General features: G+C 42.4%; 3 protein-coding genes across 7 annotated transcripts in view; 1 reads left to right on the forward strand and 2 right to left on the reverse strand.

The window, feature by feature from the left end:
• The window catches only part of LOC117553081 (butyrophilin subfamily 1 member A1-like), a 15,513-nt gene extending 808 nt beyond the window's left edge, over positions 1-14,705 (reverse strand). Inside the window, exons 1-9 of one of the 2 annotated variants that reach the window (XM_034226861.1) lie at positions 14,683-14,705; positions 14,011-14,111; positions 10,969-11,284; positions 2,946-3,233; positions 1,806-1,925; positions 1,634-1,658; positions 1,442-1,533; positions 1,247-1,311; positions 1-408 (exon numbers count right to left, since the gene is read on the reverse strand). The exon at positions 1-408 is cut by the window's left edge and continues 808 nt beyond it. In XM_034226861.1, coding sequence (XP_034082752.1) covers positions 313-408; positions 1,247-1,311; positions 1,442-1,533; positions 1,634-1,658; positions 1,806-1,925; positions 2,946-3,213 — 666 coding nt within the window. In that variant the 5' untranslated portion in view covers positions 3,214-3,233; positions 10,969-11,284; positions 14,011-14,111; positions 14,683-14,705 and the 3' untranslated portion in view covers positions 1-312. Of the gene's footprint in view, positions 409-1,246; positions 1,312-1,441; positions 1,537-1,633; positions 1,659-1,805; positions 1,926-2,945; positions 3,234-10,968; positions 11,285-14,010; positions 14,112-14,682 lie in introns of both variants that reach the window. The other variant, XM_034226860.1, reaches the window with a different exon arrangement.
• Positions 14,706-25,063: 10,358 nt separating this feature from the next.
• LOC117553049 (non-histone chromosomal protein HMG-14-like) lies at positions 25,064-27,983 on the forward strand. Of its 2 annotated transcripts, none has more exons than XM_034226813.1 (6): positions 25,064-25,264; positions 26,438-26,455; positions 26,583-26,612; positions 26,693-26,737; positions 26,819-26,926; positions 27,012-27,983. In XM_034226813.1, the coding sequence occupies exons 1-6, from the start codon at positions 25,247-25,249 to the stop codon at positions 27,057-27,059; spliced, it is 267 nt and encodes an 88-aa protein (XP_034082704.1). In that variant the 5' UTR covers positions 25,064-25,246; the 3' UTR covers positions 27,060-27,983. The 2 variants fall into 2 exon arrangements, with proteins under 2 accessions (XP_034082704.1, XP_034082705.1); XM_034226814.1 differs by having other exon boundaries at positions 25,070-25,264; positions 26,696-26,737.
• A 1,371-nt stretch (positions 27,984-29,354) lies between these two features.
• Positions 29,355-94,357, reverse strand: LOC117553048 (glucose-6-phosphate exchanger SLC37A4-like). 3 transcript variants are annotated; one of them, XM_034226812.1, is made up of 10 exons: positions 94,340-94,357; positions 41,921-42,407; positions 40,952-41,184; positions 37,902-38,151; positions 32,217-32,369; positions 32,055-32,140; positions 31,853-31,966; positions 31,701-31,766; positions 30,687-30,825; positions 29,355-30,611 (listed from the first exon to the last, which is right to left on the reverse strand). In XM_034226812.1, the coding sequence occupies exons 2-10, from the start codon at positions 42,066-42,068 to the stop codon at positions 30,445-30,447; spliced, it is 1,356 nt and encodes a 451-aa protein (XP_034082703.1). In that variant the 5' UTR covers positions 42,069-42,407; positions 94,340-94,357; the 3' UTR covers positions 29,355-30,444. The 3 variants fall into 3 exon arrangements, with proteins under 3 accessions (XP_034082703.1, XP_034082700.1, XP_034082702.1); XM_034226809.1 differs by lacking the exon at positions 94,340-94,357 and adding an exon at positions 47,141-47,292; XM_034226811.1 differs by lacking the exon at positions 94,340-94,357 and adding an exon at positions 46,934-47,075.
• Between the last annotated feature and the right edge of the window lie 49,822 nt (positions 94,358-144,179).

The following is a 144,179-nucleotide window of genomic DNA, read 5'->3' on the forward strand; positions in this document are numbered from 1 at the left end:
TATATCCTGCTTCTTTACACATACTCTCTCCAGTACAGGTTAGCTCTGAGTGTTAGCGATGCTTGCTAATGTAAATAAATACCATATTACTTCCAAAACGTTGTGCATTGTTTCTGATAGGGCCGTGGGCGTAAAGCCAGTCCACATTTCCGATATTACGTCATATCGGCAGCAAATCTGGATCAGCTCCATTGAACCCCCATTTTTAGAGATTTGCGCACGGAGGAAAAGAGAGAGGGTTTTATTTCTGAGTGCATTTTGCATGATAGGAGACCTTTAACATTTGCTGCCCTCCTCGTCGTCTTCCTGTCCTCACACAATGGTGACATGTCTGTGCTTCCTGAAGGCGGGTTTATCCACAGTGATGTAAGCATTTCCTGTGTGGGTACTGTTCACAACATCAGGCATCTAAAAACCAAAAGCAAGATTCGTTATTAAAGTAATTGGCTTCTTAAAGATAGCAAAGATTTCCAGCTATAACTCTCTTTCTCTTAAACATAATATCTGTATGATAGGCATATTCCTCCGAGGCAGATCCGGGCCCAGGTTTAAAGCCGTCGTCTGATAGCCAGCAGCGCTTGCCGGCTCCAAAAATGTATATATATATATACTGTATATATATATATATAAACGGCTATCACACAATGATGGCAACAAGTATCTACTGTTTTAAACAATGTGTGACCGCATTCTTCTTCTAAACTTAGCTAAAAATAACTCTGACGCAGTTTGCCATTGTTTCTATTGCGAGAAACAATTTGGGCTTGGGTCGCTGGGAATTGCAGCAACGTTAACTATGACATCTTGAACTGCACCTACACTGAAAAAACTGAACCGTTGACTTTAATGAAATGTATTAAGTCAACACATTTCCCATAACTGTATTAGGTTAGTTGAAAGCAACATTATTAAGTTGAACCTAATATTTTTTATTTAAACTTGCTTTCAACTAATACAGTTGTGTAAATTCTGTTGACATTATATTTAATTAAAATTAACATTTCAGTTGTTTCAGTGTATTGAGCTCTTGTCGGTGGAAAAGAAAAGTGATTCTCACAAAGGTTGCAAGTCAAACCAACTACTAACCGACACTAGCACGGAAGTCAAAACGGAACTCAGTTCAGTGGGAAAAGTTTATAAGGGGTGTCTTATTATTCTTGTCCCCATGACCTAACCACATGCCAACATTAAGCTGCTCCTAATGCTTATCACTGTGTACCTCTGAACAATATCTCAAAAACCTTACCTCAGAAAAAGTGGAGCCATTTGCCGGGAAAAAGCCGCTGTCAGTGAGGTCAGTGGGAGCGACACCTTTGAACGGAGAAGAGAGACAGGACAGACTTCATTTCTCACGGGTAGATTATACTGTAGCTTGGTGGGGCAGGTATCAAATAGGTATCAAGCTTGTGTGTGTTTGTGTGCATGCAAGTTTGAGTCTTACTTGTTTGACCCTCTGGCACATATCCTGTGTTCTCCTGGCCCTGATTCTGTCCCGCTCCGACAGTACTGATCTGGCTCTGAGTCCTCACTCTTCTGCTGCACATACATGATTGATAACAGAGGACACATGTAGATGCTGTGATACAACAATAACATGCTGTTGTTAAGAGTAGTGACAAAATATCCATCTTACCTCATTTCATCTTCGTATTTGGTTTCTGAGGATTGTCAACAACAAATGACTTAAAGTTAATGTGATACTGTTTGCTGAAGACTATAGGTTTGACTTCTTTAGTGATTTTGGATATACTGTATTGTGGAGCTTTATACCAATATAATTTGTTACCAATATATTGATGCCTTACTTTTTTCTTTCCTCTTTTTGTAGCAGAAGATTATTCCAATGATGAGCAAAACCAGCAGAGCAAAAGATCCAATGGACACAACCACAGCTATCAGCACGGTCCAGTCCGTAGGCTTTGGAACTGTTAGAGAAGACACTCAAAGACTTAAGACATTTCATTGTCAAATTAATGTGTCAAATTGATAATACTGAACACATCCAAAATGAGAGGCAAAACATTCCCTTTATGAGGACACACTGAAAGCACAGACTAATTGTGCACATACATTTTCATTTTCTCCAATACCTTTTGTTTGGATGGGAGAATTGTGGTGAAGGATTATTACATCATACAGTATTTAGAGCCTGAATGGAGGAGGCTGATGTGAGAATTAAGTCTAACATATTTCAAATGGGCAGTATGCAGGTTTGCACCTTGCAGTCAGACACTGAGGCGTCTCCTTAATCCACCACTGTAAAAATCTCTTCCAAATGGGCTTAATGGAAATGGATGCATACCCTATTACTTGTGCTGCTCCTCCATCGTGGACAGCATGTTATCCATGTTGGAAGCTGTACACTAATGGATGTTGCTTTTAGTGTAATTCTATCAGGTATTGTTTTTTATTCAATTAAGATCTGGTTTTATCAGATTATTCTTCAGTTACATAGGTTCAGGAGTAGAGATGGTCTTTTTGCAGCTTCTCAAACATTCCTAAATCATGGATTAAGAAGTGTACATTATTGCAACTGAGAGGTAATAAAGACATCAACTCATCCTTATATCTACCATCATCTTTAGGTAAAATATATAATTCGTCTTTGGAATACCATCAAAACTAATGATATTCCCGTCAGCCTCAGCAGTTTTCTGTTGTAGTTAGCAATTATTTATTTATTTTAAGATTTTTTTGGGCCAGATTAGCCTTTATTGGAGATGACAGTGTTGAAAGGAGGAGACAGGATAGGCCTAAAAAACACTCTATAGTGTACAATTAGACTTGGTTTTATTGATACTACCACTAGGCAACCAACCTTTTAACTCCATACTCTAGTTTTGAGGAAAACTAACTAAGCAACAAAACTATTGGACTTGTCCAACTTCAGAACAGCTGAGAGGAGGCTTTTTTGCAAGACACATTGAGAGTGTGGCGGATCTTACCAACCACCAAGTAGACGGAGCTGGATTGTGGGCTGGCTAGTGGCACAGTCGCCCGGCACTCTATCTGGGTGTCTCTGACTGCCTGGAACTTCAGGACACTGGTGCAGTTGAAGAAATCCCCGTCAGCCATGCTGGTGGTGTTGTACAGGCTGCTGTTCACAGCCTCAGAGTTCCAGGTCCAGCTGACAGTAGGTATGGGGAACCATTTGAACGATACACACTGGAACTCCACCTGCTCGTCCTGCGCCACCGTCACATTTCCTCCCATGATGTTCACGGTACCACTCTCTGAGAAATACATGTAATTAATAAATGTACATGGAAAGTAAATATTATAATAAAAAAGTGTAGAATATACAACACTTACTTACACACACACGTTTTCTCACACACGTGACATGTTTGCATTGGCATGATGTATGTATGTATGTATGGTTTTGTTTCAGCCAGTTATGCATTAAATGTTTTTAAATTGTGTAATAGTTTCTGTTGGTATGAAAAATATGTGTTCCTTCTACTGAGAAATATGGCTGGCTAAAAGAAGTTTAGTGCTAAGCCACCCTGCATTTAGCATTTACTTGTCTTTCAAAGACTAATGGACACATTGCAGCTGGAGCAAGATCGATGGTTTAAGGACATCTGACTTTGGACCTGAGAGTTCTTGCTGGTCTCTATCTTATTAGGATGTTTTTATGAACTAGAGGTGCAAGGACATTTTGAGCCTCGTATACAAGTGGTAGAATTGTAAGATCAATCCTTGTTTTAACTTAGAGCCAAGGGAAAGATCTAAGAGCAAGTACTTATACAATTTAGTTCCAGTATGAACAAGTTCAGCCGCATTTAGCTGGAGTCACCACAATAGTGAATCAAATATTATAGTTGTAGACTGCTGTGTATTACCCCTGTACAGTCTATGGTAGGGGTCGGCAACAGGCGGACCGCGGTCCGGATCCGGACCCAGACGCCAACCTATACGGACCCGGAGCTATAATCAATACATTAATAGGGGATTTTTCGGCGCCTCCCGCTTTTTTAACGCTGATTTGGGTGACTTGTGTAATTCGTGGAGAACCGAAGAGTTTTGGTTTTGGGGGTGGGGAGTCTGTCCGTCCGTCAGTCTGACTGACGGACAACTTTTCACTTCAAAAAAGAAGAAGAAATCTAGACCGCAAAAATAATTAAACAAGCGAGTAGGCCTACCTATTTTTCCTGGCCAAGGACAGGTTCCATGAACACAACACGAGCGTAACGTGTCTTCACGTGGTATATGTCTCGTCTGAAAGGAGTGCTGACAGAGAGCACCGGAACGCCGCTCCAGCCCTTAAAATATTGCAATACCCATAAGGAGCCGTACACATGCCGCAGTGTTTGTGTGGCTGTGTCTTTAGTTGTAAGCACAGTGGCGATCTGTTGTTATTAGCATCTGGTTAGCTAGCTATGCTAACGAATTTAAAGAGCTGTTCTACAACCAGGTGGAAGAGAGCTCTCTCCTGAGAGGCTCAAATAACCTCAGCTCAGTGAGGTTAAGGCACACCTTGATATGATCAATATAGTTATTAATGAGACTAAATGAAAAACAGGTATAAAATACTATATGACAGTAACAAAAAAGTTGTTAAAAATAACAAGAATATAGTTGAAAAGGGGAGTGATTTGTAAAATATCCAAAAATAAAAATATGCTTACAGTTCTGTTTCATATGGGTGTTGAGAGATGTATCCATAGATCTCTTAATGTTGCTCTCAAAGTGCACCAGATTGATGCTTTTAACTTCAATATTCAAAACAAAATCTTCCTGGGGGAGCATGCCCCCGGACCCCCCTAGAGGAGGTCTAGGTCCCCCCCACTTAAATCATGTTCACATGGATAGGATACTAAATACATTTGCACACATCTTGTGTCCATATCTTTCTGTGTTGGTGGTCATGCCACACCGTGCACGTGCATGCATACGTGAGTCATGGTGAGATATCTGGATTAAGAGGTTGCTTTTTCTTTGCACAGAATGAAAGAAAGGCGAAATGAATGGGCTGTGATTTTAGTGTTTTTAAGCAGAGGTTGAGTTCAATAATTTGTACGACCCTCGGAGGATGTTGTAAAAATTGAAAGGAAAAAGGTTCCCCACCCCTGCTGTAAATAATAATAAAAACCCTTGATTTTTAATTTAACATCTCTGTCTCCTATTGATCTGAGTATATTATAAAGAATAGCAGTTCATTGAAGCATTGAAGCACAGGCCTTTGTCAGATGGTATATTACGCTGTTTATTTCTGCTTCGAATAGTTCTCTCTTTTTTCACCATACCTGTGTTTGCATCACTGAAACCAATGAGCATCTGCATGTGTGTGAGAATGGCCCTGACTCCATTTCAGCCCAGATTTACAAACTCCTGGCAGGACAAGCTCAATTCTCACATTGAATTTAAAAAAAGTGAGTGAGGGACTGCAATATAAGAGGGAAAGAAAGAGAAACTTTAAAACTGTTAAATTGTTATGATGTGTAAAGACTGATATTGTTCTATAATCGTCTGAAACTGTTAAGTCATGAAGTGAAACGGTTAACAAAGAAAAAGGGAAACTCAAGCTGCTGCTACACTTTATTTTATTTATCTAAAATTAAGCACTTTTAAGATGCACATATTTTCAAAAGCTATTTTATTTATTTTCTCTATTTTATTTTTAAATGCAGCCCGAGATGAACATTACACATATCCACAGTATTTTACTGTATATCTGTAGAGTTCAATGTTAATTGACAATACATATTGTTGTTTATGAATTGTACTTTCTTTATTTGATTGGCAGTCAGTTGTTGATTACATGCAGACGTTGATAAAGCTACAGGTCACTTCAATATATATCACACTAATTCATGAAGCAAGTTAGACATTTTGATCTTCCGGACCTTTGCATGGGGAGATTTTCTCTAACTGGACCTCGTTGAATTTTAGTTGAAGACCCCTGGTCTATGGGATTACCCCTTTTTCACTCAAATAAACTCCTTTCTTGTTTCATGCTGGGGTTGGTGTTAGTTCGCAGTTGGTTCAATTTGCGAAACACCTGGTTCCAGTTTGCTTTTCCACCTATCAGAGCCCAAAAAGAGCAACATTGTGATGTCTTGTTGCTACATTTCAAGCAAGCCAGCATAAATGTACACACAATAGTTAAAATGGCAGACTTCCTCGGAGCTGTGAACAATTTGCTCTTATACTTACTAAAACAGATTGAATCACAAGCACGACTTCTCCAACAACTTTATACTCTTTTTCAAAGTGCCGCTAAGTTTGAGAAGAGTCTAATGGTATTTCACTATAAATCAGAGGCAGATGCTTGTGCCTGGATGCATCCATTGTGGTAATATATTGTCTTATCAGTTTATCGATAAATTGTTACAGGTGGCCTGTGGAACTGCCAGTCAGCTGTTCCTAAGGCTGACTTCATCTCTGGCTACGCTTCCCTACAGTCTCTGGATTTCCTTGCTCTCACTGAGACGTGGATTACTCCATCCAATACATCCACCCCAGCAGCTCTCTCCACAGCATATTCCTTCTCCCATACACCCAGACCCACTGGCAGAGGAGGTGGCACTGGTCTCCTGCTCTCTCCCAAATGGAGCTTTTCCCTCTTCAAGCTACCTAACTTCACTCCTTCCACCTTTGAATTCCATGCCGTCACAGTAACCCATCCTATACAATTAACCATTGTTGTTCTCTACCGTCCACCAGGCGCCTTGGGGGACTTCTTGGAGGAATTAGATCATCTCCTCTCACACATCCCTGAAACTGGTCCTCCCGCTGTACTTCTCGGAGACTTCAACCTCCAGACGGGGAAGATAGACAAACTAACATCTCTGTTAACCACCTTTGCTTTCTCACTGTCTCCATTCCCACCAACTCATAAAGCTGGCAATGTCCTTGATCTCATATTCTCAAGGAACTGCACTACTTCTAACCTCTGTGTAAACCCGCTCCACACATCCGATCACTTCTTAATTTCATTCTCTCTACCCCTTTCCAAACATAACAAACTAATCTCTTCTCATCCTGCACCTGTCCGCCGTAACCTTCGCTCCCTCTCCCCCTCTACCTTTGCCTCATCTGTGCTCTCAGCCCTCCCTTCCTCTGACTCGTTCCAACTCCTACCTCCAAACTCTGCTGCAGAAACTCTCCTCTCTACTCTCTCATCCTCTCTGGATTCTCTCTGTCCTCTCACATCTCGGCAGGCTCGTCAGTCCCCTCCTGCTCCCTGGCTAAATGACGCACTGCGTGCTAATAGAACCATCCTTCGGGCAGCAGAGCGGAAACGGTGGAAATCCAAACACCATGACGACCTCCTAACCTATCAGGCTCTCCTCTCCTCTTTCTCTGCTTCGATCTCTCAGGCAAAAAGCACTTTCTTTCAAGATAAGATCCAATCTTCCTATTCCAATCCCAAAAAACTATTTTCCATCTTTTCCACCCTCTGGACCCTATCCCCTCAAACCTCCTTCAGACTATCGCTCCTGATATTCTACCGTTTCTCACCCATTTCATCAACACTTCTCTAACTTCTGGTCACTTTCCAAACACTCTCAAGGAGGCAAGAGTAAACCCTCTCCTAAAGAAACCCACTCTCAACCCGTCTGATGTTATAAACTACAGGCCTGTCTCTCTCCTCCCGTTCCTGTCTAAAACACTTGAACGCGCTGTCTTTAAACAACTCTCCTGTTATCTCCATCAGAACAACCTTCTGGATCCGCACCAGTCTGGTTTCAAGGCAGGTCACTCAACAGAAACTGCCCTCCTTGCTGTCTCTGAGGAACTGCACACTGCTAAAGCAGCCTCCCTCTCCTCTGTCATCCTTTTGGACCTGTCTGCTGCATTCGACACGGTGAATCATCAGATCCTCCTTCGCACTCTCCAAAGACTTGGAGTTTCAGGCTCTGCACTTTCCCTCCGCACCTCATACCTCAAAGACCGTACCTACAGGGTAACTTGGAGAGGGTCGGAGTCCGACCCTTGTCAATTAACTACAGGGGTCCCTCAGGGCTCTGTTCTTAGTCCCCTCCTCTTCTCCCTGTACACAAACTTGCTCGGATCAGTCATTAGCCCGCATGGTTTTTCATACCACTGCTACGCTGACGACACCCAATTAATTCTGTCCTTTCCCCGCTCAGAGACCCAGGTCGTCGCACGCATCTCTGCTAGTCTAGCTGACATCTCTCAGTGGATGTCTACTCACCACCTCAAGCTCAACCTTGATAAGACTGAACTGCTTTTCCTTCCGGGAAAAGAGTGTCCCACTCTTGACCTAATCAATCAATCAATCAATGTTTATTTATATAGCCCAATATCACAAATGTTACATTTGTCTCAGTGGACTTTACAGTTTGTACAAAATATCAGTATGACAATACGACACCCTCTGTCCTTAGACCCTCACATCGTACAAGGAAAAACTTCCGAAGAAAACCCACAGTTTAAAGGGAAAAATGGGAGAAACCTCAGGGAGAGCAACAGAGGAGGGATCCCTCTCCCAGGACGGACAGACGTGCAATAGATGCCGTGTGTAAATTGAAAAGATAATACATTTGCAACATAGGTAGTCCAAATGTTTGGAAATGCATGTGTGTATAATAGGAAGATGAATCCACGAGGATATCCATCCAGGACCTATGATCCAGGACCACAGCCACGACTCAAGATCCAGGACAGAGGAGCGCAGGATCATCCATGACTCCGGATCCCGGCGTATACAGACACCAAAAAGAAAGACATTTGGGGAAGCTGGGTTAATCGGAACATGAGAGTACACAGGTATAGACAGAGAGAAGGAAGAAGTAAGATGTCCCCCGACAAACTAAGCCTATATCAGCAAAACTAGGGGCTGAATCTAATCAGCCCTAACTATAAGCTTTATCAAAAAGGAAGGTCTTAAGCGCACTCTTAAAAACGGATAGGGTGTCTGCCGCCCGAACACAAACTGGAAGCTGATTCCACAAATGTGGAGCTTGATAAGAAAAGGCTCTGGCTCCCATTGTACTTTTAGAGACTCTAGGAACAACCAACAACCCTGCATTCTTGGAACGCAATGCCCTAGTAGGACAGTAGGGTATAATGAGTTCTTTAAGGTAAGATGGCGCCTGCCCATTAAGGGCTTTGTAGGCGAGAAGAAGAATTTTAAATTCTATCCTGTGTTCTATAGGGAGCCAGTGTAAGGCAGCCAGAACAGGAGTAATGTGGTCCCTTTTCCTAACTCTGGTTAGTACACGAGCTGCAGCATTTTGAATCAGCTGAAGCGACTTGACTGACTTCTTGGTACACCCTGATAATAAAGAGTTACAATAATCCAGCCTTGAAGTAACAAATGCATGGACTAGTTTCTCTGCATCGTTTTGAGGCAAGATATGCTTGATTTTTGCAATGTTACGTAGATGGAAGTAGGCGGTCCTTGAAATTGATTTTATGTGGGCGTTAAAGGATAAATCCTGATCAAATATAACACCAAGATTCCTTACAGTCTCACTGGAGGCCAAATTAATGCCATCCATGGTTAATATATCCTTAGATAATTTGTTTCGTAGATTCTTCGGGCCAAGTACAATAACTTCAGTTTTGGTCGTGTTTAACATCAAAAAGTTTAAGGTCATCCACGTTTTTAAGTCCTTAAGGCAGTCTTGAATTTTATTTAGATGATTAATTTCATTAATTAACAATCAACATCGGCACCTCTATTCTTTCCCCGACTCAAACTGCAAGGAATCTGGGTGTGACCCTAGATAACAAACTGTCAACATCGCTGCTACAACCCGCTGCTGCAGATACACGCTTTACAACATCAGGAGGATACGTCCCCAGAAAGCGACGCAGGTTCTGGCCCAGGCTCTCGTCATCTCACACCTAGACTACTGCACCTCCCTCCTGGCTGGTCTACCTGCATGTGCCATCCGACCTCTGCAGCTCATCCAGAATGCAGCGGCTCGTCTGGTCTTCAACCTTCCAAAATGTTCCCACACCACGCCGCTCCTCCGCTCCCTTCACTGGCTTCCAGTAACTGCTAGAATCCACTTCAAGACACTGGTACTAGCGTACCATGCTGCGAATGGATCTGGCCCTTCCTACATCCAGGACATGGTTAAACTGTACACCCCAGCACGTGCACTCCGCTCTGCATCAGCCAAACAGCTCGCTGCACCCGCACTGCGAGGGGGACCCAAGTTCCCATCAGCAAAAACACGTGGGTTTGCTATCCTGGCTCCAAAATGGTGGAATGAGCTCCCCATTGAAATCAGGACAGCAGATAGCTTACACATCTTCCGGCGCAGACTGAAAACTCATCTCTTTCGACTCCACTTCGAGCTATATAATTACTAACAAAGCACTTATATACTAATAAAGGACTGGCTTATCTAAAGCCAGTTGAGTAGCACTTGAAATGTTTTGGCTCTATGAAACCTGATGTACTTATATGATTCTGTTTTCTTCAAGTTTGTATCTTCTTGGTCGAATGCACATATTGTAAGTCGCTTTGGATAAAAGCGTCAGCTAAATGTAATGTAATGTAGTGTACTTTTCACGATGATTTAGCTCCTGATAGTCTTATATGACAACTTGTTTGTGTATTTATTACACCTGATACTTCATCAAAAAAAGCAAATAAACAGCTTATGCTACTGTAACAGGTTGATATGGGTATTTTCTAACCGACTTACACCACAATAGTAGCGGATGGGGACGTTTTTCAAAGTATGGTGAATGATAAATAATTGTCATGCATGAATATTCAAAAGCATTCCAATGTTTTTTTCTGATGGAGAAAGGGACACAAATGTGTTTTATTTAGCCACAGCTGATGTTATATTATAGACTTCTTTCTGTGGACTGATATGACTGCACATCTTCAGTGATGAAATCCCTTCACCAGAGCATCCTCAGCAGCCGTCTGCCAGACCGCTGAATGTCCAAATTGACCAATCAGAATAGAGTATTCAATGGAACCCTGTAATGAACTTATATAACTGCAGCCGGACATCTTAATGGCCCTACCTTGTACGTAGAGCTGTGCCGTCTTTGAGCCATAGTTCCCCTGCACAGAGCAGGTGACGGCCCCCCCCCTCGCTGCGGGTCACGTTCTGGATGGTGAACTCCACACAGCTGGTGTCACCGCTGGAGCAGAATCTGGCAGAGAACTGCTCTGAGAAGGAGATGATTTCACCGATGTCAGAGACAGTGGTTACCATAAGGCCTCCCACACTCCAGGTCATGACTTTCCATGCTCCTTGCACGGTGGCGTTGAATCGCACAGCAGAACCGTGGAGCACTGTGGCATTCAGCGGCTCTAGCTGGAACTGTTCTGACACAGCTGAAAAAAGAGAGGATTGCTTTGAGTCAAATCTATGACCGACCAAATACTGTATCTTTAGTCTATGGCACAGGGGTCAAGCAGGAATTTTATAAAGACTGGACATATTTGTTCAACTGAACATCGTCATGTGTGTTGTGATGACTGAAGTCTGTCTACCATTGCTGTTGCATTGCATTGATTTGATGATCCTATGTACAATAAATACATTCATGTTAGTTTAACTCAATTATTTATGCCGCCTTTTATTTGTGTAATTGATTAAATTGACAGAATACAAATTCAAGGTTAGATTGGAAGGTTTATTTTAAGGTCACCTATTCTGCAAAATCCACTTTTTCATGTCTTTTATGTAAGGGATAATGTGCAGCGAGGCGGTCATTATGGGGAAAAGAACACCCTTCATGCTGATCAAGCATGCTGATCTAGATCCCTCCGCTTCGCGTCGGGCTCCTGAACAACCTGTCGGGTGTTCTTTTCCCCATAATGACCAAGTCGCTGCACATTATCCCGCTTATTACAAGGGCACATTCTCAACAAAGTAACGATATGACTCCCATTATTAATTGAAATGCTTTTATAGATTTAGAAAATGTTTTTATTGATTAAAAAAATTGTTGATTTTAAAATGACATGCATCTGCTAAGACAAATAGTCCGTTATTACTGTTTGAACCACGTAGCAACGGCAGGAACTGCTTCGATAGCATTTTTGCGGACCTTTTTGATTACAGATTTGAAAACATCGTTGCTTGCTTTAAAAGTAGCACAATTCATGATGTCAAACCTTGGAAAGTATCTAGATATCCCTGCCCTAATGCCAAAGGAACTGGCAACTGAATATATTTTGCCGTTTGATGTCTATGTCTGGACCGCTGCGTAAAAAGGAGGGTTTCTGCCCCATTACTTCTCCGCTGTTTTCTTATCTTGTCAGTTTCAAAAGGAAGTTTGCTTTTCGGCCAAACTGTATACAGTTAAATCGATCGGACTTCTTTCTGCAGATGTGAGCGTCCTTAACAACGGTCAATAAATCCTTGACAGCGGTCTGTCTGTACTGGATTAACAACGTGTCACGTGTTCTGAATTGACCAATCAGAATCGAGTATTCAACTAAGCCATGTAATAAACATAAATATGTGTCCCCTCTGTGTAAAGAGATTCTGAAAGTTTCAGGACATTTTTGTTGTTGTCCTGCTCCATTTCTATAAAAACCTGAAAATGAGCTGATCAGATTTTGGCCACTTTATGATGTCATAAAGTTTTTTGGCTTGTATAACCATTAGCCAATCACAAACCAAGGTAACACCCCCCACCTTATCACCTGAATCTCCTCCAAGAGCATTTTTATCTAAAGTAACAGACCCAGAATCAGCATTTTTGTAACAAGGCTGAAATATGAGGCATGGCATGTTTTGTATATATCTGAGACTTTGATGAAAAACAGTATAATAGGGGACCTTTAAACGACAGGATTATTGCCTTATTGTTAATTTTAGTTGCTTTTGTTTTGTTTTTTTGGTTTATACCAAAAATATGCAGTTTCAATAGGCTCTCAACAAAAATGTATTCTGACATTTTGAACACTACATATCCATATCCTTAAATATGTAATAATTTGATTGAGCCCTCCCCATAAAGAGTTGAATTTCTGTATGCTTCTACAGGTTTTGAGTGCAGCACATTGCAGGTGCTCACATTCATTGGTTATTCATGCAATGTGAGAAGCAAAAGAGAGAAATATGTCGTAATAGTGTCAGTGATTTAAATCTGTTCAGCAACTCTGTTTGAGCTCGTCCTTCAGGACAAAGGTAGGCTGCATAGTATGGCACATAACACTCTTTGTTCAAAACTGTGCTTAAGTTTGCTCAGAGTAAATACATATCACAAAGGAAAAGTTCTGCAAGTGGACTGATACTCAAACACATCATTAATGTGGGCTCAGATTACACATACTGACATAGAGTTTAAGAATATGTCTGGATGTGTTCTTGAATCATTTGTGAGTAAGCAGAATGCCATTTTCTCTGTGTTGAAATTTTGATGAGAATTTCTGATTATATTTCAAACAGTCTGGTTTGCTTTAGCTTTCTTTGTTCAAGGCAGTATTAAGGATAATGATAGTCACTATTAGAAACCCTCAGCAAACATGTTAGACCTGTTGTGGTGTTCAGAGAGTGCTACTCTGGTGATAAAGTGCTTTTAAGAATTGTTTGCGATGTAATTCAAAACCAGTACACTGAAAAAACTGAAACATTAACTTGAATATTATCATTATTATTATTATGGCAACAGATTTCACAAAACTGTACCAGGTTAGTTGAAAGCAATTATATTAAGTTATAAATAAAAAAAGATTAGGTTCAACTCATTTGTATTGATTTCAACTAACCTAATACAGTGAGGTGAAATATGTTGACATAATACATTTAATTCAAATCAACGGTTCAGTTCAATTTTCGGACTCATTTAATTCATTCTCATCAGGAGTCGATACAAGAGATTCAAGCAATGGAATTTCCCCACAGGGATCAATGCAGTTTAATATAGCCCTTCTGTAAGACCGTTTACCTTACCTATTAAAATGCCAGTAAATTGTGCTATTAAATTACTGAATTTTCATAAATCCCATGTGGAAAATAAGCTTTATTTCGGTAGAATATTTTTATTTTTGTGATCAATTCTGTCCAGTTTAGGAGATTTGTATAGACTTGAAAAATGAGTTCTGACCTCCGGTTGCAGACAGCAATAAACAGACGAGGAGGAGGTTGGGCTGTGATCTCCAGGAAGCGCTCATGTTGTTGTTGTTGTTGTTCCTGAGGTCCAGAGTCCTATAGAATTGAGAAAAAGCTATGAATAATAATGCACATATCTTGGTTGGAATGAACTAAACTGAAAACTGGAAGGCAATTCAATTAAAACTTCAGCGGTGAATGCCAGAGAAAGTGACAGAAGGACATGATGATTTTACAACTACATTAATAGATGGCAAAATAAATATATATTGGGAAGATAACCTAAAATAAATGGCCTAAACTCAGCCATCATTTCTCTAAATCAGAGCAGAGGCACCAAGAAAATTACAATAATATACTCAATGACCAGCTTGGAGACAATGACTTTCAAAGTTCAACATTATTTGAAAAACTGTGCAAAATCTACAAGTATCCTCTTTCAGGCAAAAATGAGAATCCCTAAATAAAGAATTAGCCAGTTTTATTTCCCATGTTGTTGTAACTTACTCAATACAAAACCCGACAGATAACATTGTCGTCACTCCTTTATAGCCTTCCATACTTTGCTAGTGTTGGTATTAAAACAATCGTCTCAGTAGATGAATTACCTGCCTTCATAACTAAATATTCCTCAGAAGTAAAAGCACCTTCAGTTAAAACAACTTACCGACGACGAGCTCCCGGTGAGTGTTTGCATCAAAGCATCATTTCCTGAAACAGCAGGTGAGCAGCAGGACTCCACCCAACTGTAAAGCTCTCACACAGGGAGTAAGGTCCAGCCCTTATCACCTCACCACACCTGTAGTTCAGTGCTGTGTGTGTGTGTGTGTGTGTGTGTGTGTGTGTGTGTGTGTGTGTGTGTGTGTGTGTGTGTGTGTGTGTGTGTGTGTGTGTGTGTGTGTGTGTGTGTGTGTGTGTGTGTGTGTGTGTGTGTGTGTGTGTGTGTGTGTGTGTGTGTGTGTGTGTGTGTGTGTGTGTGTGTGTGTGTGTGTGTGAGGCTTTCACCTAGTGGCAGGATGCACTCAACACAGCTTTATTCCATGGTGCATTTAGTCTTAAGTCCGATGCAATGTTCACTTTATTCTTCCACATTTTCCAGCTCATTCTGTTGTGTGCTATTATTCTAAAATGATAAACAAGTGATTAAGGGTTAGTCATGTTTTACAGTGTCATTAATTAGAAATCCTGAATATTTAGAAAACAAAAGTTCCCAACACCATTTTAGTGAAGAAAGGTGTTTGATAAATAATAATAAACTGAAGATGACATTCTCATTGGCAGCTGGTTCTGACTGGGTGATGTTTTTCATCTCAACCACTAGAGGTCACTATAGAATCATGCTGTGCTTTGTATTTGCGGGCATTTTAAAATCACTTTATAATTTCATTGTATTAAATCTTCACTAATCATTCGGTCATGTTTACCATAAGGTGCCACATGTGTTTTTATTGGACAAACATAGATTCAAATGCAATGCAACTACGTAATACATTACAAATGATTTCAACATGGCATTAATTGCATGTTTCAATACAAAAACATCCATAATATCTTATTAATACTAATACAAAACTTTATGTATTTTAATAATAATGCTTTAAATCGTAGTACAATGTAAACTTTTTTTATTTAATTTGTTATGTTTGTATAAATATTTGTATTTTATTTAATTCAATTATTTTTGGACATTTTGCTTTAAATTCTGATGTTTATATAGATATTATTTATTTTATTTTTATTGCAAACTTATTTGATTGTCTTGTGTTTATCTAAATATTTTAATTCTATTATTTTTGATTTATGTTGTATTTATTTTTGTTCTAAAATGAAGTCATGAAACCCAGTTTCCCATGGATAAATATATTTTTCTGATGATTGTTGTACATTTTAAGTATGTAGCAACCAATGTGTTATGTGTTCAGAATTGCATCGTGACTCATACACAATTTATATCACATGATTTGTATGGTTTGAGGTTTCTTACTTGATTAGTTTGCATTTAATATGTTTGAAGTGCAATGCGTGAATAAGAGTATTAATGAGCGCACACTGAAGCTGGAGAACTAACAGACAGCTGCAGCAGATCTCACATGGCGCTCAGAGAAGATGTCCGCATGTAGGCCTATCTGTCATGCTCTGTTCCTCAGGAGGGCAGCAGTAGGAGCTGGAATGTCTCCAGACACAGCTGGTATTGTATAGGCAGAAGCGAACAGACAACCATGAAAAACAGGAAGTAGATGGTGGGGGAGGGTCAGCAGCAGCCGTCCCTCTGGTCCCCTGCATAGGGCCCGTGATGGGAGTCATTCAGAGGGCCCCGTCTGCTCCCAGAGCTGCGTGTCAGAGATCATGGGCCATAACTCATCATGGATGCTCGTCTTTGTTCGCCTCCTTGGCTTCTGGGGCATCCTTTTATTTCATGTTATTGTTTGCAATCTCAGATTAGTTCCATTGACTTGCCCCCATTCTCTTAGAGAGTAAGGTGCTACATATTTCACACAAAAAAAGGCAAGTCTTCGGAGCATAGTTAATTGTCTTTGTGGGATTTGTTTTGGTTTTGAGAGCTGCTTGTTAATCAATGGTTAAAGCCGACGGAGGTTTATCGTTACTGAGCTTATTAGGCTCACCTCCTCCTTCTCCTGCTGTACATGAAATGACTTTTTCTCTCCTTCTTATGGCGCGTTTCCACTGCAGGCCTCGCTCGGCCTCGCTCGGTTTGGTTAGGCCTTATTAGGCCCGGCTCACTTTAATGCTGCGCTTCCATTACAGTTTAGGAACTGGGGCAGTTACTATAGTAACGCAGTGTAGGCGGAGCCGTGACGTAATCTTCAATGAGAGCCCCAGAAAAACAACACAGCCGTTAGCTCTTAGCACTCAGAGCTCACAGCTCCTCGTATCTGTTCAGAAACTAGACACAAGTTAAACAAGTACAAACCACAGACTGCCTGTGTCATGGCGAATACAGTCGCTGGTTTATTAATGTCAGTATAGGCCGTTGTTGTGAGTGTGGACGGTCTGAGCATATATAACGTTAGCTTAGCCAAGCTACATTTAGAAAAAGGGTTTTTCGCCTGCCGTCTGTCTGCAGACTTGTCAAAGCATTAATTCATGGTTTTTACTAACCGGTATCGGTATGTTGTTACTTCGGCATCATTTTGAAACGTGTATTACAATTAAATCACGGTCAAATATGTTCATCTTGTTGTAGTTGTAGCCCCCTTGCCAGCGATTCTCTCTCTAGTTTAGCATACTCAGCCCGACTCAGAGACAGACCGAAGGGGAGTACTCTGTATTCATAACAGATCCCCTGAAATGCGAATCTCAGATATTTCCTGTGTGGGTAATATACTGGGATGTGAAAATACGCATCTTTCAGGTCGACTGATGTGAACCAGTCGTCTTGTCGCACGAGCCGCAGCAGAGATGTGTGAGTGAGCATTCTGAACTTATATCTTCTTAGATATTTGTTCAGAGCCCCCAAAACTAGGCCAAGTGGAAACGCAACCAAAAACGGGCCCCGCACGGCTCGGCACGCTTAAAGCGAGCTACCCGCTGCAGTGGAAACGCGCTATACGACTACAACACATTCCTTATTTTGTTTGTAATAACTGCATGTGACACTTGTGTCCAAAAAATAAAGAGGGAGGTAGCAGGCTAGCAGTGGCGGCGCCAGAGATTTTCTCTAGGGGGTGCTGTGGGGTAGCTTGACGTTTCATAGAGGGTGCTCAAACATTAAGGGTTTCCCATTAATGTACCAGCACTACAGTTGAATTTTCTACTGCAACACTCCCCACACGCACACACAGTGTACCCGCGACTGTTACAATGAAGGCTCGATAATCAGCTCACGGCATATAGGTGTAAGCAGGGGTAAGGTGCTATTTTTACAAGTGGGGGGTGGACCTCACCTCCTCTAGGAGGGACCTCACCTCCTCTAATGGGGTCCGGGGGCATGCTTCCCCTGGAAGATTTTTTTAAATATTGAAGTTAAAAGCATCAATCTGGTGTTGTTTGAGAGCAACATTAAGAGATCTATGGATATACTGTATCTCTCAACACCCATATGAAACAGAACTGTAAACAGATTTTCTATTTCTTAATAGATATTTTACAAATCACTCCCCTTTTAAAACAAACCGTTTGAGACCCACTGAGATAACTAGACTAAAGTTAACTATCTAAACGCTGAGAGTCCTTTACTTCACCTGAGCTGAGGTTATCTGAGACTCTCAGTCTGACAGGAGAGAGTTCTCCCTCCACCTTGTTGTTGAAAAAGCTCCTTATATCCGTTAGCTTGGCTAGCTAGCACCAGATGCTAACCACAACGATCTCCAGTAGATACACACCGGTGCGCGAGCTCTCTCTCTCGCTCGCTCGCGCACGCACACAAAATGGTGCCACACACACACAGAGCAGAGCTTGAATTAAACACAGAGACCCAGAACTAAGCTACTTGTACTCACGAGGCTATGCTATTATGTGCAGAATCCCTCTCGCTTTCAGGTGGTTTTGATTGAGTGTCCACACGTGGACGTTTAAGGACTAAAAAATGATAAATTGTTCACTTTGCTGTTAGCAAATAATTTGGCACTCTAGCTAACAACTCAAGTGTCACAAAGTAATTTAGCCTATGGATAGGTAAAAAATCGAATGGGTGCTGGCCATTGGCCTAATCATATCACCTGTGTTGGCTTTATGTTTTTGGTCAAAAATGTGTTTCTTTCACATTTGCATTGATGTAATCAATAATATCCTGGGCAATCCTGGGGGGTGCTTCAGCACCCCCTAGCTCCCCCCTGGCGCCGCCCCTGCAGGCTAGTATCATTAATAGTCTACATATGTTGTATACTTTATTGCAAAACTCAATATTTAATGTTATTTTGGTCTTTTATCTCCTTCTATTTTACATTTATATTTCCTGCATTTTAGTTGCAAGAGAATGCAACTAAAATGCAATTTTCTTTTAATATTTATTCTTGCACTATACTTGTATATTGTATGTTACATTGTTGGAGGAGTCTCGGACTTAAGATGTAATAGCCAAAACTACGCTGTAGCTGTTGTGCAAATGATAATAATAGCTTTAAATTGGAATTTGTAGTGGAATACAAGTATCATCTTTAAATGACATGTACTCCGTTCATTAAAAAAAATGCTAGCATAGTTTCTGTATAAATTGGTGTGGTTTATGCTGTGGACTATTCTCTGGTTCTGTAGCCCCCCTTACACAAACTGGTGTAATCTGGCTTTACCTGCTGCTCCATATGGGAAGGTTGCATTCACTGCATGGGAGGAATCCACTTAGTAAGAGAGAAGGATCTATCTGCCTGCAGCAAAATATACATATTACACCGCCTTGACCCATGGTTGCTTCACAGGGCGTAGTAATGACACACAACTTCTCTGTTCATGGTCTACAAGACTTAAGCAGTTTCTATACTGTTGTAAAGTGTGTTTGTGAATAAGATACATGATAAAGTTGCCTTCTGCTAAAGAGGCTTTGGATGAGGTCACCTTTATCTTCAGCCTGTCACCTTTCCCTGGGGATTATGCCAATGTCTCTGTTCCAGGTTCCTGAGACAATTCCAACTGAGGTCACTTTGCGTTATAACCGCTCTCTGTGTACATGTTGTCTGTGTTGTCATCAGAGGTGGAAGAAGTACTCAGATATTGTACTGAAGTAAAAGTTGCAGTAACAAAGTGTAGGAATACTCTGCTACAAGAAAAAGTCCTGCAATACAAATGTTATTCAAGTAAAAGTAAAAAAGTATTAGCATCAAAATATACTTAAAGTACCAAAAGTAAAAGTAGTCATTGTGCAGATTGGTCCATTTCAGAATAATATATATTATATGTTTTATAATGATTGATCATTAAAGTGTTCTCAAAGCTGGTAAAGGTGCAGCTAGTTTGAATGCCTTTGTATACTGCAGGGTAGCTTGTGGATTTACTCCAGGTGGAACTAAAGTCTGATTTAACACTTGATTATATTTCACATAATTCATCCACATCTGTAAAGTAACTAAAGGTATTAAATACATGTAGTGGATTACAAGTACACAATTGAAATCTGAACTGTAGTGGGGTAAAAGTACAAAGTAGCAAAACATGAAGTCCTACAAATGTGTACTTAAGTACAGTACTTACAGTAACTCTACTTATGGCGCATTTCCACTGCAGGCCTCGCTCGGCCTCGCTCGGTTTGGTTAGGCCTTATTAGGCCCGGCTCACTTTAATGCTGCGCTTCCATTACAGTTTAGGAACTGGGGCAGTTACTATAGTAACGCAGTGTAGGCGGAGCCGTGACGTCATCTTCAATGAGAGCCCCAGAAAAACAACATAGCCGTTAGCTCTTAGCACTCAGAGCCAGAGATGGGGTCGTTACTAAAAAAAAGTAATATATTACATATTACATATTACTTTAAAAAAAAAGTAATATATTACACTACTTCGTTACTCTCTACATAAAGTAACTCGTCACTTTACTTGTTACTTTACTCGTTACTTTATTCGCAGGGCCGGCCCGCCCCTCCCTACAGGCAGATCACGCAGACTGCGGCGCACCTACAGTGTGCGCGCCACAGTTTTGCCTCTGCGAGACTCCACTTGCACCCCCAATTACTGTTGCATTAAGGAAGACATAACACAAGTCTTTCTTTTTATATGCTCTAAAATAGGCTACCAGCCTACCACAACAAGCTAACAGTCTGTGAAACGTAAAGACACTAATTAATGAAACCAGTTCAAGACGCATTATTCTTATCATTCTTTATGAGCGCAGTAACGGTAAGGTATCTAATTACTTATGTATTTAGTATTCCATAACTTAGTAACAGAGATGGTCAAACTAAAGTGGTAGAGACAGAATTCCTACAATGAAGCGGGACATTGAACTGTTCACCCGTGAGAGGGCGATCAACAAAAGAGAGCGAGCGGCCCCGTTGAGGGAGTTTACAGATGAAAAGACTCAGCCATGTTTATGCAGCACTGCACGTGGAGATGTGGTCTCGCAAATCGCGCAGATTACATAGGCCTAACCTGCGGCGGAAACCCCTCTAGTCTGTCAGTGAGTGTGATTATTTTATAAAAGTAACGAAGTAACGCGTGTCGGGGCAATTTTAGTAACTGTAGTGTGATTACGTTACACTACTCCGTTACCGACAAAAGTAATGTTATTACAGTAACGCGTTACTTGTAACGCGTTACACCCAACTCTGCTCAGAGCTCACAGCTCCTCATATCTGTTCAGAAACTAGACAAAAGTTAAACAAGTACAAACCACAGACTGCCTGTGTCATGGCGAATACAGTCGCTGGTTTATTAATGTCTGTATAGGCCGTTGTTGTGAGTGTGGACGGTCGGAGCATATACTGCGTTAGCTTAGCCAAGCTCCATTTAGAAAGCACGCATTTTAAAAGGGTTTTTCGCCTGCCGTCTGTCTGCAGACTTGTCAAAGCATTAATTCATGGTTTGTACTAACCGGTATCAGTATGTTGTTACTTCGGCATCATTTTGAAACGTGTATTACAATTAAATCACAGTCAAATATGTTCATCTTGTTGTAGTTGTAGCCCCCTTGCCAGCGATTCTCTCTCTAGTTTAGCATACTCAGCCCGACTCAGCCTGGTTGTTCCTGGCCCTAGAACCACGATTTAGTCGGGCCAGAAAAAAGGTGAAAAAGTAGCCCCGGGCCAAAACTAGGCCAAGTGGAAACGCAACCAAAACGGGCCCCGCACGGCTCGGCAAGCTTAAAGCGAGCTACCCGCTGCAGTGGAAACGCGCCATTAGTTACTTAACACCACTGTTTGTCATCTCATCTGTGATGGAAGGGCTCCTTACAACTATAAGGCCCTTCATATTTATTATAAATGATGTTGTACAGTATACCTGGGCCTGGGTGTTTCTTGTAACATTCCATCATGTCTGCTAATTTATTCATGTCATGTTAAGTTAGTTAATTAGGTTCATGTTATTTGTTTCATGTTTAGTTCAAAGCCCAGTTTAGATTTATGTTTAAACAAGTCTCTTTGTTCCCCTGTCTAGTCCTGTCATTGCATGCACTTCCTGTTTTATTTTGGTACTTTTCTCTCTCGTTTCAGAGCTCTCCTGCCCTCGTGTGTCTTCCTCCCTGTGTGATTGTCAGCCCCTCCATTGATTGTTGCCACCTGTGTCCCATTACCTCTTGTTTATATAGTCCTCGTCTCCCTTTGTCCTGTGCCAGTTTGTCTTGTGCCTTGAAGAGAGCCAGCTTTTCACGCCAAGAGACTTTTGTAGTTAGTACTCATAGTCAAGTTTATTTAGTTCCCATGTTTGCAGTTTGCTTTTCTACGTTTTGCCTCTCATGAGTGATTTTTTGTTTGTACTTTATCAATGTCTTGAGTGAAGACCTTTTGAACAGCAAACTTTCTTTTGAGTCCAAGTGTCTGTGCAACGTTCCTAACATTTCAGTATCATAGCACACATTTATAAAACAAACAAAATCTGTGCCATAAATAAAATGTCATATCTCAGCTCAGATTGCATTCTAATGTGGATCACTCCAGCTCTGTTTCGCTCGAAATTGTAAGGAAGATGGGAGGGACACCTTTTCCAAGTTAATGAGTCAAAGACTAGTAACAACCCGCAGAACAGGTTTATGTGCTGTTTACACAGGAACGAAAACGGTTGTATCCGCTACTTTTCTCTTTCGTATAGCCCGTTCGTTCACACGAGGCCGTAACGGAAACATGGAAACGGACCCCTAGAACGATAACGGGTCCCAAAGTGGATAGATCTGCGGACGGAACGCTCTGGGGGGCCAAACGGCTCAGTGTGTACGCCCTATACGATCATTTTCCTGATAACGATGAAGCCATAGCCCCGCCTCTCCCCACCTCTGCTGCTCACTGCTGTCGCATGGTCAGTAGCTACTGTCAGTAGCTACTGCTACTGACCATGCTACAGATGTTAGTGCAACATCTACAGCTCCTCTATACCACAACCATCAGCAACAAGTGGACATGGAGAATTACATGAACTACATGTTGCTAAATCCACCGCGGAGAATAAACTGAAGGGCTACCAGGCAACCATGCTTGAGGGGTCTTCTTCGCTGCTTTTGGTGTATTTTGTGGCGGAAGTACAGCGCTACTTACAGGCCCGGCATATGTACTACAGCGTCTCCAGCGCTTTCGAGCGGTCTCGTGTGAACGGAAGACTTTTTTGATATCGTATTCGGTTTGTATGCGTTTCCGTGTAAATGGGTTCTTGTACTTTAATGATGATCATGAGCAAACTGTTAAATGTTAGTAAAGCTGGTTGTTCCCCACCCTGGCCTTTTACCATCAACAATCCCAGTGAGATTAAGTAAACTCCTGGTGTCATTACCTTAAGAATATTGGCAGGCATCAGCATGTGAGTGAAATTTCACATACATGTGTGATAAGGTTGGAAGGATTCTCCAAACCAAATTATATTTGGTGTGTTTGCAAACTGCTGCTGAATGCAATACCTGCAGGAAGTGGCGTTCCACTGTGAGCCGGGTCTGTTTGATGTTCACACCAGGTGGAAGAGTTTGAATGTCCCAGTGGAAGCAAAGCACCTCAAAAGGGTTATTAATCCCTCTGGGGATAATTCAATAAAAGAAGAATTTAAGCCTGAGTGGAATATCACTGAATGAAAGTCCCTGTAAATAAATGGCCATCACCTTATTTTCTCCACCAATTAGTGACAGTGGCTGTTACTAAATATGTTTTAATATTTTGCTTGTTAGAAAAAACAAATTTGATCACAACTGAGTATGTCTAGGAATACCTTTCTAAAAGACGAAAAAGAAGAATGCCCTTGTGAAAATAAAATGTAACTTATCGCATTCTCTAGTGAAACAACATCAACATGCAGCAGTAAATCTGCCCCATGTTTCAATGTTGTCTGGGTTAGGCCTGATTTGTAATCCAAATAGATCATTGTGTCAAAGTTAATCTTATTGTGATGAATTTCCTGCTTAAACAGGAAGTAGGAATCTCCTAAATGCAGGGAGGGATAATTAAAAAGTCGACTCTCTAAAGGAGCAAAGCAAATACATTTTTTATGATTTTTACTTGACTATTTAACCCGTGTTATTTTTGTTGGTTGGAATTATTATTAAATAATAAGTATGTATATAAGGCACATATTTTGTGCCTTTTATACTACAAAGCATAATTAATTAAATCATACTAACATGCCAAACATTTTAATATTGGCACTTATGGAAATTGTATATTGTTGACTCTTTTTTTCCAAATACAGCTCTTTGCTCGAGTTAATTCTGGGGATAAAATGAAAGGAAGCCTCTTATACAAAAACATATTTTTCCTCAGGACCAGCCAAATGAAAAATAAAAGCTTTACATAAATTATTGATAAAAGTATGCGCCTCAATACGTCATTATCTTGTACACAGGATAAAGGGTATGGAATGGCAGTCATTGATATCATTAAGTGTGTATTTCAAGTATTGTCTGTTTTCTGGGCAGGACAACAATAATAGGACAGTGGTCAGGGATGGAGGGAAGTGGGAAGAAGCACTGTGAGTATGCTAGAAGCGGTAGCCATGTCTGGAATCTGGATAGCACACTGGACGGTGACACAAGCCAGGAGCTGTAGACGCACGTATCTTGTCGCCATTTTCCTACGCCAAAATACAAAAGACCTGCCTGGGGGGGATACACAGTTATCTCTCAATGTCCTGCCAATGAACAGAACACATTGTCTTATATGACTCGCATTAAAGGCGTTAATGTGATGCTATGAGAGCCAATCCTTGAACATTTAAAAAGAAGCATGTTTTGGGAAACACGTAGGCCTATCTGTGCGCGAGGGGAAGACACATTAAATGACAGTTCTCCTTCTTACGGCAGATGGTAGCTCTCCATGTTTGTTGACTGACGTGTCACGCACCCAAGCAGGTAGGAGCATACATTTGAAATCTTGTTGCTGACCATTGTCTTGTCCAATCACCGGGCAGCGGAGGCGGGGTATATCACCGTCAATCATGCAGGAACTATAACGGTTTGAATAGGGAGGGAGGGAGGGGGAGAATCCAATCCGGTTTGAGCTAGTTCTTCTTCCAATGGAACATTAACGTCTCGCTGCGCTGTATTAGACTGTACTGGTACAGCTTTATCCACAATATAGCCTGCAACTGTATTTTCAGCTGTATTGACTTACATTTAGCCGTTTTTCTTTCTTAAAATCACCACACGCAAACCAACCATGCCTAAAAGGAGCAGAGTGAGTAGACCGACATCTTTCATGCATTCAGTAATACTGCATTTATTACCCCCGGCTGCAGTTTGTCAAATGGGCTCGATAGCTTGCAGACACAGTTGTTAAAATGTAGCTACAAATGTCCGTGTTGTTTTCCGGGTGAGCGTAAACAATGTTGCAGCTTGCAGCTGGACTTGTTCTGTTTTGATGTTACAAGCCGGGTTGTGTCTATTATCGCTCGTGCAGTGATTATCTTTGTGCAAGAGCTTTTCCGTGAGTCGGGGTTTCCCGCACAATGGTCTCTGCACAGTTGCAACATTTTATAAATACATTGAGCTTGTTGCAGTGTAGGTTTCTCTGTCGATAGACGGCTTTCTGTAGAGAAAGTTGGCGGCATATTGATTGTTTCCTATGGGGGTCGTCACGCTGGATATACTCAAGTTTCCATGAAAGCGGATTGAATGTTCTTCGCTGGGCTTTAATGGTAGCTTACTGTGTTTGTGTGGGCACTAATACTTGTTTACGGAACATAACACAACTTTAATATAATTTGACCAGTATAGAATGTTTTCCTTCAATAAAAATAGCGTAATGTTGCATATTGAAAGACGTTCGTCGTGTTTTCACGGTGTATGGTCGGTTATGCAATGGCGAGCCTCCGTCAGCACAGCGCTGCTCCTGTTGCTGGGCTTCCAGTAGATTCTGCACAGCGACTCTGTTCAAATCCATGGCGGGAACGCTCTCTAACACGGTATTCTGGAAATCCCATTTATTACCTATGAATGGATGAGGAGGCGGAGTCACCCATCCCCCATTGGACTTTTACAGTAGACGGGAGCTGGGGGAGCTCGCGCACATGACGCTGTGTTGTTGTTACAATGCTATACGCTGTATTTATTTATTATTGTGCAGACAGATGCATGTTGCTTAGTAATCATGCTGTTAATGTGCGGCTTAGGAAGTGATGTTGTGTCCTGGATTTTAGGGCATATCGCAGCCAATCACAGTGCTCGGTTATAACTCCATTTCATAATTTACGAGGCTTGATGAGCATTCATAGGCCAATCTTTTGTCTGGAAACGCCCACCCCGTGTTACATAACTAATACTTAAAGCCCACTCCCCGGCAACACTTGTACTCACCATAGCCACATTCAGATGCAAACTTTAACCACATTTTCTTTATTTTTTCTTACAGACAGGAGGAGACTCAGCGGTAAGAACATTTGATATCATACTGTATTTGTGTTTTAGTCGTTGTCTGTGCTCCCACCAGGGGTCAGTAACAACCCATCAGTGGTGGGTATAAGCTGACATGTTTATTCTGTTCACTGTTTCTGCAGCCCAAGAGGAGATCTCTCAGGTTGAAAGATGTAAGTACTGACTCTCACACTCAGTATGCATGCTGTTAAAATCTGTTCTCAGAACTGACCATCATTTGTTTGGGTCCCAGCAGACACCTGAACCGGCAAAGGCAGAGGCTAAACCTAAGCCAAAGGTGAGAACTTTTTTCATTACTTCTTATTAGACTCTCAATTGTTGACTGTTAGACTAATGATGTTAATATTTCTGTTTGCAGAAGGCACCTGCTAAAACTAAGAAAGCCAAGGAGGTGGAGAAGGCCAAGCCTGAGGAGAAAGCACCAGAGGCCCCCGCTGAGAACGGAGAAGCCAAAGCTGAGGAGGATGTAATGTTTATGTGAATATATAAACATGCAAAATAAAGCCCATATTCTTGGTGATTAAACTTTGACCCTCAACTTTGTCTTGCAGGCACCGGCTACAGACGCAGCTGAACAAAAAGATGAGGCAGCAGAATAGCATCTCTCCAAACACATCTTTTACCAGTGCTCCCTGTACCTCTTTTCTTGTACAATTCAGGGGATATTTTTATCAACTATTTTCTAAATACAGGTTTTTTAGTAGTTTGATTGTAGAGAACACTTTTTTTTAATGAAAGAAAAAAGTCAATTTGGAGACGGGAATTTCGTCACATCCCACAATTTTGCATCGCCATACAAATTGCGGTCATTGTTGTTACTGTCAGTGGATCTCATTTCAGTTTTAAATGTGAAGGAGGGGAGGGTGCAGGTCGGGTGTCAAGTTCGTCAAAACGCGAGCACGACGTTAAGGAGCTGGGGCAACAACGGGAAGAGATTACATTCCATATGCTTTATAAGGGACTGTATGTAATCTGTGCTGGGGGGTGGACAAAGTCACAGGGAAACTCATTGTTTTATAGTTTCTAATGAAGAACAGTGTTTTAGAATGTTTGTAAGCTTTGTTCCTATATGTTAACTCTTGTACTCATGCCGTTTTCTTAATAAATTTGATCAATAAAGCTAAAATCCCTAGTACTGGAGCTCTCCTTATCAGACGTGCATCGCGTGTGTTGGTTGTGTCTGTTCTGTGATAGCATCGCAATAAATTTGTATAGCTGCTGTGAAAAGGGTTTTCAATCTTTCTATACGCAGTGTGTAACGATACATTGTGAGGATGGTAAAAATGGAATTTGTTTTCATAGCCACGTTTATGCGGTGTGTAACCATACAGAGCAAACTGGAGACTGGCTTCCTTAAGGCCGACAGAAAAACTGTACATTTATTTGAGATGTCAAATGCATACCAGCAGTAGCAATATTCATGTGGGTTTTAGATAGTGTGCTGTTTCTTTTGATGTGTTTATAGATGTACCTGTGTATTGATTGTTATCAACAAACCAATAAAACTTGGTTGGTAGTTGTTACGCTGTTTCCTTCTGAAAAGTTGCTTATTCATTAACGTTGCTGATAAAACACTGAAGGTTTCTCATTGTTCAGAAAGCATTGAAATGGAAGTAAAACATTATGCCTATAAGGCTTTGTTCAAAAACACTAGAATGCATGTCATTCACCGTAGGATTCAGCACAAATAATGAGATATAAGTGGAAAGTCACTAAATAATCACAGTTTTAGTATGTACGTTTGGGAAAGGGACCTTACTGGAGGTCATATAACATCTCATTTATTGCCAGATAAAGAGTCATCTTCATTAAAAAACGTTCAATTGGATAGGACACGTTCAAAGATCAGGTTCACTTGATTAGAAGGCTAAGAAAAGCTATACAAAAGCATAACAGTCAAAGTATGATTTTGAAAAAGTTGCTATAAAATCAATTTAAAAAATGTCCCTTTCATTTTTTAAATAATAGTTTACAAACTTTCAAAGAAAAAGGCAAATGACAGAATATTTTCAGCACCATGGACAGCTTCCCTTGGGGCCGCTGCTTTACTCAAACTCTGATCATGACTTCAATACATTTAGAGAAATAAACATTCTTGTGCATCTTTTGTATCTCTGATGCAATAAAATAAGTGTTTCTGTTCTTCCTGACGAAGCGTTCACATGCTGTGCGTATTCTCACAGACCTCCAGCACATCATATTAAACTACTTAGTGACATGGCTACATTCCAACTGACTTTATCTCCAGCTAATGACGAAGCCATAAGAAGACCCTTCCCTGTTTGCAAGTTAGAAATGGAAGTTTAGGGAGACACAAATCACAGTCCCTGACACATGTATTCTGATGCTCAAGTATAAATGATTTGAGGATGACACAGTTTCAAACTGAATTCACCATCAGCAGCCAAATGGTTCTACTGTGTAAATCTGCATTCATATCAATGTGCATGTTTACTTTCATATCTTGTGTTGATATACATGTTGTCATATCTTTTTTGTATCTATTGTTGGCCAATTTATATTATATTTTTTATCTTGTGTTTGTACAAATATGTATTTATTTAACTTTCATTGAATTGAAGTATAAAATGGAGCAACTGTCACAAAACCCAAGTATTCTGACTCTGAGTTTGAGTTAGTGAAAGAGTGGAATCAGCGCAGTGTTTCTCTGCAGCAAGCGGGAGAGAAAGACAAACCTTAAAAACAATGAAACTGTAAGATGCCCACATGATTTCTGCAACTCCCGCTGCAGAAGTTTCACTGGATTACAAATCTATCACGTAGAATCTGCATAAAGACGGATGCTTTCACAGCCAGAGGAACACTTACTGTACAGCCACTTTAAACTGTCTCAATATATAAAGTATTAAAACAATTGCCATAGGGTTGGAATAGCAGCTTATTGAAGGTTTATTCATGTATTTTGCAAGTTTACAGAAGAAAAACCGAACAAATTAGACATTTACTGTACAACATATTTATTGTAAAATCACAGTAATTGTTGAGTTGACAAAACTCAGATTTTTTGGATGAGGAAGTTAATATTATATTATATCTGTACAGAGCTACAGTGGCAGTGAGACAACTCCTCGAGTGATCCTTGAAAGCATCACAAAAGCTGGCGAGTGTTATTCTGCATCAACTAGCATTACACTGCGTAAACAAATAACATGTTCTCCAATGACTTCATTTCAGTGAAATGATGATTCGTTTTCATCAGTAAACTTAGTAATACAAAGACAGACAATAGTTTAGAACATACAGGCCCATCAGAAAACATTCAATAAGTTCAAGAGAAGTGACCTCCACTGAAGGCAAGTACGCAATGAGCAGCATGCATCCACCTGATGTCAACAGGCCTCAACACTACACTATGTCCAGGTTCTTTTGAGTGTACAGCTGCCATTAAACTGAAAGGTCTCTATGCGAGTACTGCCTCTGACGAAATGGAAGACATCTACTTTCTTTGTGTGGTTGAACAGGACAAGAACATCTGTACATATGCGACAGGGATCCTCTTGGCTCTTTCATTTTTTGATCATTATGGTGATCAAAAACATTGACTTTTTATTTTTATAATGGAAGTTAAACCTTTCATATTAAGTGTGCATGCAAAATACAAACACTTAAACCCTTTAAAGTTCATTAGGAGTCATAAGGCAGACTTTTTGTGAAGTACAGAGAATAAGTTTAGTTTAGTTGGCAAAAAACCCACCAAAATGTATGTTGCAAGGCTGTAGAAAACTACATATTTCTGCCTGGCATTGAGTTTAAGTAATGTAATTCTATCTAAAGTAGTTTAATGACTTACACCCCACCGGAGCATCTACATAAACCCAATTCATCAGAACAAATATGGCGATCAGTATTTTTGTTCAAATTGACGTATTAATGTGCAGTATTCTGTAAAAGGAGCTGTCTTTAGTGATAGGCCGTTTGTCACATAACATGTCATCAACCTTCATCTCATTTCAGGAAGACACGTTAGTCCATTTTCTCTGCGATGCGTCCCATTTTGGTACGCATGTTGCGTACGAGGAAGAAGCCAATGGTGGCAGAGGCCATTATCACCTCGGCTACCCAGAAGGCCATGTCCCAGCTGTGATGTTTGGCAATAGTGCTGAAGGGAAGCCCCGCCATGAACGCCCCCACTGCAACAGAACAAAGTGTGTTTAGACTGATGAATTAGACTACAGTGATGATACACGTGTGAATCTGGAGCCTACCATTAGCCATCAGAGCCACAACAGCGTGAGAGGTTCCACAGAAATTCGGAGGAGCACATTCACTGGCTATCACCCCAAACAAGGCGATTGGTCCGTAGGAAGAAAATCCAAACATAGCACCGAGGAACAGGATCCAGATCTGTGTGTGACAAAGAGAAAACGTGGATCAGTGTTCTTGAATGTGTTAATAACATTACATTACATGTCACTTGTTAGACGCTTTTATCCAATTTACTCAATACTGTGGGTAATCCCCACAGGAGCAATTTGGGGTGAAGTATCTCAGGGACACAACGACATGCTGACTGCAGTGGGGTTTGAACCTGTGCTCCCCTGATCCCAACACCAACACACTAGTCCACTTCGCCACAGCCTCCTTAATAACATTCAGTTCATCAAATTGTAAGGCCCATAACACTCATAGTGATTTTGAGCGGTGGTGGAAGAATTACTCAGATCTCTTACAATTCTACAGTATACAAATACTCTGTTACATGTAAAAGTACTGCATAAAAAATATTTTAAAGAACAAAAGTATTCGCATTAAAGATACACTTAATACCCTCTTGTGTTTTGGGGGGTTTTCCCTCTCCTTTCTGTGCATGTCAATGGTCTGCAAAGGCTTAGTTCCCTGTGTTCCCTCCAGAGGGAATTTTAAAATCATGTATAAATAATGGGATTATACTTATTGATGCAATAACCAATGTTAATCATTTTAATGTTGCCTCCGGTAAAAGTGAGTTCAATTCAAGTACTTTGTATACTGTTGGGTAGCTTGATCTGTAATAATAAATCATATCATTTGCATTGATTTATACTTTGTAAGAATAATAAAAAACAGGTAATGAGCTAATGCTGTAAAATAAATATAGTGGAATAAAAAGAACAACATATGCCTCCAAAGTTAATGGAATAAAAGTATAAAGTAACATAAAGTGAGAATACTCAAATAAAGTCAAACTTGTACTTAAGTAAATGTATTTAGTTAAATTCAACCAGTTTTTTTTAACATACCTCTTTTTCTGATACACCAATGAGGACAGAGACAGGATGAATGACTTGGACCCAAAGAGGCGCCTCCTGAGGACAGACCATAATCTCTGGTGAAGTTTCAATACGGCACACATGTTTATTCCATGCACAGTATTAATTGAAGGTGCAGTTACCTGGGGGATTTCAGGTGTGATGGTGACTCTGAACAGGTACATGGACACACACATCCCGCTCATCATGAAGAGGAGCAGGCCGTGGCGGGGGTTTCCGTGGGTGCCCAAACCTTGCTGAAGTCAAAGAGAGGATCCTTTTTTTTAACACTGTACTCTGATTAATAATCATTTTTGCCCAATCTATCCCATGGCTGTCACTCACCCGAGACACAGCTCTGTCAGAGAGTAAGCCCGCTGCCAGGCTGCCCACAAAGCCCCCCACCTCCAGGGCACTCATGTAGGTGCTGCCTGTGGGGAACACTGGGGGTCAGCCCCATTCACCAGCAGGAGGAAATACAAATCTGTGACAATTAAAACAACATACCCATGAGGACCGTCTGGCCCTTATCCTGAATGAGGAACAGCAGTCCCCAGTCAGTGGCAGCCGTCTTCACGCCGAACACCACCAGGTAGCCCAGAGACAGCACCCACAGGAAGGGGGAGAGGAGGAACTCCTTCAGGGTGCTCTCACTGTTTCCTGTACACAAACAGATATATGCAATGCAAAGGGAAATATGAGTGTAATACAGGAAGTGCACTTGTATGTGTGCTTAATAAAACTATTATGATTACTCATTCTTTACTGCACAGCCATCACTTTGCTTTTAACATGGTTCGCAACATGCAAGCCGACCGCACCAACTCTGCTATACAATATAGCAGAAAGGAACTTCTTCACATCAGAAACTTTGTGGACAATAACCCACCGACAGACAATGGAGATTCGCCATGGCTGCCTCCTGCCGTCCTACCTGAGGGACGCAGGAGGAAGACAAAGCGGGGGTCCCGTGCCGGGCTGCTGGTCAGACTGAGGAAACGAGAAAACCGACCCCCTCTTCCAAGTATTCTTCTGGCTAATGTTCAATCCATTGAAAATAAGCTAGATGAACTCAGAAGTCGGATTGCTTTTCAACGGGACATTAAGAACTGTAACGTGTTCATTCTCACTGAGACTTGGCTCAACCCCGCTATCCCGGACTCCGCCATTGTTCCTGACGGATTCACTATTTTTCACCAGGACAGGAAAGTTAACTCTGGGAAAAATAAAGGTGGCGGTGTGTGACTAATAACAACTGGTGCACAGATGTGAAGGTTATTTCTTCGGACTGTTCCGCTCATTTAGAGCACCTCATGATCTCATGCCGGGCTTTTCACCTGCCGAGAGAATTCTCATCTGTTGTGATCACAGATTCCGCCGCTCGCCGACAACAACACGGCACTCGATCAGCTGTTTGGGATTATCGACAAGACCGAGACTTCAGGGCCAGAGGTGGCGTTTGTTGTGGCCGGGGATTTTAAAACCGCTAACATGAAGAAGGTCCTGCCGAAGTACTACCAACACATCAGCTGCCCGGGCCGCGGGGGAAACATACTGGACCATGTTTATTCCCCTTTCCGACATGGATATAAGGCTCTCCCTCGCCCTCCCTTCGGCAAATCAGACCACATCTCACTGCTGCCTGCTTACAGGCAGAAACTAAAACGGGACAGACCGGTAACAAGGACAGTACAGCGATGGAGTGAGGAGTCAGACTCAGCTCTGCAGGATTGCTTCGAATCTACGGATTGGAGTGTGTTTGAGGACAATAACATCAACACACACACAGACACGGTCATCTGCTACATTGGGAAATACATCGATGACGTGGTACTGAAGGTTTCTGTGCGAACATTCCCAAATCAAAAGCCCTGGATAAACGGCGAGGTGCGTGGCAAACTGAAGGCGCGCACTATCGCACACAGAGCTGGAGATTTGGAGGAGTTCAGGAATTCTAGGTATGAACTCCGGAGAGCTATCAGCAGTGAAAAGAGACAGTACAAAGAGAAGGTGGAATCTGACTTCAAAGGCTGTAACACCCGGAACATGTGGGCGGGACTAAGAACAATGACAGACTACAAAGGAGCAGCGGGGGGTGCTGCAGGAGTGTCTGCATGCGCATCTCTCCCAGATGAGCTGAACAGTTTTTTTGCACGTTTTGAGAGCAGCCAGGCTGTGGAGGCACAGAAGGACCAGGAGCCCTGCCCTTTTGTTTTAAACAGGGCAGATGTGTGTAAATCCTTTAAAAGGGTTAACCCACACAAGGCTCCTGCACCTGTTCTCAGGGTGTGTGCAGTTCAGCTGGCAGAGGTGTTCACAGACATCTTCAACAGGTCCCTGCTGCAGTCTGTAGTCCCCACATGCTTTAAATACTCCACCATCGTTCCTGTCCCCAAAAAGACAAAAATCACCAGCCTCAACGACTACCGCCCAGTAGCACTCACTTCTATCATCATGAAGTGCTTTGAGCGGTTAGTCAAAACCTTCATCACCTTCTCCCTCCCTGACTCTGGACCCCCTGCAGTTTGCCTACAGAGCAAACAGGTCCACAGACGACGCCATAGGCCCATAGCCCTCACCATCCACACTGCCCTCTCACACCTGGACCAGAGGAACACATGTGAGAATGCTGTTCATTGATTACAGTTCAGCATTCAATACCATTGTGCCCTCCAAGCTGGTCATCAAGCTCAGAGACCTCGGGCTCAACAGCGCCCTCTGTGATTAGATCCTGAACTTCCTGACGGGCAGACCCCAGGCAGTGCGGGTGGGAAACATCACATCCTCCACCCTGATCCTCAACACCGGAGCCCCTCAAGGCTGCGTGCTCAGCCCTCTCCTCTACTCCCTGTTCACTCACGACTGCGTGGCCACACACAGCTCCAACACCATCGTGAAGTTTGCTGATGACACGACCGTCATCAACCAGATCACAGACGGCGACGAGACGGCGTACAGAGAGGAGGTCGAAAACCTGATATCTTGGTGCCAGGATAACAACCTCCATCTCAACGTCAGCAAAACAAAGGAGCTGATTGTGGATTACAGGAAGCAGCAGAGAGAGGGACACACCCCCATCGCCATCAATGGGACTACGGTGGAGAGAGTCAGCAGCTTCAGGTTCCTCGGGGTCCACATCACTGAGGACTTGACATGGACTCTTCACAACACCACCACCATCACCAAGAAAGCTCAACAGTGGCTCTTCTTCCTCTGCAGGCTGAGGAGATTCAACATGGACTCCAGGATACTCTGCAACTTCTACAGGTGCACCATAGAGAGTATCCTGACCTTCTACAGGTGCACCATAGAGAGTATCCTGACCTTCTACAGGTGCACCATAGAGAGTATCCTGACCTTCTACAGGTGCACCATAGAGAGTATCCTGACTGGCTGCATCACGGCCTGGTACGGCAGCTGCACCGCCCTCAATCGTAAGGCTTTACAGAAAACTGAAAACTGAAAACTGCCCAGAACATCACCAGGATGGAGCTGCCATCCATGGAGGACCTTTACTCCCAGCGGCTCAGGAAGAAATCCCTCAGGATCATAAAAGACCCCCATCACCCCAGCCACAAACTGCTCAGTCTGCTGCCGTCTGGCAGGCGGTACCGCAGCATCAGGACTAAAACCACCAGACTCAGGGACAGTTTCATCCCACAGGCAATAACACGGTTAAACACCTGAACTGTTGAAACAACATCCATAACATTCATCTGCTACTTAGTAATTATTTATCTATTTCTCTAATAAATAATCCCAAAATGTGCATAATAGACTCTTATTGCACTATTTCACTTTTTTAAACTATTTTTGTTTTTACTATTTACTTGCAATATATTTTTCTGTTTATCTGTGTTATTGTATTGCACTGTTGGAGAAGCCTGTGACCTAAAATGTTCATCTGCATAACTACAATGTAGCTGTGTTCGTATGACAAAATAAAGAACCTTGACCTTGAACCTTGAGTGTGTCCTCCTGTTACATTGTGAAGATGCTATCTGACTGCTTATACTTTACATCAGAGACATATAATGTAAGCTTTACAATATGTGCAGTAAAATGCAGGGGTGAGCAGCACTGCTTTAGAGCATTGGCTCCAATCCTGGGGGCCCGAGCCCCCCTCAAGGGGTGCCAATAATATCAGGGGGGTGCCAGATTTGTCTGCAACCTCTCAGCCTCTGTGACCTCTTGGCTCCTGAACTTGGTGACCTCTGATCTAATAATTGAAATGCAATTGTTCGTACACAGGAAAATGAGTCTGGTGATGGTCGTCTAATCTCTTGTGTTCCACGGTTGACCTTAATGGCTCTTTATTTATTTTTGGATAATTTTGGCTATGATAATGCCTATGCCATACAGTGGCAGTTCTAGACCAATTTTACTGGGTGGGCCAGGCTGGGGCCATTGAGGGGCAGGCGACTTTCTGTTCACTATGTTCATAGTTGAAAATGCCAATTCCATAATTTCTTCCAGAAGCTTGATATGAGAACTTTCACCGATGAAGTCAGTGGTGTAGTGGGTATTTTTTTACTGGGGGGGACGCACGCTAGTTAGGTAATCCCAAACAATGCCACACAAGTGCGCACGCGCGCAGTGCATTCACAAAACGGGCAGACAGGTCCACAGAAACCACCGGTATGCTTAGTCCTACTTTAGTTACTGTACTGCAAAAAGCAGACGCCGCTGCGCTCAACACACAGAGTCAAAACCATGGACACACTAGTGTTAATTTCGTTGACTAAAACTATGACGAAATATGTTCGTCAACGACCTTTTTTTCCATGACGAAAACGAGACGATGACGACACGGCACCGACGGCAGTAAACAATAACTGTAACGAAATCATCATGCAATATCGTTGACGAAAAGTGACGAGACAAAAATGTAGTTTACTAAATAAAAACTATGCCAAAATCTCTCTTTACTTTCGTTGACGAAAAATGAAGAGACGAAATATTATCAAAGATAACGTTACATCTCTGATAGTCAGTTTTTCTCCCAGCAGTTCCATTTCCGGTGCTGCGGCAGGGCAGCAGCTGTGTGTCTGTGCTGCGCGCGGCGGTAGATTTGAATTACACCGGGCAGCGGCAAAATATGAACTGTCAGGAAGACTCGGGTCTAACTCATGGTCTAACTAACCTTATTTAACAGAAAATAAAATGGCAACAACAGGGCTTGGGAGCAGTGGTCGCACTCGCGTTAACCGAATACCCCCCCGTCAGCGCGAGTGATTGATAAATTGTGCACTCGACGGATAATAATGGATTATGACGGAAATGTTACGATCCTGTCCGTCAAAATTACTGACAACGAAAAAGTCTAAAGCCACCACTGCTTGGGAGAAAGAAACAACATGATATTTGGGCCCATTTTCACTACAATGAGGCGGAGAAAAAAAGCGAATGCATTGTTTTATCAGAAGGGAAGCAATGTGGCCATAACACAGAGTAAAACACCACAAACCTGACCATAATACTCTCTGCAAAGCTGCTTTCTAATCAACCTGTGTTTTTCATCAAATAAGGACAAGATATAATCTTATTGTGAAATACGTTTGACTAAAATGACAAATTATTGGTTTTGGCTAGACTACTTTGACTGAAATGTTCTATACAACTGTGCAGTTGGTTTGAGTCCATCACATGTGTACTCCTGTAATGTCAATGTCGTTTTCTGTCAATCAGCTGTGGCTCAGGAGGGTTAATGGGCATCTTCCAATCAGAGGGTCAGTGGTTCGATCCCTTGTCGAAGACGCTTAACCCCAAAATGCTCTCGTAGGATGTCTATGGTATTTAAGTATATGTATTTCACTTTAGATAAAAGCATAATCTAAATTACATGGAATGTGATCAACTAACTAACATTTGCATTCAATAATTATATTGATAATTGTTCTTTCCCTAAAGAAATGATAAGTCTTTAGCATCATTGTATAGTCTTCTTTAACTGCTGATTGTACGAGTGTACTCCTGGTTGTTATGTAACACTACTGTCAGTCCTACTTACCCGTAGATTATGTGGACATTGTATCCACACATATTCCCATATATATATATATATATATATATACATACACATATAACTATGTGTTGTTGGGACAGACCAGAGAGGAGGGTTTAATGCCTCAGATGAAACGTGTAGAGGAACTGTTTTCCCATCTCCCCTCAGTGCTCCTGCTCTTGACTCACCTCCAGCCTTTGCTCCTTTCTTGGCTGCAGCCTGGATGCTGGGCAGGCCCACATCCTTCGGCTCGTTCTTTACGAACAGCACGCACACGAAGGAGAAGCTGGCACACACGATGCCTGACATGGTGAGGATGGTCCTCCAGTCGTAGTACTGCAGCAGCACTGTGACCAGGATGGGACCCAGACTTCCTGCCAGGTTCATACTGCAGGACATCACAGACCACCATGTTCCAAACTGGGAGGGCTCGAACCACTGACGGAGGAGACACAGAAGAAAGACATGTACCTTCATGTGCATGTCTACAAACTTCATACTGCAGTGAGTACATGTTTTTACTTTCCATGTTCAACTTTCCTGAAGCAACCCAAAGGGCATGGTCAGAAAAATGCTGATTAAGAATTCATGTTTCTTTTATATTGAATTGAGACAAGGACAAATAATAGAAACATGGCCAAACAGCAAATGTCTGACCTACTAATCAAAATACTTTTTCATTGATTTTTGTACTGCTGGTGGAGAGATAGCAATACGCATTCCCAGGACAACATACAGTAGTATTAAGGAACGTGAGAAGTGACTAGGCTGCCCAGAAGCTTCTTAAAGAACATGTTGATCCTCAGCTGTGGAACAGGAGCTACAGAGCTGCAGCAACTGTTCGGCTATTAAAAGATGGTAAGTGTCACGAGACCTTTTGCTCAAAGCCCTTTTTCTTTAAGGAAGGATCTACTATATATACTCCTTTATCCTGTAATCTGATCCCCTCGAGCACATTGAACACATGCCAAAGCCTATTTATTCCCCACACTTTTGAGCACTGATACTCTTAAGGCAGCTTCTTACAAGCTTCAAGTGGTGTCAAAGCAAGAAAAGCCTTAAGGTTTGTTTGTAAAGCCTCTAATGCATACCGTTAACCAGACCTTTATGATCCAAAAGGTATATGTGATTGAGTTTTGCAGATTGTTAGACAACCTCAACAATCTCACAGACCCAGCACTGTTGGACATTCAGTGTCCTGTACATGCTGTAGAGGTTGGCATCTCCTCGGCTCAAAGGTCAGCTCTGTGTGAGAGCAGGAACATGATGCCTCCAACAGGCACCAGACAGATGCCTTCTCTCTCAGAAGAAACTCCACCTCCAATCCTCATTGGAGGTGGGAAATTCAGCCACATTTATACTGTTCCAAACCAACGACAGGGGGTAGGGATTATTAAAACATCAAACAGGGAATCTGAATCCGTCCAGACTTAACCTGCTGCGCTACCTCACTACAACGCTGTCGAACATTGTCTCTTAAACTGTGCAAAATAAAAAACGGAATGTTATATTGTCAGATATATGTCAACAACTTCAAGGTACATTGTATAGGATAATATATACTAGTGTCTAGAAAACGGTTGCTGTTGCATTTGATTGTATAGGTCTGTGTATTTACAGGAACTGTTGCAAAAGTCAAACAGCTTTCCAAAAAAAAGGATGCCACTAAAGATTTTTAATGTTGATTCTAAATGGCAGTTAGGAAAAGTTAGGACTCGGTTTCATTCCAAATCTTGCCGCTGTATTTACAGTCTTGGTGAGGGCAGACCCGCTAATCAAATAAACTGTGAACTTTAATGCTACGATGTATGTGATGTCAGATAGTAATACATGAAAAACAGGTATGAAATACTATATGACCAGGCACGTGCACACATAGACATCAAAGTGGGCTTGATCCCCTGCCCTTTTTTAATCTTTATAAATGAATATATATCTACTGCTGTTCGCGCACAGTTTCCCTTTCCAACAATATATTGATTGAATACAAAATTAAAATATCAGATCGGGAGATTAGAATGTGAAGTTCCGATGCTCTCCCTCCCTCCACGTCTCCTGCACAGCGGTGCGGACATCGGCAGTCCCTTCAGACAGACAGGTAGCAGCACCTCCCACTTTACTGTGCCATGTTATGCCGGCTTTTCTTGGCTTATTTTGAAGGTGAGTGGTGATGAACAAATTACTAAACTGCCAGTGCCTCGAGTTTACAGCTAATTAGCTAAAAGATACTAACAAATATAGTTAACTAAGGTAGGCTACTAGCTAATAGATAAGTTAGCTCAAGGTTTAGCTAAGGCAATGTATCATGGGCATACAGGCTAACTTAAAGTGAATACAGTAAAATGTGTATCTAATAACGTCATCACAATCGCCACATTGATATGCAAATTATGCGTTAACTAGGCTTAATTAAAATGCGCTAATTTGCATGCAGTTACCAAGGCATTGCAGGTGAAAAGGACACAACAAAAAAACATATCACCTCACAACTTCCCCAGATAGTTACTTACATCAAGTCAGTATCTTCCCTCCGTAGTATTTTTAATAATTTGCTCCGCTAATATCAGACCGATGGATTCCAGAGAAGAGAAAACTTTGAAGGCCTTTTTCTCAAAATGATGACTCTGTGACAGTCATTATATAATGTGACATATTTCGCTTAATATTTGGAGTACAAAAACAATCCTGATATCATTAGAAAGCTAGGAATATCCTCTTTCCAACAGTGTATACAACTCAAAATGTGTCTTCGGGTCAATGCGACTGATTTCGATGGAGCAGGTCACATTTACAAGTTTGTTTGTAGCCTTTATTTAACCAGCAGAAAATCCCATTGAGATCAACGATCTCTTTTTCAAGGAAGACCTGCAAGTTGACTGTGAAAGAGGAAAATCTGGAGACTTTCTGACTAATAAACACTATGAAGTGCCAAATTACAGCGAACACAATTTAAAAAGTAGGATATTATTAATATTAAGTGTGCAGTAGGATATAATAGACATTTAGTGTGCAACCGAGTACGGAGTTCACTCCATCACGGTGTGGGAGGGTGTAGGGGTTCGTTTGGAATGGGGCCAATGCCGCAGCAGGTGGTTCCCACTCCGGTTTAACACCCTTACACTAGCTGCTCAATGTAATTTAAGGCATCACAAAGTATTAAGAGTGGGAATACCATTGGCAGTGAACATTATACGGAATATCTCTGTGTTGCATGACGTGGCACACGGGATGCTATTACCTTGCGCAGCACTTTCCCACATGGGGGCCAGCCACAACCCTGGCCCAGGCCGTTGATGAACCAGAGCAGAGAGAACATGGGGACCGTGGAGGACCAGGAGAAGGCCACATTGATGCCTCCCACCAAGAAGAGGCCGATGGAGAAGAGCCAGCGGGCGCTGATCTGGTCCGACAGCACGCCGCTGATGAACTTACTGATGGCGTAGGCCATGGTCTGGCTGCTGGTGATCAGACCTGCAGGGAAACCATGACAGTTACTGTTAGAGCAACACACCGAGAAACAGCACATACAGACAGGGGCTGTAGCTCTGGGGCCTTTGCTTCTGTGAAGGCTTCCCTCCCAGGAGGGGTTTGACACTCATGGTTCACAGAGGATGAATCTCACTGACTCTGATCCTCTGACTTTTACTATAGCACCACCAGTAGGTTGACATTTGTAGTAGAGAGAGATATCTCTACTATAACTATGAGATGGACTTCATAGCTTATACTGTATAGACAATCTGCCTCTTTTTCAAGCACTATTTATCAGGTCAAACTTTTAAACTTTAGTTCATGATTTAACTGACTGTGAGCATGTCATCATTCATTATATTAGCATTTAGCGCAGAGCAACAATGTGTTTGATAGTAATGGTCAGTTTAATATTACAATATTCAGTACACTCTATTGTTCTCCACCTGAACATTTAAGCTATTAGCAAAGGCTATTCACTGAGGTCAAGTGTGGTGATAAAGGTGACAATTCAAGACATCAGCGAAATAATACAACTGTATGAATAAGCCTGTAAGCAGTGTTGTCTGTGTGTACAGTACATGTTAATGTATTTGTACTGTGTGTATTTTGCAAGCTAAATAAAGCATATGTAGGCCCTAATGCACAATTTCTTTGTCAAACTACCGCCTAATAACACACCTGATGATTGCACCAAACAAACAAACAAATAATTATATTATTGCTTCAGTCTCACCTAGGTCATCTTTGTCCAGTTGTATCTCCTCCATCACAGAGGGCATGACAAAGGAGAAGGTCTTCCTGTTGAAGAAGAACAGCGCATAGCCGATGAACATGCAGGGGAAGATGGTCGCACGATAGTAACCGTAGCCGGTGGCCCCCATGATTGCACTTGAAGAACAAAGATGCTCAATTTAAGGGATAATGAGGAAAAACAATAATTTGAAAAGGAGTATTTTCTTCAGTGCCGTCTTGAATCTTGGTCCTCTGGCATCTAGATTGCAGTCCACCTGATCGTTGCGCTGCTATCAGCTGCCCTTGTTGGACTGTTCTTGGCAAAAGTTGAGGGGCTATCTACTTGTTTGCAGTAGATGTAGCATTGTCTGAGCGGCACTGATTAAATATATTCCATGAGGAGAAAGTCTTTGGACAGCGCTCTTGCTGCAGGCTGGAGGCTCTGTGTGTCCGACACTGCTGGTTAAGGGATGTAAGCTGACACCGACCTAAAAGGAAAACAACATAATAAATTACAGGAGTAATAATGACTGCTCATTTTACAAAAACAGATATTAAGTTAGCACATGTATATATTTGTTTTAAATAGTCGGATAAAAGATAATAAATAGGGCCGGGACCCGATTAAAAAAATTAATCTAATTAATTAGAGGCTTTGTAATTAATTAATCGAAATTAATCGCATTTTTAATCACATGTAAATATTTGACCTAAGAACAGTGAGAAGCAATTTTTTTCACATGGATTTTAGTATACCATTAGGCGCATTCACACCGCAGTACTTTTCCCACAAAGGTTCATGAGAACTTAGTTCATGAGAACTCTTTGAACCTGGGGGAGGATTAGGCAAATGAAGCCACTGACGTCACTTCTTCTGCTTTGGGTTTACTGGCAGGCCGCAAACCACTTCACGGCGTATACTGCCGCCCAAAGTCCCCGGCCGGAAGTCCCCGGAGTTGGGGACTGGCTTCAGTAGAAGCTGCTGGGACTCCCAGCAGCTTCTACTGAAGCCTTCCTAGTAAATCGCTAGAACGCCGACACCTCCTCATCTCCACCGCTCCCATGTTTTATTTTGGGTTGCCATAAGTTAGTCTCTCTGCGTTTCTGCGCTGGGCTAATGCTAATAATGCTAATGCGAGGATAATAAAATGGCGGCTTCACAAAACTTTTTGGGAGTTTTACGGGGCGTGGTTTGCAATCCGCCCAGCCAATCAGAAATATAGCTCTTTTCTCACAAGAGAGCCGTACGAAAGTCCCTGCTCTCTAGCAGCTCTCTGCTCTCTAGCAGGGACTTTCGTGGGGGTAAAAAGATTCTCATGAACTAATTTTAGTACCGGCTCTTTTTGGTGTGAACGCGATAAAAGAGGCTAACGTCCACGCTAGCTGCTATATGTTTTTGCATTGAGGTGATACTTGAGGCTTGATGTGCTGCGGTGATATGCGAATTCCTTTTTGCATAATTTGCACACAACCGTGCTCTTATCGACGCTTCCATCCGTCCGTTTTTTAAAACAACATTTCCCACTGTTGTTCACTGTGGTTTGTTGTTGTCTGAAGTCATGAACGTTAGTTGGTGCTCCAGTATAATCGGTACGCCTGAAACTCATCCAGTGAGAAACGTTCCGCGGTGCAAAAATAAGTGCGATTAAAATGCGTTAATTTTTTTAACGCGTTAATTTTTGTGTAATTAATTAATCTTAATTAACGCGTTAAAGTCCCGGCCCTAATAATAAATGATATATTGATTTGACACACCAGAGCATGAATGGGCAGGTAGAGTCTTTATATTTAAACAGTACACACTTTCTGTATCTGAAGTTGCCTTTCTTCAGGTGATGGTAGTTTCATTGCAGACACCTTGATCTTAAGAGCACCCCCCCTGTGTGAGGTTACATAGTGGCTCAGTATTTTTCCGTGTAACTAAGTATATTTACTCAAGTACTGTACTTAAAGCTCCCATGTCATGGCCATTTCTACTGATCATAGTTCCATTGTTGAGGTATACTAGAATTGATTTATATTGTGCAATTTTCCAAAGTCACATTGGTTTCTCATACAGCATCTCTGTGTAGTATGTGTATTCACTCTCTGTCCTAAACGGCTTGTTGGAGATCCTGCCCCCCCCCTCCCTATGAGCCCAGTGGCCGTCTGACACACACACACACACACACACACACACACACACACACACACACACACACACACACACACACACACACACACACACACACACACACACACACACACACACACACACACACACACACACACACACACACACACACACACACACACACACACACACACACACACACACACACACACACACACACACACACACACGCGCACACACACACACACACACACACACACACACACACACACACACCCCGCCATCTCAGGGAGGAGAAATCGTGGAGCTGCAGGTGAGAAAATATTGAGTGTGTGTGTGAGGAAGTCCGCAGATTGGTCAATTTGGACCAATCCGCGGACTTAACCTAACGGCTCCACGGATTGGTCCATTTGGACCAATGGGTCCATTGGGTATGGGCACGTCACTGTACCCAAGAAGAAAAAGAGAAATCTCCAACGAGGCGTTCTGGGGCAGCATAGACAGGTATTTTCTGTGTTAGAGTTTTACTCGCTACAGGGTGTACTTTGAGGGTTTGTGACTTTGCAGACCGTTTACATGCATAACAACTAGGGATGCACGATATTGGTTTTTTGAAACCGATACCGATAACTTCCTGCTTCTCAAGACCGATACCGATACCGATAACCGATAATAATATATATATATATATATATTAAATGTACCTGTAGTTTTTGCACACCTGGTGGTAAAAAAAAGACTAGTAGTGAGCAAATGACATGAGCATTACTACTATGAACAAAACAAAGCCAAGAACAGTTGTTTTGACTCTCGTCAAGCGCCATCATTTCTATGATGAAGTTAGAGATCGTTTTAGCCCTGGGGTCTTCTCTGGCAAACTTCTTGCCTTTTTCAAAAGCCTCGTCGATAGGTAAAAGCCCCGGTGCCTTTGCAGCTGGCTTTGGATTCGCCGCTAGTTTAGCAGCGCAGGCGTCTTCGTACGCTTTTAACACACCATCGTAGTGATGGCGATGTTTCAGGTGACCAATCAGGTTGGAAGTATTATAGCCCGTTGCCTTTTTCCCTCCTCGTGGAACTTCTGCATTGCATTTGTTAATACAAATAGCAAGCAAACTATCTAACTCTGAAACTTTGAAATAGTCTCATACTACCGGCAACATGTTTGTTTACTGTCCTCGCTTCACGGCCGCAGACCATTTACGTCACAACCAGGCATGAGTTAGGGAGCGCTGGATTTGTGAAAAACTCCCCTCTTCCTAAACCACTAATACCACAGTACTGGCAAAACGGGAGGAGCCGAGTGAAAAACAAGCGCCCCTCATCCCAATCCACCCACACCGCAGTATTTTTTTCTTTTCTTTTACCCAAAAAATATATTGTATATTATCGGGGCTATTAATACTGTTATCGGGTTTATCGGGATGACGTCATAATTCCTAATATCGGACCGATAATTATCGGGCCGATAATTATCGTGCACCACTAATAACAACCTTCATAACACACAAGGGGACGGGTCAGTGTTTCCCCTAGGATGGAGTCATAGCAGCGGTGCTAAGGCACACGGGCCTAGCAAAATGTGAGCGCGGAGCGCGTGGAATTTTTTAGTGTGTGTGCATGCGAAGTGCGCCCCATCAATATGTTTCTATGTGTTTGCCAGCACAAGAAAGGCTCTTGAGGCTCTACAGGTGTATTTTGCTAAATCATCTTTATTGAAAAAGTAACACTAATACTACACATCCACATAACAAACAATCAAAATAAAATGTATGCAATATAATTATTTTAACCTGCTTTATTTGGGGGTGGACCTCATCTCCTCTAGGGGGGTCCGGGGGCATGCACCCCCGGGAAGATTTTTTTTTTTTAATGTTGAAGTGAAAAGCATCAATCTGGTGCACTTTGAGCACAAAATGAATTTATGGATACAGCTCTCAACACTCAAAGGGAGCTGTATACTTTTCAATAATCCAAACATCTTTAGAATATGATCACAACCAATAACAAATAATTTAAACTTGTTTATTCTTATCTTATGTTACCTAGTTAGTATTCTTTATGTATATTTTACTAATCACTCCCCTTTTTTCTTTTTTTTGGGTACCTGGCTGGTGCCCTGTAGCAGCTGCGTAGCAGCGGGGAAACACTGCGGGTAATAACTGGAAAAGCATGACATGGGACCTTTAAGTACAATTTTGAGGTACTTTTTATTATTTTTTTTTTGTGTATGCTATTTTGTACTTCTACCCAACTACAAATCAGAGATACATAGTGTACTTTTACACTAGATTTATTTAGTACCTTTAGTTACTTTGCAGATATAGATTAATAATAAACTATATGATCAAAACTAAAATAAGACTTTAGTTACACCTGGAGTAAATTCACATGCTAATTAGCAGTGAATAAAATAATTAAAATCAGTTCAACATTAACCAGCTTGATTGACACATCAAAACATATAATATATATTATTCTGAAATGGGACAATATGCATAATGATTGCTTTTCGTTTATTTTGATGCTTGTACTTTGGTACTTTTAATTGAGTAACGTTTTTGAATGCAGGACTGTTACTTGTAACAAAGTATTCCTACACTCTGGTACTTGGTATATTTCAGGAAATAGAATAAGAAATATAAAAGTTGGTCCTTGCTGACATTGGCTGTGTGTAAGTCTCCAGTCAGCAACCCTTCAAAAATCAGGTGTCCTAAACAGGATTAAACTTAATACAGCGACGTGCTCGTAGTCTTTTGTTAGTAACTTAAAGTTAAGAGGAAGTAGCAGGACCTTGTGTGACCGCTAGATATCACTTCTAGTCGCAACCTCAATAACATTCATGCTTTAGCGTACTACCAAGGCTCTGTTACACTGGCAGGCTGCTATACCACCATTACATACCCAGGACAGCCTCTCTACACGGGGCCATGTAGCTAATGTCCTGTAGCGGTGTTAACGGTACTCGTGGCGAGCTGTTTGTGTATCCGAATGTCCTTCAGGGCTGTGTTTGACTAAATGCCGCCGAAAAGCCGGATTCACGGATGCTGGACGCTGCGTCATACCGCAGTTTAGCGTCTCTGAGAGAGGACATGGTTTCAAAGCTGTTACCTTTCATCCGCGTGCCTCTCGCTGCTTCCATCCATGCAATCAGACGATGCGCGTCACGAGTCTGCAGCGCCTAAGCGCGTCCCCGTTAGACACAGAGAAGGGGAGGGTGCAGCCACTGTGGCAGAACCATGACACCAGTCTTCTGCAGGCAGTACTGTCAAATGCTTTATAGCTACACCAAGATCACCGTTCCCGAATGCATCTTCAGGGAGGCGGGGCTCCTTCATTATATTATTGGTCCCTTGTCCATAGTGTTAACCGAGGTTCCCTGAACGTGTCATATAAAGACTACTGATAGGCAGTGGCGGTTCTAGATCAATTTGACTGGGGGGGCAAGGCTGGGGACAGTTATTTTCTGAGGGGGGAACAATAAATCAGGCCCGGTTCCAGAACAAAATCACTTGGGGTGCATCTGAGTTAACAGGGGGTGCAGCAGTAGTAGGTTTACGTTAGGGATGGGAACGATTAATCGAATATTCGAAATTATTCAGGTATTCGAATAATTATTCATGTATTCGAATATGAGTTATGAATATTTTTATTAATTTAAAAAAACAATTTTTTTTTGGGAGTGATGTCTAAGTTGATTATCAAATTGAATAATTCAATGTATATATATATATACGTATATATATATATAATGTATATATATACGACTGTGCCATAGCTAAATGTGTTAGGTGACGTCTAAAGGTGTCTTTTGCTCCGCTCACCGGTCCCTCCCTCAGCTGCAGGTGCTGATCTCTCTCTCTCGTGTCCGGTTATACTTCACTCGCGTTTATGTCCAAATCCATCAGATCTAGCTAGTTCTAGCTAATCTAGCTAATGATATGGCTGCTGCCCCTCCCTACACGCAGATCACGCAGACTCAAACCTCATCTTAGGCCCAAATGTGGCGCAAATGAGCTCCGCAGCCGTTGCGAGGTTCCGGTGCTAACAGTTCATGAGCGTGCTCCCCCGCCCCGTCAACACTCGCGACACATGAGTGGCCAGCCTAAACAACAATAAGCGCTGCTTGGCAACCGTGTGTGGCGGCAAAGTGCATTCGACCAGGTTAGTGAGTGCGGTGTAGAGGTCAAACTATGCCAAATTAAACTTATATATACATGCTAAACCTTGCTATATCCGCAACCTCCGTTCCAGCTGAGAGGGTCTTCTCTACAGCTGGGCTGATTGTGAATCGCCTCCACACATGAAAGCTGTAGGGCTATAGCTGTCAAACTATGATCACCAGTTCAATACATTTGACAAATTCGACTTGGTTTCTACACTTATTTGAACATGTATGTATTTCTAAAAAATTATTTAAAAAAAATTGGGTAAAAAAAAAATGTAAAAAAAAACATTATGCAAAAAGTTTTTAAACACATTTTTTTACCCATTTTTTTTTTATAGGATATGTACATTTCGGTTAACCGGTTAACCGTTTTTTGGGGGGTCGAATATTCGAATATACATTTGCTTTCAAATTCCCATCCCTAGTTTACGTGAGCAATAGTGGCCGACAACAGCAATGAAAAATAGCATCGATGTTATGGTCCCCAATGAACAGATTATAGCATTTGTTATGTTTTGAAACCAAGCAAGTGAGAACATTTCAAGTCAGTTAAAAGTGCAATCCTGAAATATTGCATCCAGTCCAAAGTGGGCTATGGCAAAGAAAAGCACTAACGCTTCAAAACTGTACTGATAAAACAAATGAGAACATATTGTAAATCAAGGCAAATATTATTTGAACCAGCTCATGGTTTGAAATGGCAAACATTGAAAGGCAAAAGTATTATTAACCTGTTAAGCCCCGAGCCTGTTTTTCAGGTCTCAGGCTCGAAAATGACATTCCCAGAACAAATGACCATATCTTCCCTTCTAAAAGGGTTAAATTAATAATCTTTTTTCTCAAAGCAAGGTTACACATGTGAGTTGGATGTAGAAGTGTCAGAATCAATATAGATGTTTTAAAGTAAATTCAGATTGAACACAGTAAAAAAAACACATGAAGGAGATACAGAGGGTTGGCACCGATTCCTTCCTGGAGTTCAAAGACCAAACTAAGGCGATACGCAGGGCTGGCACCATGTCCTTTACCCCCGCTCCTAAACGACGCCCACCAAAATCACCGCAGAGTACCATCTCCCCCGTCTTCATCACGGTGCCTACGTCAACCACCTCCCCCCCTGGCAGCATGTCCTCTACCCCCGCACCATCTCCCACGTCTCCATCACCGTGCCTGCGTCGGCCGCCTCCCCTCCCTTCGAGAGGGCATCTGCAGTCTCCGAAGCCTGATAAGGATGTGTGTGTACTAAACGCTGCAAACTGATATTTGCTGGGTCCAGGCTCAAGGGCGTATGGCACTCTCAACTCTTTCCAGGACATGCCAGGGCCCTGCCTGCCTATAGCTTTGCCGATATCTGTGTTGATAGGTAATAGATTAAGAGCGGTGAATCATCTTAGAAACAGGAAGCGCTCAAACGTTTGTGTGAGTTTATCTAATTTAGCAGTGATTCCATGTCAGCCACAGCTTGTTACAAAAAACATGACTGATAGTGTGTTTAACAAACTTAAACTAGCTTTATTAAATGTCAGGTCTTTGGCAGAAAAAACATTTTTAATCAATGATTTTATCACTGAGCACAATCTCGATTTTATGTTTTTAACAGAAACTTGGATTGAACAAAATAACAGTGCAGCTGTTCTTATCGAATCAACCCCTCCCAACTTCAGTTTTATGAGTCAGGAAAGAATGCATAAGAAAGGGGGTGGAGTTGCTATTCTGTTCAATGATTCCCTTCAATACAGGAAGACATCGTATGGAAACTTTGATTATTTTGAATATGTAGCCCTTCAGCTGAAATGCTCCTCTCGAGCTCTGTTCCTAAATATCTATAGACCACCCAAATACTGTGCAAGCTTTTTTGATGACTTTACTGAACTGATGTCTATAGTGTGTATTGACTTTAACCGTCTAGTCATTGTTGGTGATTTTAACATCCATGTTGACAACCCCCAGGACAGAGGGGCTAAAGAACTGTTTTGTGTTCTTGATAGCTATGGACTGACTCAGCATGTGACGGAGCCCACGCACAATAAGGGGCACACTCTGGACTTAATTATCTCAAAGGGTCTGAATATCTCTAATGTTGTGGTGACTGATGTTGCACTCTCTGACCATTCCTGTGTTTTCTTTGAGAGCTCTATTTCTGTTCACAAAAATGTTCAAAAAGAGGTAACCACAAAGCGATATTTAACTGAAAATACTAGGGAAATGTTTACTCAGAATTTTTCTTCCACACTTGCCCCTGCTAACATCTCAGTAAATGAGCTAGTAGATCATTTTAATTCAAAAATAAAAAATGTTATAGATGCCATTGCTCCAACTAAGGTAAAGGAAGTGTCTGGCAAGAAAATATCTCCATGGAGAAAGGCCATGAGCGTGAAAACAGAAAAAAGAGAATGTCGAAAAGCTGAACGCAGGTGGCGAAAAACAAATCTCCAGGTTCACTTTGAAATCTATAAAGAGAGACTTGGCCTTTATAATTTGGAATTGAAAAACGCACGACAATCGTTCTTCTCTGACATCATTACCAAAAACAAAAACAACGCATGTGCCTTGTTTGCTACCGTCGACAGACTAACTAACCCCCCAGTGTCAGTAGCCTCTGAATTTCTATCCACCAGGTCGTGCAATGATTTTGCCTCCTTTTTCACTGACAAAATTCAGAAAATCAGACAAGCAGTCAGTGCCTCTGCATCAGGAACAGCAAATGTGTTGTCTCTGTGTCCACCTAACATCAATTCAAACACCATGACACAATTCCATCAGATTAATGATAAAAACCTAGAGGACTTTATACAACTTCTGAAATCCTCCTCCTGCTGCCTTGATATTATTCCAACAGGATTTTTTAAAGATGTTTTGCCTTGCATGGCCTCAGATCTACTTCATATAGTAAACAAATCTCTTCACTCAGGTATTTTTCCACAGGCCCTGAAAACTGCAGTCATTAAACCGCTCTTAAAAAAGAATAATCTAGATGCTTCAGTAATGAACAATTACAGGCCCATATCAAACCTCCCATTTCTAGGTAAAATCATTGAAAAAGTTGTTTTTCAACAGTTGAGTAATTTCTTGCATTTAAATAGCTGTTTGGATGTGTTCCAGTCAGGCTTTCGTCCAAACCACAGCACTGAGACTGCTCTTGTAAAGGTCTTTAATGACATCCACTTAAACACAGACAGTGGCAGAACTTCAGTGTTAGTATTATTAGATCTCAGTGCTGCGTTTGACACTGTTGACCACAGCATATTACTAGACCGACTGGAAAACTGGGTGGGACTTTCGGAAACAGTTCTAAATTGGTTTGAATCCTACTTAAAGGACAGAAACAACTTTGTTTCTATAGGTAAATACACATCTGAGTTGACAAATATGACATGTGGGGTTCCTCAAGGCTCCATCTTGGGGCCTCTTCTCTTTAACATCTACATGCTACCACTGGCTCAGATAATGAAAAACAACAAAATAAGTTACCATAGCTATGCAGATGACACACAAATGTACGTAACAATTTCACCAGGAGACTGCTCCAATTCAAACACTGAGTAAGTGCATTGAACAAATCAATGACTGGATGTGTCAGAACTTTCTCCAATTAAACAAAGATAAAACTGAGGTAATGGTTTTTGGAGCCAAGTCAGAACATATAAAAGTTAGCGCTGAGCTTCAGTCTGCAATGTTCAAAACAACAGATAAAGCCAGAAATCTAGGTGTAGTCATGGACTCTGACCTGAGTTTCAACAGTCACATTAAAACAGTTACTAAATCAGCCTACTATCAACTAAAGAATATATCTAGGATTAAAAGACTAATGTCACAGCAGGATTTGGAAAAACTTGTCCATGCTTTTACCTTCAGTAGACTCGACTACTGCAATGGTGTCTTCACAGGTCTCACTAAAAAATCTATTAGGAAGCTGCAGCTGATTCAGAATGCCGCTGCTCGAGTCCTCACTAACACTAAGAAAGTGGATCACATCACTCCTGTTCTGAAGTCTTTACACTGGCTTCCTGTGTGTCAAAGAATAGATTTCAAAAATACTGCTGCTGGTTTATAAAGCACTGAATGGTTTAGGCCCAAAATACATTTCTGACCTCCTGCTAAATTATGAATCATCCAGATCTCTCAGGTCTTCAGGGACTGGTCAGCTTTCTGTCCCCAGAGTCAGAACTAAACATGGAGAAGCAGCGTTCAGTTATTATGCTCCAAATATCTGGAACAAACTCCCAGAAACCTGCAGGTCCGCTGCAACTCTGACTACTTTTAAATCCAGGCTGAAGACTTTTCTTTTTGTCGCTGCTTTTAATTGAACTATTCATATCTTAGACTGCACTGTAACTTTTATCCATGTACTTTTTCTTTTAATGTTTAATTGAACTATTCATATCTTAGACTGCACTGTAACTTTTATCCATGTATTTTTTCTTTTAATGTATATTTTATTAGCTTGTCTTTTTAATGACTGATTTTAAATGCCATTTTCTTAATGTCTTTCATTTTTTGTAAAGCACTTTGAATTGCCTTGTGTTGAAAAGTGCTATATAAATAAACTTGCCTTCCCCCTTGCCTTCTATATTGGCTCTTTATTAGTCATTATAAAACAGTTATTAATGCCTTATTCTACATGACCATATTCTACAAGTAATACGCCATTAGTTGAGAGTTTTTCCTCAATAACCCTCTAATTAGTGCTTATTTGTTGCAAGTAAGGAAGTTGTTGTACATGAGTTTTGGTCTTAATATGCTTTGCTCAATATGGGCCTAATAAGGCAGTAGTACCACAAGAATAGTAATCCTCCAATAATAACAAATATGATCTATTCTTATGTACGTAACAAGACATGAACTATAAGTGTTAATTGTGTCTAAATAACTCAAAATTAAGTATATATCTAAGAATATGTTTTGGGGTATTGACAGTTCAGCTAGCAATTGACCTGTATGTTTCATATTTGAACATTTATATTTTTGTGAAATTTGTACTGAAGGTTAGACAGGAAACCGGGTCAGTGTTGCCAACTTGGCGACTTTGTCGTTAAATTTGGCGGCTTTCCAAACCCCCTGGCTACTTATTTTTGTCAAAAGTGACTAACGGCTAATCTAACGACTTATAATGTTGTTATTAGGGACCTTTTTGGTGTTTGGAGACTCACGTATTGTTCAGCAGTTAACGAGCCGCGGGTGCTGCCGTGAGCCCCTCTGCCCTACCATAGTTATAAGGTGTGACTTGTGCCAAAGAACAGATAACTAAGCTGACTGAGTGGAGAACTAACGTGTCAACCATAGACTGTATAAATGGACGTAGTGTCCGTGACATCACCCATAGGATTCTGCAGTTGCCGTGAAGCCCTTAGTAGGCGGAGTCGGCCACTAACGGCTCGACTGTGACGTCAGAGTCTAATCCCGCCTGCTCCAAATAAGGGCAAAGAGGCGGGACCTGCTGCCTCCGAACTGGAAGTAAACAGAGCTAGCACAGGCTAAGAAGCTAATCTAACATGAAATACATGCATACCAAGTTACTGCTAACAGTGTAGTTCCCCTATATAAACGTTACATTCATAATCAAATGAGACAATCTGCAAGAGAATTAGCTATATTTTGTTATTCTTAATGCTTGTCATTCACACGTTGAGAAAAGACGGACTCCACCGCCCGGACCTAACGGAGCCGCAGTGGGCTAGCTCCGGGACACCGGCTGGAGCTAGCCCCCTGCGGCTCCGTTGGCCACCACTGGGATAATTGGGTCCCCTATTAACATTTGCTCCCGTTTAGCATTATGGGCGTCATAGCCATAGACTATAAAAGTCTTACCCAAGGCTGAATCATAAACTAAAATGTATATGTATGCATAAAGTGTTACGTCCTTAGCTGGCTAATAAGTAACAAGCTAAGCTACCAAGCACACAAACACCTGCGAACGGGGTTAACATGTATAATATTATCATTTTAGACTTCTTGGAAGTTCTGTTAGTACATTCAAGCGCACAGCACGACATTTTAATTGTCTGGTATTTGTAACAATATTCCCTAAAAGGCACAATCACCACGAACACGGCTAAAGCTAAAGGGTCAAGTACAGTACTATGACTAACTAACGTTGTAGCCTCTATGGTTGTAGCCTAGCAGAGTGGACAAGTTGCTGTTTGCTGACAGTGAGGCATGTACGTGTCCATCAACGTGACCACGCCCTAATTTATGCAAAAACTTTAAGACCTAATATAAATAAAAGGGTCGTGTTCGAAAACAATTCACTCACAGATTCATAATCATGAAGGTGGAATCTAACTATATCGATAATAATATTTATTGCATCCATGGGTAGAAACATGTTTTTTTCTGCTGTAAAGTTGGGCATTTTAATATGGGGGTCTATGGAAATTGCTCCTTTCTGCAGCCAGTCCCTAGCGGCCCATGTATGAACTGCAGTGTGTGGCACTTCCGTATTGGCTTCCCGGCTGTTCCCCAGAGTTTGCCGCTTGGTGTCAACGTGCGCCAACGCCTCCATCAATTTTGAATGGGTTTACGTAGAATACAGGCAGTGTCACAACGACGTCAGACGTCATGGCGACGTATCATAGGTGCGCTTAAAGTACGCGCTCAAAGTACGCGCTCACGTGGCGGCGGCGTAGCTTAGAAAGCGCTATCTTAGATATACGTGTTGATAACGTACGTGTGGATATGCGCGTGAATAACGTACCTGTGGATAAGCGTGTGAATAACGTAGGCCTACGTGTGGATAAGCGTGTGGATAAGCGTGTGAATAACATACGTGTGGATAAGCGTGTGAATAACGTATGTCTCGCCTCCGTTAGCATTGTATAGTATCTAGTACGGGGATTAATAAGAGTTTGTCTAGCACAGACCCGGCGCCAGAACTAATCTAAAGGGAGGGCATATGATTTTCATGGGAGGGCACACAAAACCGTCATGTGCTGCCTGCCTGCGGCATGGGCGGCGCCAGGATTTTTTTGCTGCAGTAGCTTTGCAGTTGCTATATGACAGCACGGCGTTGCTAGTTAATTTTCAAAATGAATAAACAAACAATACCAGTGGGCCAAGCACAAGCCTGTTCATATTGTAGCGTTCACCGCTATTCAAGATCATAGCATCACTCGAGCCTTCAATGTCGAAAACGTTCTCTTTATTTTCTGGTATTGACGGCCACAGAGCCACGCCTTACAGAATCAATCAATAGTATAACACTCATTATGACTTTTCCCCACACTCGAACACAACTCCTACGGTCTCGTACTCCCTCCACACCAGTGGCGGATTTAGGATTGTAGAAGATCCGGGGCTTAGCCCAGGAGTTGTTGGGGGGGGGGGGGGGGGTGCAGGGGTAAAGTGCTATTTTTTGTAAGTGGGGGGTTGGACCGAACATCCTTTAGGGGGGTCGTCACCTCCTCTCGGGGGATCCGGGGGCATGCTCCCCCGGGAAGATCTTTTTTTAAATATTGAAGTTAAAAGCATCAATCTGGTGCACTTTGAGAGCAACATTAACCCTACCTTAAAGCAGACAAAAGGCACTGGAGAACACTTATTCATTAACTTCCTTTAATGAAGCAAACTAATGCCTTAACTCACTCAAATACAGTTGTTTACTTATTTCGGTGAAACAAATGTCCATAGAGTTTTAAAGGATGGGGATAGTCTCACCTTGATTCTGGCGCATTGCTTATCGTTTTATAGATCTATTCTCATCCACCATCTTTGTTTGTGACGTAAAGAGTGTAAGAGTCACGTTTCTGAATCGGACACTCTGAGTGGATGCAGTCACAGCCAATCGGAGTCTGATTCAGAGGGTTGCCTGTCAGTTCCGTTGTTATGTGTACTGAAACGAGAGCCGGTGTAACGCGCGAAAACAAAATAAAAATTGGAATACGTTATTTTAGTGTCTTAAAAGTAGACTGAGGTATGAAGGGTTAACGTTACATCTTAGGATAATTTTTAGTCATGTTCTGTATTAGTGTTGCACGGTGTACCGATACTTGAAAGGTACCGCGATACCCTGCCGTTAAAAACGGTACGATTCCTCCGTTTCATTAGTATCGGCACTTTAAGACTGACGGGGAAAAGTACTCCGGAGAGAAAGCTCCGTTTTAATAAGAGCCGTGTGTGTTCAGCGCTCTGCTTCCACTCTCCCTGCACTGCAGCCGTGCCTGCAGTCCGCCCCTCTCAAACACGTTCTAAGTCCCTCCCCTCTCTCGTGCACGCGGCCACGCGCTAGCTGCCAGAGCATGTGAGAAAACTAGAAGCATGGCTGCAAGTGGGAGTGCAACTGCCGCTGCGCCTTGGCTTGTTGACAAAAAAGACGCCAGAAGCGAAATTTGGAAGTATTTGAGCTATATCTCTGACAGTGAGGACAAGCCTACGGACACCACGAGGCCTGTCTGTGAGAAATGTTTTAGATCCCTGCAAACCAAGGGAGCCAACACATCAAACTTGGCTAAGCACCTGCCGACCGGAATCCAGAGCTGTTTAAAGAATTTAAAGACAGACAGGTTAGCGAATGTGTAACATGCCCATGCCCTCAAATCTAAGTCAAACCAGTGTAATTTATTTTGTGACAAACGAGGCAATTAATGGCAATGATAACTGTCTAATATGGCTATCTTTTTAGCTAACTTACCAATGTGGCTAACATCTGCAATATACATTTTGTCAATAATAATTTATATTACTGTACTATTACATGTTAATAAAATATAAAACAAATTATATTTTATAAAACAAAAAAGTTGTTTGAGATGATGCTTAATTTTATTTAATACGAATTATTGTCATTTATTTTGTTTATTGTTCTCATTGTTTAAAAGTTTGTGTTATGGTTCTGGTGTGAAATAAAGCACAATAATTACATTTAAGACTGTTTTCCTTTTTTTAAGAAAAGTATCGAAAAATAATCGGAATCGCAATTCTTGACTTGGTATCGGTATCGAAACCAAAATGTTGGTATCGTGACAACACTATTCTGTATACATACTAACATATAAGGGTATACTTAGTGTGGTTACTCCATGTTTACTAGCTATAACATAAACATTACATCATTCTTTTTCACTTCTTACTGCAGATATCACCATTAGATTCACAAACCTGAAACATCCATTTCTTCACTGCTGGTGATTACATTGTTGTCAGCAGCTGATACTGCTGCTGCTGCAGCTTGTGGCGCCTGCTTCGATGACAATAATTTTCTAATATCCATAACTGTATAGGCTATTAGCTTAAAACTTGTCAGGCACTAGGAAGGATCACTTCTTCTTCAGGGCAGGCTACGCAGTACGCAGGCTAATGTCCTGCAGCGGCTGCCTCTCTGGTGGACTCCGGTACTGCACATTACTCCCGAGATGTTTTTTTTTTATTAAGTGAAACATCCGGGGCTTTTCAGAAAACATCCGGGGCTTGAGCCCAAGTAGCCACCCCCTAGCGCCGCCACTGCTCCACACACACCGGAAAACGCACACACACACCTGGAAGGGGCAGTCTCTCCCTAACTCCCACTAACAACATTGCCTAAATAACTTTACAAATGTACTAAAACTGTGCACATCTGATAACTGAAATAACTATAACTTGGACACGCTACAATATTATCCTTAATATTTACATTAAAAACATTCCTTTGACACTTATAACATTACTTTGCAAGGTAAGCACAACCAAAATAAGTTTGTAAAAGCAGAATTTGAACACTGTTTCTGTGCTCCTACAATATGTTTGTATAATACCATTACACCTTGAGCGTACATATACACAATAGCGATCGTTCACTGTTTCAACTGGCATGCTGTGGCATTTAACCTCCACACACACACACACACACACACACACACACACACACACACACACACACACAGCAGTGGTGAGGATCTCAGCCTGCCACTGACGTTCAACCAGAAAACATCAGCCGTTAGCCGTTAGCTGTTAACAGTTAGCACACAGAGCTCACATCTCCTCATATCTGTTCAGAAACTGGACAAAAGTTAAACAAGTACAAACCACAGACTGTCTGTGTCATGGCGAATACAGTCGCTGGTTTATTTATGTCTGTGGGCCGTTGTTGTGAGTGTGGACGGAGTAGGCCTATATACAACGTTAGCTTAGCCTGGTCGACCCGATCTTCATTCAGAAAACAAGCATTTTAAAAGTGTTTTTGCCTGCCGTCTATCTGCAGACTTGTCAAGCATTAATTCATGGTTTTTACTTACCGGTATCACTAGGCCTATGTTGTTACTTCGGCATCATTTAGAAACGTGTATTACAATTTAATCACGGTAAAATATGTTCATTTTGTTGTAGTTGTAGCTCCCGAGCCAGCGCGTCTTGTTTGAATGATGCGAGTAAACACAGCTGGCAGCCGTGGTGAAACCATGGGTGAAACTCGAGCGTTTAGAGCGATGGGAGTGAACAACGACCCCTGATAGATCTCGCGAGAATGTATATAAATATAGATACATTTCCATAACAAAACAATGGGGTTGCTAAGCTGTTGCTAGGCCAATTGTTGGAGTTGCTATAGCAACTCCAAGCTACCCTCTGGCGCCGCCCCTGGCCTGCGGCACAATATACATCGAACAGCAAGGCCAACTGCATTGCGTAAAGACGCACACTTATCGCAAATACATACACAAATAAAGGGCAACATAGAAACCACTTTTGAAACATTGTGTGCGTGGCAGCACAAACACTGGTAAATCAAGAACAAGGCACACTGGTTAAGGATGGCAGCTTCCTCATCGGTGCACTCGGAGAGAAATAGTAGAGACGGAGACGATTAACTGCTGTTAGTTCTATTATGGCATTTTGCATGTCGTGAGAGGTGTATGTTGCTGTGTGGGGAATGCTTTCCATTATTTTGGCCAACTCTGCATCTTTGTGCAGCGTATACTCAAACAGCGATAGGAAGAGCCCACTGCCTGACTCGGACATGCTGTGGAGTGAATCGTGATCCAGTTTCACCTGGTTGGGTTTATTAACCCCAAGATCATCTGGGGCTGTTGGTCTTTGAGCGGCTGCTGGCCCAATAGTACCTGTTGATGTGCTGCAAGGTAGCGTCTGTAGTGGAGGCACCGGCACGGAGGCGGAGGAGGATGCTGGCGGGTGTGGTACAGGGTGTGGCAACGCAGAGTGATGGTAGGGGCTAGGGATGTAACGATACCAAAAACTCACGGTACGATAATATCGCGATAAAAAGTCCATGGTACGATATTTATCGCGATATTGGAAAATAAAGGGGGGGAAATGTGAATTTCTATTTTTTTTTTTTTTTACTTGAATTTTTTTTCTTGATTAAATAATAAATCTGATTTGTACAGCATTTTAGTAGGATAGTAGTATTTGAAAGTGTCAACAATATAATAATCATACCCTGCAATAGAATAAATTGCAGGGTTTCACTTTAGTTTTTCAAGTAACTCAACTCTAACTCACTTTCTCACTCACTCAGCATCATCAATGTTATCTTTTAGGAATATGAGCATGTCCACATTTCCAGGTAGAAGCTGGGATGTTTGGGCATTTACAATATCCCCTGCTGTGGAAAAAACTCTCTTGCTTGGTACTGATGTTGCTGGGACAGAGAGATATGCTTTGGCCATGGGTGACAGCAGTGAGTAAAACTGTGCATTGACTCTCCACCACTTCAAAAACAATACAGTTTTTGCCAATGTGACAGGAGGTTTTCTCCCTCCGTACCGCTGCACGGCACTGTGCCATGTGCCTCCGCATTTGTCACTGCTGGGCGCGCCGGAAGTATAAATACAGGGGTGTGGCGTAGCTTGTGACTTACCTATCAACCCCTTCGCTGGTGGCTGGAGCACGGCGTGGCCCGAATAAATTTTTTGTCGTGGCAGCCGTTTCGCAACACTCGCATCTGGACAGCGCATCTGACTGCCGGTGCAGTGGCGGAGAAATTGCTCCGCTGAGGACTCCCTTGGGCGCAGTGTTGTTATCACCTGGTGAGTTGACGTTGTCTGCCTCCCAGGGGCGGCGCCAGGGGGTAGCTTGGAGTTGCTATAGCAACTCCAACAATTGGCCTAGCAACGGCTTAGCAACCCCATTGTTTTGTTATGAAAACGTATCTATATTTATACACATTCTCGCGAGATCTATCAGGGGTCGTTGTTCACTCCCATCGCTCTAAACGCTCGAGTTTCACCATAGACTGTATATATAAATGGACGTAGGGTCCGTGACGTCACCCATAGGATTCTGCAGAGTTGCCGTGAAGCCCTTAGTAGGCGGAGTCGGCCACTAACGGCTCGACAGTGATGCCAGAGTTCAACTCCCGCCTTTTCCAGCCTGCTCCAAATAAGGGCAAAGAGGCGGAGCCGAGGCGGGACCTGCTGCCACCGAGCTGGAAGTTCCAGAGCTAGCTGAAGCTACCAAGCTAAGCTAACATGCTCCCCATCTGCACGTTGCCGTCGCATTTTACGTTTCTAAGGTAAGCGGACATGAAACTATTCAGCAAAACTATAAATAATAATCTAAGTTATTGAGCTTTTAGCATAATACTTCAGAATCTTAAAACCCCTTAACGTTTGTATGCAATTGTGCTAAATTCAACACTGGAATCAAGCAAATATTAATATGTTTGCATGACATTAGTTATTTATATTTTGATATCACTTAACTATACGTTTAATACATTTAAGTCAAGCTAAGGTACATGTGATGGTAGCTAGTTAGCGCTCTTACCTGTGAGGCCTCCTCCAAACAGCATAATAACCAGACTGTATCATTAAAACTAAGTACCAGTTATAAATCCTTGACTTTAGACAAACAATTCAAAAGACAAAATGTATTTAAAGACCAATCTTTATTTGAATGTGCCTCTTAGATATTAGTTATACAGTAATAGTATTGACAATCTAAAAAAACTGAGCAACTCAACAGTTAACTTTATGTTTCTTATTGTCTAAAGCATTTATTATTTTCATTTTCCCCCTCTCATATTCAGTGTGGACGGATTGAGACAGCATGGTGTCCAGAGAGCTGCAGAGACTTCAGGGAGAAACCTCCGTGTGATGGACGTCCTGTCTGTTGGTTTGGAGAGGACTGAGGGTCTTTCCTCTGCGAGGAGGACCAGGGCTGATGAAGGAGCCCATGCTGGGCAAAGCTGATACCAACTGCACAGGCCTAGTCTGTCACTTTATTTGACTAAATGTGTTTAATACATTTAACCTCTTAAGCCCTGAGCCTGTTTTTAAGGTTTCAGGCTCGAAAATGCTATGCCCAAAACAAATGACTATAACTTAACTTCTAAAAGGGTTATATGAATAATTTCTTTTTTAAAAGCAAGGTTACATCTGTGAGTTGGATGTAGAAGTGTCAGAATCAATATAGATATTTCTCAGTCAGAGTAAATTCAGATGGAACATAGTAAAAAAAGGTAAATTCTTACCCCCGCCTAAAAGAAAAAACATTACTTATAGTGAAAACTACCCTTGAATGATGGGATAGTAGACTAAAAGCTTTAGGAATCCAAAGTATAACATATAATAAGTACCCTGTATCAAGATTGAGGCAAAACAAGTTAAATTTAACTTTTTTAGAGAGGTTTAGCTAAAAGTAGTCCAGGCGGACTGACCTTTGGGCACATTTGGATACCATCAGTGCCATTTGACCTTTTTCAGGTACCATACTGTAAAAATCATTTTATTATCACTACAGGTAATCATTCCATCCAAATACAAGTGTTTTAAAAAAAAAAAAATTATTTTAAAATTACATTTTTTTTGTATGTAAATGGGGTGTGTGTGTGTGTACTTTGCCACAGCCCTTACATGTTTATCACCCGACTAACACTTCTAGGAAGGTTTACTTACACAATAACAATTAGGAAACACTTGTCTCTTGTCTTGAGCAGATTTATTTAAAAAATAACACAAAAAAACGACACTAAAACCAAAATAACACCGCAAGCATTTTTTTTGTAAATACTGGCAAAAAAGAAAAAATGTACACAACCTGAATGTGTTTAGTGTTTTTGAATTGAGGCACCAGGCACTTAGTGCAGTAGATAGGTCTTCACCATTTTGTTGCCAGCATCAGAGCACCTCCTGACTGCGGTGGCATCTTCCCCATAATACTTGGGAATGCATACGAGTGATGATTTGGGGGGGAGTGGTGGTGGTGGTGCTGCAGGGACTTCACCCCTCATGTCTGCAGCAAGCTGCTCCCTGAAGGACTTCTGGGTGTGTGGCTTCGTCCTGCTGGGGTCACCCCTCATCTTGTGCAGCTCCTTGTGGAGAAGGAAGCTGTTCACCACTGCAATGTCCAGAAAATGGTAAAAAAAAGGTCTTGTACCATTTCATGGTTTTGTGGTGAACACTGTAGTACCCAATCAAAGCATCGGACACATCCACACAGCCCATGCTTCTGTTGTAGTCCATCACAGTGTCAGGAACGGTAACAACCTTAGTCTTCCACACACCAGCCCGTTTCACTTTCCTCCTGACAGTCTGTCCACTGAACCAGAAGATGCAGAGGGAGGCTGAGTTAGTACTGGTGCAGACGTCCGGCGGCGTAGCTTGGATGTTGATGGCTCTGGGGCAACTGTATGCTGATCTGATGCACGTCGTAGCTCGGATGAGGCAGATGTTGATGGCTGTGATCCAGAAGCCATTTGATACTCGTCTTCATCACTGTGAAAACAAATGTGGAAAAAACAATTACTTTGATTACTTCACTGGCTTATTCTTTCAAAAATGTAACTCAAATCAGAAATAATTCCTCCATTTAGCATGTGTGAAATAACAGTATACATATATATGTATGTATACTGTTATTTCATATATATATACACTATAGCGTGTGTGAAATAACCGTATAGCCTACATATATATATATATATATGTGTATACTGTTATTTCACACACGCTATAGTATATATATATATATATATATATATATGTATACTGTTATTTTACACACGCTATAGTATATATATAGACTGATATACAATACAGCTTTATTTATAAACTGCTGTTAGTCAATGTCTGTAGAACTACAAAACAGCATCCATTTATATAAATAAAGCTGTATTGTATATCAACCCAGTATATATATATATATATATATATATATATACTGGGTTGATATACAATACAGCTTTATTTATATACTGCCGTGTTATAGTCACGAAATACAATTAATCTATTTATACGTTCACCAACATGATGTTGCCATTGTTTTAGTTTCTCACGGAACGATAACGCTACAACAACAAAGCGGCGTCCATTTTGTATTTTGCGAGTGTGGAATTACTATAGATTACACCAAATACACAACTAATAGATACAAACATAGAGAGTACATACCTTTCCTGAAGTTCCTAATCAGGGTTGCCTGCTGTTGTCTTTGTGTTCTCTGTTCGCTGTGTTGTCGCTTCGCTGTGTTGTGTTCGTTGCTGCTGTGCTGGAGCGGTTGTGCGGCTGCTTCTGCTCCGTCTGTGCGTAAAGCAGCCGCTGCTGGCATTATTCATACTACGCAGGATCCTATCTCTGGAACCCATTGGTCGATTTGGGTGATTGACACCTTTTTTGAAACTTTGGAGCCAATCGAATCGAGGGGGGGTTAGTAAACGCCGCTAAACACTTACTTCAAGGAGAGAGAGAGGCTAGCGTAAACAGCACGTGAGAAAGCCAAACCCCGGACTGCAAAACTTTATACCTACGATGCGGCCATGAATGTAATGATGGATTATCAGGAACAATTCTAAAGTGACTAAGAGACATTGGATTAACCTTGAGCAGGGTTTTTATTCCCTTGAACACGACTTTTGATTACAAAACAGCAACGGTAAGACATAATTATTGTTATGCTTTAGAACACTGTTGTTGTTTTCTTGCTCTGTTCTGGCTGCTCGCTCAGTGCGTTTGTGTCCTACAGTGATGATACTTATATAAAAATAATCTGTGGAGTATCAGCTATCAGTTTGTGCAGAAAATATTAAGTTTTAAAGATTGTTTTTGCTAGTTAGCACCGGAAGTAGCATCAGCCTGTTTTCACTAAGGGCTAATGCTAACGCTTCTTGTGAGACTTGTGTTTTGTTTCGGTAAAAATGGCTCATATCATTAGGTTGCTGAGTTTTTTGCAGTGACGTGATTTTCCGCCCGGTATCGGGGGGGCCGGGTTTAAGAGGTTAATAGGTTTACACCTTCTGTCCATATGTGCTTTTTATTTAAAACATTTGATTAACTTTTGGTTCACATTTCAATAAATTGTATTTGCACTTCTTTTGTCCATTATTCTTACTGAAAATGTTAGATTACACATTCACATCTGACTGAAGATTGGCCCCATTTATTTGTGACATTGCAAAACAAGGTACATGTTGTGAAGCTCATAAAGTGAGGCAAATAGAAATAATCAGCTGATGGAGTGTAGATGTGGAAATAGCTGCATTCGATCAGCTGACTGTTTTTACAATAAAAGTAGTTTCTTAGTGAATGTCCTGTACTGGTCTTAAAATCTCATAACATCAGCTTTTAATGTTCCTCTTGGATGTTCTTCTTGACCCTCAGAGAAGGAGAAAATGTCCTGTCTTTCAGGCATGTCCTTTCCTAACAAAAATGACAGGAAAATAAAACATATTATTGCAGAACAAGTGTGTTATTTATGAAAGCGGTGTGTTTGTGTGTTTAGGGGCTGTAGATATAATTATTTTGTAATTGTAATGTTTTTTTTTTATTTCAACAATGAGCTACAAAGACAATCAGATTATGAATGAACAGTATGAAGTTCATCAACATTGAAATACATGTTATCAAAATAATATTTAACTGTTATCAAAACGTAGTGCAACTGTAGAAGCTTGCTCTGTTGTCTCACTGAAAGAATAACTTTTACCACGTTTTTTACAGACAATATTGAGAGATAAATAGTAGCAGTTCCCACTATGTGTTAAATATCTTTGCCTTCAATACATTAAATTAGAAAGCTGACAAAATCATATTGCTAAATATCTAAATGTAACTTTTTGGATGGAAAAAACCCTCAACTTAACTGATGTGTAGGTGATCTAGTATTTAGTATTGTTTAATGGAATGTATATCAGTGTATTCAAGTCAATACTTCATTAATTTAAACCAATATCTTTCTTGATTCTTTGTACAGTATGAAAAAAGAGTCTTTGTACCTGTGTTGAAGTTCACTGCTGTGAGGAGTCCAGTTCTGTCTCTCACTCTATGGTCCAGCCTGTCTGCATCACCTGGATACCTTAAACAAACAGATATATATATATATATCTGTTTGTTTAAGGTGTCCAGGTGATGTGTATATATATATATATATGTGTATATATATATATATATATATATATATATATATATATATATATATATATATATATATATATATCTATATATATATATATATATATATATATATATATATATATATATATGTAAAGTACCATGTGTACAAACAATATAACTGATTCTCTTCTGTTGAACATGTTGGATTGTGTATTGTCCGAGTCAGGGGCCTTTTTATTTTACTGTAACTTTGGAAGTTGTGTTACCAATGCTTACTGTTTATTTAATACCCATTTGGTAATGTAATTAATAAAAACAACAAGGTTTGGGTTTGTTCTTCAGATGACTGTGACGTTAACGTGTAAGCTCAATAATGAACTCCAGCTCAACCAACCATATTGTAATATCTAAGTAATCATCTTGAAATATGACATTAATAATTGTAATATACACACATCTTATTGTGAGGTTGATTTCACATACACTACTTCGACATCAGCTTGTCTACATACTTGAGCATAGCCAATTTAAATTAACCTTAGATGCATACAGTTCTACCTACATAATAAAATATCTCTAAGTTACAAGGATGTAACCTTATTTTATCAACCTCAAACAGAAGCCGTTTGTTCAACAGTATTATCCCACTTAACACTTGTCTATTTCGTTGTAACCTTTATATATACAGTCTATGATTTTAACTTGGAGGCTACGATTACAATCGTTAGCACCGATGTAGCTACCACTAGCTTACATGCTAACCCAAGCCTTACCATTCATTACGTAGCTGATTAAAATAATTAACACATAAATAAAGCACTAGAATTTCACTTACCGCAAAACCGCATTCATGCACCGTCTGTTTTAACCGCAGAGCGAGTCACAATAGTCCGATATATAAGCATGAAGAACAAACAACCACGGCCGGCTACAAGTTGTGTTTCCTGGATGAGCTGAGCAGGCAGAGTCCCTGTAGCTAGCTTCACGGAGCAGCTAGCAGAGAGACAAGAAGCTAACAGCGGCAGGCACTTGACAGGGCCGTCACTCAATGTGACCACGCCCTAATTTATGCACAAACTTTAAGACCTAATATAAATAAAAGGGTCGCGTTAGAAAACAATTCACTCACAGATCCATAATCATGAAGGTGGAATCTAACTATATCGATAATAAAATGTATGGAACCAGGGGTAGAAACATGTTTTTTTCGGCTGTAAAGTTGGGCATTTTAACATGGGGGTCTATGGAAATTGCTCCTTTCTGCAGCCATCGCCTATCGGCCAATATATGAACTGCAGTGTGTGGCACTTCCGTATTGGCTTCCCGGCTCTACCCCACAATTTGCCGCTTGAGTTTCACCCATGGTTTCACCACGGCTGCCAGCTGTGTTTACTCGCATCATTCAAACAAGACGCGCTGGCTCGGGAGCTACAACTACAACAAAATGAACATATTTTACCGTGATTAAATTGTAATACACGTTTCTAAATGATGCCGAAGTAACAACATAGGCCTAGTGATACCGGTAAGTAAAAACCATGAATTAATGCTTGACAAGTCTGCAGATAGACGGCAGGCAAAAACACTTTTAAAATGCTTGTTTTCTGAATGAAGATCGGGTCGACCAGGCTAAGCTAACGTTGTATATAGGCCTACTCCGTCCACACTCACAACAACGGCCCACAGACATAAATAAACCAGCGACTGTATTCGCCATGACCAGACAGTCTGTGGTTTGTACTTGTTTAACTTTTGTCCAGTTTCTGAACAGATATGAGGAGATGTGAGCTCTGTGTGCTAACTGTTAACAGCTAACGGCTAACGGCTGATGTTTTCTGGTTGAACGTCAGTGGCAGGCTGAGATCCTCACCACTGCTGTGTGTGTGTGTGTGTGTGTGTGTGTGTGTGTGTGTGTGTGTGTGTGGAGGTTAAATGCCACAGCATGCCAGTTGAAACAGTGAACGATCGCTATTGTGTACTTGTACGATCAGGGTGTAATGGTATTATACAAAAATATTGTAGGAGCACAGAAACAGTGTTCAAATTCTGCTTTTACAAACTTATTTTGGTTGTGCTTACCTTGCAAAGTAATGTTATAAGTGTCAAAGGAATGTTTTTAATGTAAATATTAAGGATAATATTGTAGCGTGTCCAAGTTATAGTTATTTCAGTTATCAGATGTGCACAGTTTTAGTACATTTGTAAAGTTATTTAGGCAATGTTGTTGGTGGGAGTTAGGGAGAGACTGCCCCTTCCAGGTGTGTGTGAGCGTTTTCCGGTGTGTGTGGAGCAGTGGCGGCGCTAGGGGTTGGCTACTTGGGCTCAAGCCCCGGATGTTTTCTGAAAAGCCCCGGATGTTTCACTTAATAAAAAAAAGACATCTCGGGAGTAATGTGCAGTACCGGAGTCCACCAGAGAGGCAGCCGCTGCGGGACATTAGCCTGCGTACTGCGTAGCCTGCCCTGAAGAAGAAGTGATCCTTCCTAGTGCCTGACAAGTTTTAAGCTAATAGCCTATACAGTTATGGATATTAGAAAATTATTGTCATCGAAGCAGGCGCCACAAGCTGCAGCAGCAGTATCAGCTGCTGACAACAATGTAATCACCAGCAGTGAAGAAATGGATGTTTCAGGTTTGTGAATCTAATGGTGATATCTGCAGTAAGAAGTGAAAAAGAATGATGTAATGTTTATGTTATAGCTAGTAAACATGGAGTAACCACACTAAGTATACCCTTATATGTTAGTATGTATACAGAACATGACTAAAAATTATCCTAAGATGTAACGTTAACCCTTCATACCTCAGTCTACTTTTAAGAAACTAAAATAACGTATTCCAATTTTTATTTTGTTTTCGCGCGTTACACCGGCTCTCGTTTCAGTACACATAACAACGGAACTGACAGGCAACCCTCTGAATCAGACTCCGATTGGCTGTGACTGCATCCACTCAGAGTGTCCGATTCAGAAACGTGACTCTTACACTCTTTACGTCACAAACAAAGATGGTGGATGAGAATAGATCTATAAAACGATAAGCAATGCGCCAGAATCAAGGTGAGACTATCCCCATCCTTTAAAACTCTACGCACATTTGTTTCACCGAAATAAGTAAACAACTGTATTTGAGTGAGTTAAGGCATTAGTTTGCTTCATTAAAGGAAGTTAATGAATAAGTGTTCTCCAGTGCCTTTTGTCCGCTTTAAGGTAGGGTTAATGTTGCTCTCAAAGTGCACCAGATTGATGCTTTTAACTTCAATATTTAAAAAAAGATCTTCCCGGGGGAGCATGCCCCCGGATCCCCCGAGAGGAGTGTTGTGAGTTTTCATAGTATGTTTAATATTTAAAACGAAAGTTAGTTATAATCAAATATAATCAATTATATTTTTGTATAACCCACAAGGAAAATGCTTCATATTTTAGGTTTTTCTATAGTTACAGTATAAACAAAACAAAGTGGTTTGTTTAGGTTGAGTGTGTAAGGTCTATGATTTATGGGTGTCTCTGATAAAGAGAGTAGGCCGTTTTCTCCCTCTCCTCTGGCAGCAGTTCACAGGGAGGGGGGCTCCAGGCTTAAGGAGAAACACAGAGGCCTCAAAAAAGGGTCAAGTCCTTTTTACACTAACATAGGAAGGTGTGTCTTATGCTATAAGATATGGAACATGTCGAGTCATGTCCAGCCTTGTACATTAGAGACCATGCCCAGTTTTCCACAAATTGGGTGTAGAGGAGGAGTTTGTTTTTTTGGGGTTTGGATCCGGTTTTTTTTAGCATAAAGAGACTGGTTTTTTGAGAGAGAGGGGGGGAAACCCCTGGTAGACTCTCTCCCGGTAGGCTGTGTGCTTCAGAGTTGGGTTAATAGCTCTCGGTAAAGGTCCTCTCACACTTGGTAAATATCTCTCGAATTTCTTGGTTGTTGGCTGAGTGGAATGATTTGATGAGAGATGTGTTTGTGAATATTATAACCCGCCACCTGGGATGAAATCTTCCTCCGAATTATTGCGGACAGGAATGGGTTTTTGAATGTTAATCCGCCGTCTGTGTTGGAAAAAGTGTATGAATATTATAACCCGCCACCTGTAAGGAAATCTTCCTCCGAATTAATGCGGATAGGAACGGGTTTTTGAATGTTATACCCGCCGTCTGTGTCAGAAAAAAGGTATGAAACTGATGTGAATTGAGTTGGTGAATGAAAAGTTGAATGCGCTTTTTATTGTCACCGGTCTTTTTTATGAGGAAATACCTCTAAATTCTATCGGGAGATTTTTAAAATGTCACAACTGAATTGGGCAGTTGAAATTAAAACATTTTGGTAATAAATGTAAGACTGTGAATTAAAGGAGACCTATCATGCTATATTTAAATGATATAGTGTATGACCATACCTATATAAGGTATATTTATACATTTTATTTTTCAAAATACCAAACGGATCATTTTTTAGCCATGCCTCGTTTCGCAGCAGCTGACCACGCCTCCCTGCAGAAGAGCGGGGCATGAGCCGGTGAGAGTCACGTTACCATACTTGCTGTGATTACGAGTGTGGAATAAACATGTCATCTCAGAGAAATGCATGTGTTCAAGCATATTATCAATTTGATCCAGAGACTGACCCTGAAGCAGCGGAGGTTTTGGTGGAGTTGCAAAGATCTCGGTTGCAGCAGGACGTTTCTGAATGGTTAGTTGACAAGCTGTTGTCCCTATTTATTTTACTCGGTTACGATGCGTGCTACTTATTCCGTTCATATTTTGGCTAATTAGCAAGAATGCAATGTGTAAAGTTTATAACTTAGAGTTTGTAACGCAAAAACAGCAATACATATATATATATTTATAAAGGGAGACATTCATATTTTCAGCATATATACAATGGCCTCATTGCGTTTAATAGTTTACAGTCCTTTTCTTCCAACATTGTGCAACAACCGTTGGAAAGTTCAATAACTTAGGGTGATAAAAAGTATAACTCCAACAACACCTCAGTTGTCAGCAATGTGTGTAGTTTCATGTGTTTTTAAAAGCTCAGTTATTGACTTCTTTCTACAGGTGTACATGTGCAAATTGCGCCACGATGCCTTCTGAACGGAGAATGTGTGCTGCATGGAGATACCACAGGTAACATTTTTGATAGCTTCACTAAGTTGTCTGTTTAGAGAATACATTTTTCACATGTCATTCAATATATGTTTATCACACTAGGTGTCAAGACGGATGCAGGAACTTGAGAACTCTGTAACCTGTATGGTGGACCATCCTGGATTGGAGCCTGTGTGCCTGAATGTGTTCTCCCTGCAGAATGCATTGAATATTTACAGAGCTGAACATGGTGGACTACAGTTGAGGCAAATAGAGCAGTGAGTGGTTAGTTTGTTTTGACTGAAATTGTAAAACGAATGCCAATATTGTTCATGGAAATAAATACTGGTGTATATGGCTTTATGCAATCTTTCATTCTGTCATTGTACATGTACTATTATATACTACACAGCAATGGCATAACACACCCATGTGTAAGACAACAAAAGTCCACACACAACCTTATGCTTTTGAAATCAGAATATTCTTTACCCATCCAAACATGAATAATCACGACACATTTGATATCAACTCGGAACTTTATTGTCAAAATCAACGGTTCTTTGAACCCATAAAAAAAAACTAAATTTACTTGTATTTTGTATAAATTACACTAAATATTTTTTTTAATGATTTCAGGCGTCACAGGTATCTAGCCTACAGAAGCTTTGTGAGCTGGTGCTGGGGCTTCCTTGGACGCAGGATCAGAGTGGTGATTCCGGCCTGCGTTGTCCTCAAGGAGGCAGGAGTTTCCTGATCCGCAAAATGTCGATGTTGGGTTCAGACAGAAGCCAAATTTAACCGTGTAGCATACCCGGCGATGACCTCGTCCCTGTCAGGTCGCTCATAATGGTGCAGGGTCCCGGCAATGCACGTGGCCGTGGTTCATTCCCCTGATAGGTGGAGAGTTGACCAATAAGCGGAGCACGTCTCTTTGTGACGTAGGAAAGTGTTGAAATCTGGATCCGTTTTTTTCAGATCCGTTTCAGCCACTTTTTTAGAGATTTGGCGAAGGAGAAAAATAGAGAGGGTTGTGTTTTCTGACACTTGGTGAGTTCCCTGGAACACCGGGGACACATATTCATGTATAAAAGACGTCCAAAGGTGCATTTTGCATGATAGGTCCCCTTTAAAGTTTCATATTTGAACATGATCACAGCACCATTTTTTTAGTATGATTATAATGTTGTAAAGAGAGAAGGTAAAAACCCTGTATTAGTTTGGACCTATTTTTCTTCAAATAAACTGATCCCACCTGTTGGACTGGGATAATTTAAAAGACACCTGTGCCCTCCTCTCCTGCTTCCAAGGTAAGACTGCACCCTGCCACACACACTTAGGTAGGAGCACACTCCATTTACTGATATCAAAATCCTTCGGGATCCCTTAAACAGATTAAAAAAGAGTTGTCTGAATTGAAACAGCAGTTAATTGAACCTAGGTTCTTCGGGAAGTTAATAGAGGTGAGATCTTGCTGATGTTGGTGGATCTGAGCCAAGCCGCAAACTTACATAGACTCAATAACTTCGGTCAGGTCAATTAGTAGGTCAGAGTAATTTACCGGAATAAATTATCAGGACCTCTCCGACTCTAAACAGGAGGCGACAACCCCCCTAAAGGATGTTCCAACCCCCCACTTACAAAAAATAGCACTTTACCCCTGCACCCCCCCCCCCCCAACAACTCCTGGGCTAAGCCCCGGATCTTCTACAATCCTAAATCCGCCACTGGTGTGGAGGGAGTACGAGACGGTAGGAGTTGTGTTCGAGTGTGGGGAAAAGTCATGAGTGTTATACTATTGATTGGTTCTGTAAGGCGTGGCTGTGGCCGTCAATACCAGAAAATAAAGAGAACATTTTCGACATTGAAGGCTCGAGTGATGCTATGATCTTGAATAGCGGTGAACGCTACAATATGAACAGGCTTGTGCTTGGCCCACTGGTATTGTTTGTTTATTCATTTTGAAAATTAACTAGCAACGCCGTGCTGTCATATAGCAACTGCAGCAAAAAAATCCTGGCGCCGCCCATGCTGCCTCCCTTTATCATCTGACACTTGGCTCCTGGCTTATTTTCTATTATTTATTGCGGTAGCGGGATTTTGCCATGGCCTGTGCGCCCCTCTCTCCTGACGGCTCGGGTGCTATGCTGTGGCTGAATAGATTGTATGTATGGGAACCTGTAAATTCAGTTATTGATATCTATGTGTTTAATTGGCCTCTAAATAATATTATATGTACCTGTGCCCTTTTCAGGGGTGCTATTAATTGCTTTTAATGCCCCCCCCCCTTCGGGACTCTGGAGCGGTTCGGGCTCTCAGGGAACTCGCCAACCGGGGCTGCAGTCGAATAGTCCATTTAGCTTAGGAACCTTCCTAACGGAGTGAAATGACCCAGAAGTCCCTCAGTGGCAGCCATGATAAGTGCCGTTCGAATTCTCTAGAATGATAGGAAAGGAGGTTTCAAATTTCCTTTATAACCTCCTTTAGCTTAGGAACCACTGGACCCAAGCCCCCAGGAAGTGCGCCGGAGTCTGATGAGAATATTCGTTGTGGCCAAACGGCGGTACTACACTTCTTTTAGGTTGCTGGGCCCGGAAACACTTTTTCCCATTGACTTACATTGGGAAAGAGTGGTCTGTAACTCGTTGGATAATTTTTTTTAAACTAAATAAACAACCCAGTATGAACACTTGTATAGCCCTTATTAAAAACATTCGTTCCTCAAGTTGTAAACATCTGCTAATAACGTTATTCTGAGAGTTATTTCCCTCTGCATTATGAACGCGCATCTAACCCACGGGACCGCGCCGCCCGGCACATTCAAGTTACGTGTTCAGCACTACATGCGTTTGTCTTTACCATAGACTGGTCTTGGTCTTTACCCATGGATGCACAATAAGAACGGACCCATATCGCCTTACTGCCATCCCACGGAGCTGTAATAATGGATATATTGCACATGTTTGCTGTAATTCATCATTTGTAAAATATGATACTACATGGGCTGTATGATTAAATCTTGTACCGTAAATGTTGTATTAAATAAAGTTAATATTACCGACGTTAGATTAACGTCCCTGTAGCTTATTATTGCACTAAGAAGCTTATTGGACTGTGTATATATATATATATATATATATATATATATATTAGGGCTGTCAAGTTAACGCGTTAATAACGCGTTAATGCAAAAAAAAATGAACGCCACTAATTATTTTAACGCGATTAACGCATGTGTATTTTTTTTCCTCGGCCGCCCCGTAGTTTCAGAGCGCATCGAGTTTAAAATACCATCTACAAGCTGATGCTGACAGCCCCGCTCCTGCCGCCCGCTTGTGGCAGACCACACTTCCACGCTCACCGGCAGGCACCGACTGGCTATTGGGAGGAGCGGGAGGGTGTGTGTATGTGTGGCTCGAGCGAGCGAGAGAGAGACCTTACGTGCATTGTTGTTGTTAGCATCTGGTGCTAGCTAGCTGCGCTAACAGATATAAGGAGCTGCTTAAATGAAAACAGAGGAGCGACATTTCGCCGACAACTGCGCCGAGCACTTGACTTTATGCAGGCAGCCAGACAGTGGGACATTGTACGAGAAGTCAGCACACTCAGCACGGATAGTGCAACATGATTGCAGCGTCCAGGCAGCTCCCGTTCGAGCATATACCTTGAGTTGCACATAGCTCCAACGATCCATCTCTCTCTCACACACACACACACACACACACACACAACACACAACACACACACACACACACACACACACACACACACACACACACACACACACACACACACACACACACACACACACACACACACACACACACACACACACACACACACACACACTAGGTTCCAGGTTGAATTGAGGCGAATATTTGTAATGTTCAGAAGTTGTTGTGTTTAATATTCATGAGAATATTTGTCATTGTTCAAATTATAATAAACATTAGCATAAAGCATATTTGTCCACTCATATGTTGATAAGAGTATTAAAAACTTGAAAAATATTCCTCTAAGGTACATTTAAAACAGATAAAAAATGTGCGATTAATTTGCGATTAACTATGGACAATCATGCGATTAAATATTTTAATCGACTGACAGCCCTAATATATATATATATATATATATATATAGTGCAATAATTCTTTCATGCTAAATGAAGCTCTGTTGGATATCACCAGATCCTGTTGCAGCGTAATATAAGTACATAACGATTGATGTGTACATTAGCATAATTACTAGCTAGCCGCTAGCTGCTAACTGCCGCCTCGTTAATATCAAATCCATCATAATAACAAACCATTACCATGCTGTCATGAACGCACGGTGCTGTTACGTGTACGCAAATTGACGTGCTTGATGTGAACGAGCATTTTGGTTAAAGTTGCGCATTCGCTATGAGCGCACATACGGGTACTTCTCAGGCATGCCGGGTAATCTGTGACGTTTCACTCTCTCAAAAGTTGGGCCATTTTATCATCATGCGCTAATGAGCAACTCTCATAGGAATGAATGAGGCCCCGCCTCCCACGCTGTATCCAGTTCTTATTATACATCCATGACTGGACCTCCCTAACACAAAAGGAGAGGAGAACATGCTGCCCCACAATGCCTTGCAGCCGCAGCATTTGAAGTCACACAACAGTCGGCCGTTCACGGAAACAAACGATTATGACGGAGAAATTATATCATGAAAGTTACGGTGCTTATTAAGCATTTTAAAACGTATGTGGTAAGTTGCCAAAGTGCTTTGTTTTGAACGTTCATCATTATTATAATCAAAAAGAGAAATATGAACGTTAGTTTTTACTGAAATGATCAAATAAAGTCAACATTTCACTGAGCTGTGTGGGGTTTGTTCAACTTTTAAAATATGTTTGAATGGTGATATACACAGTGATAGGTGTTAAAGACTAACGTTTATAATAAATACATTTGTATTGATTTTAAGATATTTTCATAGTTCATACAATCATATGTATTGGGATGATTTGTATTAATGTGGACCGCAGGGAGAGGGTGACTAGCATAAGTTTCACTTTCATTTTTTATTTCAATTCCAATTTTAGTCATGAAGAATATGTTTCTCTGTTGTTCATAAAGCAACAGCGTCAGAGCACGGTGCAGAGTCTCTAGATGAGTTTACAGTAGTCCCTCATTCTTATCAAACATCCATGTTGTAGTCCGCTGCAGAGATGGGGACTCGAGTTTGTGACTCGGACTCGAGTCGCACTTAAGTCGCACACACAGAGACTTCAGACTTGACTTGGACTCGTGTTTTGGGACTCGTGAACAATCATTGTGTTTTCTATTTTTGGCGTATTAAAGGTGGGGTATGTAAGTTTGAGAAACCGCCTCGAGATCGCTAGAATTTGAAAATACACAACCGGAGAAAATCTGCCACTTCCTCACAGAGCCCCTCCTCCAACACACACGAACGCGCACATGACCAATGAGGGCACGAGATAAGTTTGTGCCCCGATGGGAGGCTGACAGGCAGGTAGGCCATCCAGTTATTTTAGCCGGGCCGGGTATCGGGATGTTAAGAGCATTCCATGGAATATAACAAAAAGTGTATCTCGAGCCGGTTTCTCAAACTTACCTACCCCACCTTTAACATTAACATTAACATCATGGTAACACCATGGCGACCGGCGGCACACCTACAGCTGTACCGCTTGTAATTAGGTTCAACTATAAAAACTTCGAACAAAACGCCGGCGGCACCAACAAAAGGAGCGCACACTGCAAAGTCTGCAATATTAAAATCAAGGATGCTGGTGCAACAACGTCAAATGTCATCAGGCACTTGAAAAACTCACCCGGAGAGGTCAGTCACATTAACGCATATGGACGGTTAGCAAACATGTTTAGCTCAGCATCAGCTATGTAATGTTAACTTAGCTTGCTACTAGCTTTGTAACTGAATATTTGAAAAGATGAGTGAATGTTTGCTTGTCACACTTGTTTGCGTTGAGTGGCGTTGACATCCAACTCTTGACATGACATAAAAAAGGTCGGTAACGTTAATCATTACGTTCCGCTGCCACCATCTACTGGCTAACGTTAAACGTAGAAAAATACATAGTTACATACATAAATACATCTGTCGGTTTATAGGCAGGTTACAGGTTTATTGTTGACCACGTAACGTTAATGTTACAGGTTTATCAGGTTACCATTACACTGGGTTTGAGTGAGAGGATAGAGGAATATGTTTATTTATAGTAGACTTAAAAGATGTCATTAGAGACCCAGTGTAATTAAACAATACGGTTGCAGAGGTCAAATTTTAACATTTTTGTCCACTGGCCAAATGGCTAGCCTAGTGAATGTTGAAATGTTACCAGCCACTCAATAGATTGCCATTGTTATTTGTGGCTGGTGCGTGCAACATACAGTACCAGCCACTTGCATGATTTACCAGCATTTGGCTGGTAAATGGTAGGGGTGTAACGGTTCACAAACATTTCGGTTCGGTACGTACCTCGGTTTTTTGGTCACGGTTCGGTTCGGTACGTTTTCGGTACAGCAGAATTTTTTTTCACAAAACAAAACATATATATATATTTTTTTTTTATTATTATTAAACTGTGAATAATGTATTCACTCAAATAAATACAAAATATAATAAAATAAACATTAAGGTGCAGCATTTCGATGAACTGAAATAATCTGTATTTGAACTTTACTGTAGGCTATTAGTACTCACAAAACATAAACTATTAGTTTTGGGTTTTTAATTATTATTAAACTGTGAATATTCACTCAAATAAATACAAAATATAATAAAATAAACATTAAGGTGCAGCTTTTCGATGAACTGAAATAATCTGTATTTGAACTGTACTGTACTAGTTCCTAAGCAGCCAGTTTGACATTATGACTTGCTTGTCATTGTATTTTCATGTTTTTTTAAAGAAAAATTAACTTGTCGAAAGGGCAGATCTGCTGGCACTACCAATGACTCCTGCTGTGGAGAACACCCTCTCTCTAGGGACAGAGGTAGCAGATACAGCCAGGTAGCGCTTTGCTAACGAGGCAACATAAGGATATTTGGCGTTTGTAATAGCTTTGGCTCGGTCTGAACTCTCTGCGAGTGGTGGAGGCTTACATGCTAGCGGGAGTTGGGTTTGCACTTCAGTGTTTTTTCTTTTGGTACCGGTGATATTCAAGTTCGGGTGATGCCTTTTCAAGAGTGTGCAAGTTTGATGTATTGCCAGCCGCGTAACCAATGTTAGTTGAACAATGCCGACAAACAGCTTTGGTTCGGTCCACCTGTCTTTGTCCTTCATCCTTGTTCGTAACTGCGAAACCAAAATGTTCCCAAACCGGAGACTTCAATGATGCTGGAGGATTTTCGAGCTCAACTTTATCTGCGTTCGCCATTAATTTTCGACAGTTCCTCAAATTACTGACTACATTTGAACGCATCCCTGTGACCAGCTCTCATAGTGTGCCTCTCATCCAATGAAATGACTTGCTCGCTCTCTGACGCGTTGAACCCAATGTGAGCAAATTACTCTGAATGCTGCGACGCAGCACCTGAGATTACTTCCAACAAGTTGTTCACGTTCTCAATTTTTTACGTTTAACGTTATATTCGTTCGGTACACTTCGGTACACACCTGTACCGAACCGAAGGGCCCGTACCGAATAATTTCGGTACGGGTACGTGTACCGTTACACCCCTAGTAAATGGTGTTAATGGTAGATATCTCTTTTGGAACAGGTCATGTTTTAATATCACCAGTTCAGTATATTTCAGATAATATTGCAGCAATAGTTTTTTAGTTGCAAATGGCACAGAACAAATGTTTACTTTTAAGTACTTTTAACACAGTTTCCCTGCGGGGGATTAATAAAGTATTTGTGATACTGATTTTTTATTCTGAAGTGTTTTTCTTATAAGTGGTTTGCATTTAGCTAAAGTGTGATGTTTTTCCTCATATTGCATTGCAATAGCCTGTTTAAAGTGATAATATAACAAACAACTAATCAGTACTGATACCAGAGGTGGGACCAAGTCATTGTTTTGCAAGTCCGAGTCAAGTCTCAAGTCTTTGCGCTCAAGTCCGAGTCAAGTCTCAAGTCTTTGCGCTCAAGTCCGAGTCAAGTCTCAAGTCATTGTTTTGCAAGTCCAAGTCAAGTCTCAAGTCAGGATGGGCAAGTTCAAGTCAAGTCAAGTCCTAAACTTTGACAAAACGAGTCATAAACAAGTCATTATGTGTTTTTCACCAAATGTAATGACATCGATCAACAGAATAATACTTAATAATCAAACTGCTCTTTATTAGTCACATTAATAATTTAATAATCCATTTTCTCTCTGCTGGTAAAGTAACGTGTGTTTTTCTAATTTAAGAGGGATCAGTAAGGTAAGGCTACCGTGACGGTTTGATTCAGAAGGAGTTTAATGTATAAGATCCATGATGTTGAGGTGACCAGAATGTTTATTTCCACTGTGTACAACATGTTATAAGGGACCCACAATCTATCTTTATGCAAGTGATAATGTGCAGCGAGGCGGTCTCTATGGGGAAGAGAACACCTGCATCTAGATCCCTCTGCAGGTGGTACTTTAAGTATATTTTGATGCTAATACTTTTCTACTTTTACTTGTAACATTTTGAATGCAGGACTTTTTATTGTACAGGGTTCCTGCAGGTTTCGCCAACTCAAATTTAAGACTTTTTAACACCTTTTTAAGACCACTTTGAATAGAATGTAAGACCTATTTCACGGCAATAAAGTATGAAGGAAAATGTATATAAAGAAGAAATACGTCCCATAATCACTTACAAAGTAAATGTATTCATGTTCAACATAAGAACAATGACTGAACACAACAGCACAGTACAGAACTGTGTTAGCGTGTTAGACAAAAAGTGTGTATGTGTGTGTGTGTGTTAGGGCTGTGCAATTAATCATATTTTAATCGCAATTACGATTTTGGCCTGCCACAATTACGAAAACAACATAATCGGAAAAAAGATTATTTTGCTTTGCTAGGTTGTGACAGTGCACTACAACATATTTGATCTAATTAATTTTTTAGTAATGTATCATTTATTTAATTAATTTTTGTATTGGTTTTTCAGTTGAATTATACGTTCAGGGTAATCAACAGTTAAAAAGATACTGTTCAACAGTTCAATAAATGGATGTTTTCAAAGTCAATGTATAATCGTATTTAATAATCATGATATTAATTATTGACCAACATAATCTTGATTATTGCCATAATCGAGCAGCCCTAGTGTGTGTGTGTGTGTGTGTGTGTGTGTGTGTGTGTGTGTGTGTGTGTGTGTGTGTGTGTGTGTGTGTGTGTGTGTGTGTGTGTGTGTGTGTGACAAGAGCTATATTCAGAGCTCTGCTGCCTTGGCGACACTATTTCATCGTTGCTGTTGTATGATTGGTGTTTAGCTACGGTATTTAGCGTCTACAGCACCTCCGCTTTTAGGGTTGACGTAGACCCAAACTTCGCCCGGAGGAAGTCTTGGCCTCTAAATAAATAGGAAGGTCTTAATTTTTAAGACCTTCTGAATCATATTTAAGACCTTTTTAAGGCCTTAAATTCTGATTATCAAATTTAAGACTTGTTAAGCCCCAGCGGGAACCCTGATTGTAACTTTTTTAATTGTCTGAACTTCTCCCACGTCTGACAATAAATCCTGAGTGGTAACCAAAAAAAAACCCTGCTCTGAAGGTTATTTTCATTTTACAAATCCTGCACTCAGCTTTGCTTTCTCCAATATCATTGAAAAGCAGCCAGATGCTGCTTCTTTTTTCGGTTTTCGCTCATTTCTTGACTTTTTCCGACGCGCTTGCATTTAAATCTGGCTCCCCGTCTCCCCGTCGCTCTGTACAGCTGGCCTGTACCACTACACATGCTGTGCCCCCCACCCTTCTTTCACATAATGGTATGATCCTAGTGTGTCCTCGCATATGATTGGCCGCATGGTGGCCCAGCTAAATAAAGACCCGCCCCTGCCTGCAAGGATTCTCAGCAAGAGTAGGAGCGGCTGGAGATTCTGCTTTCCCCGACGGGAGTCTGCTCTTCTAACGGCAGCTCGCGATCGGCGTGTTGGAGACCTCTGAATTAAAGTATCAAGTCACCTCAAGTCAGAAGGCTCAAGTCCAAGTCAAGTCCCGAGTCATTGGTGTTCAAGTCCAAGTCGAGTCGCAAGTCTTTTGTGATGTTGTCAAGTCGAGTCTCAAGTCATAAAATGTGTGACTCGAGTCCAAGTCATGTGACTCGAGTCCACACCTCTGACTGATACTGTATGCTAATAGATATAGGAGTGATAATAATACAGTAAATGCTTTGAATTTCTTAGATATAGCTGTGCAGTATTCTTAACAGACTGGATAGCAGCAGACAATAGAAGGCTTATTACAACCAGAAGAGACATGAGACTTTTATTTATTAGAGACTTGAGACTTGAATTGGACTTGTGACCAGAGACTTGATCAAGTCTCACCCCACAAAGACTTGAGACTTGACTTGGACTTGCAAAAAAAGACTTGTGAACATCTCTGAAATATATATCACTCAGTATAACAGGCCTACATTACTTTCTGTATTTGTATGCTGTAGTTTAGTAGATATCTACAAACAAAGAGTCGATATTTTTCTAAGACCATTTAGTGCTTCACATAATAAAATACACAACGGCTGTAGCCTGATTATGCTTTAGGAGCAGTAGGTGTGTGTAGGTGTGTGTTGTACACTGCGTAGATGCGGCGGACAGACGGGTCTCAGTTGGTTTGGTGTCCTATGCTTACTTTTAATACTTGTACAACTTTTGGCCCGTAATTTCAATACCCCATTTCAGCGACCAGAGAGAGGGGTGGGGGGGATATATCCAGTCTCTGATTGTGTTACGTTATTATGAGAGTGCTCTCATACTTGTTTGATTCTGAAATTGTATATATTTATATACATATATGTGTGTATATATCCGCATCTGTAGCCTGTTATTGTCTCATTATACCGCACTGTGAATGAAGTAAAAGTAAATATATAAGCCATCATGAACACATCTGTCCATCAGACAGAGAGGGCTGCTGTGCCTCCTGTCATCATTAATGGACGTCTCTTTAAAATGACCGCTCAGAGGAGAGGAGTTCTCATTTCTCTAACCGCCTGCTGCTTCCACTCCTCTCTCCTCGGTTCCCCTCCTCAGTCCTCCGCTCGCATCTCCACATGCTTATTGTAGTGGTAAGTGCACTGCCTTGCGGCCTGTAGCACCATCCTTGATGGAGCATATGTGTGGGCTGGACCTGTATTTTACAGGAAAGGAGTGAGCAGAGGGTTGTGTTGTCGATTCTTGTTCAGTTTTCTGTGACTATCTTCCTCACCCTCTCAGACTTTGAGTTGCGCGCGCTGCTAAAGAGACGCGCTACCATGGAAACCAAACAATGGTGTAGCTGTATTAAAGTCCGAGTGGAAACAGTCCTGAGTAAATCTGATTTTGTCAGAAATCGGGAGAAATGCAGGAGAAATATGACCCCGGGAGGAAACCGGGAGAGGGCAATGAAATCGGGAGGGTTGGCAAGTATGTGCTAGACACAACTCTTATTAATCCCCGTACCAGATACTATACAATGCTGACGGAGGCGAGACGTACGTTATTCACACGCTTATCCCCACGTACGTACGTTATCAACACGCATATCTAAGATAGCGCTTTCTAAGCTACGCCGCCGCCACGTGAGCGCATACTTTGAGAGCACCTATGATACGTTGCCATGACGTCTGACATCGTCGTGACGTCGCCTGTATTCTACGTCAACCCATTTGAAATTGATGGAGGCGTTGGCGTACGTTGACACGTCAGTGCTCCGCTCAGTTAGCTTAGTTATCTGTTCTTTGGCACAAGTCACACCTCATAATGAGGTGTGATTTGTGCCAAAGAACGAACTCACTGAGCAACCAATCGTGTCGATCGTCGCCTACCATGCCCTGAACTATGCCGCGAGAGAAGTAACGTGACACTCTCGTCGCCACCCCTCTCGTCTGAGAAGCTACGTGACGTCTGCGTCTGAATTTACTTTACTTTGGTAGTTATCACCAAATAATCCAGTAATGTTACAGCTAGCCTACTTAGTTGCCGTTCAAGCTAGACTCTATTTCAATGTAGTTTTGGTATTCAAATAATGTTACACCTCTTGTATGCCCTGAATGCAAAAACAACCACAGACGAGAATATATATTTTAATTATCAAAATGATAACAAAGGCTGAACAAACAGGAGAAGCCTGTCCTCCCTTGTTCTCCAGGAGAAAACAAATGTTCATATAGTTTTGTGTGTAAAATAGATCGCTGCAGTGAACACACCTTTATGTATTTGTTTATGGTTTATTTGATATGGAGTGATGCAGTATACATAGAAGTTCAGAGAAGAAGCAACACCTATATATTGTTTATTTTTATTTCATTTCATTTTGGCACCATTGCAGAGGCAAATATAGAGTTAATGTGCAGAGATTATAATGTCCCGTAAACTCAAATATATATTGTTTTATGATGTTTAGTTGACAAAATAGTCACTGAGCTACATTTTGCTGAACTCAAGCATACATCTGAAGACAAGAGTTGTGTCCCCCTTTGGCCAGAAGGGGGAGTATATATTTTGTATAGATGTTGCAACTATACAGATATTTGGCAATACTATAATGTAACTGAGGTCAGGTACGGGTATGGTGGCCGAGCACGCGGTTGCCTTCTCCGTTGCCACGGCGCTGCTGGCGTTGGGTGGCATCATGCTGGAGCTGCCGGAGATCATCGGCAAGGCGGCAGAGGTCTCCCCGTTCCCCCAGGAACCTCACAGATCCAGCGCCACCTCTGGCTGCAACAGGCGGCTGTTACAGAGCCGGCCAGGAAGGTCCTGCTGGATGCTCTGATCAAGCATGTGGGCTGGCTCAAGCATGTGGGCTGGCTCCAGCCCGGACGGGCTGGCTCAAGCACGTGGGCTGGCTCCAGCCCGGACGGGCTGGCTCCAGCACGTGGGCTGGCTCCAGCACGTGGGCTGGCTCCAGCCTGCGGCGAAACCTCAGCGGCAGCAGCAGCAGCAGCGGCCAACACGGCCATAGCGACAGGCAGAGAGACGCTCGCAGCAACCGCAGCCGAGGCGTGAAGGAAATAAAAAAGAAAGCTTATTTCCCAACCTTTTGTCTGAGTCATCAGTTTCAAATGTGTTTCACATATCCCCCACTCTGGGTGAACCAGCTGCCTATGACCTATCGGTTAATAGCCAGCAGGGTTCGTTACAAAAGCCTGCACATTTTAATCTATCGGTTAATAAACTGCAGAGCGCAGTAACTATGCCAGCTGCCTCCAATCTGTTGATTAGTAGGCAGCAGGGTTTGCTGCAGAGGCCTGGTGGTTACAACTTTTCGGTTATTAAACCACAGACCTCGCGGCATTCCTCTGTCCGAGATACGCCACATACACACGGTCACAATAAGCCCATGAGCGCCGTGGTAACGCCTCATGTGGATGTCACTGCACACACCTCCACTCATCCTCTGAGCGTGTACGCGCCTCATGATGAGAGTCGGAGTGAAACACAGCGTGTGGAGGCCTCCTCACAGCCCTTTCGCTCTTGGCCCACCTTGGGTTGCCTCACGGGCAGCGGCGGCGAGGGCTCTGGCGTGGCTCGTCGTCATGACGACCACAACACATCTCGAGCATGTGCGCCCGCTCTCAGAGTGTTTCTCGGAGTGGCAGCGTGTGTGTATGATGGACAGATGGATGAGCAGGCTAATCAGCAGAGGGTACATCCTGCAGTTCGCCTCCCCCCCACAGTTTAACAGGATACAGGAGACACGCCTGTCATCCCGAGAACAGTGTATTGCGCTCCAAACAGAGCTATGGGAACTCCTGTTGAAAGAGGCTATTTCCAGGGTTCCCCAAGGGGAAGAAAATCAGGGGTATTACTCCCGCTATTTTCTTATCCTGAAAAAGACGGGGGGAATAATAATAATAATAATAATGCATTACATTTTTTATTAGAGCGCTTTTACAGGTGCTCAAAGCGCTTTACAAGTACACATTACACATATAAGACATGTAAGAGTCATTACTGCGGACATTACCCAGGAATGAGACCCATCCTCGATCTGTCAGCGTTCAACAAGGCAATAATGAAAAGGCCTTTTCACATGCTGACGGTCAAAAGGGTGCTAGAGTTTGTTCACTAGGGAGACTGGTACCCATCATCCCACAACACAGGAAATTCCTGCGGTTTTCATTCCAGGGAATATTGTACCAGTACAACCGTCTGCCGTTCGGTTATTCCCTGGCTCCTCGCACCTTTTCAAAGTGTGTAGAGGCGGCATTGCAGCCGCTACACAGAGGAGGGATGAGAGTACTGTTTTACCTGGACGACCTGCTGCTGATGGCTCGCTCCAGGGAGGAAGTGGCTTTACAGACGGTACAGCTCATATTGCATCTGTCAAAGCTGGGTTTCATAATAAACTGGAAAAAGAGCTGTCCTCTTCCCTCCCAGAGTATTGTTTACCTGGGTGTGGAATTGAACTCAGCCCGCATGAGAGCGCGACTCTCACGGCAGAGAGTGGAGACGCTGACAGCTCTTCTTCGACGCGTCACACCCCGCAGCGTGGTGACAGCCCTCTCCGTGATGCGGCTGCTCGGCATGATGGCAGCCGACCACGGGGTGATTCCCCTGGGTCTTCTTCACATGAGCATACTCCAGAGGTGGTTTATTCGCCTACGCATCGACCCCGTGCGACAGAAGAGGCGCATGATGGCCATCCCTTTGTCCGTGGGTTCAGACTTAACCTACATGAAAAGTCCCCACGTCCTGTCAGAGGTGTGGCCCTGGGCAGAGTTACGTCACACATCTCGGTGTTCACAGACGCATCTCTCTCAGGGTGGGGAGGAACGTGCATGTCGCAGGCAGTGGGAGTACAGTGGCCGGCTCACATGTCTTTCCACATAAACATGTCTTCCCTCCCAGAGTATTGTTTACCTGGGTGTGGAATTGAACTCAGCCCGCATGAGAGCGCGACTCTCACGGCAGAGAGTGGAGACGCTGACAGCTCTTCTTCGACGCGTCACACCCCGCAGCATGGTGACAGCCATCTCCGTGATGCGGCTGCTCGGCATGATGGCAGCCGACCACGGGGTGATTCCCCTGGGTTTCCTTCACATGAGGAGACTCCAGAGGTGGTTTATTCGACTACGCATCGACCCCGTGCGACAGAAGAGGCGCATGGTGGCCATCCCTCTGTCCGTGGGTTCAGACTTAACCTATTGGAAAAGTCCCCACGTCCTGTCAGAGGGTGTGGCCGTGGGCAGAATTACGTCACACATCTCGGTGTTCACAGACGCATCTCTCTCAGGGTGGGGAGGAACGTGCATGTCGCAGGCAGTGGGAGGACAGTGGCCGGCTCACATGTCTTTCCACATAAACGTGCTGGAATTGATCTCCGTACGGAGAGTAATTCAGCATTTTGCCCCGTTGCTGCAGAATCAGCATGTATTGATTCGCACAGACAACAGACTACAGGCAGCCTACATCAATCGCCAAGGCGGTGTACGCTCAGCGCAGCTTCTGAACACAGCCAGACGGCTATTGATCTGGGCGCGCGCACACTTGCTCTCCATCAGAGCACTGTATGTGCCCGGCGAATTGAAAAGAGGGGCAGACCTCATGTCCAGAGGAGGTCCTCGCCAGGAGGATTGGAGCCTACATCCCGAGCTGATCGCTCAGGTTTGGAGCTGGTTCGGGAGGGCGAAGGTGGATCTGTTCGCCGCACACGGGAACGCGCAATGCGCCCTCTGGTTCTCCCCTGGGGGTGGACGCGTTCGCACATCGTGCATGGCCCAGGGGACTGTTGTACGCCTTCCCACCAGTCCCGCTGATTCCTCGGTTCCTGGACCGAGTGCAGGAGGAGCGGCTGTCAGTGATCCTAATTGCCCCGGAGCGCACGGGCGCTTCCTGTTTACCATGCCTACAGCGTACGCTGTCAGGCAGGCCGTGGAAAATTCCGGGGCGCGGGGACGCTCTCTCACAGGTGGAAGGAGCGATCTGCAGTCACCCAGTGATAGGCCAGCACTTATGGGCATGGCCCCTGAACGGGAACACTTAGAGAGGTTGGGTCTCTCTCAAGATGTTGTACTATTCAGGGAGCCAGGGCCGCGCTACCAGAGCGTCCTACACAGCTAAGTGGACAGCGTTGGTGTGTAGAAAGAAGCCGGGACCCCACTACGTGCCCCCTGCCTCACGTGCTGTCATTCCTCCAGCTGTTGTTGGACAGGAATTTGGCTTTCAGCACAATCAAGGTATATGCGGCTGCCATATCATCTTGTCACGTGGGTTTCGGAGCCGGGACGGTGTTCAGTCACCCCCTGACGAAACGTTTTCTGCAAGGGGTACGAAGACTCAGACCGGTATCACGCGTACTGGCGCCTCAGTGGGATTTGGCTTTGGTGTTACGAGCACTAAGCAAAGCCCCATTTGAACCGTTAGAGCGGGTTCCCCTTAAAATGTTATCAGCCAAAGTAGTACTGCAAATTGGCTCTAACATCAGCAAAAAGGGTGAGTGATTTATCCGCTCTCTCTGTGGCCCCGTCATGCCTCCGGATCCAAGGAGATGGCAGTTCGGCTGTGCTGCGTCCTAACCCAGCCTGTATACCAAAGGTCATCACAAGCTCTTTTAGGTCAAGAGTGATCACCCTGGATGGGTTTTTTCCGCCTCCTCATAAATCGGAGGGAGAAGCCACATCTCATCTCCTCTGTCCGGTGCGCGCGCTGTCCTGCTATGTGGCGCGCACGGTGGCCTGGCGCCGTTCTCAGCGCCTGTTTGTGCATTATAGAGAGCGCTCAATCGGGCAACCTCTGTCTGCACAACGGCTGTCACACTGGCTGTGTGAAGCTGTGTCACAGGTAGTGCTGCGTACCGGTACGCCGAACCGGTACTGGACTTGTAAAAAGTTTCGGTTCAAGTCCGGTTAAAACCGGAACGTCGGGAACCGGTACTTGGACTCGCAAAAAAACTAGCACTTACGTATATTCTGGTGTCTGTGGTTATTTAAACATTCCCTGATAAACGTTATTCAGCGTCAATAAATGAGAGCTAATCCCAGTGTGCTCAGTGTACAACATCACATGTCATTTCACCTTCGATTCACGGTTTGAAAACGTAGCATTTCGCCACATGCTAATGCTAACCAGAAATGAAGAATTTTCATAATAAAATTATTAAGTTAATAGTGTGAACTTCCGTTTTTTTCAGAATAAAACTGATTTAAATTAAATAGTGTATTTAATTCAAAATTACGCCATATCAACATTGATTTTAATTTCTAACAGTATGTACATCACTATGTATGTAGTATGTACTGTATAATGTACACATGTAGAGTTGTGGAAAATACATGGTGTACAGACAGTACAGTACACTCTGACTGTACAGTCACTACAGTGTAGCCTATACTGTATAGTAGGTGTGTAACAGTGTAATGTGTATAGTCTACTCTACACTCTACCTTTCAGCAACGTTTTAGGGATTTAGGCTCAGTCAGCTCAGGGACTGTTTGGTAAATGAAATAAATGTTTGAACTTTGTAGTAGTTCACTGTAGTTGCTGTCATAAGTCATTTGTAGACTAAGTGTCAAAAAGTGTTTTTTTTACATTTGTACTTTGTAGAGAAATGTAGACACAAGTTGGAAGGGAGCACAATAAACCTGACGAGTTTGAATTTGAGTTGATTATGAGTTAATTTTCAATTGATAATTAGCTCACAATAAGTTCACTTTAGTTACTCACACAACTTGACACAAGCCATAGGTTCAGGTCCGGACTTATAAGTCCGGACCTGAACCTGAACCTCTCGACTTGAGTCCGGACCTGAACCTGAATGTGAGTCCAGGTACGCAGCACTAAGTGTGAGTATGAGCAGCTCAATTAAAAGCAGCGGCAAATGGGTGCGTTTTTAAAAATAGGAAGTGTTTCGGCGGACGTGCACGATTTAGGCAGTTTGTTCCAAATTGTTGGGGCATAATAACTAAAAGCTGCTTTTCCATGTAGTGGTTATTCTCGGAACAGAGAGCAGACCCGACCCAGAAGACCTGAGACTCCTGGATGCTTCATATGGAGGAGGTCGTCTATATACCTCGGTCCTAAGCCATTTAGTGATTTAAAAACTAGCAGTAGTATTTTAAAATCAATTATTTGGCAGACTGGAAGCCAGTGTAATGATCTCAGAACCGGAGTGATGTGATCCACTTTTCTAGTGTCAGTGCCACTATTATGAGCCACTTTTCTTTCTATATTGTAGCCTGACAGCACATCGACTGTCAACAAAACAGTTTCTCAGTCCAATGCTAAGTTAGTGGCAGGCCCTGTGTGACTGGAGACTATAAGGCAACACAAAACCCAAACATGTCCTTAATGTTACTCAAGGCAAATATATGTAATATAACCGCAGCTAACTGTGGGGCTACAAACCCCTCATACTGTGAGTTAATAACTTGAGATGGTTATGTTGTCTAAAGGGGAGACAATCATTATGGTATTAGGCCATGCAAATACAAGGTCAACTTAGTGATAAAATAAGTGTTGCATAATATATGTTCTTGAATAATGTCATTTCATAAATAGTTGTTAATGATTACATGTTCTCCTTATTCAGTTCCACTATCAGATGATGCTGATGGTGATGGCCCTGAGGGAGAGATGCAGGCAGAGCTCAGTGGACAGAACTGGCAGGTACAGAGGAAACTGTTTCAATAGGCCATGACTGACACTGAACAAAACCAAAGGAAATGTAATGACAACAGTATAAGCAAGCTATGTTCATGTTCTCTCAATTATAGTTATTATCAGAGTTTAATCCATCCCAATATTCAGTACCAGCAGATGCTGAGGAGGTTGACAAGTCAAGATTCAGGGTCCAGCACAAGGGAAATTGCAACTGAGTAGGGCAGCAACGTTGTAGATATTGACGATACATCCAGCAAAACGTCCCCAAAACTGGTATGGCCTGGCTGGGTGTATAAATCCCGGCCTGACCTATGGTCCCTGCTGACACATCACACACCCATACACTACACACACATTACTGATTAAACTGATATCACAATTGAGTTACTCTCTTTAAATAAATATACTGTAATTGGAAAAGAATCATGTGTGGTGTCCTTGTTTTGTCCGTCCTTGATCCAGGGCTCCCTATTGTTGTATGTAGGTTATTCTTGGTTTTAGAATGAATTCTTTAATGGTGTTTTTCAAATGAAGGGGGAAAATAATGAAATAAAGTAAAGTATTAAGACTCAGTGCGAGTTATTACTTTCTTCAAAAATACACAGACATTGCAGCACATCGTGTCACGTCTTTGCACAGCTTTTCTCAGCAGCAGAGTATAATGTGTTGGTGAACCTTTGTTTCCTCCTGATAGAAGCGCTCACTTAAAGGTATACTCAATTCAATAGCTTTATTAGCATGACCTCAGTTACATATAGTATTGCCAAAGCTCTGTATAGTTGCAACATCTCTACAAAATATAAATATACAATACTCCCCCTTGTGGCTAAAGGCAGACACAACTCTTGTCTTCAGATGTATGCTTGAGTGCAGCAAAATGTAGCACAGTGACTATTTTGTCAACATCATAAAACAATACATGAAATTACAATCTCCGCACATTAACTCTATATTTGCCTCTGCCATGGTGCCAAAATGAAACGAAATAAACAATATATATAGGGGTTGCTTCTTCTCTGAACTTCTATATACTGCATCCCTCCATATCAAATAAACCATAAACAAATACATAAAGTCCTGTTCACTGCAGCGATCTATTTTACACACACAACTATGAAAACTTGGTGATATACAGTGGCATTTTCTCCTGGAGACCAAGGGAAGACAGGCTTCTCCTGTTTATTCAGCCTTTGTTATCATTTTGATAATTACAAATATATATTCTTGTCTGTGGTTGTTTTTGCATTCAGGGCATACAAGGGGTGTAACATTATTTAATACCAAAACTATATTGAAATAGAGTCTCGCTTGAACAGCAACTGCGTAGCTGTAACATCACTGGGTTATTAGGTGATAACTACGGTGGCCCTGACACTAATGCTGTGGTGCAGGACACCACAGCATTTCAGAAAACACCACAGCATTTCAGAAAACACCACAGCATTTCAGAAATCACCACAGCATTTCAGAAAACACCACAGCATTTCACAAAACACCACAGCATTTCAGAAAACACCACAGCATTTCACAAAACACCACAGCATTTCACAAAACAGCATTTCAGAAAACACAACAGCATTTCAGAAAACGCCACAGCATTTCAGAAAACGCCACAGCATTTCAGAAAACGCCACAGCATTTCACAAAACGCCACAGCGTTTCAGAAAACGCCACAGCATTTCAGAAATCACCACAGCATTTCAGAAAACGCCACAGCATTTCACAAAACACCACAGCATTTCACAAAACACCACAGCATTTAAGAAAACGCCACAGCATTTCAGAAAACACAACAGCATTTCACATTGGACGGAAAGGATATTCCTTTAGGGCAGTGCTTCTCAAAGTGTGGTCCGTGAGCGCCCCTAGTGGTCCGCGAGTATATTGGTAACATTTCACATTTGAAATAAATAAATACATTTAAGTTGTCCGCACTCTCGCGGGAATATCTCCGCCATGGAGCGAGCTTAATTTTTCTTTCAATTGCATGATATAGCCCAGCGCAACACCTTCATCACACATGTAGCCACTTGTTTGTACTATTTTCAGGCGATTTGTAATTTGTTCTAGAAAAACGATGTGATTTTGGATATTTGTGGAGTTAGGTGGTCCGCGAGTGTTTTTTTATTTGTCAAGTGGTCCTTGGTATGAAAAAGTTTGAGAAACACTGCTTTAGGGAGAACACTTCTTGTTTGTGATTGGACAGAGCCAGCCAGAGAAGCACTGCTGTGATTGGTTGTTTTTTGCTGCCAGTCAAGAAATGACGCTTCGTGATTGGTCAACACCCGACAGCGAAATATGTCACAACACATCAGCCGTTAGCACACACTCAGAGCTCACAGCTCCTCATATCTGTTCAGAAACTGGACACAAGTTAAACATGTACAAACCACAGACTGTCTATGTCATGGTGAATACAGTCGCTGCTTTATTTATGTCTGTATGACGTTGTTGTGAGTGTGGACGGAGCAGCAACAGGTTAGTTTAGCCTGATTGGTCCGATTCCATTCAGAAAACACGCATTTTAAAAGCTTTTCGCCTGCCGTGTTATCTGCAGACTTGTCAAAGCGTTAATTCATGGTTTTTACTAACCGTTATCAGTATGTAGTTACTTCGGCATCACTTTGAAACGTGTATTACAATTAAAGGGATAGTGGAAATGGAACCTCAAATAGTTTATTTTTAACTTATATACAAGCATAATTACGTACCAAAACAATCACACCTGATTAAAAAAATATAATAAATGCCTTACGCATGTTAGAAGCACTTTATTGCAGCTTCCCCGAAGTTTTTTAGAAACGAAATGTTCGACTCAGCCAAACCGGAAGTGACGAAAACTTAGGAAGACGATACGATAACAAACCATGGCGTCTATGCAGAATGAACGTGGAAGGGCAAATATACCAGACAAAGAAGAAGGATTGTACGAGGTATCCAGTGATGATAGCGAGTCAGAAACATCCTCTCGGCTTTCCTACGAAAATGTCGTTTTAGGAACTGAATCTGAATCCGGTTCAGTAAGCGACGATGGTGACAATATTGAGCCAGACGATGGACCATTACGTCCTTATTTGTTCGAGCCCGAGCCCGAGGTGATGGTTCACGGCATGGGCAATGGCGAGGATGACCAGGGCCAGGCGCCAGATGATGCACCCCTACGCACAAATAATCTTGACTGGTAGGTCCCTAAGCATAGCTCACGCATTTTAAAATCACCTGTAGCCTTTACAAATATTAATCATTGTTAACCAGTTAATCCCGAAGGTCCCCCCAGTGGACCCCTCCCACCGTTTTTTTTCTCTCACATGTCTCAGGGCTTCTTAACATTTATGAAACTATTAATGTTTCATACCCTTTTAAAGGTAAGAAACTCCGCTAACTGACAATAAGAAAAATTGTTAGCTAGAAAAAACACAAGCGTAATACCAAGCCTTTGAATTAGCATTGAGCGAAACAATGCTAACTAATGCTAACGCTTTTTTACACACAACACACGGTAGAAATGCCCTTATTACTATCTTAACTGCACAAACAAGATATACGATTTAAAGCTGAGACTCCACAGATTCCACACATGTAATGTCATCACTGTAAGACCTCGAATTCCTATAGCTATCAGCCAGAAAAGAGAAAGTAAACAACATCCGGTTCCAAAAATATTACAATAATTACGTCTTACCTTTTTTGATTTGTGATCAAAAGTTGTGTTCAACGGAATAAAAACGCATCTCAAGGTTAATCCAATGTCGTTGTGTCACGTAGAATTTTTTACTGATAATCAATCATCATATTTATGGCAATATACTCGGCTATTCACATGCAAATGCTATTGAATGTCCGCCATTGTTTGTGCCCGTCTTCCTATGCTCTCGTCATCACCCGAAGATTCCCGACGATTCCCGAAGTATTTCGTTTCATTGAGAGGGCGCAGTAAAATTGAAAATAAAATGAAACTAGGCGCATGAAATTAAAAAAAATTGTTTATTATGCTTATTTTTAATAAAAATACATAAGTTAAACCCAAAATTCGCGGATTTCCACTATCCCTTTAAATCACGGTCAAATATGTTCATTTTGTTGTAGTTGGTATCTCCCATAGAATTTACATGGAGATACGCCCCACCCCCTCTCCAGCGCCTCTTGTTTGAATGACAGGAGCAAACACAGCTGACAGCCACGGTGAAACTCGAGCGATTAGAGCGATGCGAATATTGGGTGGTCTACCATAGTATTTACATGGAGATAAGCCCCTTAAAAACCATGAATTAATAAAGCATTAATTCTGTGTTTACTCCTGTCATTCAAACAAGACGCTGGAGAGGGGGCGGGCCGTATCTCCCTGTAAATCCTATCGGAATCGGATCGATCAGGCTAAACTAACCTGTAGCTGCTCCGTCCACAACCTCATACAGACATAAATAAAGCAGCGACTGTATTCGAAATTACATAGACAGTCTGTGTTTTGTATATGTTTAATGTAGCTGTGAGCTCTGAGTGTGTGCTAACAGCTAACGGCTGATGTGTTGGGCCAATCACGCAGCGTCATTTCTTGACTGGCAGCAAAAACAACCAATCACAGCAGTGCTTCTATGGCTAGCTTTGTCCAATCACAAACAAGAAGTGTTCTCCCTAAGGAATACCCTTTCCGTCCAATGTGAAATGCTGTTGTGTTTTGTGAAATGCTGTAGTGTTTTGTGAAATGCTGTGGCGTTTTGTGAAATGCTGTTGTGTTTAGTGAAATGCTGTAGTGTTTTGTGAAATGCTGTGGTGTTTTGTGAAATGCTGTGGCGTTTTCTGAAATGCTGTTGTGTTTTGTGAAATGCTGTGGTGTCTTGCACTTCAGGGCCACCGTAGATAACTACCAAAGTAAAGTAACTTCAGACGCAGACGTCACGTAGCTTCTCAGACGAGAGGGGTGGCGACGAGAGTGTCACGTTACTTCTCTCGCGGCATAGTTCACGGCATGGTAGGCGACGATCGACACGTTCGTGAGCTCAGTGAGTTCGTTCTTTGGCACAAATCACACCTCATACATAGTACTCACAGGCGCTCAGACTCACAGTTGCCTCCCGCAGCAGCTCAGCTGCAGTCAGAGCAGAGAGCAGACATCCAAACTCTCCCGCGTCGAGACTGTAAATGAATTGCGCATGCGCCAACTGCCAAGCTGGCCTGGTTATGAGCGGGATTTAAATGTAAATGTTTCTTCACTGTCACACTATAATAGAGAGGCGAAGTCCCTCCCCTTCCGGGAGCCTCCATGGGACCCCGGAAGCGGAAAATTATACATTGAAGTCAATGGAGAGAGAAAAGTTATCTTTTGATCCCGTTTGAATTGTGCCACGAATGACACATATGATGTTTGTCAATTTAAAAGAACATTTTGCAAGTCAAAAAAATAAAAATGTGTCGTAAAACTGTGAAGTTACAATTTTTTTTGTGTGAAACCGCTCAGTGAACTACAGGTCTCTGGTCTCGCACAATACGCGTCACCATCACAAAGACGGCCGTCACGTTAGCAAATTTCACCTGTTTCTTTTAGAATGAGGCGAAAAGTATAAAACGAGGTGAACATCACTACAAGTCTGGGCATGTTGAGAGCTTTACATACACGAAAGGGGAGTTAGTCGGTTCTGTAAAAGCCAGCATGCGGGACCGGCTTTACAAGGTTTAGGTGAGTAATATGAGTGCAATGTGTAACGTTAATGTCAGCTAGCTAACATTAGCTAACAAGGTACACTAACGTGTTTTGTTTTAGTAACTAGTTTTCTCCTTAAGAACTTTGTGGTCTCTGTGTATGCTGTGGATAACATTAGTGTTCACAAGAACAAGATACACTCTTTTGTTTTAGTTGTTGTTCAGATTGAAGCGGCCAGTTTTATATCGACTATACTGTATGTGTGATCTCCTTTTACATCTCGTTGTGTCATTTTAGTTTATTTGCTGTGTGTAGATTCAAGGATTTTGGTTATCTTGTCAATTTGTTTGGTTATCTAGGCACATATGTGTGTGACTCCCTCTGGTACACTGGTATGTGTTTTCCTAATGTAGAGAGCATTGATTAATTAATAAACTACACACTGAGTCTAGATCCTGACCAAATCCTTTTTTATTGTTGATGAAATGTTTTTCAAAAATGTATTCATACACATTTAGAAAAATACAATGTACAATCACAACCAATACAACACAAATTACAAAAAATACAGAAAAATAATAACAATCAGACAAGAGGACACAACTATGGATAAATAAACCCTCCCACCCCAGATCCGGACCATCCTTGTATTATTGCTCATTCAATCAATTATAGCATGCTAACAAATGGTACTTACTTTATTTTGACAGATCTGCATGGGAGACGATGGCGCGATGCAGAGCGCTGTCTGTGATTGTGCACGGGGGATGTACAAATGCAGCCACGCTGCAGCATTGGCAATATTTGCCATGTGGCAGATCAGCTCCACAGATGTTGAGTGCCAGTGGAGGAAGCCTGGCACTTAAAAAGTAGTCCAGCCGGTGTCTCAACTTTACCAACAGCGAGAGGAGACATACAACCCACTGGCCAGAGACATCGCCACTGAAGATGTAGACTGGTTCAGGTCTGCACTGTGGGGCGCACAGTGTGGCATGGCATGGCTTTTGTCACCTGAGCCAGAGCCGCGGCCTTAACATCAGGCCATTGTCACTGTGCCTCAATGCGACTGAGCAGAGACCAGCAAGCTGCCATCCAGACAGCCACCGTAGGACAGCGGACAAATCCTCAGTGGCAGTTAGTAAGTTACACAGACAGGGCAGGTTGACAGCCAGCAATTTTGGTGCTGTGCTGCGGTCGGGACTTTCATCCACTCCATGCGCGTCCCTCATGAAGAGGGTGCTTGGGGGGGTACAACTTGGACGGAGTCATGGCTGTCAACTGGGGGGTTGTAAACGAGGCCGAAGGGGTGAAGGCTTTTGTGGAGGCCTATCAAGTGACAGTGTTCGAGTCTGGTCTCTTTGTGAGTGAGTCGAGTGTTTTAGGAGCATCACCCGATGGACTTGTGCAGCCATCTGCCCTGCTGGAGGTGAAGTGTCCACACAGCCAGAGGAACATGACCATCGCAGAGGCAGTCCAGTTACCATCCTTCTGTCTCCGTGAGGAGACAATGGGTCTTACATTCTCAAGAAGAATCACCCTGGCACCAGGTCCAAGGGCAGCTGCACATCACAGACCGGAGTCTCTGCTACTTTGTTGTGTGGACCACGAAGGAGGCGATCATCATCCCCATCCCCAAAGACCCTGCATGGCATGGAAATCTCCTCCTCCTGGAAAAATTCTACACCCAGCATATGCTCCCTGTTTTGGCCAGTAGAGAGGAGGACATTTAAATAAACATACTCTTAACACCCTCGGACTCTGCGTTGTGTTTCGTATGTGTGATGGGGTGTTATGCAGAGGGGAGGAAAACAGGAGACAGCAGATTGGGATTGTGGTGGAGATGCTGAGCAGTTATTTAATTGTTGCATGTAATTATTATTATACTGCGTGCTTCTTAGTTATTCCATATTTTGCTGTAACATGGATCTGTATGTAACTCTATATTTACTTGTTATCTACCACACTTCCTTCTACATCATACACCATCATTATACATGATGGTGTATATAGGATATATATATATTTGTATACATATCTGTAAATTGTATAATTTTATTTAAACGTCTTTTTGATCTCTCTGTCTATAAACACAAACTGAGTAAGATTGACAATAAAGTTGACTTTGAAAAAAAAAAAAATTCTTTATGAAAATAGTTGACTGTTGGAGAAATGAATCCAAATGAAACGTTGGACTGAACTACAACTACGCCTTTAAATCTCTACGGACTGTTTTTCAGTGGGTTGGCAAGTTCCTATCTTTAAACATTTATTAGTTTTTTCTCAGAACAGATTTGATTTTCTGAAGTTAATTTAACTTTGCCGACCATGTAAGGTCATTATTAAAAAGGTACAATCAATTTGTTTAGGGTTGACTAAAATAATGAAAAACATTCATTTGGATAATTTACTGACAGAATAAGAAACTCAATGATGCTCTACTCACCTGTTCCTTTTTTATAAAGTGAAACAGTTGAAACGATAGATTTTAGTAAACTTAAAAACAACCTTCTCCAAAAGCTATCAAGGAATATACCGAATACTTGTTTTAGAACTTTATTACATATTTTTATATAAATAGTTTGAATGATCCATATTTGACAGAAGCTTGTGTTTACACTGACCTGTTACTCATATATTAATGTATTTGTAACTTCAGTAAACCACTACCTCATTAATTTATTTCATTCATCACGGTTCAGTAAACTAAGTGATACATGAACCAGTTTAATCATTATAATAACGTAGGATTGCAACTCTTTGAAACTGTAGGTGGCTCTTAAAAGAGCCGTTGTGTTTGGGTGTACTGGTCTCAGGTCAGTCTAAGCCCTCTCTCCGCAGATGCGGCGGGACAGCTGGATGTCCTTGGGCATGATGGTGACCCTCTTTGCTTGGTTCATCTTACTGGGGGGCAGCTACATGGATGTCGGTGCAGTCCACAATCATTGTGAAGTTGAAGGCAGAATGAATGAAGGCAGAATTAATTTATTATTGACTCCGAATGAAGCACAACTTCATGTCATACAATACATTGACTTTATTTGTAATTGTGTAAAAACATATGAGCATTGATTAGCAAGCAGGACCTGCAGGAACAGAGAATGGTGATGGATGGAGCTGGGAAAAGAGAAGAATAATGAAAACAGATCAACTTTATTATCGGATATTAAAAATTCAATTTCAAAACAAGTTGCCGCTCCTACAGTTTTCTAGTATGTAAAGATGATTTCACATGACCTATGCAAAATATCACACTTAATACATGTGTGTCTCTGGGGGGTGCATTGTGCCTTTGATGTATATAAATAATATACCATAACCAAATACTATTACGTACAGTGGAAATCAGGTTGCCAGAGCAGGTCAGTCCAGTGTGCATGTTCCTCAGGGTCTCAGCAGTTACAGGTGAGGTAAAGAAAATAAAAGAGAAAAAGGTCAGTAACAACACTTTAAAGTAACAACACTTTTAATAATTTTCTCTCAGTAATCACTCAACTACTGTCTTTCCAACAAACAGATTGACTCACCCTCACTATCATCACAATGAAACACGTCCAGAAGAATGTCATGCAAAGCTGCCTGCCTTCCTTCGACTCTCTCTGAACTGCCTGATCTTTTCATGTTCAATGTTAACCATTTGTGCAGATAGCATTAAGTAGAAAAGATTGCCGATGCTAATGTGCCGTTACCTCCCGCCCCCTTAGCACCTGGTGGAGGGGGCGATAGGCTACTCTTCAAATGTTTCACAAAATACTTACCATCATGACTACTCTTACTGTTTAACATTTTGGTTTACTTCATGTTAAGGCTAATACAAATGACAAGGCTAAGTAATGTAATGTAATGCTAACTAACGTGCTCGCTACTAGCTAGGTAGCTAACTTGACTATGTTCCATGCAAAACATGTATATTACCTGATATGTTTGGTCCAACGACTCCTGGTCCTTTCATCAAACGGGAAGTGATAGAACGAGCAAGTGGTATGATCACTTTTGTGATTACAACCTGGTACAAAGCACACAGGTATCTTATAAAAGTGAATTTATTGGAGCAATCTCTTATATTTATTGGAGGGAATACATCAGTTATGAGATCTTCTTCTTCTTTTTCTTTGCTTTAATTGCGAGTCGCAACCAGTCTCGGAGCATTATCGCCTATGACATCACTTACGCGACCCAGAATGGGATTTGGGATTTGTAGTCTTTCTAGTTGCGTATTTTTCATAGTCTTATATCTCAACAGTTTTACGACAAACTGTGACTTTATTTAAATGGAAATTATTGTTTAAGATTGACAAACATCATATGTGTCATTCGTGGCACAATTCAAACGGGATCAAAAGATAACTTTTCTCTCTCCATTGACTTCAATGTATAATTTTCCGCTTCCGGGGTCCCATGGACCGGAAGTAGATGGGCGTGACTTTGCCACTCTATAAATAACTGCCTTTGCTTTGCTTTGACTCACACAGCCTCAGTCACTTAATCACCTTCCACTGTGTGTGTGCCTCTCTGTGACAAGCTAAACATTCACGTAGGTCATCATGTCACAGTCTAAACTCTATTCGCAAAAGTACAGAAAGGAGTGGGAATCAAACCCTGAGTTTAAAGGATGGTTGAAGCCATTTATTGGAGATGACACACGGGCATACTGCCTTTATTGTAAGGGTGATTTCTACTAAAAACTATTTCTACTTCATCTAATAGAGACATTTCTGATATACTGTCATCTGGATTTACTCTGGTGGTTTTAAGTTTTGATCCTTGAAGGGGGTGGAAAGTTTTTTTACCGCCATTACATGATATGCAAATTAGGCGATGACGTCATTTAGGGACTTCTGGTGACTTTTCGGACAGCCAAAATCTACTTTCCTTACGATGGAGTTGGCAACACTGAACCGGTTACAGGAAGTAGGAGAAAGTTAACTGAATAGCATGGCAGTAGACTGCTACTAATTTTCCCTATGCAACCTGAAGAGTAAATGGGTCAAGTCCGTCAGAAAGCAATGACTGTAAGTGTAAGTGTAAGCTTTACACTTACACTGTAAGGATTAGTAACATGTATTGTGTTTATGTGATGTCATTTGGAGATGTTTAAACACTGTTACGTGCCGTAGTGTTTGTGTTGGTGTGTGTGTCTTTCTCTCTCCCTCTGATTCCCCAGGTGCAGCCTGATTGTCCCCAGGTGCATCCTCTCCCCAGGTGCTCCCAATCCTCAATCAGGGCCTCTATAAAGGACCTGAGGAAGGCTGCAGTGTTCTCTCTCCTTCTCCTCGTACAGCATGTGTGTGCAGCATGTGTGCAGAGCATGTGTGCAGAGCATGTGTGCAGAGCATGTGTGCAGAGCATGTGTGGTGTCCCTGTCTCTGTGTGAGACCTGCTATTAACCTGTATTTTGCTAACTATTAGGAGATGTGCTCGAGTGTATCGTTTTGTTTTAGTCGCTTTCTTTTATATGAAAGTTGTTTTCAGTTTACTTTGCAAATTGGCTGGTGAGTCTCTTTTGTCTATCATTGGTTAATTAAACATCACTTTGTGGCTTCAGCAGTGAGTTTCCTCTCCTTTTTCTCTCGCCCGGTTATTCTTGTGTTTTGTTACTTCCCTTTGCACCCCTAGTTTAGGAGCGAATGTAACAAACACAATGAGAAAATGCGCTAGCATTCACGCTAGCATTAGCATACATGGTAGCGTTAGCCATACTAGCCTGTATACATGCTTATTGCAAATCTAGCATTAGCTTTAATTACCTTGTTTACACTTAAACCCATGTGTTAATCTGTGTATGTTACACTTGCATGTATGAGATCATTAAGTGCCTTGTAACGTCTTTTTTTACAGTTTCACTTTGTTTGAATGTCAGTGGCAGGGTTCCCACGGGTGCTGGAAATCCTTGAAAATGCTTGAAATTGTACGAGGTGTTTTCAAGGTTTGAAAAGTGCTTGAATTTTGGGAATGGTGCTTACATTTGGGATAAAGTGCTTGAAATTGTAAATGCTTTACTTCACTTTTTAGATGAAAAGAAAATTAAGAAGTCGGAGCGCGCTTAATTGCTTCACTTTTACATAAAACATCTCCGCTCCAGCCTTCCCTGCAAGTGTTTTTGTTACGTGTGACCTGGGCATTCTGATGAGAGTGATAGATGACAGTGTGCCAGGAGGTTGCCGTTTCAACGAGCGTTGGTTAGCAGAAGACAAATAAAAGCCATGTACGATTTTCCCCTTTTTTTCGTGTTGCACAGCACGATTTTTCCTTCTAATTCGATATTCTTTTCAAAATAACACACTGTTATTTACTCACCAATAACACACAATTATCCTTGCTTTTATTTATTGGTTTAATTCCATAATCTCTGGCTTTTTTGGCGTCCGTCAGGAACTGAATTTCAAAATAAAAATAACCGGAAACAGACGTAGGCCTAGGAGTTTAGGATGGCCGAAGACACTACACTACCCATAATCCCCAGCTATCGTTTAGGACTACAGTCCCCGTGATTAATCTTCAAGCTCTGGGATGGGATGTTGGAGTGGCAGTGCGCCAAGGTTACTCTGAGCGTCAAACAGCTGTTTGAAATGGAACGAAACCACGCCAGATTATCCAAAACTGGAATCTAACGACCCCCCAGAACTACACATGCTGGCTATTGTGTTTCGCAAAATGTTCTATGGGATGTCTCTACTGAACGTTTTCGTTTTTCCCACAATTAGAAGTTGCCAGTATTAAACACATTGGTGCTATCAAATTAAAACATATAATTAATACATGGGTGAAAATTGCTTGTGTCCATAATGCTCAGCATTAATATATATACCCACATGACAGCTCATTGTTACTTTGTAATTCTACTCCACTACAATTCAGAGGTTAACCTGGTATTTTTACTCCACTACACTTATTTGAGTTAATTTGCAGATTCTGAATAATGATGTGAAATATAAACAACCCTTAAATCAGACTTTAGTTGCACCTGAGTAAAATTCAGGGAAGGTGATTGTCAAGTGCCAACAATCAGGAGAGATATTTGATAGTTGGTGCTTGAGAAGACTAAACATTTATCTGCAATTGACATGAATGGAAACGAGTAATAAAATATATTCATTACTTGTGTTCTCTACTAATAGTTCATTAAAGACTGTATAATGGCTATTTTGCACATCCCTTTCAAGATTTTCTAAGGTTTATTGACATATCATATACACAACTACGGTGTAGTTATGCAATGAATGAAAATCTTGGGTCACAGGTTCCTCAACAGCGCATTACAAGACATCTATCAATATGTGTGTATACCTCCACCATTAAACTGTCATATTCTGCACATTTCTTATACTATCTACATACATAAGAGTATAATTCATATGTATAATATCAATTAAAATAAGTGCTTCAACATAGTTAACATTGCAGGAAAGCAATATATTAGACGTTAAGTACTTTGTCAGGCTTAATATTTATCTGTAGATAGATACCCCCAAAGTTTTTTTCTTATTTAAAAGAAGACCTTAATCTAAAGTATTATTTAATGTTTAAATAAAGGTTAATTCGTTCTTCTGTTTTGCACCTCCTCCTATTAATATCTTTGTACATCCTGCACTAAACTGTTTTATTGTAGAGATCACTTACAGTATCTTCTTGATTTTTTATATTCTATATTTCTATCACAGACCTTCTACTTTCCCCCTATGCAAGTATGTACTCTTAATATTTTTTTAATCAAATATAACACATAAAAACAATAATTCAATAACGTGCTTTAACCACTAGGCGGTGCACACAAGGTACACACAGCCATAATAACTTTGTATTATTAGTGTAGGACACTTATGTATGTACAACATCTGAAGATGTGTAGTTTTATTCATGCTTTCACATAATTTTACAGCATATTACAGACTCATTATTTACATTCTTATATTAAAAGAAAATCAGTAATATCTTTAAAAACTACAAGTCCTTTTATATCAGCTGTGCACCGTTATGGTGTAAATATAACCTATCTATGAATTAGATCAAATGTAAAAGTCAGCCGAATTAGTGTTGATACTGCAAGGAGACGTATTGTGTGAGGAGAAATTGAAGATGTTGTTTAATTGTTGATATATTTATGATCCACGTCAAGTATTCAGTTTTGGCGGCATTTCTTCCAGTTTTTCCAAAGGTCTTCTCATCAGGGCTCTATAAATAAAGAACTACGGTAGATCTGTAATATGTAATGCAGCAGAACCGTGTATTACAATGCCGTTATGTGATGACTTTCAAAGAGAAAAGCAAGAACACTCGAATTAAATATTATTTTATTCTTTTAAAATGTTTTCCGGATTTCAAATCATATAAACACCAAATCCCAGCATGCATTGCGACTAAAACATCCAATCAGCGAGCTTAAACCATAGCTGAGGATCTTGGGTAATCGCTCGAAATGCCAAAAAGGGTCTAGCTGCGGCCATGGACAGTGGAGGTTGAACTTGTAGGAAGTTGTACTTCCAAATATGATCTGAAGAGAGCACGCCCAACACGTGAGACGCTGACGCAAGGATATTTAAGGAGACATGGAGGTTTACAGAAAACAAACAATATGGCGCACCGAGTACAGGTAATTAACGTATTGTGGTTTTAGATATAATTACATACTATTTAGGTTCTCGTTTGTTTGTCGATTTGGCTGTTTAGCGCAGTGTAATTGTATTTATTTAGCTGATTTGTATTTTAAATATTAAATGTAAAGGAATGGAAAACATAACTGATTTAATGAGCCATTCGCAGTTTCACTGTACCGGCCGTACGTATATATATATTAGGGCTGTCAAGTTAACGCGTTAATAACGTGTTAACGCAACAAAAAATTAACGCCACTAATTATTTTAACGCGATTAACGCATGTGTATTTTTTGTCCTCGGCCGCCCCGTAGTTTCAGAGCGCATCAAGTTTAAAATACCATCTACACGCTGATGCTGACAGCCCCGCTCCTGCCGTCCGCTTGCGGCAGACCACACTTCCACGCTCACCGGCAGGCCCTGACTGGCCATCGGGAGGACCAGGAGGGTGTGTGTATGTGTGGCACGAGCGAGAGAGCGAGAGAGAGAAAACGTGCACACCTTACGTGTATTGTTGTTGTTAGCATCTGGTGCTAGCTAGCTGCGCTAACGGATATAAGGAGCTGTTTCAATGAAAACAGAGGAGCGACATTTCGCCGACAACTACGCCGAGCACTTGACTTTATGCAGAGTAGCCAGACAGTGGGACATTGTACGAAAAGTCAATCACATGTGATTGCAGCGTCCAGGCAGCTCCCGTTCGAGCATATGCCTTAAGTTGCACATAGCTCCAACGATCCTTCACAGTGTCTCTACACGCACGCACGCACGCACGCACACACACTGTTACAGCCGCTGCTACCTTGTGCCTTTAACATTGTGTGTATGCAAATGAGCTGTGCCTTCCGATGCTGTCAGTGGCCGTCCGACCTCGCAACATTTGCGGGGATTGGACAGACGTCACTCAAGCCCTGCCCGCTGCTGCCACGTCATCCGGGGAAGGAGGATAAAGGCTGGGCACGAACATCTGTCTGGAGGCCCTGTATTTTGTGACAGATGCCTCAACCCTCTACTTGTGACAAAGCCCTCATCCTGTGATTCTGTTAGACTGCGTAGCAGTGTATTTTCCGTGCCTCGTTAGACTGCTTAGCAGTATATTCTGTAGGGTTCTGTGCGATCTCACTGGTTAGCAGTGTGTCGTGGTATTCTGTGTTTAGAGTAGGGTTTGTGTGTGTTGCGTAGATCCAGGTTGCTTAGCTCCACAAAGATTAGTGACATTGTGAAACAGCTTAGACCCAGGTTAGCTTAGCGCCTGTAGATCAGCATTTGTGTATATTGCTTAGACCCCGGTGATTAGCACCGGTTGATCAGCAACAGCTGTGTTTCCACACAGTCTCCTTTTGTTTAGTGTTTTGTTCCACTTTAGAAGTGAGGTACGTTCATTCTTTTGTAGCCTACTGTGCAACTCTCTTTTGGAGTCCTGTGTTGTTAACCCGTAACAGTTTGATCCGTTGTTGGTCCAGGCTGTTCGTGTGTTTATCATTGTTTTGTTCAGTTGCCGTCATAAATAAACCCACCGGTAACCAATACCAATTACAAACTGGTCGTGTCGTTTCCCTTTCTTACCCCTAGAAAAGAGGGAACGTAACCCGTGGGGACTCGTCCGGGATATCTAAATAGATTCCGGGGGTTATAGGTGGTTTTATTGTGGCTGAAAGCTGTGTAAAACGTGTGGGCGGTACACTCAGGTATGGCATCGTTCACTTTAGAATTGTTCTTGGTTTGGCCGTCCTATGAGGAGTTGGACCGGTGTAAAAAGGACGACTTAATGGAGATAGCACGGCACTTCAGTCTTGTGGCAAGTCGGCAAATGGTAAAAAAAGAGTTGAAGGCATTAGTGGTGGAGGAGATGGTGAAAAGGGAGTTATTAGTACTGGCTGTACCTGTTGAGCTCCCAGTGTCTGATGTATTAGCTGAAGACCCGTTAAGTCAGAGGCAGGCGGCAAAGTTTACCGAGGAAAAGAGTGATGACAGCGAGGGGGGCGAGTCGTGTGAAGCACGGTTCCTGCCGCCTCGCGGAGGTCCACCCTCTTCTGTGAGCAGCACAGATTCCCGGGAAGGGAATAAACTAAAAATCCGTCTCGCCCGGCTTCAGTTAGAGGCTAAAGACAGGGAGCAAGACAGGCAGTTCCAGTTGGAAATACGGAAAATCGAGGCAGACAAGGAAGTCCGGATACGTCAGCTGGAGCTAGACTCCGAGCTGCGCGCCTCCGGTGCTTTTGGCCATGTCGGAGGAAGCCTTCCACTTTCTTCTCAGCCACCTGCCTTCAATGTAGGAAAAAATGTTGCGTTAGTGCCGGTTTTCCATGAGGCTGAAGTGGATGCATATTTTGGTGCGTTTGAACGCGCGGCATTACAGTGGCATTGCAGTGGCCGGCTGAGGCCTCGGCTCTGTTAGTGCAGTGTAAACTTCACGGGAGAGCTCAGGAGGCGGTTGCTGCTCTTTCACTGGAGGACAGCCTAAGTTACGAACTGGTGAAGCGTGCCATACTTAGGGTGTATGAGTTAGTTCCCGAGGCTTATCGGCAGAAGTTCAGGAATCACAGAAAGGGGGCTAATCAAACACATGTCGAGTATGCCAGGGAGAAGGGGATGTTGTTAAATAAATGGATTGAGTCATGTGACGCTGCAGAGTATTCTGCCTTGAAGGAATTAATCCTGATGGAGAAATTTAAGAGGGGATTACCTGACCGTATTGTGGGGCACCTACATGACCAGAAAGTGCAATCTCTCTCCGCAGCTGCTGTGCTGGCAGACGTGCTAATGCATAAAACGGTGTTTTCTCCGGCTATTGCTGAGAACTCTTGCCGGGTGCACCTGTTGGTCAGCCAGCGAGAGTATTTACGAGGAACAAAGAGGAGAGAGAATGTCACTATTGTCATCAGCCTGGGCATCTTATTGGTAATTGCATGATTCTGAAGCGGAAGGAGCAGCCACCCAACATGACTAGGCCGAAAGGCATTGGCTTAATCAATACCAACCCACTCATTACTCCCGCATCTGACAATGATGAGGAAATAGATCCCTGTTTCAGGCCTTTTGTGTTCGATGGGTTGATATCATTAACAGGTGAGTCAGACGATCAGAGACCCGTCCGCATCCTACGAGACACTGGAGGTTCACAGTCAGTGATTGTGGCCTCGGCTCTGCCATTCTCAGACCAGTCAGCGTGTAGGTACGGATCACTATTATGTGGCATTGAAATGGGTTACGTGCCCTGTCCCGTACACAATGTACACATACAGTCGAAGTTTATTACTGGATTTTTCCCTGTTGCTGTGTGCCCAGCATTACCCATACGGGGTATAGTTATTTTAATGGGAAATGACATCGCAGGAGGTAAGGTAACTCCTGCACTTGAAATATTGGATTCTCCTCAGACTGTGTTGTCTGAGGCCACAAATGCTCACATTTTCCCCATTTGTGCTGTCACTCGCGCAAGAGTGACTCGGAGGTGTCTCTAAATGATACTATGTTTGGGACCCTGTTTACAGATGACAAAATGCCGGAGGAAAAGCCAGCACTGGTGATTTCCGCTTTCCCTGCTGAAACCGCTGCGCCAGCGCAACCTGCCAGCCCAGCCGGTGACGGTTCCACACTCCCGGTAACCCGAGAGCGGTTACTCGCCGCGCAGAGGGCGGATCCGACGCTTGTGAAGTGTTTCGAGCAGGTGGTGAGTAATGACAAAGCAAGGGGTGAGAAGGTGGCTTATGTGTCGGATAAAGAGGTATTAGTGCGCCAATGGTCCCTCACTGCTACTGCTGAAGCTGACTGGAGTGTAGTGCATCAGGTAGTCGTGCCGGTGCCATACCGTCAACATGTGCTATCTGTAGCGCATGAAAGTCAATGGTCGGGACACTTGGGCATGACAAAAACCTATCAAATAATTCTGAAGCATTTCTTTTGGCCAGGTTTAAAGAAATATGTCTCTAGCTTCTGCCGCTGCTGTCATGTGTGCCAGGTTGTCGGTAAGCCTAACCAGAAAATTCCGCAAGCTCCGTTACATCCCATACCGGCTATAGGTGAGCCCTTTAACCGGGTGTTGATAGCCTGTGTTGGTCCTTTACCACGTACGAAAACAGGTCAACAGTATTTGCTCACCATAATGTATACGTCGACTCGTTTTCCGGAAGCTATTCCCCTGCGTAGCATTACTTCCGCATCTGTAGTTAAGGCCTTGACCAAGTTCTTTTCTACATTTGGAATTCCGCGAATAATTCAGAGTGACCAAGGGACAAACTTTAAATCGAAGTTGTTCAAGCAGATTCTCCAAACACTGCAGGTTAAACATGTCATATCCAGTGCGTATCATCCCGAGTCGCAGGGGGCGTTAGAACGGTGGCATCAGACTTTAAAAAGCATGCTGCGAAAGTACTGTATGGAAACAGAGAATAATTGGGATGAGGGAATTCCTTTCGTTTTGTTCGCAGCCCGTGAAGCTGTTCAGGAGTCATTAGGATTCAATCCCGCGGAGCTCGTCTTCGGCCATACGCCCCGCGGTTCACTTAAAATTCTACATGAGTTTCTTTCGGCTGATACTCCTCCAGCTACGAACGTACTAGATTACGTTAGTCAGTTTCGGGAGTGTTTGTACCGAGCAAACTCACTCGCTAGAGAGTTGCTATCCGCTTCACAAGCTGTCATGAAGCGGAACTATGACCGTGCCGCTGTCCCTAGGCACTTTGAAATAGGTGATAAGGTCCTCGCACTATTGCCTATCCCCGGTTCTGCGCTCTCAGCAAAATTCCTCGGCCCGTACGAAATCCGTGATTGTTTCAGTGACACAGATTACGTGATTGGTACTCCAGAGAGACGACGAAAAACGCGCGTCTGCCATGTAAACATGTTGAAGCGTTATTATGCACGCACCACCACTGATAGTACGCCGGCCGGCTCAGCTAATCAAAGAGTAGCTGCTTCCGCCTTAATAGTTGTTGATAGTTCCGGCCCGTCTGACGACGGTTTGGTGATGCGTTCACATCACCAGCCGGGTGCTCGGTTATGCAACTCGGAGATGGTAAAGACATTGCCCACTGTGTTAGGTCATCTGCAGGAGGCCCAGCAGCATGACATAACCCAGTTGGTGGATCGTTTCCCGAGACTTTTCCATGATGTCCCGACACAAACTAATGTGATAACGCATGACATCGATGTAAAGGGTGCGAGGCCGATTAAACAACATCCGTACCATGCCAATCCGACCAAGCGCGAGTTTATGAAACAGGAGGCGGAATATCTCGTATCAAATGGCCTGGCGACACAGAGCTCTAGCCCATGGTGTTCGCCGTGTCTGGTAGAGGCGAAATCTGATGGTTCTCCGCGCTTTATTACGGTTGCTTAGCTCCTGTAGACCCGCATTTAGATTAGTGACATTGTGAAACAGCTTAGACCCAGGTTAGCTTAGCGCCTGTAGATCAGCATTTGTGTATATTGTTTAGACCCCGGTGATTAGCACCGGTTGATCAGCAACAGCTGTGTTTCCACACAGTCTCCTTTTGTTTAGTGTTTTGTTCCACTTTAGAAGTGAGGTACGTTCATTCTTTTGTAGCCTACTGTGCAACTCTCTTTTGGAGTCCTGTGTTGTTAACCCGTAACAGTTTGGTCCGTTGTTGGTCCAGGCTGTTCGTGTGTTTATCATTGTTTTGTTCAGTTGCCGTCATAAATAAACCCACCGGTAACCAATACCAATTACAAACTGGTCGTGTAGTTTCCCTTTCTTACCCCTAGCAAAGAGGGAATGTAACACACACACACACACACACACACACACACACACACACACACACACACACACACACACACACACACACACACACACACACACACACACACACACCACACACACACACTGTATTGTATGAGAGAGGTTCCAGGTTGAATTGAGGCGGATATTTTTAATGTTCAGAGGTTGTTATGTTTAATAGTCATGAGAATATTTGTCATTGATAAAATGATAATAAACAAACATTTGCATAAAGCATATTTGTCCACTCATATGAGTATTAAAAACTTAAAATATCCCTCTAAGGTACATTTAGAACAGATACAAAATGTGCGATTAATTTGCGATTAATCGCGATTAACTATGGACAATCATGCGATTAAATATTTTAATCGACTGACAGCCCTAATATATATATCTTAGCTCTTAGCTTGACATGCTCGACGTTCAGTTAGCATATATGCTAACTGAACATGCTCGTTCAGTTAGCATGTCAAGCTAAGATATATGTATATATCTTGTATATAAGTTTTAAATATTAATTGAAGGTGTCTTTCACATTTGAATGTTTTTTTATTTAAAACATGTATTAGCTGCTACTGTAGACATGTGCATATGTATAATTATTTTAAGTGTGGTTTAAAGTTAAATGGTAGTTATTGGGTAGAGCCAAGTAACCCAGGTGGATGCAATCAGGTAATTAGGACAGAGCCTCTGTTTTTAGATGGGGTTTGTGGCCATGCTGTAGGCCTGACATTTAAACTAGCTGAAGGGATTTATGTTCGAACCACAGTGACATCTAGAGGTTGTTTTGTGCATAACATATCAACCAAAGAGCAGAGCTGGCTGAATCAGATGGAGTTTATTTTTATTTATTTTTTTTCAACAAGATATCAAGACACCAAATGGTGGCGCTGGCAGTTAAAGGGTTACCTTCTGAAAGTGAGGAAGTATGACCAGCTTTGTCCCATAAGATAATACAGGCCAGTCCGTTGCTGCTTGTTTAAGGAGTTAACTATTTCCAATATTAAAGTCACTTAAATTGTATTCTATTTTATTCACCTATAGACAAACAACGCAACACTCCGTGTCACAATTGGCTATTATGCTCTTACTAACTTTTCTTCATACAGGGGCTTCCGAAGCAGACCCATGGGAATGACTGTGGTGTCTTCATGATAATGGTGAGTAAGGATAAGGCCGTGATATGGCACAATTGATTGCTCCTTAACACCTTTCATTTGTAAATACATGCAATAGTGATTCACCACCACTTAGATCTGAAAAACATTCTGTTTGAATCCCCATGTTCTCTTACTTTATGCACTTGCAAATACAAAGGTGTGCAATAATAAAAGGATTTAAGGAATGTTCACGTATAGCCTCTCGTGGCGTTATCTCCTCCACATTTTATTGGAGGTGTGACTACTTTCTCACTGAGTTATAAGCCATCACGTGCACATTATGTCTTGCATGTGTTATATTATCCCTTTACAAGCTTCACAAATGTATTTATCGTGTGATTTTGGAAATAAAAGTTTCATATTCTGAAAGCCAAGACTTTGTTTATTTAATTTTTTTTTAAAAACACCCGAAATAAAAAAAAAAAAAGCCCAGGTCAGCCCAGGTCAGCCCGTGCATATGTGTTGCGACCTGGCTCAAAAGGCCACAACAAAAAGGAGACACAACATGTCAACGGGTAGGTAAAGGTGTTTATTTGCACAACACTGGTCAATTCAACACATTGGTTATACTCATCAGAGCCGGGTGCCTGCAGGAAAACAGCGCGAGAGCAGAGAGGCTTTAAAATAGCTGCAGAGCACCAGACCCAGGTGCCCTGAGTTAATGCAATCACTGCAATCAATGCAGCCAAGACAGGACAGCCACACCCTCTCCACTGATGAACCCACAGGGGCATCACAGCCCCCCCCTTAAGACGGAGGCCCCAAAGGGATCCCCGAAACAACACCAAATATCCAGAGCCAGAGAGACTCCCTACCCCACCGGGGCACGAGAGAGAGCATCCGCCACAACCACAAACTTCCCGATTAAAGCCGCCAATTCATCTCTCTGTGCTGCCGGTAAGTGACTCAACAAGCGATCCAATTGGCATAACGACTCCGAATTCCTCAGCCTACCAGACATAACAGGTTCATCTGGTGCCTTAACATCACACTCCTCAGCCAACCCTCGATCTGAAAGCACAGAATCAACCATCATTATGGGGCCCACACCCAACTTTTTAACCATGAAGCTATCCCCAACGGTATCACGAACATAGTACGGTTTCATGAGGTTGACGTGACACAGTTGAGACAACTTCCTCCGATTTGGAGTAGCAATCAGGTAATTTTGATCTGACACTTTACTCTCAACAGTGTACGGGCCGGCAAACTTGGCTTTGAATGGTGAAACCTGCAGTGGCATCAAAGCCAACACCTGATCCCCTGGGCTGAATTCACGATACTCGGCTTTACGGTCATAGAGTCTCTTCATATTAGCCTGAGCACCAGCTACATTTTTCCTTGCCATTTCCACCGCTACATACAGGCGATGACGAAAGCCCTGTATATAGTCCACTACATTTTTAGGTGGCTCACCCTCAACCAAACCATCCTGGAGAACAGATAACGCACCTTATGCCCAAAGACCAAATCATTAGGGCTGAACCCTGTACTTTCCTGAATGACTTCCCTGGACGCCAACATGAGCCATGGAAGTCCCTCCTCCCAGTCCTTCCCCATTTCCATACAATAAGCACGCAGCATGGACTTCAATGTTTGATGAAACCGCTCTAGCGCCCCCTGGCTTTGGGCATGGTAAGCCGACGCACGGTTATGCCTGACCCCCAGCTGCTGTAGAATCTGTTTGAACATATGGGAAGTAAAGTTGGTACCCTGGTCGCTCTGAATCACACGTGGGATCCCAAATGTGGAGATTAACTGGGTTAAAGCCCTAACTACTGGCTTCACTGAAATGGAGCGCAAGGGAAATGCTGCAGGATACCTTGTAGTCTGGCACATTATAGTAAGCATGTACGCACAACCGGACTTAGGAGGCAACGGCCCCACACAATCTATGATCAAATGCTCAAAAGGTTGACCAAGGGCTGGAATGGGACTGAGGGGTGCAGGCTTCACCACCTGACTTGGTTTACCAGTGAACTGACATATGTGGCATGCTTTAATATAACTTGCAACATCGCGCTTTAACCGAGGCCAGAAAAAATAGCGTAGGACACGGTCATAGGTTTTTTTTATCCCCAAATGTCCCCCACTATCATGCGCAGTTTGCAATATCACATCACGAAAGCTACTCGGCACCACCACCTGAAAAATTGCCTCCCTCACAGCATCACCAACACAGGGCACCCACTTACGCACCAGCAAGTCCCCCTGAACAAAGTAACCCTGGGCTATGTCTCTGACCTTCTCTGCCGGCAACACTTCAGTCCACAGAGCAGAAAGAGATGAATCGTCCCTTTGACACCGACGAAGGGAGATCAGGCAGTGAGACCACATGTGCCACATTACTTTTGCTACACTCCGAAACATGTGGGTCAGCAGACATTTTACGGCTCTGTGCACGTGTCACCGCACAAACTGGAAACACACTTGGAAACTGCAAACCACTCTCATCTGGCTCCCCAGATGCCACCGGCCTGGAAACCACCACAGGCGGTGGCACACCAGCCCACACAGCACTACCAGCGAGATCGTTGCCCAAAATCATATGTATCCCATCGAGTGGCAACGCGGGACGCACCCCGATAGACACAACTCTCCGCACCAGTTCGCAATCCAGCACTATTGTATGCCGTGGCACAGGGATCAAGCCCATCTCCATGCCCCTCATCAGCATAAAATCCCCCGTTTCTGTCTCTGACGAAAAAGGCAACACTGACTCAACAATGAATGAGTATCTAGCCGCTGTATCACGCAACACCTTAATCGGCACATATTTGTCACTACCGACTACTGATACTACCGCTTCAGTGATGAACGGCTCAAAACCAGAACCCGCATCCGGGTCGGCACAAACCGGCTTCTTATCAGGCACCATGCCCGAGCCTACACCCAACGGTTTTTTATCCACCACGGCAGAACAACACATGGCTGGAGCATGTGGTGACAAACGAGGCTTCCCCTTCGTTTCCAGCAATGGACACTGCTCCTTCCAATGACCCCCACCTTTGCAATAGTGACATTGGTCCACTTTGTCCCCCTCGGGTCGCCCTGTACCTGCAAATCTACAGGAGGAGCCTGGTGAAAACTTTGCACGGGCATCTCCATTGTCTTCTCCACGTTTCCAATCACCCCTAGAATATTTCTCCGCAAAACTGCCCCTATGTGTCAACACAAAATCGTCCGCTAATTCAGCAGCTCTAAACGCGGTGGGAGGTTTCTGTTCATTCACATACGTGGCCACACGCTGAGGGAGAATGTTTTTAAATTGTTCCAAGACAATGAGCTCACAAAGACCGTCAAAACTTGCAACCTTTGCTGCCGCGCACCACCGCTGAAAATGAGAAGTTAAATCACGGATAAACTCCACATGTGTCTGCTTATCTCCCTTGACCCCACTTCTGAACCTTTGACGATACGCTTCAGGAACCAGTTCGTAAGATTTCAACACCGCTGATTTTACTCTATCATAGTCCAAAGTATTTTCGCCACAAATAGCTGAATAGGCTTCCTGTGCTCGCCCAGTGAGTACACACTGAAGTAACAGCACTCTGTCCGAATCTGACCAGTTTCTTGCCTCTGCTATGTGTTCAAATAGAGTGAAAAAAATGTCCGGGTCACGCTCATTGAACTTTGGCACTAATCGCAAGTAAGAAATTATATCGCCACTGCCTGATGCTAACCTAGCACCACCATCCTCCCCTGGAGAAAACTTGCCCTCTCCCATCAGCCGTAATCTAGCATGTTCCACCTCCAGCACCTTCTCCACCTCTAAACGCTTCTCTACCTCCTGCTGCTGACCCCTCATCTCCAACTGCAACTTCTCCTGCTCCAACTTCAACTCCAACTGCAATCTCTCCTGATTAAACTGCATGGCCAAAAGCTCCTTTTGCTGTTCGAATGTCAAACCAGCTGTCTGAACCACTACTGGCCCGACCCCTGCCACACCAGACTCACTCTTCTGTAACACTCCCCGCTCAAACAAAGATGACACAATGACAGCTTTAATGTCATGTTTCCGCTTGCTCCCTACAACAGCAATTTCATAATGCTCTGCTATTTCGATCAACTGCGCCTTCTGGCAACCATCCAAGAAAGATACTGAGGGCGCATCCACAAACGCTGACAAAGAAGCCATAATATATTGCCTATACCCAATCAGAAAGCAAAGTACTCAACTGTCAACACGCCTGGGCGAAAAGACAAAACCCAACAGAGAATTCCCCCCTAACTGCCTTACCAAAATCTTCCTAATCTCACCTAGTCTTCATGTGGCTTGCGGCGGGTAATTACGCACTGGAACCCGGCGGATTTATGGAGCGACCTGCACGCAGGTAACACCAAGAAATCACGCGGATGTGCCCCCGAGACAGCTGTCCGAAAACAGCTGACACCAACCACGTCGCCACAACACTATGAAAAAAAACAAACAGACGGAACCCAAGGGGAAACGCCACTTAAGCCTAGCGGGGAAAATCTCTTTTACAAAAGCGTAACAAACAGCAATATCTTACCTTCTGATTGGCACACAAAACCTGATGCCATGTTAAACACTAAAGCATCCTGAAACCCAAAAGACATGATGTGTCCCCCAAATAGCAGCGCAGAGCCAGCACACAGCTGGACCACAACAATGAATCAGCTGCTCAATGAGCACTACACAAACTTTTTAAATAAATAACCCGTTGGACGAGCCCCCATTTGTTGCGACCTGGCTCAAAAGGCCACAACAAAAAGGAGACACAACATGTCAACGGGTAGGTAAAGGTGTTTATTTGCACAACACTGGTCAATTCAACACATTGGTTATACTCATCAGAGCCGGGTGCCTGCAGGAAAACAGCGCGAGAGCAGACAGGAGCAGAGAGGCTTTAAAATAGCTGCAGAGCACCAGACCCAGGTGCCCTGAGTTAATGCAATCAATGCAGCCAAGACAGGACAGCCACACCCTCTCCACTGATGAACCCACAGGGGCATCACAATATGCAATCTAAATCATCCCAGAATGTTGCACATCTACCAACAAAGGAAGGAAATGGAAAATGAGCAGGAGGAAATGGAAGAAGCATCTGCAAACACTGCTGAAGCCTCAATTCAGACAGGTGGCCTTACTGGGGCCGGTGAAGATGGTTGCAAACTCTCCATAGTACCAGTCCAAGTTAAAGCCAAAAAGGGGAACACAACAGTGCATACCTATGCATTTCTTGACCCAGGCAGCACTGCTTCGTTTTGCACATTAGGCCTTATGAACAAACTTAACCTCCAAGGAAGAAGGTCAAATATTCTGCTGAGAACTATGGGTCAAAGGAAGGTCGTTGAAACCAACATTGTGTCAAGCCTAGAGGTTGCTGGACTGCATAACAGCAACTTTTGTGATCTCCCCGGCATATACACTCAGAAGACTATGCCCGTGCACAAAGGAAACATTCCACGTCAAACCGACATCCATCAATGGTTGCATTTGAGGGATGTTTGTCTACCTGAAATTGACGCTGAAAGTGAGTTGCTGATTGGTTCAGATGTTCCAAAAGCCCTTGAACCAATTGATGTAATCAGGAGTGTGGGGGATGGACCTTATGCCCATGTGGCGTTTTTATATGTACAAAAGTGGTGGGGCACAAAAAACTTAGATGTCTATAAGCTTCTGCAGTGAGGTTCATGGCTGGCGAGGCACTGACTCTTCAGGTTTACAAATTATATTTTGACCTAAATAAAAATATTATATTATTTTCAAAAGCTTTTTTTGTCTGATGCTTCAATTCATTTTAAACAGACAGTTCAACAGAAGGATACCCAAACAAATGTAATTTTATCATTTAAATATTGAATTGTTCTCTCTTAGTAAGATCCCATTTTCAATACAATTGCAGTCTTACCTTGACTTGAAGATTAAGTCCATTTGCCTATCCTTCTGGACAAAAATCTCTATTACTTTTTTGTAAAAGTCCTCCTTATGTTCTTGTAGTTTCAAAAGTCTATCATAAATCTAATCTAATCAATAGATTTATGATTCGAAAATTATAAAAGTAGGGTAGACATGTGGATATTATCCGGCTGAACAAAACGTGCATTTATCTAACAGGTTTGTTTCCCACAGATCTTATTTGGAGCTATTTTCTAAAATCTTATGGAGAAATCTCATTGCTTTTTTGTCGAGGGAAGCCATGCGCAGCTTACTTCCAGGTTTTTTTTTGCATCACTGCAGCTCTCTCGTCTCCTCTTCACACACACCACACTTTTCGCGGCACACGTACTTACAGCCAATCAGCTCTGAATTATGTGAGATGACGTATGGTGGGGATGGCAGCTCTATGCCCCTATGGTCATTATTTTTTTGCCACACACATTAAATAGGAAAATATTCTGAGCATGCGCCGTGTCGTTTTTACAGTCACCATTGACTTAGACAGTGAGAGGGAGGGGCATTATCGGGTTTTGTCCCACATGGCTCTAAACAGCTCAATAGGCACACACTGTAGACACTAATTAGAAGAACACAGACTAAAACAGCAATGTACAGACGAATCAGATGATTAAACATGATCTTAAAATATATTTTATATATTTTTTGCATTTTTTTGTAATCATTATTTTTAATACTTTCTGCTGACACTTGGTGGGTCTGTGCCCCACCTGCCCCTAATGACCAGTCGCCACTGCTTATGCCGTAAAAACCTTGCTCGGTTGGACAGTTAATGGACCATTAGGAGGATGTCCTGATGATACTCGGGACAAAACTTCATTAAGTGTAAACATGGCCGAAGCGCTGGTCTTATCTGCTTTTAGCGGAGAGGAGATGGACACTGAAAAGGCAGAAAAGAAGAGTGATAGGAAAGAGAAAGGGGCCCAGAAGAGCAAGCTAATTATCCATGCTCCCATTGACAGTGAAGACAGTGAGCAAGAGAAAGGTGGAGAAATAGAGGAGGAACAAAATAATGAGGTGAGGAAGGAAGCTACATCTATGAAGGAACATAAGAAGAGAAGGAAGAGGGAAGCTAAAATGTAAAGCGTCTTTGGGTTCAAGAAAAGCGCTATAGAAATAAAATATATTATTATTAAAGAGAGAGGGCAGCTTGAAAAACAAATTGCCAGTCCTGAAGGTACACGGATTAATGAGCCAAATGTCAAACCTGAAATGTGAACTTTCACAAGAAGAGGAAGCGTATAAGGCTCTTGAAATCCAGATTAACACTCAAAAAGCACCAGGAATGGAAGCAGAAAAACATGTTGTCAAAGAGGAACTATATTAAATTGCAAGCCAAAACTCGAGGAAAGGGAAGACCGAAGACTGTTAAATGTACTGTAACGTTTCAAGAACTAGTAAAATGCTGAAGTAAATCCAGGAGCAAACTCGCAGACAGTAAAACTGACAGTGGAAAACACGATCATGCAAATAAGAAAAAGCAGGAATCTCTGGTGACTAAACAGAAACCTTCAGATAACGAGAAGCCAACGATTAAAGAGTCCAAAAAGCCACGCAGGAAAAGAGGATTGAGATCCCTCGGATGGAGAACATGGTGGCAAACAAGAAGAAAAGGGACTCATACGAATGCTTCGGATCAAGACCAAGACGAAGTTAGCCTTCAGAGGATGCAGAGGACTTTTTCCAAGTCTAAACGGACTATTTTTTTTTTGTCTCCTGCCCCCTGCACACACAAAAACCACACTAAGCATTTTTACTGATACTGATTAGTGAGTAAAGATCACTTTTCCAAAAAGACTGCAATATATGAACTCTGAACAAAAATAATTCAAGAAAGAGATCTGGACATATATTGTGTGTATTGTCATTTATTATAGTGTTATTATAATTTTGTGAAATGATAATTAGGGGCCCGTATTGTAGGTGCCATAATGCTACTTAGCCCAAGATTATTATTTGTATTATTATTATTTGTTTACGCCACTTTTATTTGTTTGTTGAGCACTTCCGGTAATTGTCACATGGGTGTGGTTTGTCTATTTAAGTCACCTGTTTCATGTCGAGTGGGATGACAGAGGGTGAGCTTGTGCTGTCATTTTTTCTGTTTACTGTTTTGTCCATAGTTACTATGTTTTGATTTTGTTTATTAAATATCCTTAAAACTATATTGCTTCAATATGGACTTTCTCTTCGAGCCGCCACAGTTTCATGTCTTGTTACATAAGAATAGATCATATTTGTTAAGTGTTATTATGGGAGAATTACTATTCTTGTGGTACTACTGCCTTATTAGGCCCATATTGAGCAGAGCATATTAAGACCAAAACTCATGTACAACAACTTCCTTACTTGCCACTAATAAGCACTAATTAGAGGGTTATTGAGGAAAAACTCTCAACTAATTACTTATTACTGCATCAAAATACACAGTTCCAGCATATTGATCTGTCTGGGTGCTAAAAGTGTTACCATCCATGCAAAAACAATAAATGCAAAATATTTGTGCGATACGTGCTGATTTAGAGGTGGAACGGCACATCAGCTTTTACAGCAAAAGGGGGAGCCATGATAAAGCGGTTCATTTTTATGTCGTTCTCTGGTGCCATCACTTTGGGCTTTGGTTTCAAGAAGATGAAACGGCTGCTCCACCGGCAGAGAACACACCCACCCGCAAGAGTAAGAAGACTGGCACCAGCCTTCATTCCAGCAGACATCCTCAGCCGGCCGAGTCTTGTGTCACTGGCTACATGGTTGAAGGTGGCAATAGGGCAGAGGTCTCCACGTCCACGCAACAGCAGACCGAGCGCGCTGCCACATGCTGAAGGCCATCAGTGAGGAACAGCACGAGCAGTGGACACCACCTCCCATGTGCACGCTGCACTGGGACAGCAAGTTGACGCCGATGCTCACCAATGTGCGCCAGTTGGAGGAGCGTCTGACAGTGGTGGTCGGAGATGTGGAGCGGCTCAAACTGCTTGGTGTGCCAGCCTATATTAAGGGAACTGACGAGCCATGCGGAATGATCATCGCCCGGCTGACATGCCAGCTGCTGCAGGGGTGGTGCTGCACCGATCAGGTTGTCAACATGGCATTTGACACCACCGCGTCAAACACTGCATCCTGCATTGTCATCCAGCTCTCACTAGGTCGACCACTGCTCTGGTCCTGGTGCCGGCACCACATCGGCGAGGTGCTCCTCAGCCACATTTTCACTGACCTCAAGGTGGAGACGTCACGCTCGCCAGAGGTTACATTGTTTACACGGCTCCGGGACAACTGGGACCTGGTGCCACATAAGGACAGTGGCCAATTGTCCCGACACGGCCGTAGATGCCGCATGGAATGACCTCACACTCTACCACCACCTGAACGCGTACAAGTCTGTTGACGAGGGCATCGCAGCATCAGCGATCAAGGCACTGGACTATGGTACCTGACAGACGAGATGCTGCCCCTGGCACTCTTCAGCACCAAGGTGCCAGTTGGCGAGCGGTGCGCACTTGCAGATGCCATCTTGGAGCACAAGCCGGCTGATATCCCCATGTGAGCCCCACAGCTCCGCTTTGGCACTGGCTTCGGCAAGTTTACAACCCTCTCACCAACCGGCAGCTTGGCTGACCTCGCCAACCCAGACTGCTGGTTTTGCACATCAATCCAGCGTTTCTCTCACTGGATGTAGAGGATTGGGCTGCCAGTGAAGCATTCCAGATGGGTGGGGGGAATGTAGGGCTGGGCAATTTGGCCTAAAAATAAAATCGCAATTTTTTTCTAACTAATGGACAATTTTCGATTTAAACCTCGATTTTTTTCTGTTTTTTTCTAAACAAACCAGACCAAGGCAAAATGTAAATACATATTTTCTTTGCAAAAAATTGAGGGTTTCTGCCCCATTACTTCTCTTCTTACTTCTATAAGAATAAAACACGGTGAGGTGTAAAATGTGTTTTAATATCATAAATGTTACGCATACCGTCAGTTTAAATGCTGTTTTATACTGAAAAACTAGAAGTTCTTGTGCACAACCAGTTTTATTCTGAAAATCCTTCATCTCCGGTCGGTTAGCATTTAGCATGTGGCTAATATACCATTTACTATAGAGGTGAATTTAGTAGCGATATGACACGGAGTGTTGCACACCGAAACATACTGATTTCAACACTACAACTATAGACGTGGAGATATTATTATTGCTGAATATTAAATGAAGGTACAGTTTATTTGAATACGTTTGTTTACAGACGTGGGTAGTAGTATGAGACAACATCCGGAACTACCGTAAATGAAACCAGCCGTGAAGTATTTCCTGTATTTTTGGAGTATTGATTACAGCGTTTAAAATGAAAAGTCATGAAAAAGATAAGGAGGAGAACAGGCGTGTTTAGTTATATATTTAATGTACAATGTCGGAGTCCTCTGTTATGCTCAACAACGAACATTGGAGACGTGGAGGGCCGGCTCCCAGCGCCAACCGGCCCACAGCGAGCCAGCGGAGGAGATATATCAGCTGGAGAGGTTGAGCTCGCTCTCTTCCCTTCGCTCACGAGAGCTTTTTTAATTAAAGCACCATTTGAACCTTCTCAGAGACTCCATTTAGTCTCCTTTTAAAGCTTCTCTCCTGGACGCGAGAATAACGAACACAGCATAACAACAGCAGATCGGGCAGAGCTGCAGATCGGGTAGTCACAGGCAATGTGGCTGAATTTTGGGCGCGTTCTGGAAAGTGAGAGAGTAAGCTACTACGGAGTCCCTTAAAGCAAAAACAAATCTGCGGAGTCTAGAAATGTTTTTAAATCGCGATTTTTCGGTTCAGCCATTTCACAAACTGTAGGAAAGTAAAAATGCCAATTAATCGTGAAAACCGAAAAAATCGCCCAGCCCTAGGGGAATGTACGTGCCATCAATGTTGTGAATGACTGTGCAGAGCGTGGCGTCAAACTCACCTCAGACTTTGTGGCAGGAGCGAGGAGCTCCTGCAGAATGTGCTGCAGGCAGTTGAGCATGACCGCTCTAAAGAGCTAAATCTGTGCCACTGCAAGCGCAAGCTGGACCAGGACTAAGACTCAATTTCAATGTTGTTCTTAAATAAATAAATGTTGTTCTATTAAAAATAAATGTTCGCAAAAACAAATTCTTGCATTTTTGGATTTTTAGAAATTGCCTAGGAAAACACCCAAACGGCCAATTTTCATATTGTTCACATGCTGTGTTCCACCTCTAAATCTCAATGAATGTTCCCAAAACTTTGCAAAAGTTATTTTTATGTGTGTCTGAACAAAATGCAACCCCAGAGTAGGGGTTTCACAACTACCAATATTTACTAGTCGAAGCGTTCAAAATAGCAGTCGACTAGTTGTTACGTCATAATAAAGACACACAAAGAGAGGTGTACAACTGTATTTTATATTGGAACTCATACAGTTACATTAAACACTGCATTTTAATTTGTGTTACATGGCGGAGTAAATAACAAACAGTAACTGGACTCACCAAAATCGACAGCAAAAAACTCCAATGAAATGAAATGCCACGTAAATCCAGTGCGCAACAGCGCATTGCGCAACACTTTACTCGCTGTCCTCCACGATAACGTCCACCTTTCCAGGTTTTTGGTTTGCGTTGAGGAACACCAATGCATCGACATGTGAGGGAAGGAGGCTTGACCGCTTTCGGGTGACAGTGTTGCCTGCCAGGGAAAAAACCTTCTCACTCGTGGTGCCTGTGGCTGGAATAGCCAGGTAGCTCCTCGAAAGCTTGGCTAAACGGGGGACGCGGTGCACGTTTTCTGCCCACCACTCCAGTGGGTTATCCATTGTGGGGATATGCAGTGTCCGCTGGCAGTAAACCCTAGCTCATCATCCGCATCACTGTAGACCCGTTTTTTCTTGCTGCTCGTCTGCCTCTGTCCTGTGCTGACGGCGGTCCGTTGCTCACTGGTGCTAGCATTACTGCTAGTGCTAGCTGTCGGCAGCGGGTGTCTCATCTTCAGATGGTTGCGCATAGCAGATGTATTTTTGTTGTACTTCAGTACAGCTGTACACAACTGACACTTCACTGTGGAGTTGGTTACATCTTTGTTGAAGTACTGCCATACATAAGAATGTCGGACGTGTTTTGAAGCATTTTGCAGCACCTCGTTTACCTCCATTTTTCACACGACTAGTTGACTAGGGCCTACAGCGCCGACTAGTGGTAAAGGTAGTCGACTAGTCGATTAGTTGGTGAAACCCCTACCCCAGAGTCATGAGAGATCACCTTACAATCCCCATGCATTTTACTCTGAAGCTTATCTTTCTTACAGTGCAGACGCTTTTCTGCTTGCTCTTGCCTCTGCTTACTTTTTATGCTGATTTTCCTATTCTTATTCTCTGAAAACTTCGAGCAGCGGCTCCTGGACATTAACTTATCACTGGGACAGTTCACCTTCGTAAATAGACGGAGGGTTTCAGCCATATTTCAACATTTTTACGACGACGTCAGTCTTACAATAGCGTGGCCTAGCAACAGCTAAAGCCTGGTAGGCTACTGCTATTTAGCTTAAGCTAGTTGGTAGCAAAATGCCTCCGTTCTCTACAGATGACTTCCAGAAACTTATACAGAAGATGGCTGTGTTGGAAATGAAAATGCAACGGTTGGAAGTTAACGTGGAAGTGAATGGACTATGTCGTGGGAATGACACGACTTTACCAGTGTTGCAAAGTAATGGAGAAGGGTATGCTAACTCACAGCTAGTTAGCAGCTACAAGGATTCCAAGGAACAGGAGGGCTGTGTACCGGGTAATAAATCTACAAGTGGTAGTCCTCCCTGGAACTCTCTGGGTGCAAAGCCTAAGAGTAAATCACTTCCATGGGATTTGGGAGGACGGATAACAGGCAGAGCCCAGAGCTCCGAAATCTGTGATGCGACCGGCTGGCCTGCATTGTTATCACCCAGGAAGAGCGCCTCTTCAACCCCTATTCATACTAGGAAACAGCAGTGGACAGCTGCTAAAGGGAGAATTACAAACAATCCTCCTAAACCACCAAGTGTGCCAATCCAGAACAGATACGCTCCGCTGACCGAGAACCGGAGATCTGATGACCTGGATAACCTGTCCTCTTCACGCAGCAGGGTAAGGACCAATAGCTACTCTAAAAGTAAAAGGCTAGAGGGAAAGCTAACGACTGGGCCTGAAACTCTGATTGTGGGTGACTCTGCTGTAAGAGATGTAAAAGGTCTGTGTAATAAGAACAACACCAAAGTACTCTGTTTTCCCAAGGATGTGGTCTCTGACTTGGCTGAGAAGATCCTGCATATTGGGGCTGAACATCCGATTGTGAAGAATGTGGTACTGCACATTGGAACAAATGATGTTGTGAAACAACAGTCGGAAGTGCTGAAAGAAGACTTTAAATGTTTGTTGGAAACTGCCAGCTCTCTAAATGCAGAGGTGTTCATCAGTGGCCCTCTACCGCCAGTCAGAAGAGGAGTGGAGAGATTCAGCAGATTGTTTGCACTGAACACCTGGCTTTCAACGGCCTGTACTGACCATTCTGTTCATTTTATTGACAATTTTAACTTTTTCTGGGATCGCAGACATCTTTTCAAGGCAAATGGAGTTTGCCTGAACAAGTCAGGAGTGAAATTGTTTATCTCTAACATATTCAACTGCCTGCGTCATCAATCTGTTCCCTCTGCCAAGGACAAGCGGCAAGAGGAATCAAAACACGAGAAAGACACAACACATCACGCAGAAAACCCTGAAGAATTATCACTGCACCCGCCTGAGGAATGTTCTGATTATGGGAGACATATGAGACACATGGAGGAGTCTCCACTGCCCCCCCCCCCTGTCAACGCCTTTGAGGATACTCCATTCACCCTTTCACCCTCGCCCACCCTCCTGGAGATCGATGAACACACAAAGGAGATACAGAGGGTTGGCACCGATTCCTTCCTGGAGTTCAAAGACCAAACGAAGGCAATACGCAGGGCTGGCACCATGTCCTTTACCCCCGCTCCTCAACGACGCCCACCAAAATCACCGCGGAGACGCGCACCATCTCCCCCGTCCTCATCACCGCGCCTACGTCAACCACCTCCCCCCCCTGGCAGCATGTCCTCTACCCCCGCACCATCTAGCCCGTCTCCATCACCGTGCCTACGTCGACCACCTCCCCTCCTTTCGAGGGGGCATCTGCAGTCTCCGAAGCCTGATAAGGATGTGTGTGTACAAAACACAACAAACTCTTACTGATATGTGATGGGTCCAGGCTCAAGGGCGTATGGCACTCTCAACTCTTTCCAGGACATGTCGGGGCCCTGCCTGCCAGTAGCTTTGCCGATATCTGTGTTGATAGGTAATAGATTAAGAGCGGTGAATCATAGAAACAGGAAGCGCTCAAACGTTTGTGTGAGTGTATCTAATTTAGCAGTGATTCCATGTCAGCCACAGCTTGTTACAAAAAACATGACTGATAGTGTGTTTAACAAACTTAAACTAGCTTTATTAAATGTCAGGTCTTTGGCAGGAAAAACATTTTTAATCAATGATTTTATCACTGAGCACAATCTCGATTTTATGTTTTTAACAGAAACTTGGATTGAACAAAATAACAGTGCAGCTGTTCTTATCGAATCAACCCCTCCCAACTTTAGTTTTATGAGTCAGGAAAGAATGCATAAGAAAGGGGGTGGAGTTGCTATTCTGTTCAATGATTCCCTTCAATGCAGGAAGACATCGTATGGAAACTTTGATTCTTTTGAATATGTGGCCCTTCGGCTGAAATGCTCCTCTCGAGCTCTGTTCCTAAATATCTATAGACCACCCAAATACTGTGCAAGCTTTTTTGATGACTTTACTGAACTGCTGTCTATAGTGTGTATTGACTTTGACCGTCTAGTCATTGTTGGTGATTTTAACATCCATGTTGACAACCCCCAGGACAGAGGGGCTAAAGAACTGTTTTGTGTTCTTGATAGCTATGGACTGACTCAGCATGTGACTGAGCCCACGCACAATAAGGGGCACACTCTGGACTTAATTATCTCAAAGGGTGTGAATATCTCTAAGGTTGTGGTGACTGATGTTGCACTCTCTGACCATTCCTGTGTTTTATTTGAGAGCTCTATTTCTGTTCACAAAAATGTTCAAAAAGAGGTAACCACAAAGCGATATTTAACTGAAAATACTAGGGAAATGTTTACTCAGAATTTTTCTTCCACACTTGCCCCTGCTAACATCTCAGTAAATGAGCTAGTAGATCATTTTAATTCAAAAATTAAAAATGTTATAGATGCCATTGCTCCAACTAAGGTAAAGGAAGTGTCTGGCAAGAAAATATCTCCATGGAGAAAGGCCATGAGCGTGAAAACAGAAAAAAGAGAATGTCGAAAAGCTGAACGCAGGTGGCGAAAAACAAATCTCCAGGTTCACTTTGAAATCTATAAAGAGAGACTTGGCCTTTATAATTTGGAATTGAAAAACGCACGACAATCGTTCTTCTCTGACATCATTACCAAAAACAAAAACAACGCACGTGCCTTGTTTGCTACCGTCGACAGACTAACTAACCCCCCAGTGTCAGTAGCCTCTGAATTTCTATCCACCAGGGCGTGCAATGATTTTGCCTCCTTTTTCACTGACAAAATTCAGAAAATCAGACAAGCAGTCAGTGCCTCTGCATCAGGAACAGCAAATGTGTTGTCCCTATCTCCACTTAACATCAATTCAGACATCATGACACAATTCCATCAGATTAATGATAAAAACCTAGAGGACATTATTCAACTTCTGAAATCCTCCTCTTGCTGCCTTGATATTATTCCAACAGGATTTTTCAAAGATGTTTTGTCTTGCATGGCCTCAGATCTACTTCATATAGTAAACAAATCTCTTCACTCAGGTATTTTTCCACAGGCCCTGAAAACTGCAGTCATTAAACCGCTCTTAAAAAAGAATAATCTAGATGCTTCAGTAATGAACAATTACAGGCCTATATCAAACCTGCCATTTCTAGGTAAAATCATTGAAAAAGTTGTTTTTCAACAGTTGAGTAATTTCTTGCATTTAAATAACTGTTTTGATGTGTTTCAGTCAGGCTTTCGTCCAAACCACAGCACTGAGACTGCTCTTGTAAAGGTCTTTAATGACATCCACTTAAACACAGACAGTGGCAGAACTTCAGTGTTAGTATTATTAGATCTCAGTGCTGCGTTTGACACTGTTGACCACAGCATATTACTAGACCGACTGGAGAACTGGGTGGGACTTTCGGAAACAGTTCTAAATTGGTTTGAATCCTACTTAAAGGACAGAAACAACTTTGTTTCTATAGGTAAATACACATCTGAGTTGACAAATATGACATGTGGGGTTCCTCAAGGCTCCATCTTGGGGCCTCTTCTCTTTAACATCTACATGCTACCACTGGCTCAGATAATGAAGAACAACAAAATAAGTTACCATAGCTATGCAGATGACACACAAATGTACGTAACAATTTCACCAGGAGACTATGCTCCAATTCAAACACTGAGTAAGTGCATTGAACAAGTCAATGACTGGATGTGTCAGAACTTTCTCCAATTAAACAAAGATAAAACTGAGGTAATGGTTTTTGGAGCCAAGGCAGAACGTATACAAGTTAGCGCTGAGCTTCAGTGTGCAATGTTCAAAACAACAGATAAAGCCAGAAATCTAGGTGTAGTCATGGACTCTGACCTGAGTTTCAACAGTCACATTAAAACAGTTATTAAATCAGCCTACTATCACCTAAAGAACATATCTAGGATTAAAAGACTAATGTCACAGCAGGATTTGGAAAAACTTGTCCATGCTTTTATCTTCAGTAGACTCGACTACTGCAATGGTGTCTTCACAGGTCTCACTAAAAAATCTATTAGGAAGCTGCAGCTAATTCAGAACGCTGCTGCTCGAGTCCTCACTAAGAAAGTGGATCACATTACTCCAGTTCTGAAGTCTTTACACTGGCTTCCTGTGTGTCAAAGAATAGATTTCAAAATACTGCTGCTGGTTTATAAAGCACTGAATGGTTTAGGCCCAAAATACATTTCTGACCTCCTGCTAAATTATGAACCATCCAGATCTCTCAGGTCTTCAGGGACTGGTCAGCTTTCTGTCCCCAGAGTCAGAACTAAACATGGTAAAGCAGCGTTCAGTTATTATGCTCCAAATATCTGGAACAAACTCCCAGAAACCTGCAGGTCCGCTACAACTCTGACTACTTTTAAATCCAGGCTGAAGACTTTTCTTTTTGTCGCTGCTTTTAATTGAACTATTCATATCTTAGACTGCACTGTAACTTTTATCCATGTACTTTTTTCTTTTAATGTTTAATTGACAGCACTGTAACTTTTATCCATGTATTTTTTCTTTTAATGTTTATTTTATTAGCTTTCTTTTTAATGACTGATTTTAAATGCCATTTTCTTAATCTCTTTCATTTTTTGTAAAGCACTTTGAATTGCCTTGTGTTGAAAAGTGCTATATAAATAAACTTGCCTTGCCTTTAAAATTTGGGAAAAAAACGTCCCTGGGGAGCATACCCCCGGACCCCCCTAGAGGATGTGACGTCCACCCCCCCAATTAAAACGTGTTCATACACAATACTAAATGCATTTCAAGCCTTTTTATATAAACTGTCCACCATGTCAATACGTTTCTCTTTTTTGTATTGGTCTTTTGTAGAGGTTTTTCATTGCAAGCTAAAATCTTGCATATAGGGCAGCAAATTGGTCAGAACCAGCCCTGGTGTCAACCCCACAGCACCCCCCATTTGAAACATGTTCCCACGGCTATGCGGCCACTCCCTTTTTTTTTCTTTCTTTGCTTACCTAAATCCTACCGGCCCACATTTGTAATTGTTCCGGCCACTCCCTGGGAGTGGGGTGTGGGGGGGCTGGCTGGCGCTGGGCTGGGCTGGGCCGTTTTGATATGATAAAAATACCCTACAGTAAAGACACTTTACAGCAAATACAACAGCACAGTTTGTGCAGAATATCAGTATGAGAAAACGACACCCTCTGTCCTTAGACCTTCACATCGTACAAGGAAAAACTTCCAGAGAAAACCCACAGTTTAAAGGGGAAAATGGGAGAAACCTCAGGGAGAGCAACAGAGGAGGGATCCCTCTCCCAGGACGGACAGACGTGCAATAGATGCCGTGTGTAAATCGAAGAGATAATACATTTTACAGTGTAGGTAGACCAAATGTTTGGAAATGCATGTGTCTGTAATAAGAAGATGAATCCACGAAGATGTCAAAAACAATCCTGTGGGACCCATCAGGGAAGCAGCATGACGAGACCAAGGCAGGACCGCAGAGACAGGTTCAGCCACGACCCGAAGTCCACGACTTAATCCAGAACTCAGGATAGAGGATCCAGGGCACAGGACCACAGCAAACAGGATCAGCCTCGACTCCGGATCCCGGCGTAGATATAGACACAAAACAAGAACATTTGGGGGAGGCTGGGTTAATCGGAACATGAGAATACACAGGTACAGACAGACAGAAGGAAGAACAATCACTCCCTTATGTTGAGGGAAAAGGGAAGCAAGTAAGAGAGTAAGAAACAGAGGTGAAGAGGCACACGCAGGGAGAAAGGTCCCCACTGGAGCCTTAGTTGGAATTGATGAGAGGTAGGGAGGTAAGCTGTGAATACGGCCATAACACTCCCCGGCCTGAATAAGCCACTCTGCAAACCTGTTTCCCTCTAATAAAAGGGAAAAGGTTTTTGGATAAAGAGAGGATAGAAAGAATAGATTACAGGAGTAGAGAGTATGAGAAGTATAGAGAGAAAAGATTTAGAAGAATGAGGAGTAGTAATAACCTTAGTTTGAAATATAAGCAGGGCCGCCCCCGGCCAACTTGCGACATTGTGAGATGAGGCCCCCCCTCCCCCAACCGACAGGAGTGAAACAAATTATTTTGGAAACAAAGTAGGCTACTTTGCAAATATAATTCCTGTTTATTATTATTATCAACACAGTTACTTTTGTATACAGTGAGGTAAATGGTAAATGTGCATGTATGTCGTTCAGTGTGCGTTTACAGGTGAATACGTCTGCATTTCCTGCCAAATACTAGCCTCAAAAAGATTAAAATAGAATTAATGCAAATAAACTACTTCTACTAATAATAATAATCAATTCAATAATATAAATACTATATTATTTTTATTATAATATAGTTGTAATATAGTCAAGACAAAACATGCTCAAAAACTGATATTTCTTAAATCTGTATTCAAATGTAGTTCCCTCTGTCAGCAATGTATCAACAACTACACACACATTTCTATCAGTATTTCTCTGTGTTGTGGTTGACATGATGATGACTGCAGGAGTTAAGGGGGGAGGCTGAGCATCATCATGAAATGTGCAAATTGACATAAAAGGGGAAAAAATGCTCCATGTTTTTAAGGCTGTAAACTTTAACTGTTATGTAAGCCAACTAGACAGACAGTTTATCACTCTTCCTCCTGTACATTAGCAGATAAAAGGCAAACATACTTGAATGAATGGTAAATAAAGAATGCTGGAAATAACTGCATCTCCATTATATGCTATGCAGAGACTGCCTTCTTCATGTCGTGAATTGCAGCTGATGTTTTAATATGGCAATTGGCAAAACTTTGACATTTGACTTATACAACATTCGCAAGTTGTACATTTCACTCGTACAATAACCCACCTTCGAGTGATGCTCTAGTTTCTTCATGTTTTTTTTTTTCCCTCTAGCTTGCGCCGGACTGAAACTGTCTTTTCGCCGACATCTCTTTACCTGCACTAATGGCTGTATCAAAGCCGTAATTGGTCAGATGTCGATACATTGCAACGGTGTCGGGTTACAGACGTGCTCCCCTTGTCACCTCTCACTCTCACTCTCGCGGGGGGTGCGCGGAGAACTGAGCGGGGCCCCCTGCGCAAGGCGGGGCCCCATGCAGCCTGCGTGATTGGCCTGTAGGGAAGGGCGGCCCTGAATATAAGATCCAAGTTTTTAGGATTTAAGTGAAAGAGCAAGAACCAAAATGTAGGTGAAGAGGCACAGCGTATCTACGTCAATGCACTCTATTAGATTATTTTATAAGTTTTATCAAAAAGGAAGGTCGTAAGCGTACTCTTAAAATGGATAGGCTGTCGTCCGCCCGAACACAAACTAGAAGGCCAGAGAGAAGAAGTGAATTTTAAGTGTTGATTTAAAAAACCCCAGGGTCTGGGCCGACCTCACATGTACCTCATTGACACCAACGCAACTCCGGTTCAAGCTCCGTGCTAGAGCTTTTCAGGTTCAGAACCAGTTCTTCGGTTTAGCTCTGGCTCTTTTCACACCGCCCAGAGTCCGACTGGTAATGCGTCATTGCGTCATCGTTTGCGTCATGACGTAACCGTTTGCGTGCCTGCTTCATAAAGCCAAACCGCGCAGATGAAATCAGTTGCATTAATTTCTTATGGCTCTATCTGCAGCTTTTCCGGAGTCATTTCTGTGGTTTAGTGATATTATTATAAAAAAGTGTACTCGTGTCAATAAAGGTTTTTTTAAAACACAACTGCTTCCGAGGTCGGTCTTATTTCTTAAGGTGGACTGTACCATGAGTGTGGAGTAACGTTGTATCTTTCATTTAAATGAACTGTAACCTTCACCCAGGTATGTAACAGCTGTTCTCAAATGAACAAGTGAAGTAAAGTTTAATATTTATAGTTTTATAGATGTATAATGAGTTATAATGAGAGGTGATCAACGTGAATGCTCAGGTTCCACCTTAACACGCAGACACGTTGCTTCACCATGAGCAGAAACCTTTATACAGTCTATGGCAGAAACACTGAAACTCTTGTTAAGTTTCTCCATCGTTGTGTACAAACTGGATAAAACGCGGGCTTTTTGTTGTTGTTCAGGAGTTGATCTGTCTCTGCCCCCGCCTCGACGTAAGTGTGACGTATGTGGTGCTTTTGCTCTGGCCGGACAATTTTTTGGTGCTTGAAACGAACCGGATTCCGGAGCTAAGAGGCTGCTCCGCTGCGGTGTGAAGAGGAAAACCCGGTGCTTTTCAAGCTCCAGGTCCGAACCGGCCCTGAAACACCGTTGGTGTGAATGAGGTAATGGAGGGGCAGAGTGTTTCAGAGCCTGGGGCCCACTGCGAAGGCTCGGTGACCTCAGGTTTTGAGCCTGGTCTTGGGCACTATCAGCAGCAGCTGGTCAGCCGACCTTAAGGCTCTGGCTGGGGTGTAGCGATGGAGGAGTTCTGCTAAATAAGCCGGAGCCAGCCCATTTAGGGCTTTGAAAACAAATAAAAGGAGTTTAAAATACATTCTGAACCCGAACTGGAAGCCAGTGTAATGAGGCCAGAATTGGGGTGATGTTCACGCTTTTTATGGCCAGTGAGAAGACGTGCAGCTGCGTTCTGGACTAACTGCAGGTGTCTAATTGAGGCCTGGTCCATACCCACATACAGAGCGTTGCAGTAACCCAGTCTTGAGGTAACAAAGGCATTAATAGCCCTTTCTAGGTCTTTAAAAGATAAAAACTACTTGGTCTTGGCCAATAGTCGTATTTAAAAAAAAAGCAGGTCTTGACTACGATGCTGACCTGCTTATCAAATTTAAAATCGCTATTGAAGGTCACTCCAAGGTTCATGACAGAGGGGAGGATGTTTTTATTGAGGGAGCCCAGAATATCAACCGGAGAGGCTGGAGGTTGGGGTCCAAAAAAGATGACCTCGGTCTTGCTCTCGTTGAGGTTGAGGACATTTTGGCTCAGCCAGGATTTGATCTCTGTTAAGCAGTCCATCAACTGCTGTAGTGAGTTGGCATTTTGATTGAGAGGCAAATAGATCTGTACATTATCAGCGTAACAATGGAAGTGGATATTGTGTTTTGTGAGAATTGAACCTAGGGGCAGTATGTATAGTAGAAAAAGGATGGGGCCCAGGATCGAGCCTTGGGGAACCTCACAGGTAAGAGGGGCTTTAGCAGAGGAGAAGGTACCTAGCTGCACAGCTGGGCTACCTGAGTCGGCGGCTAGGAAAAGATCATTAAAAACTCTTAAAAGGGCTGTTTCAGTGCTGTGCATAGGTTTGAAGCCAGACTGAAACTTTTTGTGGATGCCATGCGTGGTTAAGAACGACTATAGCTGGACATAGACTACTCGCTCCAGGGCTTTAGATAAAGAAGGTAACTGGGAGATGGGCCTAAAATGTGCGAGAATGGAGGGGTCGAGATTTTTCTTTTTAAGTAGTGGCTGCACCACGGCATGTTTGAAGGCAGCTGGGACACATCCTGAGCTAAGAGAGGTGTTTTCAAGCAATAAAACACTTGCTCCAACTGATTCGAAAACATCTCTGAGAAGGCGAGAGGGAATGCTGTCTGAGGTGCAGTTTGTCGGCTGCAGGTGCTTGACTACATCCGAGAGAGAAGAGAGGGATACAGGCTCAAAGTGGTCGAGGACAGCAGGGCACAGAAAGGGAGCAGGATCTGGGGTAGCATTAGTGTGGGTTAGCCTAAGAGCAGATGCTTTTTCGATAAAAAATGTAAGAAATGTATCACAGAGTAGTCGATGGCACAATTGGAGAAGCATCACAGGGATTAATGATCGAGTTGAGGACATTAAAAGAACCTGAGGTTTATGGCTGTTTTTGGAGATTAACAGAGACATGTGCTCTGTTTTGGCTGCCGTCTGGTAGTCGGAAATGCAAGCACTAAGGATTTCTAAGGAGACATGGAGTGTATCCTTTTTCCATTTTCTCTCAAGAATTAAGCAAGTATTTGCTGCCATTTGATGACAGAGCAACGGTGGCCAATTTACAGAGTGAGCTCATGCCTTGTATGTTGATGTCCTTCACACCCTCTCCGCCATTCAAGATGGACAGACCATCAACGCCACTGCACGGGTTAATGCACGTGGATACATCACCCAGCTTCTGAGGTATGAAACAATACTTACAGCTCAGATCTTCCTGAGAATTTTCCAGGTCACCTCACCAGTCTCAACATACCTTCAGACAAGTGGAATGGACATCCTGACAGCTCATCGGATGATTGTGGCTGCAGAAACACAACTGAAAGATATGACCAGAGACTACGAGAAAGTCAAGACGGCGGCCGCCACATTCGTCCAGGAACAGTGGGATGAGACTAAGCTGGAGGTTGAGGCTGCTCTGTCACAGAAACGGGGTAGAAAGAAGAAATGCCTGGAGAGATGTCCAAGGATGAGGCTGTGACTGATGTCCATAATCAAATCATGGACACAGTCACAGGAAGCATGCACCAGCGCTTCCTCAAAAATGGCACTTTGTATGCTGATTTGGCACTTCTGGACCCTAACAAATTCAGCCAGGTAACATCTTATGCTGGTGGTTTCCCAGAGGCAGCTCCAAGAATTAAGCAAGTATTTTCTGCCATTTGATGACAGAGCAACGGTGGCCAATTTACAGAGTGAGCTCATCAGTCTGGCAGGACAGTGGAATAGGTTGAAGACATCTGTATTTGAGGAATACACAACCAAGACAACAGAGAATGGGCCAGAGGATGCTGAAGATGAGATGGTTTATAAAACGTGCACATCTTGCAAGGACTTGTGTTGCTACCGTGTCCTTAACCCCTAAGCCTGTTTTACAGGTCTCAGGCTCGAAAATGACATTCCCAGAACAAATGACCATATCTTTCCTTCTAAAAAGGTTAAATTAATAATCTTTTTTCTCAAAGTAATGATAAACCTGTGAGTTGGATGTAGAAAAGTCAGAATCAATATAGATGTTTTTTATTTTAAAGAAAATTCAGATTGAACATAGTAAAAAACTGTAAATTATAGTGTCCGTCCAAAAATAATGTTTTACTTATAGTGAAAACTACCCTTGGATGATGGTAAGGTAGACTAAACGCTTTAGGAATCCAAAGTACAACATATAATAAGTACCCTGTATCGAGATTGATGCAAAACAAGTGACATTTGACCTTTTTAGAGAGGTTTAGCAAAAAAAACTCCACCTCAGATTTTGGTGATTGACATCTCTTTCTGACCGTTAGAGCCAATGGAATCTCCCCACTCACACACATGGTAAAACAAAAAGGTGGGGGCTTCGCAGACGCAGTTTTGCATGAGAGTGAAGCTATAGAGCTATAGCTCTAGCTCTGACATCTGGAAACCGAAAAGCTGGTTTATTGCTTATGGATTATCAGAAATAATTTCAAAGGGACACAGACACATTGGATTAACCTATGGATTAACTTCAGCAGCGTTTTTATCGTTTTAATGCCATTGCAATTAATGCCACTTTTGACTACGACACAGATGAGCCATGTTAGCGTTTTTAGCTACCTAGCGCCATATGTTTTGATGTCTGTTCTTGTTATTACCTCCGCGAGTTCGTATAATTGAGTGATAATGAGGGTACCCTTCGATTCTGTGTCACCTCATGTTACGTTCCCACTTGGCTAGGGTACAAACGGGAAACGACACGACCAGATTGGATTTGGTATATTCGTTACCGGTGGTTTTATTGTTACTGAAACTAAGTAAAAATGATGGTCACACAGATTGGCCCCACAACACGGGTCAATCTGTCACTATAACACAACACAAAGGGTCTCCAAATGAGAGTTGCCCCGCTACACAAAGAAAAACAAATCTCACTACTAAAGTGGAAACAAACAATAAACAAAACGGGACTGTGGAAACACACAGCTGGTGCGGGTCTACAGGTGCTAATCACCTGGCTCTACGCAATATCCACTCACAGGAACGCTGGTCTACAGGTGCTAATCAACCTGGATCTAAGCAGTATAAACACACAGGAATGCTGGTCGACAGGTGCTAACCAACCTGGATCTAAGCAGTATACACACACACAAAATCCCTACGCTAACACAGAACCCGACGACACACTGCTACTCAGTGTGCTCGCTGTAGAGTTATATTTGTATTTATTCATGTTAGCAAACTATGGATAAGCTTAAAATGAGAATAATTTGGGTAAAACTGTGAGCTGGATTTGGGGCCTTTTGACATGTGTTTTTGAGGACAAAGGAAGATGGGGGGAAGGTGAGAGCATGTCTTGATTTGCATTCAACTTATCTGGCTACAGTGGTTGGGGAAACCTAAGGTCGGAGGTGTCTGTGATATTTGGGCGGCCAATCAATGAGCTCCAAATGGGAGGATCTGATAACTCCTCCCATTGTCAAATAGTATAAACAGACACACACGCGGTGTTCAGCCTCTTTCCTCTGGCTGGCTCACGTGCAGGTAAATTCGGGATCCCAGGGATTAACTGTGTTGAATTTGTACTGTATTGATTGTATTTGTATTGTCATATTATCATTAAAGTAACGGTTATTTGGTAGCTCTGGATTCCTTCCTGTATTAACCAGCTTGATAGGGACGCGCGGAGATTTGAAAAGCGGACTAGATATCCCTTTTAATCTCTAACAAGTGGTGATCTCGACGTGCCAGATATAACGAAGCTGAGGAAGAATCCAGACGACCAGAAAGTTTAAATGGAATATACAATGCATATTTTACTATGTTAGGAAAGTTATATACAAAACGTAAACGTTGATCGCCAGGTAGACGGAAAGTCCTGCGTGACGTAAATAGAGCAGTTTGGCGTGGATCTACAGGTAGTTTATTCCTGAGTGGCGTGGAGACGGTGCAGTTTGCCGGTGCGAGGTTTGATTCCTGCACGACAAAACCTGGAAACTCGATATATCAGATCGGGTCGCCGTTTAAAACTGGGGTAAAATAACAGACCAAGGCTGAAAGCTAAAAGCCAGAGGTCTGTTATGTTGATCGAGGGAGAGAACGCGAACCTCACCAAAAATTGTGACGGGACCGTCTCTCGTTTTCCCTTTGTCTGTAAACTTAATTTGAAAAGCTAAACGTGTGATAAAGGGCTCTTCATCATTCGAGGTACACTAGCCTGTTGAAATAAACATCACATTATAAAAGCTGGACAAACTGTACAGGGGATAAATCGGTGTGATTTATACCTAAAATACCTGTGTGAGCAATTGTCTGCGGACCTCTGCTGCTGCCATCTAGTGGCTGAAAGGGGGTAGCACACCCTTGACATTTTTCATTACATTGCTGGCCGGTATTGAAGACGGGAAGCACGTTAATAGTAACAACGACAATAGCCCAGTATATTAATTAGAACTGATTTTGGAAAACTGGTACAAAACAATAAGGAATTGAACATTTTTTACAACGACAGCACCAGGAGATGAGTAAACTCAAGAATCTGTAGAGTGTAAATACATTGTGAAAACACATTTTACACTCTAACTGTTTGCACATCATAGACAAGGAATTTAGACAATATAAATAAATGTTCAGAAAGTAGACATAGGCCTACACTTGATTCAAATTTCATTGCTGTGATCCGATTGGTGTGCTCTGCAGGTTTACTATTGTTCGAAGTAACAGTGGGATTTAAAATGAGAGAAAATATGGGGATTTATTTATTTATTTTTTAATTGTTTTCGTAGTGTGTGGAATATGTGATGCTGGAAACATGTAAGTATTTCAGAGTTGTGTTGGGTAAATATGTAACAATGGATGAAACAATTTTTAGAGTGAGTTTTTGTAATATCATAAGTAGATATTAATTATGTTGTTTAGATGGCATTTAACAACTAAGACAGATAGTATGATTAGAAAGAGACAGAGTGGAAAGGGTTGGATTTATTTGACATCAGTGTGCAAGACTTCTTATAGGTTAGGTGTCCCGGGACCTGGACTCCCCCTCTGAGTTAGAAAGGCTTTGATCCCGACCCTCCAAGCAGACAAAAAGACCTAACCCAACAGGAGACTCCTCCTTCTCCATCGTACAGACAGAGAACCAGAGCTGAACCAACAACGACCTGAGGCATCCAGAACCATCTCCACCTGAGGCATCCAGAACCAAACCAGCATGCTGACAAAGAGGCAAACTCTCATCGGTCCCTCAAACAGGACATGAAGTTCCAAACTGCGCCGCGAGATTTGGCACAATAGACATGAGAGCAGAATCCGCCCTCCATAAAAACAGCAGAGAGACTGTAAAGGAGGAGTGCAACAACAGTGGCATGATGGGGCTGTAGATGTAACTGGGCCAATGGCTGCCTACAAAAGTTACAGTGGATGGATTCAACAGCTGATGGACTGAAGAGAAGACAGAATCAGAGGAGTTGGCATGGTCGATTAGAAGTGAGGAGGCCGGGGTCACGGCTTGAGAAAACCAGGGGAGGAGGAAAGGAGAACGGGAATGAGTGAGTTACACATAAACACACTTATTCACAAAACGCACATTTAAATAACTTGAATTAACTTCATAAATACGTAAAGACAGACAGATTTATTAATCAATTGGTAAATTAAAAATAGCAGTAAAGAGGAAACTATTAAAGTAAAATGATAATCATCCTAAAACACACTGACAGAGTAGAACCATATTCTTCAATATTTTCATCATGTTAACAAATCATTCTTTAAGACATTTTTTTTCACGTGTGAATAAAGTAGTGATCTCATTGGTTACAATATTGATCACCATTAAAAGGATAGTTTTAGGAACCACTCTATAAGACAAATCTTTATTTGTATTAATAATGTTAAAGAGGGAGCTGGTGCCAAGTCACATATAAAATTCCAATCTAAAGTGTTGATTTCACCATTGTGGCATAGTTATTACCATCCTTGATACAGGAGGGAGTAATTGTTGCATGTTCGGACACCCAAGGTTCCACACACTGCTAAAGAGTTTATCATTGTTTTTTAAGTAGACCAGAATTATAATGAGCTATGAAATGCAGAGCGACACAGATCCTAGTAATGTTTGGACTCACCATAATAGTTATTGTACACAAGTTTCTGAAATAGATCATTAGACATTTTAATACTAATTAGGTGTAAATGGATTGCAGTAGTAGTAGTACTCGAAGGAAGTGAGTTTTGTACCAAGTTTCAGGAAAAGTGGGAGGCAGAAGTCCCAATGACAAGTGAGAATCATCTTGAAAATCATAGTTGAAATCGTGACATATTTTTGTAGACAAAGGATCCTGGCCTATGCTGAAATGTCAAAGTCTCTGCAGAGCACGACACATGGCCAAAAAAGACGGAGACCAACTGACCTTTGACCCTGACCGACAGTGTAACTTCACAAGGCACTGTGGATGACTGACTCTGGGGTGAAGCTGACCAAACTTGACATGACAACCAGACAGTGTGAGTGTGAATGAATGCCGGCAGGTGATCAGTGTAACTGCATGATTCTAAAACAATAACTAACCAAGCATGTTTTTGGACTAACATATTATTTTGGAGCTTCAAGGGAAACGAGAGGTTTCCTAAAAATTCCACAAAAAGGGGTAACCGCACATGTGATATTTTCCTCTCACATGAGTTGGCGGTTTGCAAATGTAAAACTAAAATCTGAAGATTCTGTTTCTTTTAGGCCTGAAGGACGGAGAGGAACACTTATTTTCACTGAAGTGTTTACTGTGGAAATAATGATAATGGATGTCAAATTGTAAATAATGTTCGTTATGTCCCTAACCAATTACCTGACAGTTTTTGTTCCCCTCCCATTACAGAGTTTTGTTACACATGATTTCATGTGTAAAAAGGGGGAGTGAGTATAAGGTATAAATGTCAACATGGCTGTAAAATTCACAATTTAAATTTTTCTTTTAAGGATTGACAGAAACCTTCCGCCCCAACCCAGATGTTCAAACTGAGCATTGAATGTAATTAACCTGCTCCATATCTGGGGATAAGATACAGTTTGATGAATGTTGAGATGTTTCTAAATATTGATTTGAATTATAGCAGGTAACAAAGAAGCAGTGGCCAAGGGGCTACTGTGAAACCGAAGAAGTTGACCTGTGATAATGAAACAATTTTGTAATATTTTAACAGACATTAGAGTAACTGAGGTTTGAAATGTAGAAAGAACATATTACAGTTAAAGCTAAAACATAGTAGTGTATTGAGACATAATTTAATTTAGACAACATCATGTAACTAGCCTGGTAAAGGAGTAAAAGCCATAGACTTTATTGTTTAGGTCATTATGGGGATATACATTTCATCTAAATTTATAATAGAAAGACATTTGATGACAGTTTGTTGGAATTCTGTATTCATTTTTTCAGCTTGATAATATCTAAGCACTGACAGGTAGAAGCAGTATCACCAGGAAATCATTCACTTTGTTAGTATCGTGATTTTGGTTGTTTTTGAATCCATAACATTAGTGTGTTTCTTTACCAGAAACATTAGCAGTTCATATTATATTTGGATTTTAAATAGGATTTCATTTAAAAATAAACACGGATGCTTGTCAGAAATTCAGAGCTATTGAAATATGTTATTTAGTTTACCTAAAGATGTTGGGGTTCTTATTTAGTTGGCACAATCCAAGTATTAAGATTCTGAAGCTGCACTGGCAGATAGGAGGTCTACAATTAATTTAGAAAACCTGTTCACAGACGGCTGTTGTTTTAAGACACCCCAACAACAGGCTCCAAGTGGGTCAAAACAGCTGAGCGTAGGCTTGAGGGAGTTGTATCATATTTCTCCACACAGGTTGCTGGTGCCAAAAGGGGGACCCGAGAAGCACGAGGCCGACACTGCAGAGTTCGTCTGGCTGAAAGTCATCAGGACAAAGTGGCTCAACCCCAGGCTCTCCGGCCCCGACCGAGTGACCCAGCGGACCTCTTATGCCGTCTGCCTGGGAGAAAAGGGGGACAGCTCGTACCACGGGAGCCAGTGTGCGGCGGGGAAACCACCTACTAGGACCAGGGGACGACATCAGGACGGACGTGGCCCTGGCAGACGTGGACTACTCGGAAGCAGCGGACTGGAGGAGCAGGACCCTGGAGACATCTCTACAGCATCGACCCGGAAGCCGCCATCAGCGGGCCGGAGGACGAGGAGGAGGAAGACATCTCTCTAGCAGGCAGCCCAGAAGCTGCTGTCAGCGGATCGGGGGGACAAAGACACGACATCAGGACGGCACAGGGGACTTTTCGAGGCAGCAGAGGAGTCTACTTCGCTCTGATCAGTTCTACCCGTGAAGGGAAAGCTGCATCTCCCCCTCCCTATTAGCTGTCCTTGTGGGCTATTCCTCCGAGGGGGGGACGGGGGGACGGACACAGTAGAAAAGAATGACAGTGGGTATATTTCAAAATGCCTTGTCTAAGTTTATCTCTGGAGAAGGAGATAAAAAGGGGGATTTGTAGAGTTATATTTGTATTTATTCATGTTTGCAAACTATGGATAAGCTTAAAATGAGAATAATTTGGGTAAAACTGTGAGCTGGATTTGGGGCCTTTTGACATGTGTTTTTGAGGACAAAGGAAGATGGGGGGAAGGTGAGAGCATGTCTTGATTTGCATTCAACTTATCTGGCTACAGTGGTTGGGGAAACCTAAGGTCGGAGGTGTCTGTGATATTTGGGCGGCCAATCAATGAGCTCCAAATGGGAGGATCTGATAACTCCTCCCATTGTCAAATAGTATAAACAGACACACACGCGGTGTTCAGCCTCTTTCCTCTGGCTGGCTCACGTGCAGGTAAATTCGGGATCCCAGGGATTAACTGTGTTGAATTTGTACTGTATTGATTGTATTTGTATTGTCATATTATCATTAAAGTAACGGTTATTTGGTAGCTCTGGATTCCTTCCTGTATTAACCAGCTTGATAGGGACGCGCGGAGATTTGAAAAGCGGACTAGATATCCCTTTTAATCTCTAACATCGCCTAGAACCCTACTACAGACACTGCTAATCAGTGGAGCTAATACAAAAGACACACGGCTAAATACTCTCAGAATTCACAGAAGGAAGGCTTATCACAAGGATAGGGTTGAGGCATCTGACACAAAATACAGAGCCTCCCGACTGTTGTCCGTGCTCAGCCTTTATACTCCTCCCCCGGATGACGTGGCAGAAGCGAGCAGGGGTTGGGCGACGTCTGTCCAATCCCCGCGGATGTTGAGCGGTCCGGACGGCCAATGACAGTAGAGGAACTGCACAGCTCATTTACATACACAAACAGACTTAAGCTCACAAGGTAGCAGCGGCTGTAACACCTCACGATGTGAAACAATGTGTTGGATGTGCACCAAAGATAAATAATAAGGTTTTGTGAGTGAATTTCGGTGCAGTCATCTGTTAGCATTTTTCGCTCGTTGCTAATTCAGAGGCTCAGCGTTAGCATTGTGGGGTTTTTTTTAAAACAAAATTAAAATGATCAGTTAGATGAGTTTCTTCCCGTTACATGGATATAAAACATTCATAGTTTATTAAATGAACATGCCTGTTAAGGGAAATGTTTACATAATGTCCTCAGTTATTGTATGTATAAAGAGATTGTGTCTATTCTGTAATAGGGATGTAATACTGTTATTGTACCAGTGTGAGGCACTGTAGTATTACATGCTACGTAATGACCAGTCTTGCGTCATGTAAATGAGGGTGTGTTCACCTGATGCACGTGTACACTGTCTATGTTTGTTCTCTTCTAAGTTAGCTCGGCTGAGCGAAGGAATCACCTGTGAAGCAGAGGAATAAATCATGCTCAAGGGCTAAACAGTTCATCGTCTCCGTCTCCAATATTTCTCTCCGAATGCAGCGTAAGAAGAAGCTGCCATCCTAAACCTCAACAGGTTATGGGCCCAGGAGTCATTCGGGGAGAAGTTTGAAGATTTATCACCGTCAGAAAGTCACGGCGAACAGCGTGCTAACGGGATAGCAAGATAAGCTAACATGGATCATCGAGGGACAAGCAGGTTGCCTCGACTGATGTTCGACGGAGATGAAACTAAGTATGAACTGTGGGAGACAAAAGTGTTAGGACACCTTCACCTATTAGGGTTAAAGAACACGATTCTAAGAGAACCAAATAGTGAAGCCGAGATAGCGGCAGACGGCAAGAAAAATGCAGACGCGTATGCTGAGCTAATACAACTTTTAGACGACAAAAGCCTCTCGCTAATTATGAGGGATGCGCCCGACAATGCAAGAGAAGCCTTAAAGATATTAAGGGGATATTATGCCGGGAGGGGAAAACCCCGGATAATAAACTTGTATACCATGTTGACATCGCTTCAGAAGACGAACAGTGAAAGTGTCACAGACTATATCATACGGGCAGAAACCACCATCACTGCGCTACGGAACGCAGGTGAAACGTTAGGCGATGGCCTACTGATAGCCATGGTCTTAAAAGGACTGCCTGAGATGTTTAGGCCATTTGCAATACACGTGGCACATAATGATGACAATATAACGTTTCCAGAGTTCAGGACAAAGCTAAGGAGTTTTGAAGACACAGAGAAATTAAGCACGACAGAGTCGAGTGATAACGTGATGAAGACTCAAGCGAGACCCGGACGGCGGCCCGCCAAGCAAGGTGCATATGACAGGAACAATGACAATGCCAATATTGAATGTTTTAAGTGCGGCACAAAAGGCCACAGAGCGAGAGTGTGTCGGCAGAAGACATGGTGTAGTCAATGCAAAAGTGACACACACAAAGACGCCACGTGCAGGCGTAAAGACAGACAAGATGGCGCGAGAAAAGTCTCAGAAGAAGATGGCGGCGACGCAGATTACGTCTTCAGGATCAAAGACGGAGAAAACAGGGTCCAGCGGCAGCCAGCACGCAGCATCCAGGAGAAGGGCCTGATGGTCGACACAGGAGCCACCTCGCACATCATCACGGACATCACCAAGTTCAAAAACTTCGATGACACGTTCAAGTCAGAGACACACTGCGTGGAGCTGGCAGACGGTACCCGGTGCAACGGCGTCGCTCAACGCAAAGGAGAAGCAGAGGTTTGCCTGGTCGACAGCGGAGGACGGCGACATACCACTACGCTGAGAAAGGCGTTGTTTATACCGTCATATCCCCAGGACATCTTCTCAGTGAAGGCAGCGACCGCCAGCGGAGCCACGGTCGTTTTCAAGCAGGGAAAAGACGCTTTGATACACAAAGACGGTACCAGGTTTGACATTCATGTGTCAAATGCAATGCTTGCCATGATGTACAGACGTGGCATGAAATACTAGGCCACTGTAATTATGACGATGTGCTACAAATGCAAAATGTGGTTGAAGGTATGCAGATCAAGGGCAAAACAGGGGAAATTTGCACAAACCAGAAATAGAAACCCTATTAGTAGAGCAAAGGCTCCATTACAAATCGTACACACGGACCTAGCCGGTCCAGTAGCTACAGAGTCAAGAGATGGTTACAAATATGTACAGTCATTCACTGATGACTACTCGGGTGCAATATTTGTATATTTTCTAAAAACTAAAAGTGACACGGTACAGGCAACGGAAAAATTCCTAGCAGATACAACCCCATACGGGAAAGTGAAGTGTATAAGGTCAGACAACGGCACAGAGTTCACATGCAGGGATTTCCAAACGTTGTTAAGGAAAAATAGGATAAGACATGAGACGTCAGCCCCGTACTCACCCCACCAGAACGGTACAGCTGAGAGAAGCTGGCGTACTCTTTTTGAGATGGGTAGGTGTATGCTAACTGAAAGTCAGATACCCAAACAGTTATGGAACTACGCAGTCCAAACGGCAGCCATAGTACGTAACAGATGTTTTAACAGGCGTACAGGACAAACCCCTTACCAGATGCTGACAGATAAAAAGCCTAACGTCTCTACAATGCAGAAGTTTGGGTCTGTATGTTACACATACAAACAGGACAAAGGAAAACTTGATTCCAGGTGTGATCAGGGGCGTTTTGTGGGTTATGACAAGAACAGCCCCGCGTATTTGGTCTATCACCCAGATACTGAGAAAGTACAAAAGCACAGGCTAGTCAAGTTTGTAAACAAGGTA

This window comes from Gymnodraco acuticeps, unplaced genomic scaffold (genome assembly GCF_902827175.1).
Source record: "Gymnodraco acuticeps unplaced genomic scaffold, fGymAcu1.1, whole genome shotgun sequence".
Classification (NCBI taxonomy): Eukaryota; Metazoa; Chordata; class Actinopteri; order Perciformes; family Bathydraconidae; genus Gymnodraco; species Gymnodraco acuticeps.

Coding starts and splice junctions, on each gene's coding strand:
- LOC117553049 (XM_034226813.1), top strand. Junction 26,738..26,818: donor AGGCTAAACCTAAGCCAAAG/GTGAGAACTTTT, acceptor TTCTGTTTGCAG/AAGGCACCTGCTAAAACTAA. Junction 26,927..27,011: donor AAGCCAAAGCTGAGGAGGAT/GTAATGTTTATG, acceptor TTTGTCTTGCAG/GCACCGGCTACAGACGCAGC.
- LOC117553048 (XM_034226812.1), bottom strand. CDS start 42,068: ATGGGGGCCACCGGCTACGGTTACTATCGTGCGACCATCTTCCCCTGC. Junction 38,152..40,951: donor GTGGGAAAGTGCTGCGCAAG/GTAATAGCATCC, acceptor CTCCTCCGTCAG/TGGTTCGAGCCCTCCCAGTT. Junction 32,370..37,901: donor GAAAGGAGCAAAGGCTGGAG/GTGAGTCAAGAG, acceptor GTTTGTGTACAG/GAAACAGTGAGAGCACCCTG.